General features: G+C 41.5%; 4 protein-coding genes across 4 annotated transcripts; 3 read left to right on the top strand and 1 right to left on the bottom strand.

Moving 5' to 3' along the window:
- Positions 1–28,228: 28,228 nt before the first annotated feature.
- LOC308089063 (kelch domain-containing protein 3-like) lies at positions 28,229–29,209 on the top strand (the record flags this gene model as incomplete). Its single annotated transcript, XM_080433639.1, has 1 exon — positions 28,229–29,209. One exon carries the CDS (start codon positions 28,229–28,231, stop codon positions 29,207–29,209), a length of 981 nt encoding a protein of 326 aa, XP_080289765.1.
- Positions 29,210–44,885: 15,676 nt separating this feature from the next.
- On the top strand, positions 44,886–49,471 carry xbp1 (X-box binding protein 1). Its single transcript, XM_080433867.1, is given in 6 exon segments — positions 44,886–45,478; positions 46,682–46,778; positions 47,211–47,327; positions 47,489–47,655; positions 48,135–48,306; positions 48,309–49,471. Coding segments are annotated over 6 exon segments (1,287 nt in total). The 5' UTR covers positions 44,886–45,170; the 3' UTR covers positions 48,735–49,471.
- A 15,781-nt stretch (positions 49,472–65,252) lies between these two features.
- Positions 65,253–137,915, bottom strand: LOC308089061 (coiled-coil domain-containing protein 60-like; the record flags this gene model as incomplete). Its single annotated transcript, XM_080433637.1, has 17 exons — positions 65,253–65,405; positions 66,211–66,403; positions 67,378–67,569; positions 70,608–70,712; positions 71,783–71,887; positions 73,797–73,884; positions 79,803–80,097; positions 81,712–81,802; positions 86,554–86,658; positions 90,805–90,939; positions 92,409–92,582; positions 118,617–118,693; positions 120,143–120,220; positions 121,096–121,284; positions 130,454–130,558; positions 133,530–133,532; positions 137,640–137,915. The coding sequence occupies 17 exons, from the start codon at positions 137,913–137,915 to the stop codon at positions 65,337–65,339; spliced, it is 2,280 nt and encodes a 759-aa protein (XP_080289763.1). The 3' UTR covers positions 65,253–65,336.
- LOC308088055 (uncharacterized protein) lies at positions 95,941–101,482 on the top strand. The gene is made up of 6 exons (XM_080432401.1): positions 95,941–96,177; positions 97,225–97,303; positions 97,514–97,590; positions 97,803–98,083; positions 98,612–98,887; positions 99,177–101,482. Exons 4-6 carry the CDS (start codon positions 97,807–97,809, stop codon positions 100,208–100,210), a joined length of 1,587 nt encoding a protein of 528 aa, XP_080288527.1. The 5' UTR covers positions 95,941–96,177; positions 97,225–97,303; positions 97,514–97,590; positions 97,803–97,806; the 3' UTR covers positions 100,211–101,482.
- Positions 137,916–144,179: the final 6,264 nt, after the last annotated feature.

The following is a 144,179-nucleotide window of genomic DNA, read 5'->3' as shown; positions in this document are numbered from 1 at the left end:
CTGGCCTGCTTGCTCAGGGGATAAACAGATTATTGACTATCAGGTCTAAATTCATGTCAGATAATGTCTCTAGGTGAGACATGACCTTTGACACGATCTAAATGCTCAATATAAGAGCAGGGAGACAAAATACAACCATCCCAATTGTATAAGTTATATTGTATTAACATACTCTACCATACAGATTGGACAAAATAAAATAGAAATAAAGTTACATAGTGGGACGGGCCTATTTCTGGTTAATAACACAAAATACATAATTCCTGTATTTTTTCTCCCTTCCTAGAAATATAGCGCAGTCAAAAAATATTTGTTTTTGAAATGTAGTGAAGTGAAAAGTATAAGTAAGTAGTACAGTACTGATCAGTCCACCAGTTTGTTGCTGATCACCACTGCAAACAAGCAGACTTCTGCAGACTTACCAAAGGACAAGTGGGTCAGAGAAGGCCAAAGAAGGGCAGATCAACGCAAAATTAAACACTGCATTCAAATGCAAAAAAAATAAGATAACGTTTTAATGGGAGAAACACAACGTTTCGGTGCTGGAGACCTTCATCAGCTTATCTTCAGTAAATGTAAATGTGCTTTGTTACTGCCCTCCTGATGAGAGCTGATGGGATACTGTGGTTATTGTGTTTTTTGGCCTGTGATAGTGCATTTAAAAGTACAAATTTTTACTCTTTTTTGCAAGCTCATGACTTTCACTCAGCTTTTAGTTGCTGCTCTTATATCCATATTTTTTTTATCAGTTTTTTTTGTAAATGAATGCCCTACTTGATCTACAAGCTCAAAGCTCGAGCTTGTAGATCTGCTACTTTTGCTATTTCTTTATTAGAATCCTGAAAAGTAACAGTTTTGGATATTCCACCCGAACAGAGACGATTTCTAGGACCCAAGCGTACAAAAATATATCATGAATGAAATGGCTTTAACTCCATTTGAAATGCAGTGAAGTAGAACGTTTTCACTATTTTATAAATGTTCTGAAAATGTCAGATTGTATTTTTTATGTTCTAAATTTCATTGATATTAAAAAAAGAAAATGTACTTTGTCTATATAGTATACTTTAGCCACCACTGGTTGTGATTGAAGTATAGACTCAATCCATTCTACAACCATTCATACACACCTCTGGAACATCAAACTAACTACAATATGGCGTTGTTGGCAACTACAAAAGTGCAGTAGAACCTTTACCAAAACCTAGTGAAGTCAGTGGTTCAGATACCACATGATCCAGCAGTGATAACCTGCACAGCTGTGGATCTTCTCCCCAATACCCTGGCCTCTCTCTCTCTCTCTCTCTCTCTCTCTCTCTCTCTCTCTCTCTCTCTCTCTCTCTCTCTATCTGATATAAACGTCCAGCCTGAGAACAATCACCTGGCTTCTTGTTTAGGCTAGCAGAGTGCTTGACACAATGCTAGATGGCTCTCATGTGCTCACGCTATATCTTGTTTCCAGCGGTGGAAAGCAGTGGTTCTCAAACTTTTTCTTGTGAAGGACCCCCAAATTGATACAGTATGTAGCCTAGTATTTGGCCGCGGACCCCCATCTGAAAATGTTTGCATCAGGGACCCCCGGCCTAGAAGATAAGATTTGTGTTTCGAGATTTTTCAGAAACTTTCAAAAATAGCAGATGTGAGGCGCCCTGAGCTTGTAGATCTGCTATTTTTGAATAAACAACGTATAAATGGATAAATGGGTTAAAATGATTGTGATGGTGCTTAAGTACAATTCTGAGGTATTTTCACTTTACTTAAGTTTCTAAATTATTTTGATACTTTACACTTTTACTCGGAATGGTAAGAAAGTCTGGGAGTGCATAAACAAACTGACAGGGAAATACTACAAACAGAACAATAATAGCTTAGAACTAAAAATAGACAACGCCCTGGTGAAAGATCCCCAAACCCTTGCTAGTACCCTAATTATGTTTTTTCTAAACTCTGTTAAAGAAATAACACAAATGTTTAATCCATCAAAGTTTGTACCCCGCCCTGTCCAAAAAGACCTCCCCATCTTCAATCTGGAGGAAATTACGGAAACCGAGGTGGCAAACATCATCAAATCACTAAAAGCATCAAAAGCCAAGGATGCCTATGGGCTCGATACAAACTTTTTAAAAACAAATGCAGATGCTCTGGTGGCACCGATCACACATCTGGTAAATCTGTCCATCAGACAACGCACTGTTCCTCCTCAATGGAAAGTTGCTGTAATAACACCAATCTACAAATCTGGCGCTAAAACTGAAATATCAAACTATAGACCCCACATTAGACCCATAAGCATCCTACCAGTTATATCAAAGGTGGCTGAAAAGTGGATTGTCAAATCGATCATCAAACATCTAGACAAAGGCCACACCCCACTGCATCCCATGCAGTTTGGGTTTCGGGCCTTTCACTCCACTGAATCAGCAAACTGCCTATTCATAGAAAAATTGAAATGTGCTTTGAACAGAGCTCCCTGTGCAATGGCGGTGTTCCTGGACTTCAAGAAGGCGTTTGACACCGTCTGTCACCAGGTCCTCCTGTCCAAATTAACACATTTTAATTTTTCCCCAGAAGCTATACAATGGTTTAGTTCCTATCTATCCACCAGAAAACAGTGTGTAAGTGTAAACAGTGTTAAATCCCCCTACCACACCTGTTCGGTCGGTGTCCCCCAGGGCTCAATACTGGGTCCAATTCTGTTCTCACTGTACATAAATGACCTACCTGAAGTATGTAATAAACTACCTGTCCAGATGTATGCAGATGATGCCGTTGTACTTGCCCATGGTAAAAGCTATGCAGAGGTGTCAATAATCTTAACCTCAGCTCTGACAAGCATTCAAGACTGGCTTATAGATTCATGTCTGCTCTTGAATGCCAAAAAGACAGTCTGCATGGCCTTCTCCAAAAGACCAGTTGTGTTGGAGTCCTCAAATGTGTTTCTGGGTGGGGAGGAACTTGAACTTGTCCCAGAGTTCAAGTACCTCGGAGTCATACTAGACTCAACCCTAACTTTTAAAAAACATGTGAAGAAAGTCACAAATACGATTAAATTCAACCTTAAAAATTTTAAACAAATTAGACCCTTCCTGACAGTTGGAGCTGCCAGATCGTATCTTCACTGTATGATCCTATCACACATTGAGTACTGTTTTACAAACTGGTCTTGCACTGGCGTGACGATCCTAAAACCCATCGAACAGCTCTACAAAAGTGCGCTCAAGGTGTTTGACAGGAAGCCTCACTCTTATCATCATTGTAACATACTCAGGAGGCTCAATTTTTTTAGCTTCGACAATTTCAAAAAGTTCAAACAGGTTGGGGTCATATACAAGACCTTACATGGTCTGTGCCCGCCCCCCCTAAGGGAATTCATTAAAAGGAAGCCTGAAAGAGGAATCAGTACCAGAGCAACCACTCGAGGAGATTGTGAAGTGCCGCACCGGCAAACAACCTTCGGTCAAAATGTCCTCTCAGTACAGGGTTGTGTAGCATGGAATGGCCTTCCTCTACATATAAGGGATTGTGCTACATTTCCATCTTTTAAATTCAATGTGAAAAGATGGTTGCTTGAAAACCAAAGCTGCAACCATTTGTGATCATATTTTAGTTTTTTTTAGGCTATGTGATGTAATGTAATTGTATTTCACCGTTTGTCTGTTTTCTGATGTTATTGTTTTTCTGTTTTTCTGTTTTGTGTGAGGACTGCGGATGAAAATTAGCATCTTTGCTAAATCCGGTGTATTTATGTTCATGTGACGTTCATTAATATGCTCTGTCCTGTCTAAATAAACAAATAAAATAAAGTAAAAGTAACTCTACTACATCTCAGAGGCAAATATTGTACTTTTTACTCCACTACAAATATTTGAAAGCTAGTTACTACAGTAGTTAAAAATGTTCCACTTTACTTAAAGCACCCAATAACCACTTGTAATGACTTATTGTCACACTATGAGGCATTATAACAGTGATTATAATGCATTTCATAATTATTTATTATTATTATTTCATAATTATTATAATGTATTACAACTACGTTGTCAAAAGAAAGAGTCCCTGTGAGTGACCAGCAATTATTAAGTATTATGATACTTGACCTTATACATCATATATATATATATATATAGAGAGAGAGAGAGAGAGAGAGAGAGAGAGAGAGAGAGAGAGAGAGAGAGAGAGAGAGAGAGAGAGAGAGAGAGAGAGAGAGAGAGAGAGAGAGAGAGAGAGAGAGAGAGAGATTATACAGTGTATCTCTCAGCCTATATCCAGTTCTTTCCTGTTTCTATCAAACTCAACTGCTTACCAGAGGTAGAAGCAGTACACTCCAATGTAGAAATGCTTTCTGTTACAAGTAAAAGTACCACGGTATTGGCATATACTTACAGTACCAAAAGTGAAGGTAGCCTACTCCTTATGCAGAATGTCCCATTACACAAGATCTTTCAAAAGTTTTTGCTGTTTCCAAATAGCCAAATGATAAAATAGGGCTTAATTAGTTAACGTATGTTTAATCTAAATTGGGAAAGTACCTTAAGAAATGTTTTCAAATAACTGCAGTTGAGTACCCGGAAAAGTACAATATTTGACTCTGAGATCTAGTGCACTTACTCTCCAGCACTGCTATTAATACCAGGAGGGATACATTTGAACGTGGCAATGATCTGTCCGTATAGTTGTGATGCGACCCCCCCCCCCCCACGCTCGCACACACACACACACACACACACACACACACACACACACACACACACACACACACACACACACGCACACACACACACACGCACACACACACACACGCACACACACTCCCTGTGAATTGTCCCATTGTTGTTGGCACGGTGCTGCTGACGTTATGTTTCAATGAAGAAAGAAGGAGACGATGAGGAAAGCGGAGAGCAGCAGATCTAACATTCACCACGGCTCCCAGGAAGGGCGCATCACCGCAGCGTATTATTACATAAAGCAATTAGGGGGCCCCTAGTAACCCTCCGATGATGCGAGAATGCTGTCGCCCATGATGACACAATGTACAGTACAGCGTGGTAAATAGCCGATCTACAAGCTCACAGCGCGGCGCGGAAGCGACACGCTGTGAGCTTGTAGATCGGCTATTTTCCGGTTAGGCATGGCTCTCCCCAGCGGGCCTGGGGGGAGCTCAAGGGTTGCACGTTGCATGTTTGGGATGATGTCACTCGCAAATCAACGGGCCAAGACTCACACGATATGCTCCTCCGCGCTTGTGTTTTTGTTTTGTGTCAGAGTGTACAGAATGGATCATATGAGTGTTGTTGTCACAATGAGGGAGGAACAGCTCATGGAGAGTTGAACCGTTTAACGTTGCAATGTATAGGGTTACTGCTATTCTTAGGGTTTTTTTCTGTTCGTGCCACAGTAAAAGCCCATCCTTAAAAATGCGAGTGATTAAAGCTGCAATCTGGAACGTATTTAAATGAATAAAACATTATTAACGCCAAACGTATCATATATGATACACACAACTAATTATTTTTTAATAAATCAGTGTAATCAATACTTTGACCAAGAACCTGTTGTATCATATCTGACACATCACCACTTCCCCCTGGACCATACCATTTGCACTGCAGGTAGTTACAGAGCCTCAGGTGGTCTGACCCAAAATGGCTGCCATCAACTAAACAGGAGAGGTTGATGCACTACTAACAAACAATTATTTTTTAAGCAGTTTTCCTAGTATATCTTTACTAATATTTTGAAATAAGTGTTGGATAACTTGAATGCACTTATGAGCTCTCAAAATTTAGCATTTGAGTTTGTTTTTTATGATGTCAAAAGTGTTTGTATCATATTTGATACTACAGGTCTATAGTCCTTTACGATGTCAAAGTTTTTGAATCATATTTGATACTACAGGTCTAAAAGAAATGTTAAAGTTGTTAAAACCGACTTGAAATTTAATTTGTAATACCCCTTGTATCAAATATGATACAACAAATAAATGATACAAAGGAATGTAAAAAAAATAAAACAAAAAAAAAATGTTTTAAGACCCAATAAAGTGTCCCTTTAAAAGAAAAATAAATTCTGACCTTTCCTTCATATTTCAGGCTTTACAGGGTTAACCAATCTGTATGAGTATGTTACAATTACAAGATAACTTGCACATCTCTGCAGTCAGTGGTTGGAGGTGGTCTCCTTGCTTGTAGATTTTCCATTTCCGCTACTCAGGACACTAGAACGAAATATAAAATAGAGCATTAATTCATGAATAAAAAACATAAACAGCTGAAATATGGAGATACAAGGTTTCTGCTTGACAGTGATGATGAGTGCATAGGCTAGTTTGTTTTGCTGGTATTGACCATGCAAGCTTCAGTATGTTTAACCTAACCCACCACTAATCCTAATTCAATGGTAGTCACAGGGACACTAGTTTACAGTTAAAACAACTGCATATCAACCAATAATCCCCCAGGAATTGTACTTCTAAACGGGTTCATAAATATGAACTGATATCAGGAAGCTGAGCCATTTTATGTTAGTCTGTATCCTAGCATGTTTTGGGGTGTTTGTATCGTGACAGTTTTTTGTTCTACCAAAGCTGAAGACGGGGATGATTCCATATCTTATTCTATTTCATTCCATTACACAAAAATAGCCGAAATAGGCTAATGCAGGCAAACTGGTGGGGCTGAGCTTAGCAGAGGACACAGGGACACACAGGATACAATCTGGCAAAGAGCACAGAAACAAACAGGGTTTGAATAGAATAGAAGAGTGATAAAAGAATGGAGTGCAGGTGTGAACATCCACTCTACCTGTCTGACTGGGAAAGAGCAGATGAGGGTGGTTGTGGCGAAAACAAGAATGCTCGCCCCGGGTCAAATCAGGCAACCTCGGAAAAGTCGCCACCAGGTATTCCTAAACGTAACTTCAGTAAAACTATGCCTAAACCTAACCTTATTCCTAAACTTAACCTCAGTAAAACTATGCCTAGCCTTAAACGTATTCCTAACCTTATCCTCAATAAAACAACTACAAGAACAGAAGAACCGCTGGGGGCGAGCGGTCTGCGGAAAACAATGGGGGTGAGTGTGTTTTGGGGCGGGCGTTCCGGTTACCGGTGTGACAGCACCAAAATGATAGGAAATTGACAATAATCAGAGGCAGAGGACACACGTGGTAACAACTTGTGATCAGTCACACCCAGTGCCATCTATTAGAGAGTTACGCCAACTCCGTTCACTTCTTCGGGTCAGGTCTTCTACATACACATACATTGGCGAATAGTGACAAATCCCTAAACCGGAAGTTCATGGAATGCATTGAAGTCGACGGCTCCTTGTCACTATTTCCAGCTACATGAACCACGTGACCGACGCTGTTTCTGACCCCTCATTGGCGCAACTCTCTAATAGAAGGCTCTGGTCACACCCACAGACAGGCAGAGAAACCCCGACAATGAGTTTATACGGCTCTGCTAATATAATGTTTCATATTAGTGTTATTAACTACTCTCTTTGAAGATAGATTCACTTACCTTCACTTGTGGGTAATGCAGCTCAGCATCTACTTTCCATAACTAAACAAACACAAGCATTAATGTACCTTGTGTTAAACAGCTCATAAGCCAAAATGTCAGGCTTTGAAGTTCTAAATATTTGGGGGTTCTGCCTTTTCCTGGACACCATCGCCCCACAGATCATTCTGCCTTGAGGGTGAAAGTGTGTGTGTGCGTGCCTGCGTGCCTGCGTGCGTGTGAGAGAGTGAGTGTGTGTGGTTTTAATGTTGTCTATCTATATATCTATATCTATGTACGGTAGTGGAATGTGTTTGTGTGTATAGTTTTTTAATGAGTGATTAACACCCTTTGTGATTGTAATTGACAAATCGAGCAAACTGTTTGAACGCCATCTAGTGTACATCAGCAGACACTACATGTGATGTTGCCTGGCCTGTGGATATAATGGATGTGTTCAAATCTGTTTCAGATTTTAAATCATTTAATTTTGACACATTACATTTTAATTAATTGATGCGCTGACTGTGTGTCTATTGCTTTATTGTTTTTTCTCATGTTTATTGTGATTTGTTTACAAAATGTTGATATGGGGACCTAGAATTTTTTTTGCATAGTTGCCCAAACAGCAACTTTGGGCGGTAGAACAGTGAAGCTGCCGCCGCCTGGAGGTCAGATCTGGGATTGCAATAGTTCCGCATTTAAAACACTACTGGGTGTGCTTCAATCTTCTGAAGCCCTAGTGCACCTGCTCGGCGCTCAAGTCTTCCGCATTTGGCCTAAACTCAACCCCACCTTTGACTCAACTCATGGATCTCAAATGTGCCGTTGGTTTGAGGACAGGGGCGTTGTTCTTCCGTCAGACACAGATGCACTTGTTTTCTTTACATTGGTAGCCAAGCTATAAATGACATTTCATGTCAGTCTTGTTTTTTAGGGTTTCAATATGTGTAGAATACATTCATGTTGTTGTATAAAAATAAATACACATCAAGGTTAAATTTGACCTATGGGATAACAACTGATGGAAACAACTTGAACATTCATGATTCACTTCATGTTTTCTTTTTGTGAAAACAAAAAAGGTCATTAAAGGTCGCTCTCCACCAAACAGACTACAGATTACTACAGACTGGCAGTCGAATGAAGTCGGGAGATCAGTCGGTTGGAAGGTGTGGGAAAATGTTGCTCAATGCACCTGAAAGCCGACACCGACAGACGTGCTAAAAATAGCCTATGGCTTGACGTCTTTTATAACAAGCTTGCTGCTATCCGACGGTCGGAAGCCAACCAAGTATGCTCGGTCGGCTTCCGACGCTTCCCTACAACTTGCGACGAGACGTGACAGTGTACCCACCGCCCATTCAACAGCAGATTTTCGGTAACAGTTAGTTACTGCCGACGTCGGTGCGGTGGAGAGCTACCTGTAACATGTCACAAGAACTGATGGTATTCATAATTACATGAATGTAAAATTATATAATAAGATGATATACTTTTGTAACTAAATTATCCAGTGCCATTAAGTGCGGTGTAGCCTCGATCTCCAGGCTTTTATTGTTTAGTTTTGCAAAAAAATAAAAGCCTGGACCAGCGCGTCGGTGTACCCGGTATAGGAAGTGTTTAATTTCCCCAACCAACCAGAGTGCAGTGGGCGTCGCTCGTAACCATCCGGGTAATTACAGCCCCTAACCCTTGGCTCGGCTTTCCCACACTGGCACATCCTGTCAATTCAGGTGCGGCTATCTAACTACAACTAACTGAACTACTAGTTGGTGTATACAGGGCTAATTAGATAGCATCTGGGACACTAAAGTATACTATAACTACAGTTAGTAGACTACTTAGCCGACACTAAACCCCATGCTGAATCTCACAGCAATGATGTCACCAGTGTCCTGGCTGTGCTTTGACATCACTCTTAAAAAAAGAATGATTTATCTTACACCTCTGACACATATGGCAGAAATATTTCCATCGATTTTATGTAGCCTTAGTGGAGTAAAATAAGTCCTGTGAAAGATATTGGAATTGCATTTGTCTGCTTCGTGGAGACCATGACTGTCTGAGCTCTTTCTAAGACGTTTCGCCAATCAACATCATCATAGGCTACATTCCAAATCAGCTTCCCAGTTGCGTTTAAGGGACAGATTATTATAGACCAAACTATTCCTATTTAATATACTGTATATGGAGGAGATTAACCCCCGGAGGAGATCAATGTGCTGAACATGATCCTCCAGGGGTGATTTATTAGGAATAGACAGGATTTTTTTTGCAGTTTTCTCTGACCCAGACACCCAGTGTCTGATTTGGAGATATTTGAAAAGATTATGATTTGGCAAGTTAAACTTAGAAGATAATTGCTGAAAGTTTGAAAATATGTTATTACTATACAAGTCCCCGACAGCCTGATCCCCTTGTCGAACTATATAACTCCTTAAAATACCATCAGGACGAAGGATGTTAGGGTTGTCCCATAACGGAGTCATTCTCATATAAGAAATGTCTAATCCAATAACTTGTGTGATTCTTGCCATGCCTCAAATGAGCACAATATAATAGGATTCTTTGTTATTACAGAGAGGTTCTTCCTTGAGCCCAAAAAAGGAACAGTCTTCAGAGGTGTGGAACCCAATTCCTTCTGTTCTAAAGAAAGCCATCTGACCCCACTATTCTCTGCATGTAACCATATCCATAAATCTCTAAATTGAGAGGCCAAGAAATAACTGATAATAACTGAAATTAGGAAAATTAAGACCTCCCCTAGGGGGCCTGCAGACTACTCAATTTTGTTCTCAAACATTTTCATGTCAAGGACCCCCAGATTAATTTGTATTTGTCCAGACCCCACATCTGAAAATATTTTATGCCAGGGCAGGGACCCCCATAAAAGATTTCTGTTTTGTGATTTGTATTTTTTTTTAAACAAAGTTTGTAACTCTAAACTGAAGGTAGACCAAAACTGTTACTTTTCAGCAATTATTGCACAAATGGTTGCAAACTCAGCTTTATTGTCACGTTTACAGAAGTAAAAAGTGGGTGAAATTCGTTCCCATCATATCATTATTTCCATAGAAAAAAAATCACACCCTGTGTGAAGTGGGCGGTGTCTTGCTAGCTAATCACAATACTGAATGGAGTCAACCAATCATGTACAAAAGATAAATACATTTATTGATGGACGAAACCATAACTTGAAAAAAACAAATTTTTGGTTTTTTTCAAGTTATGGTTTCTTATATAGGGCTATGCACATGTGTCATGTGACACTGGCCAATCACAGTCCTGAATAGACTGTGATTGGCCAATCACAGCGCAGGATAATTGTACAAATTTCCTGGGCCCAGATCACAGCGCAGGGAAATGTACATTTTTCCAAATCTCACTTATAGGGGCGGTTTCACCGCCCAAAAAGAAAGGGAAGAAGAAGAGGGGGGGGGGGGCAAGGAGATCAAACAAGAGGAAAAACATTATACATATTTACACATATGGTAGGCATGGTAGGTACCTGAGATGAGATAAAGGTGCGTGAGCATAGCAGCAGATGTATACTGTGCATGATATACTTATGGTGCTAGAAAAACACACAATAAAAAAGACAAAAGTCAGTGCATTGTACATGGATTTGACTGCTCTGTGAAAGTACAAATTTAGCATTCATGTACTGTACATGGAACTTGTAGATTGGCTATTTTTTCTACTTTTGTGTTTTTCTAACATTGTAGTATGATGAAGTAGGGCAGGGATGGTCGGCAACCTTTCTGACATGAAGTGCCATGTTTTCATTTTCTCGATAGTCAGTGTGCCAACATTAAGTTTAATTATGACACCACATCAAAATGTAATATTTCCAACTGATTTTGATTGTCCACAACCTTTATTTTTTCTTATTCTTTAGAAATATTTTCAGGATGTAATGATCTTTAGACTCAGACCAATAACCTCACTTATCTCCCAGACTCCCTCCCCAGTCCGAGTTATCAGTTTGAATGAATGTAGAATTATGTGTAGGATGTAATTTGTATATAGATGTGAGGGACTTTAATTTAACTGACTAAACTTGTTTTGAATATTTCATTTTAAAAGAAAAAACCTCTCTCTCACACTTATGCCAGTGACCGTGCCAGTGATCACCCTCCCCTGTGCCAATGTTGCCACCCCATCAATTTACCAAAAAGTTGAAATATGGAGATACAAGATTTCTACCTGACATCAATATAAAATGTAAGTATTAAAATGTGTGTGAGCTTCCCTCGTGGCGTCACATCCTGAAGAGTAATAAACCAGCTATAACTCCATCAAAGGGGGTGGAGTTAGCTGTTTTTTCTGACTCTTATCAATGATGAACGAAACCTCCTAACTCCACTTTTTGTTTTGTTTTTTCATTTCCTGAAAAAAAAATATTTTGGAGCTGGTTTCTGCCCGACAGCAGAGATTTGTACTTTCACAGAGCCGTCATAATTCACGCTGGCACAAACGGTTGCATTGCATGGCAGCTGCTGTTCAAACTGAGGCAGGCAAGATGAGGTTGTTTTATCAAGGACCCTGCTGGTCATTCAATGATTTACAGGTAAAACTTAAACTGGATTGATCACCTGATCTCTTTATCTGATATTGTCTGTTGTTTTTATACTGCTTTGGTCTCGTCTTGGGCTGGCCAGGTGTCACTTGAAAATCAGGCCTGGAACGGAACCGCAATGTGACTCTCTGGATGACTTGTTAAGAGACGTGAAAATGTATTTTGCTGTATTTTCAAATTTAGTGTAATTTTCTGTAATTTTGTCTCTTCTCTTTAAGGTCCACACTACTTGACTAATTACTTAGTAATTAATTCCATATGATTGTGTTTGAGCAACTTTTAATGTGTAGGCTTCACTACTTTTGGATATGATGTTTGATGTTGCTAGTTATATTGTAGCCTACATGAAATCACGACTGCATAAGATGGTGTACTTATTGTTCTTAGTTGACTAATTTCTATCTATGAAACATCTTCATCTCTCACACTCATGTCATCAAGCTGCCTGGCATCTTCACTTTCATATCCTGAAGAGGGCGCTATTGGTCCCGGATGTCTCTTCAGAAGCCAATCAAACACCTTGTCAGCTGACCAGCAGTAACTTCCTGCTTCAGACGGTGTTCCACCACTCACTGAAACACAAGACAACACACTTACAAAATATAAAATAAAGTGTACAGAACATTATCTATGTCTAGTTTGTCAAATGACAAAAATGACATTTATGAATAGTATTGTTCCAGTGCAACACTGCTGGCGTTATCTACCTGGAAATACATTTTTGATTCTGGTGATGTCATGAGGATTCAGTCTATGTGCAATATTGAAAATATAATATTGAAAGGGGAATCTTTAATAAAGTCTAGATCATTGTTTTCAAGTGTCTTTTTATGAGTTTATCTGATATAGAAATGAAGTGTGATCTCAATTGTATTGATATACTCACTACTTGGATTAATCTGGATATTGCTGTGTCTTCTCCTGACAGCTGGCAGGGTTAGTTGTTTTGACTTCGACACCACAAACTTCAACATCTTCTCTATCATTTCCTGCTCTCTGTTCTTCAATTCATCCTCCCTCCTCCTCCATTCTTCTTCTTGTTTGTTCCATTCTTCTTCTCGTCTGTTCCATTCTTCAGCCGTGAATGTTTGCTTTCCTGCCAGTCTTTCAAACAATGTCTTCTGTCTTGTCACATGTCCCTCCCTGAAGTGTCCTGTGTCTCTGACAGACCTGTCTTCTCTTGAGTTTGAAGGTACAAAGTGTCCTCTGTTCCGCGTCACCATGTCTTCTACTTTCTCCATCAGCTCTTTTACTTCTGAAATGCCCCGCTTATTGGTGAAGTGTAGAAGATGGTACCGGTAGCCACATTTCTCCAGGATCCACCTGAGAGGTTCTCCTTCAGACTCTATGTACTCCTCAACGCGTCTCCCTCCCAGCCAGTATCCCATCGTGAACAGAACCAGAGTATGTCTCCAGACTCTGTCCCCCAGCAGCTCCATGTGTTCCTCCACTGATCTCCTGTCAGCTTCAGAGAAACTGGACCAGACAGGAACATTCACCAGGACAGCGTGGGGTCCAGGAGAACACAGAGTCACACCGTGTTGAAGGATATCTTTGATCTTCTGTGATGGAGGTGTAGTCGACCAGTCTGGACAGTTCACCACACTCACATTTCTGTCAGCAACACGTCTCTGTTGTCTGACACTTTCTGTCAATTTAGTCTGGAATATGAGGTTTACTGTATGTTAGTCATAATAGTCAATACTTGGGAGGTTTTAAAACTATAATTTAAATGACTATTCTGTACTCAGTAAAGACCCCCCCCCCTCAAGCTTTGTCTAACAGCACTACAGTAACACAAATTAAATAAACTGTAATGAACTATATAATCATTAGACCTAACTGTATCTGAAGATGAATAATTACAGCCAGTTTAGAGCTACAATATGGTAATAAATGTAAATGTAAAACACAGAAGGCTTGCAAGAAAAAAAATACAGACATAATGAAAAACTATATTTTTGTCTACAAATTCATCAATCAGCTTTTAAATATAAATCAAACACAATGGACACAAGTACAATGACCAATAGCAACATGAACAATACAATGTAACTATAGATTGAACAAAGTAAACTGTCCAGAGCTGAAAAGCCAGCCAGCCCAGTTCTACTTAATTAATCATTATATCTGATTGTATCACTGTGAGAGGTCATATGTGTCCTTTGCTCTCAATAGGATCATAAAATGTGCCCTCCATCCAGTCCATTGACTGCTGCTGCAGAGAGTCCTCTTATTTTATTACTCACCTTTTACCTTGGTGAGTTATTTCAGTAGTCTGTTAGTCATATGGTTGTGCTTTTTATTGTAATGTCCTTACAATAAAAGGACATATCTCTTTTTTGTGTGAAATCGTGTAACTTATCTGTCTCTGGGACAGTTCATTCTTGTAAGAGACTCACGTCTCAATGTTTTAACTGGTTACATGAAGGAACATGAAGGATATAATAATAATAATATATTATAATGATAATGATATTTTTCATGCTATATTGATGATTTGAACACATAGGACCAATGGAAACAAGTCCCCTGGACTTTTTTGTGTTATCCTTTTAGCCTCAATGTCTGACTGTACTTTGTGCTGTTTACATTTCTGATTAATAAAGTATTCAATCAATCAATCAATGAAAAACAGCATACTTTCACAATATCATCAGAAAACATTGATATTTGATCTATTTATTACTTTGAGGTCACTCATTTATAACATAAAATTCATATCATATTACTCACCATCCCTTCAGTAAACACGTCCTCTTGCAGTATGACTTCTCCAGTCCAGTTCCTCATAAGCTGTGCTCCACCAACCAACATCAGCCTCACATTTGGTAGAGTCTGATGTTCTCCTGACAGACACAAACTCTACAGTTAGTTCACCATTTGTCTATTTAGGACCTTATTCAGAGATTAAGCTACAGTATGTTAATACATCTGCAAAACTTGCAGTATGATTAGTCAACACAGGTTTTATTTTGAAGTTCACTGGGAATTCCACAAAGTCTGACAGCCCTATTTTGGCGATGGATGGCGCATGGTGCGGAGCGCAAGGCGCGCATTGGGTTTTGGGTGTGTAGAAAAGGCTTTCACATCATACAGGTTTGTTGGAATAGTTGCCATAGTTACCCATATTTGCTAGACTCCTAGTCATTATGGATACCACCGAGTCAGACCACGGGTCTGACATCTCGGTTTAAGTTCTGCTTGGATACCACAGTAGTGGGTCTTGGCCTATAGGTTTAGATAACCAGTCAAGCTTTTGGTACTTTTCAGGGTGTGTCCATATCAATTTGACTATTTGGGCGATATTTTGAGTGCAAACACGAGCACACAGCGCTACTTTGCTCACCTTTGAACACCTTGGTAATAGCATCCCTTGCCCCCAGCCAAAACCCCTCCTTTCAATGTAAATATACCTTTTGATGCTACTGATTTTTTAACAATATGTTTTGTATGTATTATATGTATTACTGATGAATTGAGCACAATGGGCCGCAATGGAAACAAGCCCCTGGATATTTTTTTGTTATGCTTTTAGTATTCAATCGATCGATCGATCAATCAATCAATCAATCAATCGATCGATCGATCAATCAATCAATCAATCAATCAATCAATCAATCAATCAATCAATCAATCAATCAATCAATCAATCAATCAATCAATCAATCAATCAATCAATCAATCAATCAATCAATCAATCAATCAATCCATCCTCTGTAGTGATAAGGCTCTGAATTAGACTTGTGTAGGTGTGTTTAGGGCGTTACATTAATTAAACCAACCATCCGCACTCCTTCAGGTCCTTCGTGATACACATATTGAGTTTAGTCAATCAGACTGGTTCTAATACACACAGAGATTATATATCTCCATACAGTATGCTCCACTATCAGGTGTTCTGCCCGGTTTGCAGATTAATGATCAATGATTATGATTGGTGGATAATGATTAATGCCCCACCATGTGACTTTTGCTACGCTACAGTATAGGTCCTTTTTCCCCTTCATGTACTTAGCTGTCCTATAGCCTCCTTATTATTTTATTTTTTTAATTACTATTATTTTGCTTTTTTATAGATAGATAGATAGATAGATAGATAGATAGATAGATAGATAGATAGATAGATAGATAGATAGATAGATAGATTTGTATAAACATCACCTTCAAACAGAGCATTCAGAACAGTTCTTTGTCTGTGTGTCTTGGTCTTCAATGTGTGGACATGTTCCTCTATGTTCCTCTTCCTCTCTGACAACTTCAATGCAACATCTCCATCAACTTCATAGTGTCCACCCCTGTTTTCTGCCACCATCTCGTCTATCTTCTTCAGCAGCTTGGTGACCTGAGTGTCATCTCTCTTCTTATTATTGAAGACATGATACCTGCTTCCACATTTGTCAACAAGCCAACGGAGGTCTTCCCCTTCAGCCTCAATATGCTGCTCAATGCTGGTGTCTCCCAGACGATCTCCATGGGTGAAAAGTACTATAGTGTGACTCCACACACTCTGTGACAGAAGTGACATGTGTTCCTCTACTGATACTCTCACTTCTTTGGTGAATGCTACAAAAAGAGGAACCATCAGAAGAGCAGCATGTGGTCCAGGAGGACAGAGAGACACACTGTTCTGGATCTCCAGTTTTTCCATTTCTGGAGTGTCCTGTAGTGGACTTCTGTAGACCCAGCCTGGTGAGTCCACCACTGTAAGATGTCTCCCTGCTACGTCACCATGTCTTACCTCACTCTGACCTGACCTCTGACCTAACTGACCAGCTTTAAAAGGTGTTCCTTCCAAAATGGTGTTTCCTGTTGAACTCTTTCCAGACTTCCACCCTCCCAACAACACAATCCTGAGGTCAGTCATTCCTATCAGAGAGTTAAGTCAAAATAAAAATTACAATATCAAAACAACAACAGCAACAATAATAATAATAATAATAATAATAATAATAATAATAATAATACTATTATAGCAGTTATTATGCAAAAACATATCTGCACTGCTACTTTGATGTCAATATGTTACATGCATAATGATCTCAGTTAGTCTAAAACATATTCTGAATTTAAAAAATGATGCACTTCAAGTAAATAATGTATTGCCACCTCAACTTAAGCAGTTGTTAGGATTTTGCTGTATTGTGTTTATAAAAATCATACAACCAGAAGACAAAATAAACCAATACATGTACATTTTATATCAGGACAGGTCGGCATGTTGTGTCCAGCATGTCGGGGTGTTCAATAATGCTCTATGGGTGCCCGCGAGAGTGTTCAACTTATTTCGAACATTATCACCTACTGGAAGCACTAAATAACCATCTGATATATAATTTTCAGATTTTCTGTTGCGGTCCAAGGATATGAACATTGGTTAACACGCAGTGGCTGATGGATTCATGAATGAACAGAATTTACAGAGCTCTGCAAGGTAAATGGATCATTGTTGTGTACTGCACAGATGAAAACAATAATAAAGCATCACCACCATTATGCAAGTAACGAGAATGAAATGTGATATATATTGTGGGTTAATAATTAATAGGCCTACATATTTAAGAGGTTATTTCGGTAACTTCACACGTACGCATATATGCACCGCACATAAACGTGTGAATGTGTGGGAGGGAATAATTACAGTGTATCTTCAGCAAAAACTATACTACACCACTGCTGTAAGCTGTGGTCCTGAATGTATTCACTTCTTTTTTTTCTTATGGCCTTCAAGTAGAATCATATTATATATCAAATAAATCATGTTTACTTATTTGTGACCACTTTCCAAAGATGAAAAAATAAATAAAAACAGTCAATTTTAAGTTGAGGTGCTCACTGGACCTGTATCCGTAACTGTATCCTGAATCTGTTGTATATTCAGTAATCTGTCCTGTACTTCCATCATTAACTAATCTCGTGTCGTGTTGTATACCTATAAAAACACATCTGTAACTTATTTTTCTTATTGTTTCTTTTTATTGTCTCCGCCAGGCCGTAAGGCATGGCGAGAGAGTATGTTTTACCCCCTGTCCGTCCGTGTGTGTGTGTGTGTGTGTGTGTGTGTGTGTGTGTGTGTGTGTGTCCGTCCGTCCGTGTGTCCGTCTGTGAACAGCTAATCTCCCGCACCGTTGGCTTGATCGCAGCGAAACTTTGCACACACACTCCCTGGATGCCAATTCAGAACCTCTGCCCCAAATGTTTCACATGGGCCTGTTATAGCGCCACCAGGAGGCCGATTTGTGCAAAACATATATTTTGACAGTACTCCTTCAGATTTGATCCAAACATCACGCAAATCAGTACACAGTATCTCTATAGTCATGTGATCAACACGGATCTGTCCGATTTTCCATATGCCATCCTGATTGGTTAAGATTGCCTTCCAAAGTTTGCAGGATTGGTTTGTTTTAAACAAAATGCCTCAAATCATGAACACAGCATGCGATTTCCTTGAAATTTCACACGCACATTCCCACTAGGCCGAGGAAGAAATGGCACCCTTTTCACATTGGCCAGTTATAGCGCCACCAGCAGGTCTAATTTAGCAACACACATTTTTGGAACAAAATGCCTCAAATCATCAATGCAAGGTCCGATTGCCGTGCAAGGCCTAAGAAGAAATGGCACCCTTTTCACATTGGCCTATTATAGCGCCACCAGGAGGCCACAATAACCTACCTAACCTGGCGGAGACCTGTGCTCCGAGGAGCACTTTTTCTAGTTTGTTTTAATTTCCTGAAAAGTAACCGATTTCGACATAAGAGTTTTCCACCTAGCAGTGATAATATACAGTATAATATTATCAGATCAGATCAGTGCTTACCTTATTAGTGTCTACAGAGTTTGTCTTTGAAGAAACAAGTCAGACTCTATAAGGTTCGTCCTCCAGTGTTAACATGTACGACTGATAAGTGATCCCAGCAGACGTGTCCAAAGTCCGGCCTGAGGGCCAATCGAGGCACGAGGGAAGATTTTATATTGCTAAAGTCCACATCCTTTATTGTTTTATATCAAAGAGCTGGAAAACTGCTGATATCACCATATATTGTTGCTGCACTTGACGTTGGAGTGCATTTACTCCAACACCTCCTACATTTGGATTGTATACAAACAAAAAAAATTGATTAATCTACCTGCATGATATTATTGGATCTATGAATTGGCTTGTTAAATTAACAACCAGTGGTCATAAACAGCCTCACAAAACGTGAAAGATAAAGTCTTGTGAAGAAGTGAGATTCATAGTTTCCTCAGATGGAAGTTTTGGTCAGGTTCATGTTGATGGTGTTTCCTCTACATCAGTGCTTCTCAAACCTTTTCATATTAAGGACCTCAAATGAATGTGTATTTGGTCCCCCATCTGAAAATATTTTATGCCAGGGACATCTGTGTTGTTAAAATGTTTCAAAAATATTCAAAATATTTCCCATTTTTTTAGATTTTATTTTGTAAATAGCAGATCTACAAGCTCACAATGCCCACGTTGTAAGCTTGTAGATGTGCTATTTTCAAATAGCTGATGTATATAGGGTTGAGGTGGTTAAACAGATGTTTACGCTATTTAGCTGGGGACGCCCAGCAAACCCCTGGAACCCCCTTAAGGACCCCTGGGGGTCCCAGGACCCCACTTTTGAGAACCACTGCTCTACAGAGGCTGAGTGATTTTTTTTACTGCCCTGAGAAGACTGAAAACAATCCAGACCTGAATGTCATCATTTTATAGGGACAAAATGACCTTTTATGTTGTCAATTCTTTGAGTACACAAAGCCAAATAGCAATTGTTTGAAAATGCTAACTTTGAACAGGCATACATCATACCTTGTTTGGCCTAAATCCATGAAACTTGCTTACACATGTGCCTTGATTCATGAGGGACACAGTCTATTTGACCACTAAGCTCCGCTCTTAGATTTTCTGCCATTTTGAGCAGTTTGAAAAACACTTAAAAACGTTTTTCTCCAGGGATTTTTGAGCAATTTGCGTGAAACGTTCTATACACAATCTATGGACCATCATCTAAAATCCCAGTTGAAGAGAAGTTTGTATGTGAAACAATTAGCCTCCATGAGCCAATGAATATTGTAGAGGGCATGGCTTCATAAAAAAAAAAATTACCATCATCTTCCTGGGCTCCTTTCTCTTGATTTTAAGTCTGTGGTTCCAATGGCTCAGTTGGTAAAGTGTCTACCTGTCAGTCTGAAGGTTCCTGATTGAAAACCCGACTAATCCAGTCCTTATGTAATTTGCAGAACAAAAATCATGACTTTATAAATGCACATGCACTTTTTATAGACAAGATGAAATGGCGTTTTGATGGTATGAAACATATGTTCTAGTGAAACATAGGCATGGCACATGACAGAAAGAAAAAGGTGATGCTTTTCAACAATTTTAAACAGGGCTGTTGACAGAGGGTTACAGGTTCAAATCCAGGCGGGCTAACTGACTGCCAAGGAATTGTGATGAAAAACTAGGCTAATTAGATTAGAATAGGATCCGTCCATGATGTGTAGATGAAGTAAAATACTTGCCAAACTATTGTATTGATGAGTGCATTTTTAAATCTGCCATTATAAGCAACATAATAAAGACATACATTTTAATATCTACAATGCCTCAGAACTCGGCTCAGCTTTTTAGAATGCTCATTGATTACAACATTTCCGGTAATGTACATCAAAAGACTGCTTAGACCTTGGGCTACGCCGGCTGGAAAACCCCCCAGCAAAAAACAAATTATGATGGTTGCTGGTTTTAGCTGGTCTTAACTGGACTTCTTGCTGGTTTCTTGCATGGCGCCTTACCCCTCATGCCTAATCTTAATAGGCATGTTTTTTTGTTTTTTTTTTGAAAAATGTATGTTTTGTAATAATTATTTAAGTTAACTTAAGTATTCAAATAAAAATGTGTGGAGTAGAATGAATACAATTAGTAGACAAGTACAATGTTTGCCTGAGATTTAGTGCAGTAGAAGTATAAAGTATCGAGAAATGGAAATTCCCCCGAGTCAAGAAAAGTACCTTAAATTTGTACTTAAGTACAGTGCTTGAGTATATGTACTTAGTTACTTTCCACCTCTGGGAGGAGAAGAGGGGATATTATGTTGATACACTCACACAGGCATCAACACGTTTGCAAAGGTCAGGATGGAGGGAGAGAGCACACACACACACACACCCACACACACACGTGCGTACCACACACATAAACGCACGCACGCACGCACGCACGCACACACACACACACACACACACACACACACACACACACACACACACACACACACACACACACACACACACACACACACACACACACACACACACACACACACACACACACACACACACACACACAGCAGTCAGCATTGTACATTTACAGTGAAATATGCAGTTAATATGCCGTTAATGCAGTTTGACTACATATCTGTTAATAGCTCACACACAACGCTGATCCCAGACAGTCCAAGTGCAGTGGGCCACGCAAGAGTTCTGTAGTACACTGGTTCTCAAAGTGGACCCCAGGGGTCCTTGAGGGGATTCCAGGGGGGTCCCAGGCTACATTAGTGACTATAGCATCAAAATCAGTTTGACCACTTTAACCCTTTTTTGATACTTCGGCTATTCACAAATCTTCAAACTCGCAAGTTAACGCTTGTGAACTTGTAGACCTGCAGTTTTTTTTTAAACCTTGAAAAATCAATTTGGTTCCATTAGTGCCGTCTCAGAGTTAAATGAACCCCCGTGATTTTACAGGATGGGAACGAGACAGTGAGGTAGATGTGAGTGTGCACACACGTATGTGCATGTCTCTTTTTCACCTCAGTGTTAATTTAACTCTCAGTGGACAATTGTAACCAAATGGACCCATAACATTTTGTACACTCAGAGTTATAAATGGATAAATGAACACAGTGGACTTTACTGTGTAGCCTCTCCCACTATATCAACCACAGCTATTTGTGTTCTTTTGGACATTTCCCTCTTTAGCGTCTTCGTTTCTGTCTCCAATCCCCATCCAATCCCCATCAAGACTATCATAGCCTTTTCTGTCCCTCTCATTCCCCAAAATGTCTCCCATCTCTCTGCTGGGGATAATATTCCCAAGCCTCTCACGATCATCCCTGTTTCCTTTGCCACTTTTGATGCATGGCACAGGTAGTGTTGATTTTGACAATACATTTTGATCTAGTTTTAGTCATTGTCTTTTGAATAAAATTCCATTTAGTTTTAGTCATATTTTAGTCACCTGAAATGTTTTAGTTTTAGTCTAGTTTTAGTCGACTAAATCTACAGTTGATTTAGACGACTAAAATGTATTTTGGTGGTGCCTTGATGGCGTCGTAATGGCTGATTTTACACTTGGTTGCATGCTGAAAATAGCCGATCTACAAGCTCACAACGCGTCGCAGCGCGACGCGTTGTGAGCTTGTAGATCTGCTATTTTCAGAGCGCAACACCCTAGCGCAACCAAGCATAAAATGACATGTCTTTTAGTTCTACTGGATCTCTTCTCCACTAGTCCCTCCCTAACATTTTAGTCGACTGACGAAATTGTCAATATATTTAGTCAAAGTTTTAGTCATCGTAGCTTGGTTTTTATTTAGTTTTCGTCAGTGAAAAAAGGTAGTCGACGTACATTTTTCGTCATAGTTCAGTCGAGAAAATCAACACTGGGCACAGGCCACTGGTCTTACGGGATAACCCCCACCAACAACACCACCCCCACCCCCACCAACAACACCACCACCACCAGCAGCACATCAAAGTTGAGGTCAAACATTCCCAATCACCAAAGAAGTGCTCTGCAAAAGCCTGCAGTGATTGATTCAAAAATGAAAAAAATGAGTACACAACAAATCACCAGGTCTCCTTCTGACTGCTCTTTGCATGAGTTCAGCACTGTGCTGACGCAGCATAATAACCCGCTCTGCCGCATGTATGTGCCACTCGGTGATTGGCACGGCGAGGGGAAGTTGAGGTGGATGACTTGGAAATCGGTGTGATGGCAGAGAGTACCACCGCGGGCGGGAACGCTGTCTGTCGCTGCTGGGAACGCACGCATCCTTCACGGGCCTCTTTGAGGTCCAAAGACTCATTTTGTTTTCTGCTGATGCCAGAGTAATGTGAGCTTGTGCACATATCGTCAGGGCAGAAACCTCTTATCTCCATATTTAAACTTTTTGCGTTTTTTCGGAAATTAACGCCCTACTTGATCATACTACAGCGTCACACAAAAGCATCAAAAGTAGCAGATCCACAAGCTTGTAGATCTGCAACTTTTGCAGAATTTGAATCCTGAAAAGTAACAGTTTTGGACATGTGAGGTTTCCACCCGACAGAGACGATAGACTGTGCACACGACACGTTTGTGTACGCACTTGCATTCTGTGTGTCTGCGAGCATGAACACACGGAACGTCGGAGCCAGCAGAAGATGACATCAAAGAGACTTGAGATCAAAAACGAGTTGGTAGCCTGTAGTCAGGAATACAGTTTCCTCCGAGACCGTGGTTTTCAAAGTTGGGAGTCACGACTGCCAAGGGCCGCCAGGAGGGCACTGGAAAGGAGAGGAGAAAAAGATATATATATATATATATATATATATATATATATATATATATATATATATATATATATATATATATATATATAAGTAAGTCGGGAGAGGCTTATTGTCGGCAACAGCCAATCACACGTCTGTCCCCGTTACAATGCGCTAGAACCCTGGGAGATGGATTGCTGAGGTGGAGCGCCACACCTACCATCAGCTCCCAGTACTTACCACACGACTAACTGCACCCAAATCGTGCTACTCATGTGCTTCATTGACGGTGCCCGGGATCGAACCCAAGACCTTGTGGTCCACAGGCAAGAGCTCTACCAACTGAGCTACCCAGTCACTGTATATATATATTTATAGTATATACAGATTTATAGTATATACACATAGCCTATGCTTACAGAGGTTGGGACAGGCGAAACAGAAGTGGAGGGTTGGCCGGACATCCGCCTTACTTTCTTCACATTTGTAGCGCTTCTGTTGACTGTTAAGGCAGCTCTCCACCGCACCGATATTGGCCCGACTTGGCGGCGGGAAGCGTTGGAAAGCTTCTCCTGCAAAGACGTATCACCTGCAGAAGTTGTCCAATGACACTGTCATGATCAGTCCCGCCTCCACTGCTTGCATTGCTGTGATTGGAAACGCATCACGACATGATCGTGAAAAGCCATTTCAGCTAGTCTTTAACACTCCTTAGCCTCCTTAGACCCTCTAATCATTAGAGGGTCTGTTAACCTTTGATGCTGAAATGAAATGTGATGAGCATAAGGGATGAAAAATCAGGTGAGACAGTAGTTGCAAGAAAACTGGCGAGAACACAAAGCTACACCAACCAGGCGATTACGATCTACTGGTAGATCATCAAAGCCTTCTAAGTCGATCGCGGGGTGGGCCCGGTGGCAGACGGGCAGCCATCGACAATACACATAATTTGTGTAGTGTAGACTAGAGTAGTGTAGTGCGTCCCAGAGTGTAGAAAAGAGAGTAACGACACGCTGTGATCTCGCCGCAAAGCGGGCTCCTATGGGCTATAGTTCCAAACATTGGAACTATCTCATTGAGATAGACAGAGAACTTCCTCATTCCATTCTTACATTGGGAGTCGACGCTAGTGTCAGAACTCTCTTTATGGCTCTGGTGCGTCCAAGGCAGTGTTGCCAAGTCTGCTTATTATAAGCTACTTTGGGCTTGTTTTTCTGTAAAGTCGCTTGAATATATTCGGTGCATATCACTATCACGCGTCCTTGACATGAAAATATATGTGAACCACTGCTCTAAAACAACATTCGACAATAAAGTTTGACTGAACTGCCCTAGTCGCTTATTTTGGACTTCTTTTCATATACCTGGTTGCTTGTTTCTCTCACAAAGTCTGGCAACGCTGGTCCAATGGAAGCCATGCGTTGTTGTTTTCCTGTACATTCCGTGCACACATAATTCAACTTGCGGGTCGCGCTGAAGAAATAACGAGCGCAGTCTCGTGACATGCAAGCCTTTTCAGTGGTGGAGAACGCTGGATTTAAATCTTCAAACAGTGTTCTACAACGTTACAAAGTGCAATCGCAGCAGATCGCATTTGAGCACAAGCAGTGGTGGAAGAAGTACTCAGATATTTTACTTAAGTAAAAGTAGCAATACCACAATGTAGAAATACTTTTTAGGCCTGTGTTCAAAATGTTACTTGAGTAAAAGTACAAAAGTATTGGCATCAAAATATACTTAAAGTACCAAAAGTAAAAGTACAAATATGCTTGAAAATAGCAGATCTACAAGCTCACAACATCGTGATGCGACATGTTGTAGATCAGCTATTTTCAGATAGTTATAAAATAGGGATAAAGTTGTTAATGTATGATTTAATCAATTTAAATTTATATCTGCAAAATAACTAGTAACTAAAGTTTTGAAATAATCATAGTGGAGTAAAAATATTGAATATTGGATATACTCCAGTTAAGTAAAAATACCTCAAAAGTGTACAGTACTTGAGTAAATGTACTTAGTTACTTTACACCACTGAGCACAAGTGTGTTGCCAGTGATGTATGAGAAATTAAGGCAAGAGTTACTAAAGGGCTGAGCCATATAGAAATGATGGACTGCCTTAATGGTCCTCCTCAGAGCGCAGATCTCTGCCAATCTCCGCCAGGCCGGGTTGTCTACCCAAGGCCCGCAAACTTTGGATCTCTGCCAGAGATCATCATTTTTCTGAAGTCGAGGGACGAGGAGTATGAGCAGATCATTGATGTCTGACGATGCTTGGTTATTGGACTTGGGTTTTCTTACGGACCTGACAGCAAAACTAAACAACCTTAACCGAGAATTGCAAGGGAAGGACAGAGGCATTGGTCAAATGATCAGTGCAGTCAACACATTCAAAAGAAAGCTCGATTGGTGGAGCTCTCAGATAAAACTTGCAAGGCTGACACACTTCCCAAATCTTGAGGTGTCACAAAACCTCACAGACAACTGCTTTTCATCCCGAACAATTCTATGCCCAATTGAACAAACTGAAATCAGAATGTGGCCGTAGATTTGTTGAGGTACAAGGCATGAGTTAGCTGCTTTTGTATCTAACCCTTTCCTCAGTATTGACATTGAACAGCTGTCAGTTAAAATGTAGGATGTGTTTGCATTAACTACAAGTGTTGAAATGGAGATTTTTGAACTACTAACTGACTACCAACTGGAGGGCAGAGGAAAAACCTGGACTTTTGGTCACTTGTGAAGTATCCCCTGATTGTGTCTTGTGCACTTAAGCTGCATGCTTAATTGAAAATAATAAAATCCAAGTTTAGAACTCGTATGACTGACTCACATCTTAATGACTGCCTCAGACTGGCATTCACTAAGTATCAACCAGATTTCAAAAGGCTTGCAGATAATGTGCAGTCACAGAAGTCTCATTGGGCTCAAAGGTGGGCTGATCCTGAGAGTATTGTATCTGTCACCATATCTGTGCAAATATGTGGTCATGCATGCATTTTTTTTGTCATTTGAACAGAATATCTGTAAATGTGAAAATTCTGAGAAATTGAGAACTGAGAAACTGAATATTGTGCATTGAAGAGAAGAAATCTGTAAAAGCAATTTATTTCATGTCCTTTGTGTTTTGTTTTATTTAAAAATAACTCAACAAAGAAGTTTATTTGTATTTTTGTCCTAATATTTATATTTCTAATACGTTTTTATTAATATTTAGGCATTGATTATATAACTATCATCTTTATTCTTATTTAAACTACTAGTCTTTGTGTGGATGTATGCACATGCATTGAGCCCGTCAGAAATTGCAATCGTGACAAGTGTTTCTTTTAACATATTTTAGAGGTAGATCATGGCTTACAATTGGAAATAAAATGTGCTCTTGGGCTCGAAAAGGTTGGTTACCACTGCTCTAATTGCATAATTATGCATTAATGACACCCAAGTGGGCCTTGAGTTACTAAAAGTTGAAAACCCCTGACACATCCTTGTCGTGTGTAAGACCTTTATTGATCCCGCGGGGTAAATTCAGACAGATTACAGGGCAAGAAAAAGGTTCTGTAGATACAACATGATGTAAAGACATCACAATCAGCACACCATCAGTAAGGTGGCAAACAATATAATAATATATATATCAGTGTATATCAACCTTTTTTGTGCCAAGGCACACCTGGCATAGCCAAAAAATCCCAGGGCACACCTAGATATACGGTATATATATATATATATATATATATATAATTATATATATATATACGGTATATCTATATACACACACTAGGGGTGTGCCGACTAATTTCACGAAACGATACGATACGCACTTTTTTTTATCATGAAAATATATGGGGGAGAAAAAAAGCAAATGCAAACAAATATTTCTGTTTTTGCATTATTCAGACATGCAAACTTGTAGCTTTTCAGCTTCCACTAGCCGTTTTGAATCCAAATAGGGCAATAGTGTGACATCTGACCCGAAAAAAAACAGCATGTTGTCACCCTTTTCACCTCGGGGCTGTTTGCATGCCTGATTATTATTATTGTTTAAAAAAAAAAAAAAAAAAAAAAAAGTTTTTTTTTTCTTTTTTTTTTTTTTTCCAAAATGATATTTTTTCAAACCTTCTTCAAACGGCGCGGCACACCTCAGCAGTAGCCCCGGCCCAAAATTGGGACGTTTGCCAGGGTTGATATACACTGATATATATAATGATATGGAGTCAAAGTACAATATTTGTTTTTGAAAGTAGTGGAGCTGTAAGTATCCAAAGAAAATACACATACCGTACTCAGGTAAAATATAGATACTCAAAATAAGTCCTTAAATACAGTACCCAAGTAAATATGTTTTGTTACGGTCCACCACTTTGTGTGTGTCGTGTTATGCGTGACGTCATATATTGTATATAAAGTGTTTAGGGTGTTTTACATACCACACTAATGTTGTGAGACAGTGGTACAGACAGACAAGTGAGAGACAGACAGACAGACAAGTGAGAGACAGACAGACAGACAGACAGACAAGTGAGAGACAGACAGACAGACAGACAGACAGACAGACAGACAGACAGACAAGTGAGAGACAGACAGACAGACAGACAGATGCACTGGACAGTGATTAAGGAGAACGTTGGAGGAGGGAGGACCAGTCCTGCTGTTGTAGCGGTCGGGCACAGGGTGTACTACTTCGGAGGGTCCAAGATGTTGTACAACATGAATCAGATGGAGGTGCACGTCTTCAACACAGTGTCTTTGTGCTGGATGAACGTGCCCCCAGGGACAAGTGGAACAGGACGACTTGAGGCTCCCTCCAGGCGCAGGGGCCACACAGCTGTGCTGATCGATGATAAGATCTACATCTGGGGAGGACGCTGGGGGGGAGTGTACGACGATGCACTTTATGAATTTGATGTCGACAACCATAGTTGGTCCAAGCCCAGGTTTTCTGGGACTGCTCCCGCGGCGATATACGACCACTCTGCCTTTGTCTTGGGGAAGGACATGTATGTCGTTGGTGGACACCAGTTGACTGTATACAACAATAATGACATCTACGTGTTGGACACCACCACAATGGTCTGGGCTTTAAGCAACAGCAGAGCCACGCCAGAATTCCTCTCTGCCAGCATCATCGGGTCAAAGATGTTTGTGCTTGGGTGCCAGTGGAACAACTACTCCCATTTCTTCAGCGGGTTTGACGCAGGGACACACTGTGTTAGAAAGTTTTCTTATACTTCTTCACCCTTTATCTACAATGGAGAGCTGTACATATTACACTTTAATAGTCTGTGGAAATTCAGTCCATTGACCTTCAGGAAGAACGTTCAGCCCAAGGGGAAAGGTCCTCGTTCAAGCATGTATGTGAGACCGTGGTCAGACAGGCCTATGTGCAGTTGCATGGTGGGAGATCGTATCATCATCTTTGGTGGAGACACAACCAATGACTTGTACATCTTGGACTTAAGTCCTAGTCTGAAGACGTTATGCAAGCTGGCAGTTATTGAGTACGACCTGGAGCAGTCGGGACTCCCACACAATATCAGATGGGAACTGGCAACCATGACTTCCAACAGCAGCAGGTGACGAGAACCAAGAAGAGGGTTTTATTGTTTGTCACTCACTCAAGGCGATTGGTTTTGAGACGATTGGTTTTGATTGCACATCACTAAATTGGATGAGATCTTACTTGGAGGGTAGAGAACAAGTGGTTGACATCAACGGAACCATGTCCTCATCCCTCCCGGTGAGCTGCGGGGTTCCTCAAGGCAGCATTCTAGGGCCGTTACTGTTCCTTCAATACATTAACGACATGAATGCTGCCTGTAACTGCAAACTGTTCCTGTTCGCTGATGACTCGGCACTCCTGATCTCGGGTGAGGACAAGTTGCAAGTTGAGGAAGCTCTCAGCTCTGAACTCTCAAAAATCTGTACCTGGCTTACCGATAACAAACTGTCTCTACACCTTGGGAAAACTGAATCCATCCTATTTGGGACCAAACATTCCCTCAGTAAAATGAAGGTAAATGACTTCAAGGTCAAAGTCGATGACACAATCATCACTAGCAAAGAAGAGATTACCTATTTGGGATGTATTCTTGACAAATACCTGACAGGTGAAAGCATGGCAACAAGGGTGGTCAAAGGAGTAAACCAGAGAACCAGATTTATGGGCAGAGTTTCCTCTTTTGTCAACCCTCAGGCCCTCAGGACCCTCTCAGGGGCCCTGATTCAGCCCCTTTTTGACTATGCTAGCTCCTCTTGGTACTCCAACACCTCAGTGTCACTGAAGACTAAGCTTCAAACCTCCCAAAACAAACTGATCCGACTACTTCTCGGACTTGGGCCCATGACCCACCTCTCTCCCACTCACTTTGCCAGCCTAGGCTGGCTCAGGGTGGAAGACAGGGTTAAACTAAAAATGGGTCTGGTCTTCAAAATTGTAAATGCAGATTTGCCCGAAATGCCCCCTATACCCCCATATCTGTATAAATACCTCGAAAACGTTAGTGACACCCACAGCCACGAAACTAGAGGGAGCGTAAACAACAATCTGGTACCACCCACCCACAAAACAAACATGGGCAAATTCTCCTTCTATAGCACAGCCACCAAGGAATGGAATAGTCTAACCCCATCCCTCAAAAAATGCAGTTCGCTGGGCTCATTCAAAACAGCCCTAAAAACTCATCTTTCTGGAGGCCGAAAGAGGAGCTAGTACCAGTTTCCCTGTAGACAGACGACCCCCCCCTCCTCTTTTTTGTACATATTTTGTATTTCCTCATGCTTTTTTTGTATATTATTTTTATTTTTCCATGCTTCCCCCCCCCTTTTTTTGTACATATTTCTTTATTTTTTCATGCTTTTTTTTGTACATAGTGGTATTTTTTCTGTATTATCTGTATTTTCATGTTGATTTTTTAACTGTTTGGTTGCTACAATATATGTCTATGAAATTAATTCAAGGACCCCAACGGAAACAAGTCCGCAAGGACTTTTTTGGCCGGACCTTTTAGACAAAAGCATTATAAATGTAACTGTGTTGTTTTACATTCTTTTGCCTAATAAAATTTTCAATCAATCAATTAAAAGGCCCCAAAACCCAGTGTTTGCATTAGACATGCTGGCCATTCATAGGTACTACAGCTTAAAACAGCTGGGGCCACTGTACATGAACGAGCGAAAACGGTTTCGACCAATGGGCTCGACTCACAAGCTTGCGCACGAGCTTGCGCACGGGGCTCTCTGTGACGCAAAACGCGTCACCTCTGTGACGCAAAACGTGTCACAGTGGCCCCAAATAGGCTACGTCCATCACATTTTCCAACCCAGGAAGAAGGGCGGCGAAATAAAAAATAAAAACAGGTACAAGCAGTGAAATGTTGGTGGGACATGTTTTGCCAACGTGCCAACACAACAATACATTCTAAGACATGTCCAGAATCCGTCCCGGTGACCAATCGTGGCATGAGGCCAGATTTTATCCTAAAAGGTATTATTTACGGCCCGTCAGTATAGTCATGTAAAATTCAAGTGAAGTTTCCGAGTGTTTTCATACCAGAGAATCTCTGGTGGGCCTTGAGGGTATTGCAAGTGTGCCCCCAATTGGCGAAATAAAGATTTTAATGAAAATATAACTATATTATATTTTCATTATAAAAACATAAAAAAATAATAAAAACATCATGGTATTCACAAATAAACATGCTCTGAAAATGCACGTGGTCAGATGGGTGGAACACACACACACACACACACACACACACACACACACACACACACACACACACACAGACATCGTCACAACTACTACCCTGGACATCAGACAGACGAGGAGAGGGAACAATAATGTGCACAATAACATGGATGGATGGAAAATGATCAGATATCGGTATCAGCATATCGTCGCATCCCTTGCCCAATAGAAGTAAACACAGGCGCGCACGCACGCACGCACGCGCACAGCGCGCACACACGCACACACACACACACACACACACACACACACACACACACACACACACACACACACACACACACACACACACACACACACACACACACACACTCACCTCAGAAACTGTCTGGGGGGCTCACACAAGCCTGAGTCGACGATAAAAATGTCCATTAAAAAAAAAAGTGAAATATCCCTTTAACAACATGCAGACAATAGGGAGAGTGGCTACTATGTACTAGTTTAATAATAACACATATATCACATCAAGCTTAAATCATATTTCCAAAGATGTATTTTGAACTGCAAATCCTGTCCATCTATTAGTATGATAGATATTGTTGACACAGCATCTAGTGTTTTAGGAACCATCATGGATGGCAAAATGCATCTGCTGTAAATATAATTATATATATATATATATATATATATATATATATATATATATATATATATATATATATATATATATATATATATATATTAATATTTGGTATAACAACGTATAGCGAGTGTTACCAGTGCACTGCAATGTGCTTTTAGTAACACCAGAGGGCAGTATTCACTTGCAAGTTGCAACTTCAGAGATGGAAAGTACTGCATGTTCCAGACTCAATGAAAAAAAAGTCCATTTACAATTGATATCAAACCTCACAACACTCTCTTACATGAAATCCAACTACTGGTCAGTCCAGTTGAAATGAGGAAGGGGCTAGGTGAGGAAAGAGACATGAAGAAATGTGCCGCTTTTGACTAGAGATAACGTCAAGTTCAACATTTTAGGGCAGGACATCTTGCCACAACGTTGCGTCAGATCGATGTTGCATCAGAACACAGCCTCTCCGCAGCTGTACAAATGGGGCTACTATGACTGTCCAATAATGTGTCTGCAGCTGTCTAATCAGCAGTGGTGGGAAACAAGTACATTTACTCAAGTACTCGAGTACTTTTACTTTACTTGAGTATTTCCATTTTTGGATACTTCTGCTCCACTACATCTCAGGGGCAAATATTGGGCTTTTTACAGTTATTTGAAAACTTTAGTCAGTTAATTAGTAGATTTTGATTATTATTACAAAGCAGACATCAATTAAGATTTATTTTATACTTAGTCTACTTAGTCTATTCTAAAACAGCCCATCTAGAACATGGCACAATGCAACGTTTTGTGAATTGCAGATCTGCTATCTTTGAATGATTTTTACAACAAAAAAAAAAATGTTCTTGAAAGAACTTGTGAAGTAAGACATTTTGCAGGAGTACTTTTACTTTAAGTATATTTTGATGCCTATTTCATTTTGTAATTTTACTCAAGTAACGTTTTTAATCCAGGACTTTTACTTGTCTGTCAAAGGAAAATGTGGCAGAGCAGCCTGGCCACAAGAGGTGTTCATGCCTTGTTCAACAGTCTTCCTAACCGGAAGACTCGCCCCAAAACACACTCACTCCCATTTTCTTTGCAGACCGCTCGCCCCCCCCCCAGCGGTTCTTGTATTCTTGTTTTACTGAGGTTAAGGTTAGGAATAGGTTTAGGGTTAGGCATAGTTTTACTGAGGTTAAGTTTAGGAATAAGGTTAGGTTTAGGCATAGTTTTACTGAGGTTACATTTAGGAATATCTTGTGGCGACCATTCCGAGGTCGCCGGATTTGACCCTGGGCGAGCGTGTTTTGGGGCGAGCATTCTTGTATTCTTTCTAATCATGTGGATTGGACTAATATTTGCATGTAACTTCAGGGTGTCATTGAGGGTGTCCTGATGAAGGTCCCTTATTTACCAAAACGTTGATAAAAAAATCAGAGAAAAGTGTGTGGAGGAGAATGTAAATTCTTCCCCAAATGATGTTATGATTATGTTCCCAAGAATCTGAATATTATAGAGTCAAGACACAACTTCATGCCCGGGATGGTATTTATTGTTATGAGTACAGCTTGGCCCAAAATTGTAATTCATCATAATGATTGTGTCGCAAGCCAATACTAAGATATACAAGCTCACAGCGCACCACATCCACGCCATGGTGTGAGCTTATATGTGCTATTTTCGATGCGTGACACTGTCGTAGCATAAATTAGGTATAATGATGGTCTACTTGACTACTTGACCTGTGTGTTAAACAAACTTGTCCCTTGAATTAAGGCAACAAGGCCAAAGCCGAGTGTTAACGCATGCTCCATCGGTCAATGCAATAGGCTCATTGCCTAACTGTAGTTCCCTTTTTCCAGAAGGTGCCATAAACACATCCTGTTCTGGGTCATTTCTCATAGCTTCATTTGATTGGCTCCGCAGCAGATCTGAACCGGAAAACACATATGGTGTCCTTACAGATAAGCACACGCAGAATTTTTGCCTAATTTATATTTAGTTAGATAAACGTATATCTTCTAAATACATAAGTGTCACTGACTCTATGTGCCTCCACTCATCCACAACTCCGTGTAGGGAATCGGGCTCTAACTTTAAAATAAGCCTCGTGCTGCTTTCCAAGTGACAACAACAGTTTGCAGCACAGCATCAACGCAGATGATAGCTGTGTGTATTGCATTGAGAGCTGATATTCAAAGGCTGTGTAACCACCAGCAGAGACCATCAGCTGGCTATCATGGGGGGGGGGGTGGCTGCAGACCCCCCCCCCCCTCCCGCCCGCCCACCCTCCAGTATCCAAACAAACACCACGGTGTTGTCTCTGGCAAATAATGTTGTTGTTTTGGAGGCAGACAGTACAGTGAGGCCAGAGTAAAATATGATGTACCCCCCCCAAACAAAATGAGCGCTACGTCAGCACTCTGTGCGAACAAAGGCCAGCTTATCGGGCTAACAAACGGCTGGCAGAGAACCTAAGACAATTATGAGAGCCCTGACAATATGCAGCGTTCCAATGGCCGGATCTAGGTCAATTTACACAGCAAGTTGTGTTTGGATCCATTATCTACGTTCTCCCCGACTCCCCCTTATGATGGCTCTTAATTAATGGCAGGAATGTCAATTTTGTGCAGAAACTGTACGAATGGGTGCTGAAGGTCTTTGTTGGCGATATGAATAGTTTGGGAATAGAGGTTCCACTGCATGTGTACGAACTATACGTACCCAATGCCTCCCTGCTTGGCACTCAGCATCAAGGGTTGGATTGGGGCTAAGTCCCAGTGACAACATGCTAGCGTCATGACATGTCCAGGGGGTGCACTTGTACATGCCTCACAGAAACAGGAGATAGGCTCCTGACCTATGGGTAGGGTGACCATATTTTTAAAAACCCAAACCGGGACACTTACTTAAATCTCATTTAGAAAATAGCGAAAACAGACTAGTACTATAGATCTGCTATTTTCATTACTTTTGACAATTTCTTTGACTTTTACCTGCTGTTTTCATCAGGATGGGGGCAATGGGCGAATTATTCAACTCTATGCAAGCTCTTAAAACAAGTGTTATTACTGTGCTGAAAACCAGGACAATTTGGTCATGAATGCTGAAAGCCGGTACATTTTAGTGTTTTTAATAGTGATATTTGCTGGGACTCGGGACACCCAGCTTGAAACTGGGACAATCTTGGCTAAACCGGGACGTCTGTTCACCGTACCTACGGGCCACATGGCTTGAGGAATCGTTGGTTCCCAAGGCTACTACTTCTACTATACCAGCACAGGAATGTCGGTACTGTGGATAAATGTTAGTGTTGAGTGTTCATCCGCTCTATTGTCCCTTTCCTCAAGAGAGAGGATAGATATGCAAAGTGTTGGACTTCTTATCTTAACTGGCAAATACACCCATGTTAACAACCCCCCCCCCCCCCCCCACACACACACACACACACACACACACACACACACACACACACACACACACACACATTCATTATGCACATGCACTCACAGAGTGTGATAAGATCTTCAGTGCTTGATTGAGAGAAGCTGACTGAGTTACTACAGTAGAGAACCTTATCAAACATCACCCATGCAGGAGCAGCTTGATTGCTTTGCATTTGCCTTCGTTGACAGCGCTGTTTATGCAAAGCTGAAATCTTCATCCCTGTCAACGACTTACTTATGGGCACTTTATCTTTTAACTTTCATGTCTAAAACCTATTATAATCATAAGAGAATTGCTGAAGGAACAGAGTGAAAACAGAGCATCAATTGAATAAAATTTGATCATAGTGCCAAATAACAAATTGTCTCATGACATTTTACTAAAACAGAGGCCGGATATTTTTTTACGTGGTAACGGAAAACTCCCCCCCCCAACTCGAAGAAACGTCAGGCAGACCCAGGCTCTAGGGTGGGCGGCCATCTGCCTTGAGAGAGAGAGAGAGAGAGAGAGAGAGAGAGAGAGAGAGAGAGAGAGAGAGAGAGAGAGAGAGAGAGAGAGAGAGAAATAATAGCAGCAACAACAGTAAAGATATGATGACAGCAATAGCAGGTATAACAGTACTATACTATAATGATAATAAGATGAGGCACTTCAGTGAAGAAGGGGGCAGATTGATTGTGAAAGAGAGAAATATATTGTCTCGAAAAAGAAGAATATGGAGATAGGAGGTTTCTGCCCGACAGCAACGATAATACAGAGAGAGAGACAGAGGTGGAGAAAGAGGAGGGAGGGTGTGGGAAACCTCCAGGCGAGGTAAACACTCCGGCGGAGGGATAGCGGGCGGGATGGGTGCATTGGGGAAGAGTTTAGGCAAACACACCGGCCAATGGCCTCCTGCAGCTGGCCGCTGTCCCAGGGTGTGACCCCTGTCACCCCTATTGTCCGTCCCAACACTGCCCTTAATGGCCATGTTAGTCGCCACTGTGATACACACACACACACACACACACACACACACACACACACACACACACACACACACACACACACACACACACACACACACACACACACACACACACACACACACACACACACACACACACACACACACACACACACACACACAGGCGTCAGTGTTTACTCTCTTGCATCGCCTTGGCTTCACTGCTGCAACCAGGCCTTTCCTGGAAAACAACACACCACAGTGTGTCTACTGCGACCTCCCGCACAGAGGTCACTTTACAATAAGCCTTCATTGGCACACATTGGCCACATTCATATGCACACCGACTCTGAAATCAGATTTGATCAAAACTTTACAAATCTTCAACCTAATGCATGACATGTGCTTTGAAAATAGCACATCTACGACCTTGTAGATATGCTCTTTTCATTGTTTGTACATTCGACAACATAATACTTTATGCTTCATACTTGGGCAATTATTTTGCTGCTCGTAAAGCTTTCAATACTGATTTGTCATATTATTTGTGGATCATTTGAACTCTGAAAAAGCATCTATTTATGCTTTTAGCCAGTTATGCCAAATAACACAAAACAACCGTTTGTCTACAGTTAGCCTTCGCGCCTTGATTCTCACATTATGTGAAAGACAAAACGACCAACAGAAATACCACTGGAGAAAATAAATAACCACATCTGTGACAGGAGGAACAGCGTATGCTGCTTGCAGCCAATGGGGGAAGAGGCACATGATTAAGCTTTTAAAGCATAGGCCTGACCTCGACTAAGTCGACTAGTCGACTGGTTAGTCGCGGGGGGGTCCGAGTCGACTGCGTGTCTCTTAGTCGACTCTAGTCAAAAAAAAAAAAAAAAAAAAAAAGTTTCTTTTTTTTTAAAGGGCCAAAACATTTTTTAATTGTTTTTTGGCCAAGTCTACACCTGCAACCACACGTAACTTCCACTTTATTCTTCTTATTCCTCGTCTTTGTATTGGTATTGTTTGTGTTGGAGCGCCTCAGTGCGGCTGCAGAGTTCATGTGCAACCTCTTCCAGAGAGAGATAGAGACACTAGAAACTCTGCTGGAGACAAAACAAACTGTGTAGATTAGTCGACTGCCAGTCGACTATTAGCAATTAGTCGCCAATTAGAGTCGACTAAACAAATCCTTAGTCGGGGACAGGCCTATGTACATAGCCGATGTATACTGTAGGTTTAAAGTGCTTTAGGCCTAGGTCACTTCTTTTGGGCTTGTTTTCATAGATCTGGTTGCTTATTTCTCTCGCAAAATCTGGCAATACCGGTCGGATCTTTTCTTCTTTTTCCAGGTCATGGTTCCTGTTGATCCTAGAAGCACCAATCTACGTTTTTAACTTTTTTTTTTATCTCCACTGACTCGCACTGAGCACCTGAAAAGTTACATGCAGCACATTTCAAAATAATTTCCTAATTTGCTTACTTTGCTCTGTTCAACTATATGCGTAGACATATTTAAGAAAAATACAAATTCTACTGACACACTATCACACCTAACACATTGCTCAAGAAATGCTGACAATACCTCACATTATTAATCCAACTGCCAGTTTGTGAAGCTGAATTTTCAGTTTAGCCTGTTTTCAACCAGGCTTTTCACCCCCACCATCTGAATCATCTGTAATTCTCAACAGATGACATTATCACAGACAACTCTCTACTGACATCCACAATGGCCATTCGTGTCTGTTGGAAGAAACAAACCCTCTTTTTTTGCGTGTGTTTCGGGCTAACTGGCACCACTGTAAAGTGTAAACATCAATCCCTCCTTAAACATGACCTTCCACATCATAACGATCCTAACCTTTCACCTGTGTTTCAATAGAGCCTTTTCTACAGCCTGTTCAAGGTGGGAATGTTGCACCATCATTCACCTGGCTGTTCTGTAGAAAAAGGCATGGACACTGAATGGAGGTTCATTGTTGTGCCACCTTTGAGCCAGTAGTGACAGTAATCACAGAGCCCAATCAATGTCTGGGGTAACAGGCTCAGCCGGCATGGGCGGGATAGGGGTGTGACGTCTGACAAATAAGGCAGTTTTCAAACCCTTTTCCATTTCAAGGATCCCCAAATACATAGACCGGACCCCCATTTGAAAATATTTCAAGCCAGGAACCCCCATACAAGATTTGTCTTAAAATCTCAAAATTTTTCCAAATTGTTCACGTTACAATTTACAATTTACAGTTACACACTCTTAATCCAAGCGATTTACAGTGAGCAAGGACAACACAAGGTAATACATCAAATGCATAGAAATAGTCATCTAGGATCATAGGTAAACCAAGAACCTACAGTATCATCAGTCTTTCTCAAGACTGTTCAAGATGTTGAAAATAGCCGATTTACAAGCTCACAACGTGTTGCAAAGCGACGCGTTGTGAGCTTGTACATAGATCTGCTATTTTCAAACAGCAGATGTATTCAGGGTTAAAGTGGTTGAACTGATTTAGCTGGGGACCCCCTGGAACCCCCCTCAAGAACTCCCTTGGGGGGTCCCCAGACCCCACTTTGAGAACCACTGCATTACAGTGCAGTTATGTGTCAACCATCTGGAAGATATACACTATACTAGATAGAGTCTGAGGCTATGATAGACGCCTTCATGCTCCACAGACTGGTCCCTAGCTGTCTGTCTGTGATCCACCCCCCTAATCATAGGCTCTATAGCCTCGCCCCAAGCTCCAGGGAGGATCCCCACGTAAGTGTGTGTGTGTGTGTGTGTGTGTGTGTGTGTGTGTGTGTGTGTGTGTGTGTGTGTGTGTGTGTGTGTGTGTGTGTGTGTGTGTGTGTGTGTGTGTGTGTGTGTGTGTGTGTGTGTCTGTGTGTGTGTGTGTGTGTGTGTGTGTGTGTCAGGTCTAGCATCCAGGGCGGGCCATCACCACAGATTCTAGCTCCAGCTCTGCAGGGAGCTAGAATATAAAGTGTGTGTGTGTGTGTGTGTGTGTGTGTGTGTGTGTGTGTGTGTGTGTGTGTGTGTGTGTGTGTGTGTGTGTGTGTGTGTGTGTGTGAGAGAGTGTGACACAAGGGTGGGGCGTAAATAAATGTGATTGTGCACACATAGCGCCACTCATTTAGAGCCTCGCTGGGTATTCTAGACCAGCGTTTCCCAACGATGTGTCGGGACCCATTTTTGGGTCACGCTACCATTTGTATGGGTCACAAGTACATTTCCCAATTTTTACGTTTCAATTTTATTTATTTGTAAACCCATTTTTTTTTCTCAAAATAACTTCAGAAATAAACGAAAATATGGAAAACCCAATGGGTTTAAAAAACAACAGCTTTTCCATAGCATCGCTACGTTGTGAGCTTGTACATCGGCCATTTAAAAAATGTCTTAAATAGGTCTTCAGTTATAATTCATAATGCATTTTTGAAAGTTTGTGTCCCGGGGAGACATCAAATCTATCTTTTGTGTCTCATGTTGAAAATGGTTTGGAACCACTTACATGTAGACTTGCCGTCCACTTTGGGAGCAATTATCTCAGATGCTTTAGTATTTCATGTGTTAGATTTTCCCTGCTTAGCTACGCTGGCAGAAGATAATTCACTTGTTCACATCTCACTCTTACCAAAGAGCCATTTCTTGTCTTATGTGAACAAGCAGCATTTGCCTCTTAATCTAGTTTTGGCCCACTAACTGTGGAGGCGGTAGAACAAAGATAGGTTTTAAAGCCAGATTTAGCTTGATTACACTAGCAAAATGAGACTAGAACACTTTGAAGCCCGATGAGACAAGCCCTATATTTTTGTATCCCACAGTAGACTTTGGTTCTTTGTCAAGCGCTGAAACTGATGTGCTCTAAACTCCACATGCCTCTAGTCTAAACATTCATCAAATTATACCTCGCCATGTTATGAAGGGAAAGTAGAGGTTAACTGGTAGGGAATACCAATCATTATTATTATTTACCTTTATTTACACAGGTGGGTCCCATAAAGAGCTCTTTCACGAGGGAGCCCTGTTCAGGGTAGCGGCAGTACAAAAAGGTTATATTTTATCAAAACCTATACAAGCGTCTGCATTAAAACAGAACATTAAACCACTTGAACCCCCATGCATTTCTATTCTGGGGGGAACATTCGCCAAAAATAGCCGATCTGCCATTTTGCAGAATGCACCAAGTACAGTGCAACTCAGGTAGGTTTTACTAAGAATAGAATGTTCAAGTGGTTAAAATAATTTGCAATATGAATGTATGACTGCAAAGTGTGACATTGTGGATATTTGCAGAAGAGTCCTTATTTGACTGTGTCATCACGTCTCAGTTTAATTGTCCTCTTGCATTAGTAATTATTGACTCTTATAACAGTGCAAATAGATATAGGGTGTATGCATGAGGCATGTAATGGGATTCAACGGGTTCCATCCATTCGGCTCTTTGGCCCATGGGCACTGAGTTCTCTCACTGTCAACAACCAGTGGTGGACACTAACAGAGTATATTTACTTGATTTACTTAAGTATATCGTCGCTGTCGGGCAGAAGCCGCCTATCTGCATATTCTAACTTTTTGTGCTTTTTTCGTAAATGAACGCCCTACAGCGTCACACAAAAGCATCAAAAGTAGCAGATCGACAAGCTTCGCGGCGCGAAGCGACACGTTTTGAGCATGTCGATCTGCTACTCTTGAATTTGAATCATGAAAAGTAACATTTTGGACATTTTTTTTGATAACTTTCACGCCACTACATTTCAAAGATAAACATTGTACATTTGACTGCACTACATTTTTAAGAAAGCAAATGGTACATTATGAATTAACCACTTTATAAGCCCTATTTATAGTGACAATAGCAGATTTTACAACCTACAACCTCACAACATGGAGTACTTTAACTCAAGTGCAAATTCGAGCGACTTTCACTTGTAGTGGAGTAATCTTTGACCAGGAGTATCTATACTACTGACTCAAGTACTGCGGTTGAGTACTCTTTGTCCACCACTTCCCATGGGCGTTGAGTTCTCTCATGCCCACACAACCCATCCCCCCATGTCATATTAACATATCACTTCTAGGGGTATATACAAATATAGGTCTCCACTTGAGTGTAAGCTGATGTGAGCCATGGTGGGGGGGATTCCCACCCGAGGTCAAGAATAACTTTCAACTAGAAAGAGGAAGATGACATATGGAATCAACTCATTTCTTGCACTAGATTGCTCTGCTCAGATCGAGACTGAATAATGGCAATGACAATGAAGTCATTGACACGGTTTGCCTGTGGTTTTCCTCTTCTCTCTTCTGCTGAAATTGAAGTTTCCCCATCTAGTTTTCACTGAGAAGTGCAAAGGCACTTCTATTTCCTTTTATTCTGTTTCTATTAACGTGGCAGTACAGCGTAAAATCCCTCAGTGTTCATTTATCTATTCGTAGTATTCAAATGTAACCAAAGGGTACAAATGCAACAAAATTGATGCATTGTGTTGAATTGGTTACATTAGTACACTCTCTTAAATAAACGCTTAGGTTTGTACTGTGTAGCTGCTAATAGTCAAACGAACGTACTACAACGACACCAAAGCCTTGTCCTATTTATCATTCAGCCCCGAATGAAAGAACATCCTGTGTTTCACCCTGGTGTCTTTTGTGCCGCACAATTGGTAACATGAAGATTGTCAAAAGACAAATTCTGTGCAGGCTTCTCAGATGTTGATTCTACGCCGCTGTCAAGGCTGTGCAAACACACCGGTGTTTGATGTAAAACTGCCACTGAGGTGACAGTCTGGAGGGTAGAACTACACCTTGTAAACCCTAACAGCTTTTACATATCGCAGAAATGCAAATCCGTCTCTGTTTGAGGACAAATAGGACCTAAAGGAAATGCAGGGTGTCACAGTCTAACTGTGAACTTGCTTGCTATGCCTCCATATAACGGGGTGCGGGCAAAGACCAGTTTGAGTTGGACGGGGGTCCTGAAATTAAACAGTGGATGATAAGCGATGTCCGTGTAGAGTGACTATATTTTCAAAAACCCAAACTGGCCCTGGGCTCCCTAGGCTGCGGGGGAAGTGTAGCGCCCAGGATCACTTAGATAATTGGCACCGGGTGAAAAAAGGGTTACAAAATCGTGGTAAAAAAAATGTACAAAAAAGAAAGAAAAAATAACAAAATAACAAAGACAAACTGGGGACCCTTAATCCTATTTAAAAATACCCGATCTACAAGCTCACAACGCGATCTGGTATTTTCGCTACTTTTGACTATTTATTTCATTTTTTTTTTTACCTGCCGTTTTCATCAGGATGGGGGAACAATTATATTAGCACTATAGCACACCTAGTGACTGCACCTTTCAACAGAACAGATCATTATAAACATCTATGTAAGCACTCAAAACAATTTGGTAGTGAATGTTGAAAACCGGGACATTTGAGTGTTTTAGAGATATTTGTGCAACTTCAAATTCAAAACGCGTCGCTTCGCGCCACGTTTCGAGCTTATGGATCTGCTACTTTTGATACTTCTGTGTGACGCTGTATGATCAAGTGAGGAGTTAGTTTACGAAAAAACACAAAATAAGAGGTTAGTGTTTTAGAGATATTTGTCGGGACTCCAGACACCCAGCATGAAACCGGTACAATCCCGGCCAAACCGGGACGTCTGGTCACCGTGGGCCCAATTCACTGTGATGTTCAGAGCGGTGCATCTGAGGCACTTTAATGCAATGTCTCTCTTTCTTTCAGTTCAGAAAGTGGGTTGCACACATCCAGTTCGTCTCTGGTGCTGGACAAGTTCAAGTAAAAGTTCAAAAGAATAAACGTAGACAGCATTGGTCCTAAGTGTTTACTTTAAAACACAGAAAATGTGTACAGGTGGTACAATGTTTCAGCCACAATTGGCCTTCATCACCCTGTGTTTTAAAGTAAACACTTAGGAGCAATGCTGTTGTGCAGACTTTTATTCTTTTGAATCTCTTTTTTTCTCTCAGTGCCTGCAGGAGGCCTGATACACAGGAAGCAGGAAAAGATCATTTCACGGAAAGAGAGCAGAGTGGTAAAGCTGGTTATGATTGTTTGATAAGAAAGAAAGAAAGAAAACATCCTTCTCAAGAAGAGGACAAGGAAATGACTTGATAACAACGTCTGAGTGCCCACAACATAATTTACATAAATACCAAAGCACATATTTTAGAGCACGGGGGGAATGTCATGGGAAAACCCTGGTCAATGTCACAGCTCCACAATTCCTACATTGAAGATTTATTTTTGTTATTTAAATATAAAACACTCAGTACAACATTCTCATATCATATATCACAGCCATGAGTAGGTTCACAATCACAAACTCTCCATTGAACATACTACATTCAACCTAAACAATTTCACCACTTAAACCCTCTAGTCTTTTAGTGAAACTGACCTGAGTTGCAACTGTACTTGGACACCCCCCCCCCCCCACACACACACACACATTCTGACTAATGTTCCCCCCACCCAGAACATGCTGTGATTAACTATTCTTAAAATCTCTGGATAGTGTAACTTAAAGCAAAAAACGTCCAAAACTGCTACTTTTCAGGATTTAAATTCAAAAGTATCAAAAGTAGCGGATCTACAAGCTCGAGCGCCACGTTTTGAGCTTGTGGATCTGCTACTTTTGATACCTTTGTGTGACGCTATAGTGTGATCAAGTAGGGCATTTATGAAAAAACACAAATAGTTAGAATATGGAGATGAGAGGTTTCTGCCCGACGATATCTAGTATTAGACACTGAATTGCCATAAACTAATAATGAGCTTCCACAACTGGACATTGTGTTACATACACAGTACAGTGGCCAACCACAGTAATAAGACACTTTGAATCGTAGCCACTCTATCTAGCTGTCAGAATAATATTATTTTTAACGCTCATGAATAAAATAGCACTGTACTTAATGCCAAACCGAGGGGGTGTGGGGGATCCCATTACTTTAATACACAGACATAAGTGGAGAATTCTGGAAATGGCATAAGGACGAAATTGGGAGAAAAAGGGGAAGAATAATTGGAAACTGCATGTGTTGTATGTATGTACGGTATGTCTGTCTGTAGGCCTATGCAGCCTATATATGTATAGCACACACACACACACACACACAAGGTTTTTTTAAACCACTTAAACCCCAGCATCGGTATTGTGGGGAAAGCAAGCTTTCACTGAAAATAGCAGATTCACAAGCTCACAATGTGATGCAACTTTTATTGTACTTTGTACAACTTTGCACTGTTATTGCGGGGAAAGCTTTCGCTGAAAATAGCAGATCGACAAGCTCACAACATAATGCTGTGAGCTTGTCGATCTGCTATTTTCAGCGAAAGCTTTCCCCACAATAACAGAAAACAGAAAATACACAGAAAATACACTAGTATTGAGCCCTGAGTGACTCCAGTCAGCCGTGGTTTAAGTGGTTAAAAAAAACAAATCCCCTCCAAGGTGTGACAGACGGGAAGTCTCATGTACTAAAGGGGGAACCGAGGGGGGAGGGGTCAATACTTTCTTTGCACAGGGCGAAACTGTCAATGCAAATTGCATCAGCCCCAGCGGCCAATCGAAAGGCTGCCAACCGAACGCGTCACGACCTCCGGCCGGCCTATCAGCTTTCTCCACGACTGTAGAAAAAGATCCCAGACGCACCTCCCATTTAGAGCAGTCGCAAAGTGACCAGGAAAGGAGCAACACAGAGAACCCTTCTTCGGGTTTCTTTGTTAAAAAAATAATAAAATAAAAATAAAATAAAACAAATCAATCAAATCAATCAAATCCGCTCCAGTAAGGATATATAACACAATAACAATCATGGTGGTGGTAACGGCAGGTACGGGCGGAGGATCGACCCACAAAGTGCTTCTCATCTCGGGGAAACAGCAGCAGATCAGCGGCTCTTCGGCCGGCAGCGTCCAGCTCCACCAGGGGGGCCTGCCCGGCCTGGGGGGCTACAGCCACCGGTCCATCTCGGTGGTCCTGCCGTCCTCCGCCTCCTCCTCCTCCTCCTCATGCCAGCAGTCCTGCTCGGACGATTCCGGCTCGGAATCCACGGCGGGGCCGCCGATGCGCAAGAGGCAGCGGCTCACACATCTGAGCCCGGAGGAGAAAGCACTGCGAAGGTTGGTTTATGAATGAAAACATGTTGTTGTTGTTGTTCTTTCATTCATTTCTAACGTCGTTGTGGTCGTTTTCAAAAAGTTGAAATCCGAAAATAGCTGATCTACAAGCTCACAACTTGCAGAGCTTGCGGATCGGCTATTTTCGGCGCGCGACACCGGTTTTAAGATGAAACATAAATCCGGCTATTTAAACCGGGCATACGCCCATAAGTATCGATCCCTTAAAAGAACAATAAGATAAGGATTTGACGTCCAAAATCCAAATCATTTTCTTAATGGTCACAATGGGGAATGATCACCACTAAAGTTAGCAGCTTCTTCTACTGTTATCAAAATATAAAACTGCTTCTTCTACTCTACTGTTACCAAAATATAAAACAGCTTCTTCTACTGTTAACCAAAACTGACTCTTGGATCACGCCATAATAAATTGCATGCCATTTTATTTTGATTAAAGTTGGAGTTTAAACTAAGCTTGTCTAACTGTTATCTGACTCATTTGAGTTAACAGTCCACTGGGTCCCACCCAGTTCACTTTTGAATAAGCATGGAACAGGACATAGATATCCTGGTATGCCTTGGCTGCCTTGCAGTGTTGCCATGTCTGCTTATTATAAGCGGCTTCTTTTTCTGTAAAGTTGCTTGTAAATATTGGTAGTACTAGTTGCCCCTTTTTTGGGCTCGTTTCTAAAGAGTAGTTGCTTATTTGTTTTCCCCCCCCTAATGTTTAAACCAGTGGTGGTTCTCAAACATTTTCAAGTCAAGGACCCCCAAATGTATTCGTCTGCGGACCCCCATTAGAAAATGGTTTATGCCAGGGACCCCCATGCAAGATTTGTGTTGAAAAAATGTTTCAAAAATATTCCTAATTAAAAAAAAAATGTCTTCAGATACAAATTGGCAGATCTACAAGCTCACAACGCGTTGCATCGCGACGCGTTGCAAGTTTGTAGATCGGTTCTTTTCAAATATGTTTAGACCCGGTTGCTTTTTTCTCTCTCAAAAACCTGGCAACATTGATCCTGGTACGCTTGCCTCGCCTGCGTGGCAAGAAGATGGCCGGTGTGTGCGTATGTGTGTGTGTGTGATTGCGCAATTGTACAAACCCCATCTGTCATCGCTTTTAGTCAGACTGTCAGCGTCATGGAATGGAAAGAATGTCTTCATCAAATCCCCACTTTCTTTCCTTCCTCCATTCTTTAGGAAACTGAAGAACAGAGTTGCAGCCCAGACAGCCAGAGACAGAAAAAAGGCCAAAATGGGGGAGCTGGAACAACAAGTGCTAGATTTGGAGTTGGAGGTATAACCCGACACACCCACCCACCCCCTAAAACAGTGCTTCTCTAACCTTTTCATGTCAAGGACCCCTAAATTAAAGTATTTGGCCCAATTCAAGGTTGTTTTTTTTTGCAAGGGACTCTCCATACAAGATTTGGGTTGGTAACATGTTTCAAAAATATTCCAGATTCCCCCCCCCCCCAATTTTTTTTTTGAAATAAATACATTTAAGGTTAAACTGATTTGGACACTATATTTAATCATTTTTCTGGGGACCCCCTGAAACCCCCTCAGCAACCCCATGGGGGTCCCCGGACCACACTTTTGAGGACCACTGCCCACTGACCACAAAAAAAACACCACAGTATGCATGAGTAACACTCTCAACGGTCTATAAAAATGGCCAAAGCGGAAGTTGAAACTGAAAAAAAGTGTCATCCTCTTCCCTTCCCAGAACCAGCAACTTCACGTTGAAAACAGACTCCTACGTGAAAAGACAAGTGGCTTGTTGACAGAGAATGAGGAACTAAGACAAAGACTAGGGTTAGACACCCTGGATACGAAAGAGACGGTAAGAGGACCGTTTTTTTTTAACTTGGGATGATGAAAGGGTGGGATGTATGGGGTGGGGGTCTCTGCATTTCTCAGGTCAGTACTTGAACCTGAGGGGGACAAAAGACAGTGTTTGAGACTTCGCTCTAACAACACTTTGCTTTTTCTCTGTTTTCTCAGGTTCAGGTACTGCTGTCCAGTGAGGAGGAAGCAGGTTTAGGGATCGGGTCTTCTGAGTCTGCAGCACTCAGGCTACGTGCGCCTCCGCAGCAGGTGCAGGCCCAGCACCTCCTAAATCTGAAGACTTCGCAATGGATACAGATGGTCCTGACACTACAGACACTGAGGTAAGACCACCGGAGGAGGAGGAGGAGGTGGTGGCCATTTTGCCTTCTCTCTGATGGAAGCGAAAGCTCTTGGGGCCTCGGGTGGAGGCCCGGGCCTACCTCTAGAAAGCCTCATTAATGATGCTAATGGGCCTACTACCCAGCATTAGGTAGAGCCAGGTCATGGGTTCATATGCTAATCCCCAGTGGTGGGGGGGGGGGGGGGGTACTGATGGAAGTAAAGGTCGCAATATCACAATGTAGGAACACTCAGTTAAAAGTCCTGTATTGAAAATGTTACTGTAGTGTTCGATGCGACGCAATGTGAGCTTGTAGATTCAATATTTGTCTCTGAGATGTAGTGGCACCTCAAAATTGTATTGGGTACCGTACTAGTGTAAATGTACTTAGTATTTAGCACCAGTTACCGCCAGCATTAGGTAGAGCGAGGAGGTCATGGGTCAGTATGCTAATCCCTCCCTCTCTCTCCCTCTCTCCAGTCTGATCTGCTCATGGGCATTCTGGACATCCTTGACCCAGAGCTGTTCCTCAAGTCTTGTGAGCAGGAGTGCGAGGAGTCGCAGATGCTGCTGGACGGAGGGGGGGACGCAGTACCTGCCCCCGCACCTCCAGCTCTGGGGACCCCACCAGTTAAGCTGGAGGCCCTTAATGAACTGATCCACTTCGACCACATCTACACCAAGCCCGTGGAGGAGGTGGAGGTGGCGGCGACGGTGTTGTTGTGCGACGACGGCGTGGAGAGCGACGACGCGGACGTGAAGATCGAGGAGGAGGCGGCCTTCCCCGTCACGGTGGTAGTGGAGGTGGAGGAGGAGACGGTCTGCATCAAAGACGAGCCCGAGGAGGTGGTCATCCCCGACTGTGACGACGACCACCAAGCCGACGGCTTCATCTCGGCGGCCTCTCCCCTCGACCTCTGCGGCCTGGACAAGGAGGCGTGCCTGGCGGACGCCTACAGCGACTCCGGATACGAGCGGTCCCCGTCCCCCTTCAGCGACATGTCCTCCCCTCTGTGCTCGGAGAGCTCCTGGGAGGACATGTTTGCAAACGAACTGTTCCCCCAACTCATCAGTGTCTGAACCCACCCAGACCATTTCGTCCCCCAACAAGTTAACCATATAAAATCTAGACTAGGGGTGCAACAGCGTAAGCGATTTAATCGATAATAATGTAATAAAAATCGATTTAATTATCGATCAATATTTTGGCATGTCATTATAGACTAAAAGTTAAACATGTCCAAAAAAAACTTCAAATTTAGTGACAATGGCCGAGATCTACAAGCTCACAGTGAGCTTGTAGATCTTGCTATTTTCGATGAATCAAAGAAGATGATTGATGGTTGCAGCCCTAATCTAGACCAGGTATTGTGTAGTGTTGTTAACCAACTACAGACCAGGCACAAATTGAACCCTCTCGCATTCAGCCTAAAGTTAAGCACATAATCTCCTTTATTATTATTACAGCAGGTCTGTACTGTGTCTATGGGCGAGGCTGCATTGACTTGTGGGAGACGGGAGTTCTTCACTGCTTATTTGGCATCACTAATAAGAGGGGGTTTAAGATTGCTTAAATCTTTGAGCTCGCTATTCCAAAAACGTAATGTGGGTGAAAAATCCAGTATTTCTGTAAATTTATCTATGGGGGGGAACAGGGGGATTGATCATTTAAATAAGAGAAATTTTATTTATTTGTCTATTCTGCTTTCGGAGTCTTTGTATGTTATCCGTTCGCATGTATAAATGCCTTTCTTTAAATCTGTCGGCCGCTCTCCATGTAGTCTTAATTATACTGCATTAAAAAAATTTGCATTGCATCTTGTTTTCGTTTTCAGTCACTTGCACGAAACTTGCATAAGGGATTTGCTTTATTCCGGTGAGACGGATAAATGGTTAATGACACATTTGATGCTATTGCAACAAGGGATTTGCAGTAATGAGAGGTAAATGGTTAACCACAAACTTTCACTAGTGAAACAGACCTAGAATATAACTGCATAAGGTTTATGCAGGATGTTTTGATGGCTTGTCGTCACCTGCCAGTTTTTATTTGACTCCCAATTGTACACTTTGATCCTCCAAAGGTCAGTCTAAATAAGTCTATCTAAAGGCTTTTGATTGAAGTATAACAGAGTACTGGTTGGATTCATTTGTCTATAGAAGAGCAGCTAGAAGTAATTCAAAACGTCTTTGGAAGGTACAGCAAGTCTCTCTTTAGGAATGTTGAACTTCTGGGACAGCTGGAGTCATATTCTGGTTTGTCATGTCACCACTACCCAGGCGGTCCAAAAGTACTTTTATCCATTTTAGATCTCTCTATACAGACAATGTCTGCATACTGTAGATAACTGGTTCTCAAAGTGGGGTCTGGGGACCCCCAGGGGTCCTTGACAGTTCCAGGGATCCCCCAGCAAAATGAGTTCACAGTTTAAACTGTGTTGCCCCATTTCATTTTCAGCTATTCCAAAACAGCCTACAGTACCTACAGGCTCATAGTGTGTCGCATTGTGACACGCTGTGATGGGGGTCTCTCAGGCACAAAGTGTTTTCAAATGGGGGTCCGCGGTCAAAAACATTTCAATTTGGGGATCCTTGACATGAAGTTGTTATGAGTTATGCTAAAAAAAACAACCTAGATCTCAGTCAGACCACATGTGAGAGACCTCACACACACCTGTTAGGAGTTCTGTTCTCTCTCACGAGCCATGGCTGATAGGAGCTGAGGTTGCTGTGAATTATTACCGATCACTCAGTCCTCTAGCCGATTAGAGACAGACTATTGAACGTGCACTGAGTGATACCGCACATATACAGTAAGCCCTATATAGACAGTGATAGGGGTCAAAGTTCGGGCCTGATAATGTCAAGACAGCATGTTTGACAGATACAGTGTTTATATTCCCACACACACACACACACACACACACACACACACACACACACACACACACACACACACACACACACACACACACACACACACACACACACACACACACACACACACACACACACACACACACACACACACACACACACACCTCACTTCTAGGAAGAGGCTGCATTGACTTGTGGGAGACGGGAGTTCTTCACTGCTTATTTGGCATCACTAATAAGAGGGGGTTTAAGATTGCTTAAATCTTTGAGCTCGCTATTCCAAAAACGTAATGTGGGTGAAAAATCCAGTATTTCTGTAAATTTATCTATGGGGGGGAACAGGGGGATTGATCATTTAAATAAGAGAAATTTTATTTATTTGTCTATTCTGCTTTCGGAGTCTTTGTATGTTATCCGTTCGCATGTATAAATGCCTTTCTTTAAATCTGTCGGCCGCTCTCCATGTAGTCTTAATTATACTGCATTAAAAAAATTTGCATTGCATCTTGTTTTCGTTTTCAGTCACTTGCACGAAACTTGCATAAGGGATTTGCTTTATTCCGGTGAGACGGATAAATGGTTAATGACACATTTGATGCTATTGCAACAAGGGATTTGCAGTAATGAGAGGTAAATGGTTAACCACAAACTTTCACTAGTGAAACAGACCTAGAATATAACTGCATAAGGTTTATGCAGGATGTTTTGATGGCTTGTCGTCACCTGCCAGTTTTTATTTGACTCCCAATTGTACACTTTGATCCTCCAAAGGTCAGTCTAAATAAGTCTATCTAAAGGCTTTTGATTGAAGTATAACAGAGTACTGGTTGGATTCATTTGTCTATAGAAGAGCAGCTAGAAGTAATTCAAAACGTCTTTGGAAGGTACAGCAAGTCTCTCTTTAGGAATGTTGAACTTCTGGGACAGCTGGAGTCATATTCTGGTTTGTCATGTCACCACTACCCAGGCGGTCCAAAAGTACTTTTATCCATTTTAGATCTCTCTATACAGACAATGTCTGCATACTGTAGATAACTGGTTCTCAAAGTGGGGTCTGGGGACCCCCAGGGGTCCTTGACAGTTCCAGGGATCCCCCAGCAAAATGAGTTCACAGTTTAAACTGTGTTGCCCCATTTCATTTTCAGCTATTCCAAAACAGCCTACAGTACCTACAGGCTCATAGTGTGTCGCATTGTGACACGCTGTGATGGGGGTCTCTCAGGCACAAAGTGTTTTCAAATGGGGGTCCGCGGTCAAAAACATTTCAATTTGGGGATCCTTGACATGAAGTTGTTATGAGTTATGCTAAAAAAAACAACCTAGATCTCAGTCAGACCACATGTGAGAGACCTCACACACACCTGTTAGGAGTTCTGTTCTCTCTCACGAGCCATGGCTGATAGGAGCTGAGGTTGCTGTGAATTATTACCGATCACTCAGTCCTCTAGCCGATTAGAGACAGACTATTGAACGTGCACTGAGTGATACCGCACATATACAGTAAGCCCTATATAGACAGTGATAGGGGTCAAAGTTCGGGCCTGATAATGTCAAGACAGCATGTTTGACAGATACAGTGTTTATATTCCCACACACACACACACACACACACACACACACACACACACACACACACACACACACACACACACACACACACACACACACACACACACACACACACACACACACACACACACACACACACACACACACACACACACACCTCACTTCTAGGAAGAAGGAACAGGCTCTGCTTGTATTTACGTAACGGTACTAGGGTAACAGGGAGGTTCCTGGGAATGGAATCCAAATACAGTGCTGCACGGGGCCCTTTACTTCCCTTTACAAGTGGGTCAGTGTTGTTTAGTATTGTCATCTTCTGTCTTGCGTGAGAATACATGGAGGGGGACACACCTTTCGCCTCAGGCAGCTGATCTCCTCAGCCTGGTGGTGGGACAGAGCCCCCCCCCCCCTTCCCTTTAGGCCGTGTGGTCCACCTTTTTGAATGTTTTTACTAGGGAGTCCCCAACCTTCCCACTTCCCAGTACTGATTAGATCAGGTTTTTTTTTTTTTTACATGTAATTGATCTTCCCTGGCCCTCTAGGCCGGGCCCAGCTCCCCAGTCTCAGTTTGCCTTGACTGAACCTCTCATGTTTGTAAATGTCCCGCATAACGCACCATGGCAGCTGGCTGTTTTTTTGTGTAAAATTATCTATTCAAAGACAATTAGAATTAATCACAATTACAGGCATTTCAGCAGGCGCCCTTAACCAGGGTGACTTACAAGTCGCTATAAGCAGAGTAAGCAAGAACTCTAGTCAATAAACAGGGTAAATAATCGCATACCAGCTAATCAATGAACCTAGCATTTGTCTAAAAACATGGTATCTAAATCACATTCTTGACATTTGTGGTGGAGAAAAACTAATCGAAGAAACAAAAAAACAAAGAACATGGCAAAAAAGTGCTACAAGCTCACAACGCCTTGCAACAGATCAGCTATTTTCAAAATGTTTGCCTCTTATAGGTCAAACTTTGGCCAAATTGTCAAATAATATTATTATTTGACAATTTGGCCAAAGTTTGACCAGTTTTCATAGTATAGTTTGTTGATTACTTTTGATGCAATAATGGTCTTTTTTCATTTAATAAAAAAAAATGTTTAGGTACGTTATAAAAATCGAACTTGTCACCACTGTCATCTGGGGACCCTGTCATGTTGTGCCCCCCCCGGGGGTCCCGACCCACAGGTTGAGAACCAATGCACTAAATGATAAGATCTATGAAAATGTGAAGACATAATAAACGCCCCCAGCGCAGTTGTTTTTATATGACTTGACCTCCATTTTGTCTTCTTGTGGTAGGCTGTATGAAACCACAGCTGTGTTTGACGCAGGCTTTCTGCCTGCTTCCTGTGAAAAGTGTAGTGAGCAGTGGTGCAAGAAGTACTCCCGAAAACCACAATGTAGAAATACCCGTGAGTAAAAGTCCTGTATTCAAAATTTTACTTGAGTTAAAGTACAAAAGTATTTGTATCAACATATACTTACAGTACCAAAAGTAAAAGTATTCATTATGCAGAATGTCCATTTCATGTTTAAAAAATTAATCTGTCAAAATCTTTTGAAAATAGCAGATCTACAAGCTCACGTGAAACTTGCACGTGGAACTTGAGAGCTTGTAGATCGGCTATTTTCGAATAGACAAAGTATAAAACAGGGATTAAGTGGTTAATGTATGTTTTGTGATAATCTAAATCTTCAAAGTAACTCAGGTTTTGCAAATAATCGGTTGTGGAGTAAAAAGATTTAGAGATTTAGTGCAAAAGTATAAAGTATTGAAAAATGTACATACTCAAGTAAAGTAAAAGTACCTCAAAATTGTACGCGGTACTTGAGTAAATGTACAATAGTTAGTTTCCACCTCTGGCGGTGAGAAATGCACAATTTCCTGTCTCCTACTTTACAAGCCACAGCAAAAGCCAAGCTGGCCTTACAGCTGTTCATTGGAAACTGAAAACGCCCCTGATCTGCTTTCACGTCTCTTTGCATTTCAGGTTGTGGATGTAGATGAGTTCAGAAAGGCTGCTGTGTGAATGCTGACATTAGCATAACATGAATAACCTATAAGATACCAGGGAAGGACTGAATGTTCCGTGTAGCCGAGGTTGCTGCTTGCCCAGGCATTATTAATCAGTAGAGAGAAAGAGAGATCAACCAGGTGCACAGAGGAGATAAAAAATAAAAGATTGGTGCTTCTAGGTTCAAAGAGAACCATGACTTGAAAAAGAGAAAACGATCCAAGCAGTCAAAAATGAGGGCATAAAATAATCAATGTAATCATATATTACAAAACAAATATAAAAACCAACATGGTTTGACCAGACTGGTCCATAACTAGTGTCTGACACTATTTATGGATCAGTGTTTGTTTGTCAGTCTCAAACATGCCCCAGATGAATACCAGTTTGATCGAAACATGTTTTTTATACATTGATTTTACGCCCTCTCCTCCGTTCATTTTTGAGTGCTCGGATCGTTTTCTCTTTTCAATTTTAATCAGTGTTAGGAAAATACTGTAAGTATTTTTTTTTTTACTTTACTTGAGCAATTCCATTTTTCCAATACTTCTACTCCACTACATCTCAGAAACAAATAGCCTATTGTACTTCTCACTCCGCTACACTTATTTGAAAACCTTAGTTACAGGTTTATTTGCCGATTTAGAAAAAAACATTTAAGAATGTCAATAAAATATTCAATCAATCAATCAATCAAAAAGGGTGTCAAAAACTACAATGGCTGCTGTCAAACTAGTGTAAACAAAAAAAAAAAAATTACGACACAAAGAATCTTTCAATCTCTGCAGACTTGCATCAAAGGAAGCTGTAACGATTTCAAAAGCATCCTAGGCCAAGGTGACAGGAAAGCATCTAAAACCACACAAGGAGAAGAGGTGCAGCTGCTGTACACTGCACACTAACAGAAACCTCTATGGCAGTGGTTCCAGAGCCTTCTATTAGAGAGTTGCGCCAATGAGGGGTCAGAAACAGCGTCGGTCGCGTGGTTCATGTAGCTGGAAATAGTGACAAGGAGCCGTCGACTTCAATGCATTCCATGAACTTCCGGTTTAGGGATTTGTCACTATTCGCCAATGTATGTGTACGTAGAAGACCTGGCCCGAAGAAGTGAACGGAGTTGGCGTAACTCTCTAATAGAAGGCTCTGAGTGGTTCTATAGTGGGTCCTCAAGGGGGTTCCAGGGGGTCCCCAGCAAACCCTGTTTTAAACTTTGAAAATAGCCGATCTGACGAGTTCACAACGTGTCGCGTTGTGAGCTTGAAGATCTGAAACTTGAAATAAATATGTTTTTTTTAACAACACAAATCTTCTGTTGGGGTCCCTGCCATATGTTTTTTTTCCTTCTTTTTTTTCATAAGGGCGGCCAAATCCATATAATCTTAGGGGTCCTTGACATGAAAATGTTTGAGAACCAATGCCCTACGGTATGTTATCAAATTAGCCTCACATCCTTCGCTCTGTTGTTTGGATACTGAGACCTAATGAAACAGACATACAGTTCAGGAGACTGGAAGATCAAAGAGGAACCAAAGAAACCAGAAACTCAGATGTTCACTGGAGAATGCCACATTTATACTACGGGTTTACACTGTCGGGTAGAAACCTCTTATCTCCATATTTTAACTTCATAAATTAACGCCCTACTTGAACATACTACAACGTCACACAAAAGCATAAAAAATAGCAGATCCACAAGCTCGAAAAGCGGCGCGAAGCGACGCGTTGTGATCTGCTATTTTTGAATTCGAATACCGAAAAGTAACAGTTGTGAACATGTGAGGTTTCCACCCGACAGAGACGATATTTTGGGGCGCGTGACAATGTCGTACCATCTATTTGGGCAGAAGAAGCAATGGCAGTGAGGCTAGCATGTGACTGCACTCTCATGTGAGAGGGTGCTAATAGTAATGGAAGCAGGCAGCTAGGGCTTTAGGCTGTGTGGGGGTGAAAATCTCTTCTGCCCGCTGAGCCTGAAGGATCAACAGTCCCGTCAGCTGACCTGGTCCAATGAAAGAGCACAATGAAAAGCACCCCTTTGGACAATTAAGATTTTTTTTTTAGATTGGCCAATTTTACAAAACGACCATTGGCGACGCATGGCAACATGGCAACGCATTATGAGCTTCTAGACCAGCTATTTTCGAATAGCCAAGAAATGAAGTGTTTTCTCTCTTCTCTTCTATCTGGTCTTTACTTTCATACACTAAAAGCAAGATTATGTGCCATGTTCTTTTCAATTGCTTTCTGTCGTGTGTGTAGCATGTTAAAAAAATTAAGTGAAAACATTTAAGGACGTAGGCGAGGCAAATGACACTGTGTTGATGGGAAGTTCCATGTGTACCTGAATAAGCTTAATATGTGCTGTCATACAGGTGTGAACTGACACCAATTTTGTGCCTAACTTCTAATAAACATATTAATGGAAAAAAAGAAAATAAATATAAAGTGATTAAACTGTTCCTCATTTTCCGGGGACCCACTGGAACCCCCTGGAAGACCCAGACCCCATTTCGAGAGCCAGTGCTCGGAACTGAAGGCTAATGTTTGGCTTATCAGCAGTGTGTGACTTGTGAAGCAGGAAGGATTGTAATCCTGGTATTTAGGGCAGTGTATAAATGATTCAAGGTGGAAAAAGTGAGTCACAACACAACATCTGTCCCTCCGTCCCTGGTTCAACTCTCTGTCACGGACGTCAAACACCAATCTCTGGAACAGCCTGCTTGTTTTTAAAAGGCCGATGGGATCAAATCGGTATCCCGACCTGAAAATATTTTCTTCTCTTAACTAAAGAGCTGGAGAGACAGAGGCGGACCAGTGTTACTGAACAGTCTATGATTCCAATAGGAATATAGAGCTTTAACTTTAACAATATAATATAATATTTATGACGTAAAGGCCCGGCCTTTACGTCATGACATTTGTGGCTGAATGAGCGTCATGACATTTGTGGCTGAATGGCTCTATAACAACAGCTATGCTGCCTTGCTGGTTCTTTTGACATGCAAGGCTGAATCACATCCAGCAACACTGACATGACAATGTCAAGGCTCCACCTTCCTCTTACATGTTGTCTCTCCATTGCATCAGACATTGAGGAAACAAGGAACTGGTCAGGCAGTTAATTATTTTTTCCCCCCTCCTTTCCTTCCAGTACTACGTGTTTCTGATGCACATACCGAGCGCACGCACGCACGCACGCACGCAACACCGGACAATAGATCCTTATCCTCAGTTACCACTAGCAACAAAGACCCCTCACAGTCAAGAGCGTTGGTGTGTGTATACCCGCCATGACGTTCAGCCACAGAGCACACACACACACACAAGATCCCCAGTGTTCATTTAACTCTTGAGAGAAGCTGCTTTCAAACGGAGCGTTGTTACACACAGGGTTAAAGTAACACTTGAGCAGTCGACTGTGCGTTACACAAGGAGACCAACTTGAACATGTTGAATACGTAGGTAACCTTTGTACGTATAAGCCACTCGATCTAGACCAGTGATCCTCAACCTTTTTCCATTTCAAGGACCCCCACTTTGATATGCTTTAGGCCACGGACCCCCCCATTTCACACAATGTTTATCTCTGGGTCCCCCAATCTACACTGTAAATACAATCTTTGGAGTTACAGATCTGTAGGGAGACCATTTTGGTTTCTAATCATTTAGCTGGGGACCCCCTGGAACCCCCTCAAGGACCCATGAGAACCAGCGATCTAGACGGTCTCATAAATGTATATGGTATTATACTAAATAGTAAAGATGCATAATAAATAATGTCCATAGGCCTACATCATTAGATGTTTTTTTATATCGTTTTATATCGTTTGGCATTAATTTATAGGGGGAAAAAAACATTTGTATTATTATTATTTTATAATATACTGTACAACATATTTTGTCTAATTAGATTAACCTATCATCCCTTTACCGACGGAGGTTCAAAGTGAACCAACACTTCAAAGGATCAGCACATACTTCCTATTCTAATGGGCTCTATTTTGGGCCCACAAGGCATGTGCCTTGAATGACAAATGAACCGGCTGGGCCGCTTCAGAGGAAACGCAGATGATAAATGATGGGTCGAACAAACACATTTTTTTCTCTGAAGAGTCGGCGTACAGCCTCCTCCTACTCCTGTCAGGAGATGGACGCCGTTTTGTCTGAAAAGCCAACAAATTATCGTCTCTGTCAGATGGAAACCTCGCATGTCCAAAGCTGTTACTTTTCAGGATTCAAATTCAAAAATAGCCAAAGCAGCAGATCCACAAGCTCAAAACATGGATCTGTTACTTTTGATACGTTTGTGTGACGCTGTGGTATGATCAAGTAGGGCGTTCATTTATGAAAAAACTCAACAAATGTAAACATGGAATATTTACTAAAATAATAGGTTTTTGTCTGAAGGCTATCAATTGACGATACCCTGATGAAGGTCTCTGCATCGAAACATTGTTTTCCATGAAAACAAATGTATTTAGCATTTGATGACAGCATTTTGGAAGGGTTTCTTATGTGTTGATGGGGCCTTAATTTGGTCTTCTCTGACACACCTCGTCGTTTTGTAGGTGTGCAAAAGTCCTGCTCGTTTTAAAAAAGGCAACACATTCCAGCGGGAGCAAAACACCCAAGAAAAAATAAATACAGGAACAGCAATGACGAAGTGAAGATAAAAACGACAGAAACATTCTGTGGAATGAGAAGTATATACAGTCACAACAACAGGTAGCCAAGGCCTCCCTGAGTGATGTTTAATAGACACAAAGGTCGTGCCAGCTGGCGTCACACATCACACACACACACACACACACACACACACACACACACACACACACACACACACACACACACACACACACACACACACACACACACACACACACACACACACACACACACACACACACACACACACACACACACACACACACAGCCTCCATTGTCACCATGGTTTCACTTCCTGTCCATGTGGCGGTGGTCTGCGAGACACAGCGTGTCTGCTGGAAGTATACGTTAGTCATCCTGAGTCCTCCCACACTGGAACACTACTGTCAGGCAGTGGTGGACAGTAAGCAAGTACATTTACTTGAGTACTTTAGTACATTTCGGGGTATCTGTACGTTACTTATTTGTATTTTTGGATGATTATGACTTTTCACTCCACTAAATTTCAATGACAAATATTGTAATTTTGAATCCACTAAATCTAGGAAGGGAAAAGGTTCCTTATGAATTAACCACATAAGTAGATCTGCTATTTTCACTATTGATGAAGATCTACTGTAAATTCTTTGGGCGGAGGAATTTCAAAATTTCAATACAGCAAACAGTATTTTTTTAAAGAAAGTACTCCAATACCTCGACTCAAGTACAAATTGAATGACCACGGGTGGGAGGGTGTGGGGGGGTGTTAAAAGCAGAGTCATGGACCCCCCCCCGAGCAAATCAAACCATACAGCCTCAAACAAACAAAGGGGTGGAGCTTCCATTAGCGATGTAAATTCACGTCACACGCCTTGAACACGCTGTCCTTTTAAACAAGCTCCAGGCAGTGCAAGCAAGCTCACAAGCCTGTCTGCGCCTGCCAGCAATTACTGCATGCCAGAGAAGATGATCACAGAGTAGGACAAACTACATGCTTTCTGAGAAGACAGACAATATGAGAGGCACGCAGGCAGACAAGACAGACAGACAGACAGACAGACAGACAGACAGACAGACAGACAGACAGACAGACAGACAGACAGACAGACAGACAGACAGACAGACAGACAGACAGACAGACAGACAGACAGACACATTTTGAGCTTCTCTCTGGAACATCTCTTATCTTTCATGTGTTTTCATCAGGACCACCCACTGTTTGCTGATGGGATAAACATGCCACAACATCCCTCAGTGTCTGTTGTAATATTGGCCACTCCATCAGTGACATCATCATTCTCTCTTTTAGACAAACTCTACTTTTAATGTTAGAATAACACGTGCATATCGTTGCTGTCGAAGCAGAAACCTCCCATTTCCATATCTTAACTTTTTGTGCGTTTTCTTTTCTCGTAAATGAACGCCCTACTTGATCATACTACAGCATCACACAAACGCATCAAAAGTAGTAGATCTGCAAGCTCGAAACGCGGCGCGAAGCGACACGTTTCGAGCTTGTAGATCTGCTGCTTTTGCTATTTTTTTTATTTGAACCCTGAAAAGTAACAGTTTTGGACATATGAGGTTTCCACCCGACAGTGACGATATATATATAATGAATCACCAGTAATAGTAGAGCAGTAAATCACACCCACTGGACAACAGGTGTAAAAGTGTCTATGTGTGTACTTTAACGTGGTTATTTCGGTCTGCAGTGAAGATGCCCTCTGGCTTAGCTCGAGTGTGACAGGTCACTTTGAACTTGGCTTAGATGACACTTGTCACCGAGCGACAGCACATTTCACAAAGTTCAATTCAATCAGCATTTCCCCCAGTAAAATGTCAGGAAGGCGTAGCGGTCGGGGCACCTATAGGCTCAATGTAGCCTGACAGCGCGTCGTGGGTTCGACTCCCGATCCTGCCGACCTTTGCTGCAGGTCTCTCCCCTTCTCTCTCCCCATTTCCTGTCAGCCTACTGTCCTGTCAAATGAAGGCATAAAAAAAGCCTCAAAATAATACTGGAGAAAAAAAATCCAGGAAAAGGTTTGACTTTCGTGCAAAGTGTCGTGATTTTTGTGATCAATCAATCAATTGTGTTCCGGCTTGGATCAACGGAGCAAACATAGTATACTTTAAATTCCTATGTATCTGTATCGCTATAAAAAAACAAAATTTTCAAGGTTAAATTGTTTGATATTAATGTTATATTGTCAATGGTGTTTTGCCAATTATTCGGGGGTCCCACTCGCAATATCCTCACGGACCAACAGTGGGTCCCGGCCCACAGGTTGGGAATAGGCTGGCTTTACTGTTAACAAGATAAGAACATGCGTGTGCAAAGGCCCCATTTGAGTGGAGCTTTTTTTATCAGCTGGGCAAAGGGCGCCATATAGGAGTAAAGAATCATTTGAACCACACCACGGACTTACAAATAGTCAATGCAATTCCATAGATTGCCAATGTTACAAGCAACAGTAGCAGTTCAAAGAGCACAGCCACAACAATTCTAATGGAGTCCTATATCAAATGATAGCTGTTGGTATGTTTGAATACACAACGGCAGAGGTGGGCTACTCTTGCAAAAGTGAAAACTAGGACAACAACAAGCTCCATTTCACAACTGCACATGATGAGTCAACTTTAAAAGTATTCGGTTGATTTGACTTTGACTTGTCATGTTCCGTCGAAGAATTTCGACAGGCAAGGGTTTGATTTCGCAAGAGTCTCTCTCTCTCTCTCCTCTGAACCAAACACTTTCTCTGTCCTTTGAAGGCAGCAGAGTTCACGCTGCTCTGCCGGGTTCACAGCGACGCAAAGAGCACAGTGACCGCTGTGGGTGAATTGGAGAGAGTAAATATTGAATTTTCCTGCAGCCCCGGCCCCGGTTGTTGTGCTTCTGATACTGTGTGGAAAGAACAAAGTGGGCTCAGATCAGGGTTCACCTATGAAGCGATTCACGCTTTACCCAGAAAACTGCTTCAACTTCACATTTTCACAAATCTCAAAGTGCTACAGGGTTTCGAAACATTGGCATAAAGACAGCAAAGGCAAAAAAACAACATAAGACCCTAGGAGTATAAAGTAGTTAACATTAACATTTAACCTTTAATAATTATTCTAAATATACTGTATACTATCATGACATTTATGACATTCATGACATTGATCTTTCTGATCTTGATTTAATGATCCATTCTTTATGCTTGCCAGGAGTGTAATACTCTTGTGTTGTTTTGTTTGTTATTTGTATCCTGTCATCTCTTTGTTTACATGTTTTGTCATATTTGATATTGTTTGGTTGATTTGGTTGTTGTAGTTGCTATTTTGTTGTCTAATGTTTTCTTTTCTTTAATTTTTTTTGTATACATTGTATCATTGTGTCTAGGACCCCCTCGAAAACGAGATGCTACATCTCAAGGGGTTATTCCTAATAAAGAATTTCAATCATCATCAAGGCATAGAAAAAAAAGACCTAAGAAAATGCTTTGTTAAAAAGGTAGGTTTTTCTTAAAAGCGAATGATGTCTGTGCTGTCGATACTACTCCCATCGTACGGTACAATATATCACATTCCATGATGTGATGTGAGCGTGTAGATCTTCTATTTTATGAACAGCCAAAGTGCAAAATAGGGTTCAAGTAGTTTAACTGATTTTGATGCTATATTAATAAATGTTGCTGCGAGACCACCCCCTGGAACCCCCCTGGGGTCGTCCCCGGACCCCACTTTTAGAATATAACATACGCTCATGCTATAAGCGTATACCCAGAACCAACAACGGCATTATTATTTACCAACCGTGTGACTGCCTGAGTTTGGACTTTTGACAAACACAAAAAAAACAAAACAAAAGGGAGCACTGTGTCTAGATAGATTTAGCTCTCTGGTTCATGAGCTTAAAAACCCTCCAGTGAGAGTTTTGAATGAAAGAATGCTGCTCTTTCAACACCCCCCCCCCCCCCCCCCCCCCAACCTCCACCTCTAGCCGAGGGGGTTGGAGCTCCCAGACGTTGTGGTATTCCTGAAATGTGTGCTATAGCTCACGCCGCGCTGCCGCCGCCTGCTTACCGGAGTTACCTCAACCCCCCCCCCTCCCTGTTCCCGCTCACGCCCACACGCCCTCACCCCTCCCCCCTCCACCAGTGGTGGAAGAAGTACTCAGATTTGTTACTTAAGTAAAAAGTAGCAATAAACACCACATTGTACAAATATTCTGTTACAATAAAAAAAAAGACTCTTTCCTCAAAAATGTTACTTGAGTTTAAAAGTGCTAAAGTATTGTACTTTTCAACTCTGACCCACCCCCCCTCCCCCTTTACCCACTGCACCCCCGATCCCCTCCCCCCATCCATAAGGGAAACTTTCCTCCCCATCTGCCCTCTGCCTTTGAACCCCCCGCCCTCCACACACACGCACACACGCACACACACACAGGCTTGCATTACTATACTTGTGAAGACATCAACGTTTAAAGTGATTTCACAGTGACTTTATGAATGGCATTTGTTTTTCATTGCCATTTTCAACCATAACCCTAAAGCCGAAAAACTTCTAAAATGTCTAATCCTACGCCCAAGTGAATCATTTTCTAATTGTTAACATATCTCTAAAAATATTTTTTCCAACCATAAAACAACAATTCTTCTTGCGAGGACGAGGAAAACGGTCCTCACAAGTTTAGTCACACGCACGCACGCACCCACACACGCTTAGCCCCTCCCCTCTGCCATCCAAGGGTAAGGATAAAAAGCAGACGGAGGACAGCTTATCATAACGGGATAAGGACGTCTTTACAGTTCTCTGCTGACTCGGGACTTTATACCCAAAAAGGTCCCAACATGGGCCAAGATAACACACACACACACACACACACACACACAACATAAGCACAATTTAATCTTGTGCACATTGTTATATTTGGCACTGGTGCTGTTATACATACAAAAATAAAATAAAATAATGCATAAAACCAGTGTCAAGGACCCCCAAATTAATATGTATTTGGATCCCCCCCGGAGCATATTTTGTGCCAGGGACCCCCCATAAAACAATTTTCCAAATTTGTTTCAAAATGTATAGAGATTTTGTGGAAATAACCGATCTACAAACTCACACACGTTGGCTAATCTGATATATGGGATGACCCCGAACACTTCAGTGGTTCTTAAAGTGGGGTTTGAAAATCCCCGGGGGTCTTGAGAGGCTTCCAGGGGGTCCCTATAGGAAAATGAAATAGCCAATCCTAGACCTGCTATTTTTTTTAAATCTTGAACAAAATGTGAAAGATTTGGAAACACAAATCAGGATTATTTGGAAACACAAATCCTGTATGGGGGTCCCTGGCACAAAAGACAGATGGGGGTCCATGGCCAAATATATATGAATTTTGGGGTCCTTGACAAGAAAAAGTTTGAGAACCCACATAGTAGTGGGAAATATGTTGTGAAAGGATCCATGGACATTGTGAGCTGACATTGTTCTGCAGGGTAGGGGTGGGGGTAGGGGTGGAGGAGGAGGGGGGGGGGGGGGGGGGTGTCAGGCCTCAGTTCTGTTACAAATACAAAGAAAGAGAAACTGAAGCAGGAGGAAGTGAAATGGGATGCTGATCCTGGTCCCACCCTTGTGTACAGTATCTGTGTGTGTGTGTTAGTATATATTTGTAGGTGCGTTGATGCCTACACGTGTTTACATTCTCATGGAGGTTGATCTGCACGTGAATGGGTGTAGGTCTACAACTATCGTTGTATCAATTATTTCATCAGCGATTATTCTATCGATGACTTTTTTGATTAATCAAATAATCGAGAAGCGCAGTAAAAAAAGATAATTGTTTTATATGGCAACAAAAGTAGAATAACCACTTAACCCATTGAGACCTGGAACTGTCTCATTTTTAGATTTGCGCTAAAAAGCATTATTTTACACTTTGGGCTATTCAAAAATAGCAGATATACAAGCTCATAGCGCGGCACCGAGTGCCGCGCTACGAGCTTGTAGATCTGCTATTTTTGAAAAATCGTGAAAATGTGTGCAAATCTTTGAATAGATATATTTTTAAAGCGATTTTTTTTTACTCAAATCTTTGCTTCTAGGGGTCCCTGGAACAACATATTTTGATGGGGGTCCGCGGCCAAATACATATAATTTTGGGGGTCCTTGACATGAAAAAGATTGAGCACCACTGATATAGAAACAAACGTTTTTCAGAAAACTGTTGAGATTTAGGAGACATGTAGAATCGGCTTCAGGTCTCAATGGGTTAAACCACATTTTATACTTCGACAAAAATCGACAAAGATCTACAAGCTATGTTCTCTATTTCTGAATGTTTTTTTAATTGGTACAAATATTGTGCCTATAATGACATGCCCAAAATAGGGATTGATTACCAATCAATCATTTTATTAAATGATCGATAATTTTAACAATGGATGAAATCAATTTGTTAGATTCTCTGTTTCACTCCTAAATGTATGTGTGTGTGTGGTCCTCAGCCAGTGGGTTCCAGCCAGTCCAGAAGCTGCTGGAGGCGTGTCACCTGGTGGCCCGGGGGGGCATCATGGGGGTCCCGGGAGGGTTAGGGTGACCCTGGAACACAGCCAGGCGTCGTACTCCTCTCTGGGCATCTGGACAACATGCTCCCGGGCAATCTGACACACACACACACACACACACACACACACACACACACACACACACACACACACACACACACACACACACACACACACACACACACACACACACACACACACACACACACACACACACACACACACACACACACACACACACACACACACACACTCTAGTGGGCCAGTCTTTGTCGTCCTGTGTGCTATAGACTATAGTGCATTGGTTCTCAAAGTGGGGTCCGGCGTCCCCCAGGGGTCCTTGAGGGGTTATGAGGGGGTCCCCAGTGAAATGGGGCTATTCGAAAATTTCCGATCGTTGTGAGCTTGGGGATCGGCTATTTTCGGGAAGAAAAGACATCCCTGGCACAACATGTTATCAAATGGGGGTCTGCGGACAAATGAGGGTCCATGACATAAATCTGTTTGAGAAGCTTTAGCTTCCTGTAATCTTCCTGCTGTTTGCTCCCGTTCCTGCCATTAAAAAAAAAAAACGTCGACAATTTTCGTTTACAATGACATGCAAAAAATAGTTTTCTTTTGGGCACTTTTGGTGTTTTTATTGTAAATTAACGCCCTACTTGATCATACTACAGCGTCACACGAGAACATGTTGACAGCCGTTAATGTTCTTTTTTAGTGCTCGCATCCAATGTCAGGATGTCAGGAGAAAGTCTGACTGTACATGTATGTGTGTGTGCATGAGTGTGTGCGTGTGCGCATGGAAGGAGTGGGTGTTATTTGAGAACTCCTGCCTGTTCCTCCATGGCCACACACATGTCAATGTGTGCGTGTGTGCGTGCGCGTGCGTGCCTGTACCTCGATGGCCACACACAGGTCAGGCAGGCAGAGCTCCCAGGGCTGCAGAGCACCCAGCACCTTGAGGAAGAGGTGGGGTCTCACCCTGGACAGCACCCGCTCCTCTGCAAATCCACTCAGCTTCCCCAGCACCCGGCTCACCGCTCGCTCCCTGCGCACCTCCTCCGGCAGACCGTTCAGCAGAGCGGCGAGCCTGGCAGAAAAAAAAAGAAAAAAGGATAAAAAGAGTGGAGTGTAATTTTGTTAGGATCACTTACTTAGGATTGAGCTCAGGGGCAATGAAATACTTACATAATGCTGCTTCGTGTATACCGTTGCTGTCAGGCAGAAACCTCTTATCTCCATATTATTATTTTTTTTCGTAAATTAACGGCCTTCATGATCATACTACAGCGTCACATAAAAGCAGCAAAAGTAGCAGATCCACAAGCTCGAACCGCGGTGCGACGCGACGCGGTTTGAGCTTGTCGATCTGCTACTTTTGCTGCTTTTGAATTTGAATCCTGAAAAGGAACAGTTTTGGACATACAGGCGTATGAGGTTTCCACCCGACAGAAACAAACACGCACAGATTTTACTGAGCATCTGTGCAACACCTGTACTTGTAGATGCAGGCACAAATCTGCCTGCCACATGGGCATAGACACACTCGTGCATGCGCACAAACATACAACCACACACACACACACAGGGTTCCCTTTGTTAAAAAACAAACAAACAAAAAACTGAGGGGGTGGATATTTTCTTAACCAAAAAAATAAAAATAAAAATCAGATCTACAAGCTCACAACGTGTCGCATCGCGATGCCTTGCGAGCTTGTAGATCACAACATGGATCTGCTACTTTTGATGCTCTTGTGTGGCGCTGTAGTGTGATCAAGTACAGGGCGTTACATTACGAAAAAACACAAAAACATTCAAATATGGAGATAAGAGTTTTTTCTTATCAAAAGCAATGACATATTTAATTGAGTCTGAGCAGAAGCAGGGATGAAACATATCCCCCACCGACAATAAAAAATGAATGACCAGGAGAGAGGGGATATCGTAAGCAGAAGCATGGACCCCCCCCCTACCAGCTAACTGAACCCTGACCACCACTGATACCCCTCCAACTCCACTCCACATTCCATTCCAGATAATATCCTTTGCAGGCCGCACACATACCAGGCTATGTGGTCGCTGCTGGTATTGTTGTTATTGTTGTCGTTCACGGGCGTAGTAGCAGTGCGAGCCCCTCCCCCCGGCCCCGGGGGGCTCGTGTCAGCCACAGATGTCACGTGGCGCGGGAGACGGCGGGCGGCGCCGGTCACGTGACGCAGAGCCCGAAACTTCTGCAGGCCACTGTCCAACCTGTTTCTGTAAGAGTAGCAATACTACAATGTAGAAGTACTTTGTTACAAGTAAAAGGGCAGCATTCAGGATTTGACTTGAGTAAAAGCTCACGTTGAATGACGTTGCTGTCGGGCAGAAACCTCTTATCTCCATACTTTTTATGTTTTTTCGTAAATTAACGCCCTGCTTGATCGTACTAGCATCACACAAAAGTAGCGGATCCACAAGCTCGAAATGCGGCGCGAAGCGACACGTCTTGAGCTTGTGGATCTGCTACTTTTGCTACGTTTTTGAATTTGAATCCTGAAAAGCAACAGTTTTGGACATAATGAGGTTTCCACCCGACAGAGACGATAATCAAATAGGGCTCAATGTATGTTTTGTAATAATAATACAAATTTACAAAGACACTTTCTACTAAAGTTTTCTAAAAAAAAAATGTGGGGTAAAAAGTTAAATATTTGCCTCTAAAATGTAGAGGAGTAGAAGTAGAAAGTACTGAATAACACTAAAGTGAAGTAAAAGTGCCTTGAGTACATGTACTTAGTTACTTTCCACCACAGAATGTGAGGAAGACAGACAGAGATCATGAGAGCTCACATTCTCCCCTCCAGACGTCTGTGTTTACCTTGCATCTGATGTGATCGTCTACACTCATTGACATTGAACATTGACAGGACAGTGCCAACAGTGTTGTTATGTAAGTCACAAGAACCACTGTACTTGGCACAAATGTATAGCTCACACTCACAGCAGTGGAAGAAGTACTCAGATTCTTTACTTAACGTCTGGTTCTCAAACGTTTTCATGTCAAGGACCCCCAAAATGATATGTATATACCCCCTGGAACCCCCCCCCCCCCCCCCCAAGGACCCCTGGGGGTCCACACTTTGAGAACCACTGTCTCAGAGAACCGAACTTGAGTTACAACTGCACGTTGACCACTTTTTCTGTCTCACCGAATCGCTCAAAAAATAGCAAATCTACAAGCTCACAATGCGCCGCCTTGCGACACATTGTGAGCTTGTAGATCAGCTATTTTTGACTAATGTTTCCCCTCCAGAATATGGACGCTGGGTAAGTGGTTCAGTAAATGTATCAATAGCACAATGTAGAAAAGTACAAGTCCTCCGTTCAACATTTTACTTGAGTAAAAGAACAAAAGTAGTTTTTTGGCAAAAGTTGGCATCAAAATATATTTGCAATACCAAATGTAAATGTTTTGTAGATCACCATATCCATACCGGTTCATCATATCATTAGATTGTAATTAGTAATGTATTAATGTGGTTAATGTTGCAGCTGATACGGGCTGATTTAAATGAATTCATGTGCTGCTGAGTAGCTTAACTTATAACATAACATGTCATCACATAAGCCATAATTTATCAGTTCATGTATGTTCATTTGTAATAATAATCTAAATCTATAAAGTAACTATTAACTAAGGATAATAACAGTAGTGGAGTAAAAAGTACAATAATGTTTATACAATGTAGTGGAGTGTAGTATTAAGTATGAATAAAATGGAAATACTTAAGTAAAGTGAAAGCAGCGCAACATTTGAACTTCAGAACAGTACTAGAGTAAATGTACTTGGTTACTTTCCACCACCGGTAGCTCATATGCGTTAAGAGTCAAAGCAAAGCGAAAGGTGCACTGGGGTTAAAGTCCATTGAGTCATATAGCTCAATAACATCATGTCAACACTGTAAACATTGCTAGAGTTAACTTAACTCTGAAGATGGAGCTGTGAATGTATTACTGCACTTTCTATAAGCAGCAATATTTAGTTAGCTCACAGATTCTGGTGTAAACATGGTTGTAGCAGCTGAATCATGGATTTAACTACAGATTGGACATGGTACAATGTCAATATTTCACAATTAGTGTTTTAATTTTATTATGTGGATTGATAAACTGAAATGAACTGAACCAAACTGAAATTACTTGGCGTGTTGTGACATGATATGAGGGCTGCGACTATATATTTTTTACTTTACGATTATTCTATTGAATAATACTTGATTTTATCAAGTAATCGATTAAGCACTTATATGCTATAATTTGGCGCACAATGGTGTTGTGCAAATATAGTGAAAATAGCTGATTGTAGATTGGCTGTGATGCATTGTGAGATTGTAGAACAGCCCTATTTTCACAGTTTTATAATAATATAATAACCTATAATGACCAAAATAAGGATCTATTATGAATCGATTACTTTATCAACTTATCAAATATTCTCTAGTATTATTGATTAAACCGATTAGTTCGATTAACTGTTGCACCCGACATGACATGACATGACATGACATGACATGACATGACATGCACAGGGAAACAACTAAACCAACAAGTGAATATTTATGGATGGCAGCTTTTGGCAGTTGCAGTGGTGCGGTCAGGGTTTGCAGCATTACATCATTCCATGATGTAGTCGTCTTTGAAAATGTTCAGCAAAGATGATATCAATACTATATTCCATAGGGTGTTTTACCTTCGTGGAGGAGCAGGTGTCATGTTTGTGTAATGCTGATACAGAGTGAAACTCCTTGTCTTTCGTCCCTGTGGGCTACGTGTTTGCACCAAACATAGGGTTGAGACACTAATATGGTTCGTGAAATAGTTGCGTTTTAAAATGTTCAAAAGATTCATTCACATCCACAAGCTTTTGGCCGCCTATTTTCACTATTTTTGAAATTGGGTGTTAAACCATTAAAACCTGAGGCCGATTCTACAAATGCCTTCTAAATCAGTAGTTCTCACACTTTGAAGATTTTTTTTTTAATAAAAAAAATAGCAGACACGCGGCACGATATGACGCGCTGTGAGCTTGTATATCTGCTATTTTTTAATAGGCAATGCAAAAATCTAAATTGACATACGCTTTCCCGGTATTAATGGATTAAGCGATTAATTCATAATGTATTTTTATACGTTTGGGTGCCAGGAAGACACCCCCAGTTGGGTCTCCAGTTCAGGCCTGAAAAGTTTGGGAACCCTTGGTTTAGGGTGGGCTGGGCTGGGCTGGGGGGAGGTCAGGTGATAGAGCAGCGGACCTGGCGTTTTGCTCCAGGACATCAGCGTAACTCTGCGCCATCTCCTCTGCTCTCTCCTCCAGGGCAGCTCTCACTTCCATCAGCATCACGGACGCCCTGTTGCTGCTGCATAGACCGTAAAAAAAGATATGGACAGCGTCACGCCATTGGTTTCTACGGACCGTAAATGAAGCCTATTTTGCAGCGATTTCAAATCCGCCATCTTTCTATATCCGGTTGATATCCGGTCCGAAATGCAAACGGAAATGAATGCTATTGGCTGAAACCGCAGCGAGGGCGGGTCTTCACTCGGTAGAACCAGTAGAAACCCTAGAATACATACTCTACTTTATCATTACTTTTAAAATAAATGTTACCATAATTTACCAAAACGCATATCATGGTGATTGAAAGAAGACTTTAAAACTAGCGAATGGAAGCATATAGTATTTATGACAATGTTTATTAAGGTAATAGAATCAAATGTAAAGTTCGTCCAAAAACCCATCCGCTTGAATAGAGCCTAATTGCTTCTGCAACCAGCAGGGGTGAAACGGCGGTGAAACAGCGAGACTACAGGCCATTCATATGAACTGTCACACTTCCTATATAACTTCAATTTACAAGCCGGATGCTAGCCCCTTGTTGCTGCTGATCAGTCCGCTGGCAGACGGCCGGGCCTGACAGTGCAGCTGGATAAGGAAGAACAACCACAGACAATAGATGGCATTTAGATGCCATTGAACTGTGGGCGTCACTCTCAAAAGAATCAATGTTGTGTCAATGTTCCACTGTACGTCACAAGAAGCTGCGATTGTTCTTACGTCAAATGTCTTTGTAAAGTAGCTTTGAGCTTAATGCACGGTTAAAGTTCAGCTATTCACTGTGTGACATAGCTGTTGAATTATCGTCGTTATCGTGTTTTTTTTTGTAAATTGACGCCCTAGTTGATCATACAGCGTAACACGAAAGCATCAAAAGTAGCAGATCCACAAGCGTTTCGAGCTTGATCTGCTGCTTTTGCTACTTTTGAATTTGAATCCTGAAATGTAACAGTTTTGGACAGTATTGAGGTTTCCATCTGACAGAGACGATATCCAATACATGCAACACCTATATTTGTAAGCAATTCCTCCTCAGTACTCTCTGCAAGTTGCTCTGAAAAAAAAGAAAGAGTATCAGCTAGATGCGCGCACCTCTTGGGCCGAGATCTCTCTGCCAGCTTGAGGCGAGACGCTTTGTCCAAGCTGTGGGGGAGGCGTTGGCTGTGTGGCTGGGCTTGTGGTTGTGGTGCTGCAAGGCTGGAACAAAAGAGCAATTTACTAGAACTGAGGTCATGTTTTCACTGGGCGCCAATCTGATCTGAAGACAAATGTCAGTTGTTAGTATTACTAGGAATATTTATGTTCCAGTACCTCACACAAACACCAACACTACTACTACTAGTACTACTAGTACTACTGCTACTGGCAATTTAGGAACACTGTCATTTTCTGCAATTATATTGCATTCCATGTCAAAGGTAATAAAAAGCTAGCGGTTAGTGCAAGGCTGCAAGCTCATGATTAGAGTTCTGGGAGCTTAGAGAAAATGAATAACTGGACAGTGTAATCAGTCCATCCCGAGTATAGCAGTCAGGCACTGTGAACAGTTCAGATAAATACTGGGCAGTGACGAGGTACAGTAAAGTAGGACCCTACCAAAATAACCACTCTTATAGAACAGGCCTATTCGTCCCGTCTCCTTCCCACCCTCAAGGAATTAAGTCTCCCCACAACCCTCGGCTCGCAACCTCCGCTCCACAAATACTAACCTCCTCAAAACCCCCCATGACCAAGCTACGTACCATGGGCGACTGGGCCTTCTGCTCGCCCCCCCCCCCCCCCTCTTTTAAGAGAGGACTGAAGACCTACCCTTAACAAAGAGTTTTTTTTTTTTTCTGCTACACTGGTTTTACCTCTTGGATTTATGCCCTGATGTTTTTGTTGTTTTGTTTCTGTTTCTTAGATCTTTTATAGTGGTGTGGTGGTTTTTATGCAAATGCTTATTGTAGTACAAACAATTATTATTATTATTATTATTATTATTATTATTATTATTATTATTATTATTATTATTATTATCCACTACAGAGAACTGGTGACGTTTCATGTAACATTCCTGGCATTGCATTTCTTATCAGGCTTACAAATCCCGCTAAGCCAAAAAGAGATGGATGATGAATGGAGAGGGAGTTGGGTGCTAATTATAGAAGTCAAGATTAAAGGATTGTAAGTATAGGTTGGGGGGCTAAGCCCCGAGGGCCACCTGAAGGCAGGGGTTTAGCCCATTGACTACCACTCACTGTGGACTTGACTCTACTGCCAACGATTTTCCAAAGTGCCGTTTTGTTAGATTTTTTAGAATAATTACTTGAAACTTGAAGTTGATAAACCCACCTTAAAAAGCTCTGCTTCTCTGGATATTTCTGTTATCTTTAAGTAGTCATGGAGGATGTTTGAAATGTATTCGTAACTCAATCTTTCGTACAGGGATTATCTTCTGCTAGCCTTTTCAAATCAATGCCAAGGACAATTTTACGTCGTCTTGGTGTACAAATATAAGTTCAATCTCTATGTTGGAACAGATTTGTATATTTTAGTGCACATTTTCTTAATTTCATTATCTATAAGGTGTTTTGTGAATGGTGTTCAGTTAGTTGGGATGATTATGGCAGACATTTAACTTTTTTTTCGATTATTTGCGTTAAGCCTGCTTTATATTTTAGTGTACGATGGTGTCACTCACCGGAAATAGCTGATCTACAAGTTCACAATGTTCTGTGTGTGTGTGTGTGTTTGTGTGTCAGTGTCTCTGTGTGTATAACGTTTCCGGGCATAACTTACGCAATGACTTATTGACCTCAAACTTGGCGTGTGGGCAGTGCTGAAGTGTGTCACGTTTGTGCTGTTGCACCAAAATAAGCGGCAGCGTGTACAACGGAATTCTATTAGAACTCCAAATATGGACAACCCTGTATCTCCATATTTAGTAGATCGGTTGCATGGTAGTGGGAACCACACTGGCTACTCCGTCTCCAACAACAAGTACATTCCCAAATTGCATCGTTCCAGACTTGCATTTTTAACAACTCAAATTTTGTAGTTGAGTCCCTGGAACCAGGGGGTCCTTGACATGAAAAGGTTTGAGAGTAACTGAATGAAGCATTACCTGTGTGTCATACTAGTGGTGGTGGAGCTGTGGGCGTAAAACTCTCTCCTGACCCTCTGAAGGACTTCATCCAGAAGAGGATGAAGATCTAAGGACAGACACATCCACTGTTACAGAAGAGGATGAAGATCTAAGGACAGAGACACATCCACTGTTACATGAACCCAGCCAGTAGACAATAAAGACACACAATAATAAAGATGCAAATGACAGGAGATCATCACACACACACACACACACACACACACACACACACACACACACACACACACACACACACACACACACACACACACACACACACACACACACACACACACACACACACACACACACACACACACACACACACACACACACACAGTTCACTGTGTGCTTATTCCGTGTATGTGTCAGTTTGTTATGCATGCTAAAATAACAGTAGGTTTTGGTACATAATCCCATAATGCTGTACAAACAACTTACTGTAATGCCAAAGGCTTGGACAAATTGTGTGTACAACAGTTATTACCAGCGGTGGAAAGTACTCAAGTACTGTACAATTTGAGGTATTTTTTTTTTAGTACTGAGAGGCAATAGTACTTTTTACTCCACAACAATTATTCTAAAACTTTAGTTACAAGTTACTTTGTAGATTTAGATTATTAATACAAAACATACAGTGACAACTTTTGCCCTATTTTATACTACAAACTAATTATTATATTGCTACTTCTACTTCGAACTTAATATCGGAGTACTTCTTCCCCACCACTGGTTTTTACACTTCAAGTGGTGTGATGACAGTTCATCATGGTAGAACCTCTAGTTCTGCCTTGATATAAATGATCCCATAGCTCCTCCTGGTGTTCACATACTGCTACTACACCAGAGAGATGCATGGAGGGAGCAAGAGAGAGAGAGTGGGAGAGTGAGAGAGAGAGAGCAGTAAGCATGAAACAGATTAAGAACAGGTAGAGAGATACAGTACGAATAAGATTTTAAAAAACTACAATACAATAAAAATCAAACAGACTTAGTCTGACCCTAGCCATCCTCACTTGGCTTGACTGAGTTAATGTATTTTCTATCAATAAATATAACACAATATATATTCTAGCAATAAATATAAGTAGAATGTACAATCTGTCACAGTAAATATGAACATACATCTATCTATCACCTATGAACACAATACAGTATATGTACAGACTATCGACAGTGGATATTAGTTCACAACGTGTCACATTGCAATTAATCTCTCAAGAACAGATTCTGCTCTCCGCTTGAATCTGTCGGGGGGGTTCGTCATAACGTGTACGCACTGGCCTACAAGTGGGCGTGCCTTCAGATCAGGAAGCAGGCCGCGCTTTACCCAATCAAATGTAGTGGCCGGGATTTACTGCCTGTGCTCTCGCTTCCCACTGAAAACAAACCGAAACTCATTTAACAATAGCGTCCTCGGAGCAGACAAAACCACGGAAAGATATTCACATTTTAACTTGCTCTTTCATCATAGAAACAAGTGGCCTTATAACCAAAACGATCCATGTTATCTGGGAGAAGTGGTGTTAGTGTTCCGTGTAGAAATATTGTTAGTGGGAATGAAAACATAAGCGCACCACCGGAAGTGGAGCGCTGAGGGCAGACCAAAAACCCCGGTTTCTTGCGCACGGGTGCTCCGTTCAGCTCCCCCCAGAGCCAAGTGAAAGAATTGAAAAAAAGGAGAGGGCGCTGTTTTTCCTTTTTATTTGGCTTTGGGTTCCCAGATTGCATTGCAATGTGCTGTGAGCTTGTAGATCAGCTATTTAGGAAAACGTTTGAAATGGTTCTCAAAATCGGGTCTGGGGACCACCAGCTGTCCAAACAGACCCCTTACGGGTCTGTAACTCTGAGAGTCTACAACCAATTTGGTTCATTTGTACACACTCAGAGTTAAATAACTAAGCACTGAGGAGTTTACAGTGTAGATACTAGATTGGGATTCCAGTGTAGTTTCTTTTAGTTCAGTGACTCTCAAACCTTTTCATTTCAAGGACCCCCAGTTTGAGACCATATCATTTTACCTCTTGGGACTCCAATCTACACCATAAAATCCTCAGTTTTAATTCAAAGCGGCTTTCTTTTTTATGAATAAAATGTAATTTTGTCCGATCTGTATGGTAGAGTATGTTAATGCAATTATACAATTGGGGTGGTTGTTTTTTTGTCTCCCTGCTCTTCTATTGAGACATTTAGATCGTGTCAAAGGTCATGCCTCACCTACAGACACAGGATCTGACACACAATTTTACCTGATGGTCAAGATTGAATTTTTCCCCTGAGCAAGCAGGCCGGCTCTATAAATGTCAGCGCACAACAAGAAATCGGGTTCAAATCTGCGATAGAAGAGGAAACTTACATAGTGCAGCTTTAACTCTGAGAGGATACGAATGGAACCAAATGGACCCGTAAGGATCCATTTGGACCCCTATCTGGTGGTGCTACATCCCAGCCTTTCCAACAACGGGCAAACGTGCCAGAGCGGATTATGGGATCAAGTATATAGGTCGTAGGTGACATGCAACAATGATAACACTATAAATCTTCATAAACCGTCCCGAGAGTACAAAGCACTCATTAAAATGTTAAATACTCGCCTCAATTACACGACTTCCATGAGCCGTGACAAAATTAATCACGGTGCAGCAAATCAGGCAGAGAGGCAGCATTTTGTTGCCGTCGAGCAGAAACCTTGTATCTCCACGTTTCAACTTTTTATGTTTTTTACGTAAATGAATGTGCTACTTCGTCATACAAGAGCGTTGCACAAAAGCAGTGAAAATAGCAGATCTATAACGCTCAATCACGGCGCGTTGTGAGCTTCTAGATCGTCGATTTTCACAATTTTAATTAAAAAGAAATAATAATAATTAAAAAAGGAACGGTTTTGGATATACAAGGTTTCCACCCGACACCGACGATTTATTAAAACGTATGAGTGAGATTTCTTGCCGGGGAATATAGCTCATAAAAACCTACACAAAAAAACATTATAATGGCCAATAACTTCTGCAAATTGGCTGGCTTTAGATGGAATAAATATACTTTTTTTATTTTAATTATCCCAAATGAATGTTCTGGATTAGCTATCATGCTACTTGACAATTACTGAAGGGGGGAATTCAATAGAAAAGATAATTTGCATTATTGAAGCTTTTTACAGTTAGAGTTTCAAAGAGCTTTTCTTCTTCTCTGTTGTTGTTAGAGGAAAATCCTTCCTCGACCTTGTTCGCCGGGTAAAACCATTTAGGCCTACTCAAGTACCGCATTTAAGGACAACTTTGAGGTACTTTTACTTTACTTGCGTATTTCCATTTTTCAATACTTTCTATACTTCTACTCCACTAAATCTCATAGGCAAATAATGTACTTTTTACTCCACTACAATTATTTGAAAGCTTTAGTTGTTTAGTAACTTAGTTGTTAGTTACTTTGCAGATACTTCAGCTACTCAAAAACAAGCTCAGTTTATAGATCTGCTATTTAAAAAAACAAAACACATTCTTGAAATAGCTTCAAAACAGTGTGTATGACTTAAAATGTTTGGTACTTTTAAGTACATTTTGATGCCAATACTTTTGTACTTTTACTCAAGTAAATCTTTGAATACTGGGTAAAATACAGAGTCATTTCTTTTATAGTGGTATTGCTACTTGAAAAAAAGGACTTCTTCCACCACTGGGTAAAACAGTGCGGTGTGGGGGCTGCAGGATATTGCATATCTCCAGTGGCCAATTTGTGAATGTGAAACATAACTCTGGGGATTAGCTGGAACGGTGGTTAATTGCTGTAAACCAATGAGGCTGAATGAACGCTTTGATTTTTGGACTTCTTTTATGATCACAAAGAACATGGAGAAAGGGGGGGGGGGGTAAGAGGCTATAAAGAAAAGAAGAAAAGCCTGACAATTATTATTCAGCAAGAGACAAGCAGTCTTGTCTTTGGTTAGCCACTTGAAACCCCAGCATCTGTATTGCGGGGAAAACATTCGCAGAAAATAGCAGATCTTCAAGCTCACAGACACATTGTGAGCTTGTACATCGGCTATTTTCAGCAAAGATATTTAATGTAGAGCAAATTTAAAAAATTTAAAAGTCACTAGTATAGAGCCCTGAGGGACTCCGGTCAATCAAGCATAGGGTAGAGCCGTCAAGCTCCTAACCAATAAGTAGCCTCATCAGATTGTTTTTACTTCAAAAGTAAAAGTATCAGTATCAAAATATACTTACAGCATCAAAGTAAAAGCACAAATCTTTTTCAAAATGAAATAGCAGATCTACAAGTGCACGTTGATCTACAAGCTTGTACTGTAGATAGGCTGTTTTTTGGCGAAGAGATTTGGTGTAGAGGGAATAAAAGAGAGGGCCAAGTACAGACCCCTGGGGAACCCCATTCAACAAAGTATATGGTTTAAGCTAGATTCATGGATTTCCACCCTGCTACTGTTACTATCCATCACACTTTTTATAATAAGGCACTTAACTCAGGGAAATTAATGGTAAATTAACTGTCAACCAGTTTGCTTATCAATTATTGGACTCACTGGTAACTTTAACACTGCTGCAATATGCAATATGGCCTGCACTGTTTATTTATTTTGTGTGTGTGTGTGTGTGTGTGTGTGTGTGTGTGTGTGTGTGTGTGTGTGTGTGTGTGTGTGTGTGTGTGTGTGTGTGTGTGTGTGTGAGGGAGGGAGATCGCTTTAAACGTTTTAATAGTCATTAGGTATGTTTTGGGTAATCTGTTTTTATTTGTCTCACATTTGTTTGTTTTTCATTGTGTGTACATGTTACATAATGACAATACTTGATTTGAATGGAATGGAATTGAATTTTGACTAAATGATCAGCTCCGTCACAGCCATTTTACACACACCGCAAGTCCCAAGCCTAAATCATCCTAAACTGTCTGCAAAAACAATTCTTGTGACTGTAGAGTAGACTGTAGTCAGTGGTAACGGCATTCTTTGGAGAAACACAGAGAGAGATGTGAGAGCATAAATAATGAGGGAGCAGACCCAGAGACCTTTGCAGATAAAAGTGATTCATTGAATATGTATGAATATTTGAGTTTACAGGGCAGGAAACTCCACTCAAGCATAAAAGGTGCAATGATGATGAGTGAGGCTTTTACAGACAGAAATGAACTTCACTGCTATGCATGCATCATACAGACAGTGGTGGACAAAGTACTCACATTCTTTCTTTATTTAAAGGACCACCCCAGCCATTTTCAACCTATCTTCATATAATTGGTCCTCACTAATGTTGATTAGTAACCCCACTGGTTCTCAAAGTGGGGTCCGGGGACCCCCAGGGTTCCAGGGGGTCCCCAGCAAAATGTCTAAATATAGCCTCACAATCATTTTAACCACTTTAACCATATTTTATTGATTGAATACTTTATAAAAGGATATACACAAAAAAGTCCAGGGGACTTGTTTCCTTTGGCTATTCAAAAATAGCTGTGAGCTTGTAGAGCGGCCATTTTTGAAAAATGTAGAAAAACATTTTTGGAACATTTTGAATCATTTATAATTTTCCTTGTTTGTGTTTCTCTTCTGGGGGTCCCTGGCACATATATATATATATAATAATATAATTTTTTGACTCGGTCTGTGTCTCAGAGGACGGCTGTGGACAGTTCAGAAACAGAAACCCAGAATTCCCAGAAATACCTGAAGTGAAAAAGTTAATGTAAGTACTACAGGAAAGCTATTCTTATTTAAAATTGTCTTATTTGTTTTTTTCCCCTTCTTTTTATTTTTTCTTTGTATTATCAATTTTAGTTTGAATATGTAATACAAGTAAATGTATAAAAATTATGTAGGATGAATTAAACAAGTGAAGAAAACGAGTAAGATATTATGGATGAAATGGATTACATGTATTGTACATAACCTGCAATAAAGTATAAAATAAAAAAAGGCGCCCACTGTGGACACGGCCCCTATAATGTGACCCACCCTGCTGTCCAGAGACTTACGTTCTGAAGCGGGGAGCTCTGTGTTCTGTGCTCCCCCTGCTGGAGGCTCTGCGCGATGACGATCACTGGCCCCCCAGAGGCCTGCTGGGGTGGCGGTCCCCCCCATCCCACCACGGGACGTGGCGATGTCCTCCTCCTCGCTGCCTGCTGGGCACAGGGAGGACAGGCTGCTGCTGGCCAGGACAGAGGAAGAGGCTCCACCGCTCAGGATGGAGGAGGTGGACCTCCGCAGCATGTTGTAGATGCGATCGGATGAGGAGCCTCCCGGTGGAGGCCTGGGGCCTGTCCTGCGAGGCTAGAAGGAGATAAGAGGAGATAAAGGCTGGTATGGTAACAGATTAGGGGTGCAGCCGTTAATTGAACTCATCGATTTAACCTGTGAAACCCGCGATTCTTAGAGAACTGGACTTGAGTTACGACTGAAATTGGATTTTCCCGCCGATGCCAAATCTCTTCGTCAAAAACAGACGATCTACAAGCTCACAACACATCACGTTGTGACGCGTTATGAGCTTGTAGATCCGCATTTTATTTTTACCTCAGAATGTTTCCCCACAGAATATGGATGCTGGGGTTCAAGTGGTTAGTTAATCTAATTGCTAATCGCTAATTGATTTTAATAAAGGTAAACTAATTCATTCTAAATTGTTTTAAATTGCAAACATAGCTAATCGACAAGCTAACAATGCTTCACGTGTGGCGCTGTTTTGCGACGATGTATAAAGGACCCCCAAATTATGTACGTAATGTCCGCGGACCCCCCATCTGAAAGGTTTTTGTGCCAGAGACCGCCCACGTAAGGTTTGTGTTGTTAAAATGTTTCAAGAACATTCCACATCAGGACGACGGTACACAGGACCGATGTTGCAGGCTCGGTCTCTGAGATCATTTGTCCCCACAAGTATACGACTTCAGAACAAACAGGCCCTATCTCAGTTCTGCCCATAAAATGTGTGATGTTGTATAGTGATGCCTCTCAAACTACGACTGCATGGTAGCCTATTCTAGTTGTGTAGTATTGTCAATGTATTGTGTGTGTTGTGATGTGTTGTGATTGTTGTGTCCTGATGGCTGCTTGGCACAGAATACACTTGAACTTGTAGATCAGATATTTTGAAATAGCCTTGTGTGTGTGCTCATGTGTGCCTTGTTGCTTCTTTTGGGCTCGTTTTCATAAACCTGACCGTTTGTTTCTCTCTCACAATCTAGCAACACTGCTGCACGCAAACACGCAAGTTTCTCAAAATTGCACATAAAAGGGGCATTTCACATTATGTTTATGAAATCATTTGGTGTGTGATTACTAGGTGCTTGTAAACGAGTCCCAGTGGGACAGTAATTTCAAGCTTTTCCAATGTTTTTTTTCCTATTCTATCAGTGCACAGCAATCATTTTCTTTTTAAAGTGGTTACGCAATGGTTACCGGAAAGGGAGGCCAATATTCTGGAATAAAGAGAAGCAGCATTACACAAACATTACATTATGAGCAAAGGCCTCTATTGTGAAGGAGCCAAACCGCACAACACTTTACCGCGCACAGCTCTCCTTAATGTCCTCTACTGCCACACACCGCCATCCCCCAAGACGCATGGGTGTGTGTGTGTGTGTGTGCGTGTGTGTGGTGGTGTGAGTCATGCGGGCGTAACGTCTGCCTTTGAGGCTTTGAGAAAGAGAGAGTGTGTGTGTGTATGTGTGCTTGCCCAGTGTGCTTGGGCGCTGTGCTGCTGGATTTGTGTCCTCCTGTCTGCTCAGCGAGGCAGGTAAAGGACATTAAGAGATAAGTTGTGGACAAACAGTGACCTCAGCAACAGCCGAGCTGCAGCTGGCTGGCTTGCAGGCAGAGAGAGAGAGAGAGAGAGAGAGCGAGAGAGAGGGGGGTGGGAGTTAAAACCTAAAGAGGCACTGATACCTGGGGCGCGCAAACAAAGCGCTCCCATCTGCTCTGGATGGCTCTCTCTCTGTTGAACGTTTTTAGCGTTGTCCTGCCTCGACCGGGGTCCCTGTAGGACGGGGGGGGGGGGGGGAGACAAACAAGAAAAACAACGAACAAACAAAAAGGAAACTAGCGCCAAGCCCTCATCAAAATGTGGCCAACTTTTTTTTCGAAGATTGGCTATTTTCGAATTGCGGCTAATGTGTGTTTTGTATTAATAATCTAAATGTACAAAGTAACGCGTAACTAAAGTTTTTAAATAACTGCAGTGCAGTAAAAAGTACAATATTTGCCTCTATAGGAGGTAGTGGAGGAGAAACCTTAAGGATCGAAAAATGGAAATACCCAACTAAAGTAATATACCTCAGAATTGTACTTAAGGTGCAGTAAGTGATATTTGTTTTGGTCAAATAAGTGTTAAAAAGCTCTATATTCTGAAAGTAGTCATTGCTATAGAGTGTTTCTTCAGTAACAGGGGTCTCTCTGTTTCTCCTGCTCTTTAGTAAACACAAAATGCATTTTCAGATTGATACCAATTTTATCCAATCAGGAGAGAGAACTCATGCAGGATACAGGATAAGCAAGTGAAATTGGAAGTGATGACACATACGAAGTGAGCAGACAAAATGATAAATGGGTACTCTCTCCTGAAATTGTCATTTCCACCTGAAAAGGTCATTTCTGTTGACAAAAGAGCTGGATAGATTGCGAGACCCCGTTTACTCAACAAACAAACAAACCTTTCCCACAAAAATCGTTTTGTTTCAACCAGAAAATATCACTTTACAGCTTTACATCTGCTATTTTTGAAAAATATAGAACGTTTTGAATAATTTAGATTTATTTTCTTCTTTTTTTTACATAAATCTTCTCTTCTTGGTGTCCCTGGCACAACATCATTTCACATGGGGGTCCGCGACCAAATACATATCAATTTGGGGGTCCTTGACATGAAGAGGTTTGAGAACCACTGCTTTAAGCACAGTACTTGAGTAAACATATTTTTCACCACTTCTGGCAGTGACAAGTGAATGGCCACAGCATGAACAATGTCTTCATCAGGGCTGGGCTCATTAACACTAGCCTCCCGACCCCAACACCTCAGGAACTTCTAGCCACATTTTACTTCCTGGTGGCGGGGCCAGAGTTTTCTTTGTGAGCCGTTACAGAAGTCATGGCGGCAGAGAGTATGCGGTGATGATGGGTGGAGGTTCAAAGGAGCCGGAGGGCAGCCAGCCGCTGACTCTGCTACATGAAATATGAAAGTCTATCAGCCCTGTGGGAGGGGGGATGGGGGTGGGATTACATTCTCCATTTTCATCCCCTCCAGGCTTCAGCTCCCCTGATATTGACCCCCCACAGGGAGTAGAGAGAGAGAGAGAGAGAGAGAGAGAGAGAGAGAGAGAGAGAGAGAGAGAGAGAGAGAGAGAGAGAGAGAGAGAGAGAGAGAGAGAGAGAGAGAGGCAGATGTAAAGTGCTAACATCCGCATGCACCCGACAGCTCTGGTTTTACCTGGCAGTAGCAAGGACTGTCACGATCCTGAAATTTCACTTAACGATTTACTTGTCATACAAATAATTGTGTTTTAATTAGTTAGCTTTAATTTTCTTCACTAATAGGTTCTGCCTGTTTGTCTTTACTCTCTCCCTCTCCCTCTCTCTCTCTCTCTCTCTCTCTCGCTCTGTCGTTGATTGAGTGATCTCTAGCCGTCACTCTCGTTATCTCTGTCTCTCTGCAAGGCCTAGATAAGGATAAAGGAGACAGAGAGACCTGTTACTGTAATGACTTTAATGCACAACAACTCCTTCAAGTGGCAGCAGAGACGCGAGGGCAGGGGGAGCACGGATTAAGCCATCAAGTTTAAAAAGGCGCTCAGCCACTCGCTTAATATGGCTCATGGTAGAATATCCCGCAATAATTCCACACCACCATGGCGTGTACATTCTTGAATTAGTGATGGAAGAGGAATGGGAGAGAGGGGGCGAGGAGGGAGAAGGAGAATAAATGTCATTGGCCGTGTTTCCAAAAGAGATCCTGCGTAGGGAGTTACGTGCGGTCCTTACGAAGGCTCCGGTAAGAAGGCTGCCTTAAATTACGTGTGTTTGCCGAAAGTGCACATAAGCGCCTCTGTCCACACAGGCTACGCAGTACCTAAGCGTGCACTTAACCGGTCGGAGCTGTCCTATCAATCGATGCCTGACTGTTCCACGGAACTTCCTTATAAGGTTATGCTCGTAAATGAAGTTTGGCAGTAACAAGTGGAATTGTACTCGGCCCATCAACAAAATAATGCTGAAAATAAACAAGCTTTAAAAGGATCCCTGGCTAATTCACTTTATATGCCTTAATACGTTATAATAGCCCTCTATAACTCAATTTAAAATTAAAAACACCTTCAATATTTCAAATAGTTCATCTTTTACTCAAGCGGGACAATGCCCATCGCAAGTTGATGATGTCATTTGTCCATGTGTGGTCTAGCCCAAAGGAATTTATGGAATGCATGTGCAAATAAAAAAATAACTTAATATGAGCATCAAATCAATATTTTAAATATGTTTTATTTGCACACATGCATTCCATACAATCCATAGGGCTGGTCCACACATAGACAAATTATATCATCAAATTGCAACGGGCATTGTCCCTCTTGAGTAAAAGATTAACAGTTTCTAAAATAAACAAAATATGTAAAGGTGTTTTTAATTATTATGTATTAAGGCATATAAGGCTTATTAGCCAGGGATCCTTTTAAGCACTGTTGGTAACAGTGACTGCACAATTAAACAATATTTAAACTCTATGACTTCCTCTTTCTATATCAATGTAGGCTATAATATGAAGATAGACAGCCAGGTGTACTGTAGATGTTTTAACTAATGGAGCGCAACGCATACACGTGCGCGATCGCCGATTTAATATGTGTGTGTCTGTCTGTCTGTCTGTCTGTCTGTCTGTCTGTCTGTCTGTCTGTATATATATATATGTAAACATGGCGAGCACAACAGGTCACTGTGTGTGGAGAGTGGGGACTTTCATCATAACGTTTACATATAAAAACTAAAAAATTAAGCTCAGCATCATCCATCTAACTTTAGTTAACTTGACATAATGCTTAATATTTTTATATGATGATCGGATCATCCGTGAGAGTATGATCAGATACTCTCGCGGATATTCTACTCCCGGTAGAATATCCCGCAATAATTCCACACACCGCCACGGCGTGTACATGCTGAATTAGTGATGGGAGGGATGGCGAGGGCGAGGAGGGAGAAGGGGAATAAATGTCATCGTGTTACAACCTCCTGCGGCTCCTCGCTCAGCTTTCAAATTCAATTTCCCCCCAGAAGGTCTTCAAGCTTTATGGGCCCAAATGATCTGAGAGAGGTATTACAGCACGGAAAGACAACAGGAGGAAGTCATGAAATATCACTACAAGGTTAGAGCGCCGCCGGGCCTGTCCGTCGGGGGCTGCGGATCGCAGACATCAATCCATGGCGCGATGCTGTTTTTACGATAAGGTAAGTTATGATTTTGATAATGGCTGGAGCGAGCCTGGTGCCGCCTCTGCCTCGAGGCCGGCCCGCCTCCCCCTCCTGTCAACGAAGGCTGCGCGATGATGAACGGGCTGCAATAGAGGGCCTGTGGTCGAAAGTAACTAACTACATTTGCCTGTACAAGGACTGTACATTTACATTACTTGAGTATTTCCATTTTGTTTTGGATACTTTATACTTCCACACCACTACAGTACATCCAGTACGTCCAGTGGTGGAAAGTAACTAAGTACATTTACTTAAGTACTGTACTTTTATGACCTACGGTACAATTATGAGGTATTTGTACTTTACTCGAGTATTTCCAATTTCCAATACTTTTACTCTACTCCACTACATCTCAGATCCAAATATTGTACTTTTACTCCACTACATTTAATTGAAAACTTTAGTAGATTGTGATTATTATTACAAAACATAGTAACATACATTAACCACTTCAGCCCTATATACATTTCGGCCATTTGAAAATAGCAGATCTACAAGCTCGCGACACATTGTGAGCTTGTAGATTTGCTATTTTCAAAAGATTTTTATACATTTGAAAACTTGAAACAGGACATTCTGCATAATGAGTACTTTATACTATTGATACTTTAAGTACATTTAGATACCAAAACTTTTGTACTTTTACTCAAGTATATTACAGAATATTTTCCACCACTGCCAGTGACATAGTAGCATCATGTCCAGGGGGTGTACTTGTACATCAAGTTGCCTCACGCTACAGAAACAGGCGATAGGCTCCTGACCTACAGGCCATATGGCTCGGGACCCATTGGTTCCCAAGGCTAATACTTACTTACCTTTCCCTGGAGAAAATGAGTTTTTCCCCTTCTGAACACATTGTCCTTGTCCCGTGTCATACTTACATGATTCAGCCATAAGAAATGTGTAATGAAAATAGACGTTCATGCTATACCTTCAGTGAGACTTTATCAAACGTCCCAACATTTGTGTGCTCTACAGATGATTACAGAATCAAGGCCAAGTGCAGACTCACAACAAATGTTTTTATTTATTTATTTACCGCAATTCAAAAAGCTGAATACGTATTTTGTGAGTGTGGACGGTTCCTTAAATATCAATATATCAATATAGTTATCTAAACAAATGTAATTTTGGCGGAACAATCTACAGGTTCCAGACTTACTTGTATTCCCAGCAGAAGGAGATTGGGTAAAAACTACAGGTTCCAGACTTACTTGTAGTCCCAGCAGGAGGGGATGGGGTAAAAACTACAGGTTCCAGACTTACTTGTAGTCCCAGCAGGAGGAGATTGGGCCGGCCCTGCCAGAGCGCTCCAGAGTCAGGGCCTCCAGGAGCCAGTTCAGACAGCACAGCTGGCGATAGACGGCCTCCCTGCAACATCACACATAAGTAGGGGTGCAACAGTTAATTGAACTAATAAAATAAAATAATTGATTAATAATCGATGTCATTATAGGCGAAAAGTTTTAAACATTTTGAAAAGGGTAAAAAATAGGTATTTTTTTTAACTATCACAACGCATGGCGATGCGACGCGTTGTGAGCTTGTATATCGACTATTTTCCCTATTTTCTCACAACACCGTTGTCCAACAAAGTATTTTTTTTTTCATGAGCGCAACTCATCCCACAAATGTTCATCCCACAAATGCATGTTCCTTACAAATGGGTCACCGTTTAAAAGTCAAATAAACAGCCTTTCCAACGGTATAAAAGTAATTGCCAAGAAACATGGGTTACAACAGAGAAATAGTCTATCAAACACAAATCTATAGTTGCAGCTAGGGCTGGGATCCTTTAGGATTTTAACGATTCTGGTTCCTTAACGATTCCCTTTAACGATAGGGGGTTCCAAATGGATCCTTACAGGTCTGTAACTCTGAGAGTGTACAAATGAAACCAAATGGACCCTTGCGGGTCCATTTGGTTCCATTTGTACACTCTCAGAGTTATGATGGTATTGTAATTGTATAGCAGACGTGAAGTCCACATACCAGCTCTGACAGTGTGATAAACCGGCTCCAGAAGCGGTTCCAAATGTGTGGGAACCGATTCCGGTTCCTCAATGTTGGATTCGGTCCCCCCGGTTTCCCAGGATCCCAACCCTAGTTGCAGTCCTACATGTAAGCACTGAAATCAGTGACATCATCACATTTATGATTTGGCTAACACAACTTACGGTATATGGTCTCTTGTCGGGTATCCAAAACTGCTACTTTTCAGGATTCAAATTCAAAAATAGAAAAAGTAGCAGATCTACAAGCTCGAAACGTGTCGCTTCGCACCGCGTTTCGAGCTTGTAGATCTGCTACTTTTGATGCTTTTGTGTGTCGCTGTAGTATGATCAAGTAGGGCGTTAATTTATGGGGAAAAAAACACAAAAAGTTAAAATATGGAGATACGAGGTTTCTGCCCGACAGCAAAGATATATAAAAAAGACCGAAGCCTTTTTATAGTGTGGTACGTGGAGGCCGAGCCGACGGCCGTACTGTATGTGTGTCTGTGTGTCTTTGATCAAATCGGCGGCAAAACAAAAAGAAGAAGAAAGTTGTTTGTGTGAAGACACGCTACGTATTTGGTTTTGTCAGATACACCTGTGCTGACAAGGAAGGAACTCATCAGGGAAAACTTTCCTCGAGACACCTCTCCAGAAAGGTTAAGTTCTGTTCACGCTGCTTTCAAGAGACTCTAGTGAAAGCATCCCAAAATGAAAGCTGTTGTCAGACACATCACAATAACAATTCTACAATCTGCCAATTTGTTCTCGCTGCCGGGAAACAACAAGGCATCCATCCGTCTGACGTGAAGCACATGCGTGAACAAAGACAGACGTGCGGAGGGTGACGGAGAGGAGAGGTGAACCGACTCCTCCGTTTCAAAACCCTTTTTTTATATCGAGGCGCGAGGACTCCTCCATATCAAAGCCTTTTAGATGTCGTCTCGTCATCTTTAATCACGTCAAAAGGGTTTTCAAAAGCGAACCCGATCCTCATTCTGGGCTGGGCAGGGCAGTGATGGAAAAGTACTCTTTTTTTTTACCTAAGTAAAAGTAGCAATACCACAATGTAGAAATACTGTTGCAAGTGAAATTCCTGTGTTCACAATCTTACTTGAGTGTAGGTAAACAAGACCAGGAGACCTGGTTCTGCCAGACCCAAAATGAAGTCCTAGTATGTAACACACCTACATACCACTTTATAACTGAAGTTCATGATGTCATGAATAGTTCGTGCCCCCTTGGGTCTGGCAAAAAGTATTGGCAGCAAGATATACTTAAAGAACCAAAGGTTTTTCAAAAGTTTTCAAAATCTTTTTGAAAAAAGCAGCGGACCACGTCATCACACTCATGTCAATATGACTCAGCCATAACCATATAAGGAGTTCCCAATGCAGTGTATATAATATGGATATGGATAGTGTTGTCTAACCTCAATGTGTCGTCATGGCATCAGGCGCAAACAAATCAGTCAGCTTCATATATGGGCACAACAGGAGGCATGCCCATATATGGGCATATACTGATGACATCAGGGATCTCCATATGGGCATAAAAGCGACAAGGACAAACACATACAGATATCTCCATATTTGGGCATATCGGTCGGATCAGCGATGCGGCGTAGGTATGAGGGCCACAAGTAACTAAGGTTTTCAAATAATCGTGAAGTGAAGTAACAAAGCATAACATTTGTAAATATACTTAGTTACATTTCACCAGTGGAAATAACAATGCATTCTGTCTGACGTAATGTAAGCACATGCATGAACACAGCCAGAAAGAGGAGGCTGACAGAGAGATTCCTCCATATCAAAACCTTTTTCATATCGTCTCATCATGTCTAATCATGTCAAAATGTTCTCACAAACAAACCCAGAATTCATTTTGAACAAGGGGGCCAATCTTGTTATGTCCAAAAATCAAACTTTTTTTCTTTTGTGTGAAAAATTGTGTTCCAATGGATCCGTTATAATAAATATAGTTATTATTTAGTCACAAGCTCGTCAATATTTATAAAACTCACAGTGAGGACCCACTTTCACTTAAATAAATAAAAAGTCAACAAAATCTCATTGCTACTGCCCCAGGCCCTGTTCTAACTTACTGTAGGTGAACTGACATACTATAGGCATGCAGCTGCACAGCTAAAGGCTGTTCTATGGTTATAGAGCAGTCCATTCCCAACCTGTGGGCCGTGAGGGTGTTGCAAGTGGGCCACCAAATTATTGGCAAAACACTACCACTAAAGGTCATTACACACCGGCGATTATGCGAATAATAATACTGTACGCATAATTCGGATGCGGTCCGAATAAATAAAAGACACTTTTTTGCTCCGCAAAACTGATGTGGAACCTTGCATTGACTTTATAAGGTTTTAAAAAAAAACGTATTATTCGCATGAAAAAATCGCCCCCGGTGTGTAAGGACCTTTAGATTTTCAAGATAAAGAATATAAAGAAAAAAGTGTAAAAAAAACACAAAAAAAAACTTTCTTTAAAACCTCGGAAAAAGGTTCATTGTGACACCAATAAATAGGAACTTAAAGTATACTTTATGTTAGTTCCATTGATCCAAGCCAGAACACCATTCATATAATGATTATTCAATTAAACATGCTCTGGAAATGCACACGGCACACCGTCGAGATTTTCAAGTGGGCAAAGGTTGGGAACCACTGCTATCTGTAGCATGATGTTCAATTCTACAGAAGGTTATGCAGAAGGCTAATGGAGGTTTGACTGCAACGCAGCGGTACAGCATTTCACGCACCACTTTCACCTAGAGTATGTAACAACAATTCTACAAATGGTAAATGGTGCTTTCACTTTTCATGTCTTGCTCAAGGACACTTCCGACACAAACCCAGGGGGAGCCAGTGATCAAACCGGGAACCTTCCAAATGGACAAATCCCAAGAGGCCGCTCTACCTCCTAAGCCACTGCCGCCCCTACAACACAGCACATTCCATGACTAAAGGCACCAAAACCCATGTACGTCTTTTCTTGCACACCTCCTCCAACATTTTTTCAATCAAATCCAGTATGAGTACTGTTTTTTTTCCCGGATGCGTTTAAAAACTACAACAGCCTTAAAGGGGCATGAAACCCCAGACTGATTTTGAAGTTTGTTTTCCAGTTCAGGTTAAAAACTACAGAAGATTAAAAACAGCAACACTGCAGCACCAAACTAATTAATAATGAGTGTGTTAGATTTTCATAGGTGTATCCAGAGCCAAGGGCAGGCCCATGTGCAAGCATGATAGAAGACAGTCTTGACACCCCTATAATCTCTAACACATCCATTATTAATTTGATTAGCTGCAGCTGTGTTGATTACATCACTGTGTACTATAAGGTCAGTATTATGCAGCCTGTTTTTACCCTTATGTAGTTTTTAACCTGAAGTTGAAAACAAGCTCAGCCTAGGGTTTCAGTCCCCTTTAATACTTCATTTAAACTTTGTTGTACAATGCGTCACATCACAAGTACACATCAGGCTTAACGGGGTGGAAACTCACGTTGGTGCCTCGTTCACCAGAGGGGAGGTCAGAGAGCGATGGACGGGGGTGAACGGTCTCACCAATTGGGCCGTCTTCCTGCGAGGCTGGGCCCAAGTGCCACACGACTGGCTAGTTCCAGCTGTGAGGGGACACCTGACACAGTGACACAAATAGTGGATGTTACATGACAGCACAATGCAGTTATGCCTTTCCTATAGTTCTTATATGTAGCATAAGAAAGGTGATAGGTGGTATTTATAACTTCATGTTTTCTTTGATCAAGGGCTGAGGGATTACCCGAAAATCTATATAATCTATAAATATATATAAAATATATATTTATAGAATATTAAAGGATCTACACCATGAATTAAAAAAATAATAATATTTAATATCATATCGTTTATGTCCCTCAAACGTTCTTCAAAAGATTTTTTTCTTTTTTTTTTTGGAACTGAAAAACAGGAGGTATTGTACCCTGACGTGAAGTCACGTCAGGGTGCAAATCAGTTTGGCCTGTTTTGAGACCAATTTACAGAAAACCCCAGATTTGCTGTGAAAGTCTGTGTGTTCAAACTGGGGTATATTTGGGGATAGAAGAGAGGTAGGGGAGACCAAAAACACACAAAAAAGAAGAAAAAGTTTAAATTCATGGTGTAGTCCCTTTAAGAGGACTGACCGTGGGTAGCTACTGGGACATAAGTCAGGGCTTGATCAACCCTGGCTGTGTACCTGGGCGAGGGTGTATGTTGTTGCGAGACCCGGAACACCCAATGACCCCAGGCTAGAACACTGATGATACGTCCCAGGAGCATCCATGTGATGTTTTCTTTATAGATAGGTAATATTTATAACTTCATGGTTTCTTTGATCAAGGGCTGAGCGATTACCTGAAAATATATCGAAACCGACATTTAGAACCAATGACTTAATCTTGCTCATATAGGATCGAATACTCAATTTTCTTATATATTTCTAAATCATATTTCTTATATATCAACGAATCGACACGCATTAAATGGATTTTTTATAATCCGACTAAATCGATAAGTCTGATTAACCACTTGACCCTGTATTATACGTCAGCTATTTTTTTTAATACTTGTTCATTTATTTATTTGGTCTCTATCTCAAACTGACGAACGGCGCCAGAGTCTGCTGGGATGTGTGACGCTGGCTCAACAGTGTCGCCATGTCTGCTTCTTTGGGCGACTTTGGGTTTGTTTTTCTGTAAAGTTGCCTGTAAATTCTTGTTAGTTGCGTTTTTTTTGGGCTCTTTTCTAAAGTGTAGTTGCTTATTTGGGCTTGCCTCCACATTTTGGGATTATTGTTTAAACCAGTGGTTCTCAAACATTTTCATGTCAAGGACCCCCAAATTAATGTGTATTTGTCCACGGACCCCGACCTGAAATTATAATTTGTGCCAGTGACGCCCGTACCAGATTTGTGTTGTTAAAATGTTTCAAAGATATTCCACATTTTGTGTTCCCCCCCCCCCCCCCCCCACCAAGATATTTTTGAAAATAGCAGATCTACAAGCTCACAATGCGTCGTGAGCGTGAAGTTTGACATAGACCTGGTTGCTTATTTCTCTCGCAAAATCTGGCAACACAGTGGCTCACCCGTCTGAGTCGCTGTCGGAGGAGTCAGAGGAGACGCCGGGATGCCGGGGCGGCGCTCTCAGCTGCTCCCCTCTCCTCCTGCGCTGCCTCGCCTCTTCTTCCTCCTTCTCCTCTTCCTCTTTCTGCAGAAGGTGGAAGTAACCTCGGCCCTGTTTGACCGCTGACGCCAAACGCCTGGGCAATAAGCACAAAGCACACAGTCACAAATACATCACCGCTGTTAACCACTTGAACGCTAGCATCCCTATTCTGGGGGGGGAACATTTGCTGAAAATAGCAGATCCACAAGCTCACAAAACGCGTTGCCAGATTTGGTGTCGAGTGAAAACAGCGAGGACCAAGTACAGAGCCGACCGAAAACAGGGTAATTAGGTATTTAGTAGGTATTTAAAAAGGGTTCCACGACCCAAAAACACTGACTTCATCAGTGTGCCCTGGGGCATCTGTTGTCAACTGTCAATGCCTGTGTTATTCAGCCATTTAAGATCACTGGTGGCTTGTCTGGTGGCCTACAACACATCTCTGGGGACACGGACATGAAACAGCACAAGCCGCCTCTCTCTCTCTCTGAATGTCAACACCATCGCTCAACTCCAGGCCTCGTTTCGCCTCGCGTCACCGCTGACGGATAGGCGTCCGTGGACGTGTTGCTGCCGCCATTTGATTGGCTATTATTACGGTTTAATTAGGAAACGTAATTGAATTAGTTTACCTGTCATGTCGCAGCGGCTTGCGTAACACCCCGCTGGCTACGCGAATCATGATGTACATAACAGTGGTGGTAAGTAACTATGTACATTTACTCAAGTACTGTACTCTACTACAATTTTGAGTTACTTGTAGTTTACTAGAGTATTTCATTTTTTGATACTTTATACTACTACTCCAGTCGGAGACGAATATTGTCCTTTTTACTCCACTACAGTGATTTGACAGCTGTATTTTGTTCACCACGGGTACATAGGAGGTGGTTTAAAGCTGTACATTACAAGTGCAGTCATGGGAATGGATGTGTCGCCACAGGGCGGCAGTGATGGCTGATATGAGAGGAGGCACACTGAATAAGATATGCAACAAAGCAGTGGTGGATGAAGAACTCAAATGTGTAACTTAAGTAATAGTAGCAATACCACAATATAAAAAAAAGTCCTGTATTGCATTACTTGAGTAAATGGACAGGAGTATTGGCAGGCATCAAAATATACTTACTAGGGGTGGGACGATATGAAAATTTCATATCACGATAGTTGTGGCCAAAAATATCACGATATACGATATTATCACGATATTAGCGCGTCGCTTATAAAATTCTTAAAATGCTAGAAAAACAGTGAAATCACTTGACCTGTCATTTCTGTTAAAGAACATTTATTATCTTTTATTATCTATCTAATATGTAAACATCCAATACTGGAGGTAGAGAAAGACAATGTAAACATAAGTAATCTGAACTTATCAAGAATCATTCACAATAAGTTATTTATTTTATCATTCAGAAGTAATCAAAGATATCTCTACATACAGTGGTGTAAAAGTACATTAAGTACTAAGTACATTTACTCAAGTACTGTATCTTATTACATTTTTTTATTGTATTTAAGTTTTTTTCATTTTCCAAAAAAATATTAAAAATAAATGAAAAAAGTTATCGAAAAAACGTGGTCCCCTCGCGTATTAAGAGGGCAGGGTGAGTCACCAGAACCAAGGACGGATGTTTTTGATGAATCTAGCATGTTAAAAATGGAGTTTGGAGTATTACTGGAGTATTAACCATTTCCAATACATTTCTCTTACTTCTACTCCAATACATCTCAGAGGCAAATATTGTACTTTTCCTCCACTACAATGATTTGACAACTTTAGTTACTAATTACTTTGCTGATTTAGATCACAAAACCTACATGAACCACTGCGCAGCCCTATGCATTTTGGCCATTTGAAGATAGCCGATCTACAAGCTCACAATGTGAGCTTGTAGATCGGCTATTTTCAAACATTTTTTTTTTAATAGATTTGATGCCAATACTTTTGCACTTTTATTCAAGTAAATTTTGATTACCAGACTTTTACTAGTATTTCTACATTGCAGTATTGATACTTTTATTTAAGTAAAAAATGTGAGTACTTTCTCCACCAGTCACCACTGGCTATATAAATATCAATCTGACAATGTAAAGTTAAAACGGAACGGGACGTGCAGCAATTGCTGCTATAAAATAATGACTTTATATTTGGTTGCGCGCCGTGTGACGCATCAAAAAGAGCCAATCTACAAGCTCACAAACGCGTCAGATCATGAGTTTGTAGGTCGGCTAATTTTTGCTGCACAACACGGTCGTTCAACTCAGCATATTCACAAACGGCTTATTTTTCACGTTAACTTGAATTCCACGCTGTAATATGGATGAGGCTTGACAACAACTAGCCTGGGATCCTAACCTCGAATCACCAGGCTTTCCAGCACGGGGGAATCCGTTCGGTGGATGTGAAGTTGTGAGAAGAAAAAAAAGTCAGCCGAATGGAGCGAATCAGTCTGGGTTACAGGCTAGACATTAGACAACAACTTGATATAAACGTGACTTAGTTTACTAAAGATCAGCAGCTCAACATATTGGCAATAAAGCTGGGTACAACGCGCGGCACTGCCGTATATTCTCTATCTCAGCTACGGATACCTTCGTACTAGTGCGTAGCACAACAAGCTAGTAGACTACAAGGGACAGTGAGGCGAGTGCACTGACTCGCTGCGACGCTGCCTATTACATTACACCCGCCTTCTTTGGAACTGTATCCGGTGCAGTCCACACACACATATATATGCATGCTCACAGCTGTTTCCGTTTCCTTTGATTCTCTCTAGGCCGGATATGCAACCTGGCAAAGCAAATGGACACCAACATCTTTTTTGGTCGAATTTTTTTTTTTTTTTTTTTTCGCGATAATTACAGTACCTGCGATACAGTTATCGTGGAATTTTTTTATCGCGATATACGATAATATCGTATATCGTCCCATCCCTAATACTTACAATTCCAAAGTAAAAAACTGTCAATGTAATTCTAAATTAGCCGATCTACAAGCTCTGTGAGCTAGAGCTAGAAGTTAAAGGAGTAGTTAACCCAAAAATGTACTTATTTTCTATCAATTACACACCCCATGAAGCCTTGAATTCATGGAGGTTTTTTACCAGTTTGCTCACTAAAGCAGTTACCAGCTTGCTTGCTTGCTAAAGCAGCTGGTCTGTGAACACCCTGTGGAATGTCGGTGTTTCCTTCCAAAATAGGGGGCGTGCCCATCATTTCATCTTTATACCCCAGCAGGGAAACAACGCTAAAAAAGGCCAACTACATTCCTTAGGGTGTTCATAGACCAGGATGCCATCTAAATTAACTACAGATTTTTAACATTGAAAAATAGAAATTCATAGAGGAATAAGAATGAAATGTGTCATGTCTCTGAAACAGTGTTCAAAGGAGTTGCATAATTATGTTATTTAAAACTGCAGTTTTTATTACAAACCTAGTAAGGGGTTTAGCTTGCCGCAAGCAAGCTGGTTTTGTTTTTGTCGCGTTCCTAAACCAATAATTTGATGACCGAGTCATTGGTCAATAGAAGACTCAGTAGGAGACTCTTTGAGTCCACAATAGGCCAAATTCACGTGACGTCATTTCACTTCCGGGTTTAGTGTTAGTGGTGATGTACTGGGATTTCTCCGTCAGGCTAAACAGTGTGTCTCCAGAACAAAGCCAGCAACTATTCGTGTTTTATGGTAAAGTAAATTCTACTACTGTTTTCTGTTTTATCATCTTGTTTTCTTGATAGAATTATCGTTTTTTTACATTTTAAAATTCGGAAATTGCCTTAGATTGGGTTGAGAATGTATGCTAGCAATGCTAATAATATTAGCCCTGCTGTCTGCCTGCCTGTGTAACACTTTTTTTTATTATTTTCTTTTTTTATAAATGATGAAGTGGCGATGCCAGGGTGTAGGTTTTGTTTTAAAACTACAATGTATTTGTAATCAGATATAACATTAGTGTATATCCATTATAACCCAGTGTGTTATCCTTTGTATCTCACTGTGTGTGTACATATAGCTATAACCAAATGAACCCGACGTATTTTCAGTGGTGGAAAGTAACTAAGTACATCTACCCAAGTACTGTACTTAAGTACAATTTGTAGGTACTTTTACTTTACTGGAGTATTTCCAATATTCATTACTTTTACTTCTACTCCACTACATCTCAGAGGCAAATATTGTACTTTTACTCCACTGAAATTATTTGAAAACTTTATTAACTAGTTACTTTGCAGATTTTGATGATTATTACAAAACATACATTAACCACATTCCACCTTTAATACTTATACAAGCTTGTGAGCTTGTAGATCTGCTATGGGACATTCTGCATAATGAGTATACTTTCTACTTTTGGTACTTTTTAAGTACATTTTGATACCAATACTGTACTTTTACTCAAGTACATTTTGAATTCCAGACTTTTACTTGTAACAGTGTTTCTACATTGCAGTATTGATACTTTTCCACCACTGCGTGTTTGAACATCCCTGTGAAATAAGAGATGATTAGGAAATAACCTGATTTCATGTTTACATGCAGATCTGAAAAGTTGAATGATAGACAAGTAGAGTATTTTATCAGGCGACACTATGGAAATGATATTGCATGATTTCAAAGCCTAGCTCTCATGAAATAATTTGTGAAGTTGCCAGAGCACTTATGCTCAGCTAAGGTTTTCGTTGTACACCTGCAACAACTGATTATTTACAACTGATTACTCCTTCCTTCAAGGTACCGGGCAGGACTGCATGACAGTGGTGTGTCCTCCTCCCTGAGCCAAGACAAGGTTTAAACTACCTCAACTATACAGGTATATGAATTCTTTGATTAACTGAAAGAATGATAGACAAGTCAGATATTTTTTGAGGCGACACTATGGAAATGATATTGCATGATTTCATAGCCTAGCTTTCATGAAATAATAATTTGTGAAGTTGCCAGAGCACCTATGGTCAGCTGAGGTTTCCGTTGTACACCTGCAACAACTGATTATTTACAACTGATTACTCCTTCCTTCAAGGCACCGGGCAGGACTGCATGGCAGTCGTGTCGTCCTCCCTGAGCCAAGTCTAAACTTGACCTACCTCAACTATACAGGTATATGAATTCTTTGATTAACCACTAATAAGATACATGAATCCTCAGTGGATACTGGATATTGATTATTGTTTATCATGTATTGTGCGTGTAACACATTTAGGCAACTTTTTTTTAGCATTTGCTTTTTATTGCAATATATACTTGCCATATATCAATGCTAACATTACCTTAGAGATAAATCATTGTTGCCCTTTTCTCTCTCTCAACAGCAGTATGTCACACCACTGTAGTGTTCCTCACTGCGCTAACAACAAACGCAAATCCCCCCATATGAGCTTCCACGAGTTCCCTGTGGATAAAGCACTACGTGCAAAATGGGTGATTGCGATCAAGCGAGATGTGGGACCAACATTTAGAATAGCTCGTGGGAGCACCTTTGTGTGCAGTGAACACTTTGATCCTGGGGATCTAAAGAAGTCCACCAAAATCAACGGACGCACTCACATTAAACCAGGAGCAGTGCCTTCTAGATTCCACTGGAATGAATGGGGTAATTAACACACGACAATGTTAAACCTATTAGTCTTTTACAACAAAGTTCACATTGACTTGTTATGTTAAAGTTAGGTTAAGTGATATTGCTTTGTTAAAATAGGTGTTAACTAGCTGATATTAGGTGTTTGTTCAGTAAAAGGGGTCTCCCTGTCTCTCCAGCTCTTTAGTAAACAGAAAATGTATTTTCAGATAAGGCTACCGATTTTATCCAATGGAACTGGAACACTATAACATTTAAGCTAATAAATTGGTACTCTCTCCTGAAATTTGCAACCTACCTGCTAGTATTTTCTGTTTATTAAAGAGCTGGAGATACCAGGAGACCCCTGTTACTAAGCACTCTATAGCAATGAGTAGGCTACTATGAGAATTTAGAGCTTTAACCTTTTCACCAAAAAAAACATTTAGTTTTAACCAAAAGAATATCACTTACCCTATGATATTTGGGATATATTTTGGGTGTGACAAATTATTACCTAAAATCATCACAATAAAGTGTGTCAACATTTTCTTACACTTCTAGGGAAAGGTTCACAACCTCGGGTGCCAGTTTTCCAGCGAGCACACAAGCGTCTGTGTGCTGTTGTCTTGGATGACTCTGCAGAGATGTCTGTCCCAGGGAACAGCACAGCCTGCAGAGGTCAAGGAGCCGTCCAGAGGACAGAGGACAATCCAGAAGACAGGGGACAGTTCAGCGGTCAGAGGACAGTGGGCAGTGGGCAGGAGACAGTACAGAGGAGGCAAGGCACTGCAGGTGCATTGGCCAAAGATCATGATTATGACTGTCGGCCATCTCCTGGTTAGTATTACAAAACATACTATGTAAAAACATGTTGTCTTACAGAAAAGATACATGGCAGTTAGTTAATAATATTGTAAAAAAGGATTGAATAATTGAATATTTCGGTCAAGGCATTTGAGGAAGGTCCTTGACCGAACAGTTATTGCAGGTGATTTATGTTTAATGTCTGCTCCACCAATACACCTGTCCCTGAGCTGAAAAGTAGGCGTGCTAAAGACTTGTAGTGTATTAGATTGTAAAATGTATAGATGGATTAGTGATATGTATGCTTTTTCTTCCTCTTAAGGTAAACTGGACACTGCCTCTGGAAGAATTCGGGAGTTGGAGCTTAAAGTGTTACTCCTGGAAATGGAACTCGGTCAGCTGAAAGTTGATGTGCAGCAGCCGGTGATTTTCCAGTATTGTGTCACAGATAATGACTTCCGTTATTACACCAGATTCAGCTCAAAGGAGGTTTTTATGGTGTTTTGGGAGTCAATTAAGCCCTCTGCTTCAAAACTTGTCTACTGGTCCAAGGCACAGCGAACGACACAAGATGAACCTACCTGTAGCCCTCATCGCAAGCTCCCACTCATTGATGAGTTCTTCATGTTTCTCTGTCGTGTTGCAGCTGGGCTTCATGAGAGAACATTGGCCTCCATATTTAAGGTCAGCCAGTCTACTGTTAGTCGCATCATCTTAACGTGGACTAGCTACCTTTTTCTGGTTCTTGGCTCACTACCGTTGTGGATGACAAGAGAGCAAGTGCAATCTACAATGCCTGACAAGTTCCAGCTCTACTGCCCTCAAGTCAGAGTCATAATAGACTGCACAGAGATACGCTGTGAAACCGCATCCTCCCTCTCACTTCAATCAGAAACCTTTTCCAGCTACAAAAACCACACCACCTTTAAAGGGCTGATTGGAATCTCCCCATGTGGGGTAGTCACATTTGTGTCAAAACTGTACACTGGCTCCATTTCTGACATAGAAATAACCAAGAAATCACAGCTGTTACGGTTACTTCAGCCCGGAGATGGAGTAATGGCTGACAAGGGTTTCTTGATAGAGAAGATGCTGTCCGACGTGGGGGCCACTCTCATTATCCCTCCATTGAAGAGATCAGCTCAGCTCAGCACAGAGGACACCCATAAGACCCAGGCTATCGCCCGTCTGAGAATTTTGGTAGAGAGGGCCATACGCAGAGTGAAGGAATACCATGTTTGGGATGGACTTGTTCCTCTGTCTATGACCGGTTCAGTCAACCAGCTGTGGAGCATCTGTTGCATCTTGTCTAACTATCAGGGGCCTCTGGATATCAAAGGGGACAAACCAGTCTGAAGTCACCTTTCCCCCAAGCCGGGGGTCTGCAACCTGCGGCTCTGGAGCCACATGAGGCTCTTTAGCCCTTCCCTTGTGGCTCCCTGTAGCTATAGAAAACATTATATGGGAATGTACATGTTATTTTTTTTTATTATTTTAGATTTAGATTAAAATGTATTGTTGCTGTAATATGAGACATTCTTACATGCTCCAATATTGTAAAAATGTGTAGACTAAATAAGAAGTTTATGCATTTATTGGCACGGCACCAGCCAGGTGGCTTGTGTAAACAAACCAGTGTGTGATTTCCTGCCACGCTAAGGATACCAAATGCAAAAAAATAAGAATTGAATAGTTCATGGCAGGGGTCATCAATGTGTCCGTACACGGACAAACTTGTCCTTCACAAGACTTGTCTTTGTCCGCTGCAAATCTTTGATTAAAAAATATATTACTAAAGCCAGCAGTGGCTGACTTGCCAGTCTCCAGGTTCAGAATTGATAGAACTTGTATTTAATTAATGCAGAAATACCAGTGGTGTAAAGTAACAAAAGATATATATTTTATATGCCAATATGTGGTTCTATTGTGAATCAGCAGCCTTTTATATAAGGCCTTAAATAGGCGGAAATAGCAAAAAGTTGACTTTTCTGGGCAATATATACTTCTAACTTTGGTCCAACTCTTTATCAGGGGTAGAACTAGATGTGACATTGTTTTTTCATGTCTTTAAGATGTCCTCTTCCTGAAATGGATGGTCAGAAGTTTTACTTTTACTGCAAAAGTCATGAAATTCATCCATTAAGTGACCACTGCAAAAAAACGCCTACCCTGAAATAGGGCGTTCCAAGCCAATCCTTTCTCATTTTACTTGCTGGTTGTTTTCACATCATACTTGCACAGATGGTCTACAGCCTTTTATATAAGGCTTTATTATGGGTGGAAATAGCAAAAAGTGGACTTTTCTGAGGAATATTCACATGTAATACTGGTCCTACTCTTCTATCAGGGGTACATTACATTACAGTCATTTAGCAGACGCTTTTATCCAAAGCTTACAATAAGTGCATTCAACATAGGTAGGGAACGAAACTACTAATCACCAGAAGTATTAAGTGCATTCTCTTCTAAAACAAGCAACCAAGAGTATACCTAGCGCTAAAGTAAAAGTGCAATATATCAGCTACCTACTTTCATAAACAGATGAGGCAAAATAGGAAAATCAAATGCAAATGAGCAAGTGCTAAACCAAATAAGTGTATAGAATAAACAAGATCCAATAAAACAATAGTTTGTACAACTAGTTAACAAGTAGGCAAGGCGAAGAGGAAGGGTAGTGTTTCCTGAAGAGGTGGGTTTTCATCAGTGACTCTGCTGTCCTGACATCAGTGGGGAGTTCATTCAACCACTGTGGGGCCAGAACAGAAAAATGTTGTGACCTTGAAGATCGGCCAGAAGGACCCTTGAGCGGTAAAACAAAATGTGACATTGTTTTTTTTTCCCCATATCTTTAAGATGTCCTCTTCGTGAAATGGATTGTCCCAAATTTTACTTTTACTGCAAAAGTCATGAAATTCATCCATGAAGTGGCTCACCACTGCAAAAACACACCTACCCTGAAATAGGGAGTTCATTTTCTACACGCTGGTTGTTTTCACACTGTACTTATACACAGATGGTCGTACAGGTAGTGTCCAGCAGCACCTTTATATAATATAAGGCCTTATTCAAGGCAGAAATAGGAATATTCACTTGTGATTTTGGTCGGAGGTAGAACAAAACCTGACCTTGTTTTTTCATAACTTTGACTTGTCATCTAACTATCAACCATCAAACTATTTACATTGACTGCAAAGGTCATGAAATTCTTCAATAAAATTTCTGCACCAAGAAAATGCAGAACTGCCCCCACCTTGCATGAAAAAGGGATCATATTTGCCCAGATTGTCTACAGGTAAGACCCCTACACCCCAAAGCCACCAGACAAATATGTTAAAATTGGCTTGTATTGTGAATCCGCAGGGTTTTATAGGCTCTTGGGCCTGGTTAAAGGCATCATTTTTTTTAGAGTTACTAAAGAGTTACTTCTAATCCTGATCTATTAATACTGTACAATGCCTACAAATACAACAAAATGACTGCTTCAGGGAATACAGTTTGATACCATGTTTTACCCTGCCACTTCATATTCATATGGAATCTATGATCCTCAGGTAGGCCTAATATCTCTACACCTCAAAGCCTCAGGAATGACAAAATATATTTCTATAAGCCCATACAACCTAAATGCAGTATGGCTTAAGTACATGCTGTAGAATACGCTTTTTGTGTGCCATTCTTAATGAATAATCATCAATCAGCAGCTTATGGAAAACGGTTTGGCCCCCGTCAGTCAGTCCCCCCCCCCCCTCACACTGCTCAAAAAAGTAAATACATATATGAAATTGAGAATAAGCTGCTGATTGATGATTATTCATTAAGAATGGCACACAGTAGTGTATTCTACTTAGCCCATACTGCATTTTAAGTCTGGCTACCATAGAAGGCTTATAGAACTATATTTTGTCATTCCATCTGTTTTGAGGCATCAGGATATTTGGCCTACCTGAGAAACATCCTTAGATTCCACATGAATATGAAGTGGGTAAAAACATGGTATCAGAATACATGTCCTGTTAGTAAGCAGTCATTTTGTTTGCAGGCATTTTACAGTAATATATTAGGAATAGAAGTAACTCTGAAAAAAAAAAGAAACATCTATAATATTTAACAAGGCCTAGGAGCCTAAAATCCTGCTGATTCACAATACAGAATATTTTGACATATCTTTCTGGTTGTTTTGGGTGTTGGGGTCCTACCTGTAGACAATCTGTGCAAATATGATGTAAATCCAACCAGTAAGTGGTCAATGAAGCAGGATTAACTTAGGTAGGTAGGGACTTTTCTGCATTGTTTTTTTCTTTTTGCAAATGTTCATGGATACATTTCATGAATTTCGACATCTAAGAAAAAAGGGTAAAATGTTATCTTTGTGTGGTACTAGAGACTTTAAATACATCATCACTGTCATTCAGGAATCTTGTATCTCCACATTTCAATGTGTTCTCATAAATTGTCATCATGCAAGAATGTTGTACGAAAGTAGCATATCTACAATCGTGTTGAGGTTGTAGATTTATTTTATTCAATTGGTTAAGTCTGGGTTTTATAAATATTGAGCCAATGAGAAGTATTGACTGGATGTATTGACTGGATCCATTTCCTGAAAAGTAACATTGCTTATGTTGAATGTATACATTTTTACAAATTTAAGTTGTATTGTTTGTAAAATTACTATGTCCAGTAAAAGGCCTGTTAAACTTCAACTTGTCAAAGTGGCAATTTTTTTTCATTACACATTTTGGATTAAGTGATTGAAAAACAAACTTATGTTGCAAACATATGTTTAATATCACACAGATTGTCACAAATACTTTATGCCTAGTGTTTTATTCACCTATACTATAGTAACATGTCCAAAATAGGGATGGCAGGTTGAAAGTGGGTTACTGTATGGTTGCAGACTAGAAAACATAGCACTTGTAGATGGACGGGCAACGACACGCCTGCATACCACATAAAAGGACAAATCTACGGGCATCAAAAAAGTAAGTACCAAAAGTAAAAGTACCGATCGATTAAGCAGAATGTCTCATGTTCAATGTAGACACATCTCAACACAACACATTGTGGGCTTATAGATCGTCTATTTTCAAATCGCCCAAGTATATAAAGTATTACAGAAGGTGGAGGATTTTAAATACTAGAAAGAAGATGCAGAGGACAGTGTGATGAGGACAGTGTGATGAGGCAGATGATTCTCTGTGGCTACCCCTGAAGGGAACAGCCGAACGGAAAAGTAGAAGAGAGAAACGCAGGTAAAGTAAGAAACTTGAGTACATTTACTTAGGTTTACAGGTTAAGAAGACATCCATGTACACATTATAATAGAACTCATCAAGTTTCTGTCGCATTGACTGGATAATCTCCTCATCCCTATAAATCCTTTCAATTGTGTATTCAGTGTGAGTATCTGTGACAAAATCACACCACTGAAGACCACTTAAGGCTAGTTGACCTTGAACCTGATAATAATATTTGTGGTTCTTTTTAAGGTAGGCCTTGCCTTGTACTGTGTTAAGGTGTTTAACTTGTGCCTTGCATTCAACATCACAACTCTTTACCTCAGCCAGCCCAAATGGTGGTGTTACTTTTGGGTCATAGACCTTAGCATCAGGGCTAGCTCCAAGGTGAGGTGCGTCAGGGTGGATTATGATCCCACACTGTGTCACAGATACATCACGAAAGTCTGCATATTGCCTCAGTATCTCAGGTTCCAGATCCAGTCCTCTTTTCATGGCCGCTGTCTGTGGAGTTCCTTTTAGAATGCGGGCTGCCAAGGCTTTTGCGGACGACTCCCCACGAACATGGCATATTTCCCGGAATCTGCTGGCTGTAAGTCTAGGCTTGCGTACCTCGGTCCACAGCTTGCATTCGGACTGCTGACGGGTTTCTGTTTCAATAGAAGCAGACACCTCCCTTGACACCTGTAAGCTGTCCAAGTGGCATTGTTGCTTGTAGCTGGGCTGAAAAGCTGTTGAAGATGTACAGGTATAGGCGTAACCATCTACAGGCAACAGAGGGAACTCCGGGCCACCAGGATGTTTAATAATGTCTCTGCTTACTTCGGGAGGGCACTGATAAGACAGAACAGACCCAAATGGCACTGGACCAAATTTTGAATCGACCATCTGAAGGTCCTTAAGCCCATGGAGCAGTTTACAAATGCCGGGTTGTGGACGCCGGTCTTTTAATTTCTCCCCGCTCGCCATGACATCTGTATCTGGAAGTGGCCCTGACAGAAAAAAGGGAGAGAGGTCAAATTTAGATTTATCATAATATTATGACACCTGCTCTTTTACACTAAAGCTAGGCTGCCCCAACGCTCCTGATTTCGTGTATAGAGGGACGGGTGTATAGAGCCGGAGAGAGATTGCGCCTGATCCCATTGGTTCACCGATCTGTCCGTCAACCCCCGCCCCGTTAACACAACATTACGAGCGACGCCCACTGCACTCTGGTTGGTTGGGGAAATGAACACTTCCTCATACCGGGTACACCGACGCGATGGTCCAGGCTTTTATTTTTTAGCAAAACTAAACAATAAAAGTCTGGAGATCGAGGCTACACTAAAGCAGACACCTACACTTATAAGTTATCACCTCCCTGTACATGTTTGTAATGAAAACTGCCAAAGGAGGAAAAAAAACGTGCACAATTCAGTCCAATACACTTTTCCTTTATTTTTACCAGGTGCACGGTTCAACAGAAATCCATGTAAATAAAGAGAAAGGCCAGCACTCAAACAAGTCCTGAACTTTGTCATTATATATCATGGCACAGGCCTTGATATTATGACTAAAAAGTTCAGAAAGACTCGTTTGTGAGTGCTGGCCTTTCTTCTTCATTTACATGCAAACTGTCCCTGAAATATTGCATTTTATAAAAAAGGGTTCCGCCAAACCCTGGTACTAATAATAAATCATAAATTCCTAAAGAAAGGTATATTTAATGTATGTTAGAAATGCATTAGAATTATTGTACAGGTGGGAGCTCATTCTCATACTCACCAGCATATGCTCTGTACAGTGTGCACTTCACACCGGTCCTGACACTGTCTTTTGTCCTTCGCACTGGTTTCCGCACCTCCATGTCATTTGTCGCCTCTGGTGCAATACCCTATAATATAATAATGTTGAATAATGAATAGACAAGACAATACAAACGGTTGAACTTGTTCAACATCAAACAAAAATCCATATCTGACCTGTGTACGTGGCCGGTGCCAGTTTTGCAGGGAGCTGGTGCATGCCAGAGGCAATGGCACAGACTTGACTCCTAGGGTACTATACAGGTACATAACAGAAACGAAAAACAAGCACTCAGTACATTTTAGATACAACTTGCCAGGTGCACAGCTCAAAAAGACTCATAAAATGTGAAAAATAGCCAGCACCCCAAGGTCTTCTGCGTCAAGCCTTCCTCTGTGTGCTGGCATCCCAAAAAAATGTATATTGTTGAAACGTTTTTTCCCTATATTTATTCATTCATTCATGTCATATAATATTTCACTTTATGTGTAATGAACCTAGAATATATGAAAGTTTCACTTTTTTAATGAACTTTTTGGGACGTACCTGTAGTGTGCCGTTTGAAAAAGCAGTGCCACTATGTGGTTACATAGTGCCTTGCCCGCAGCGCAAGAGCATGACGTGCTTTCCAGTTCCACAGGAACCTTTTGCGAAAGTGTCACCTGTTAATAGGGAAATAACAATGAGTGTTGTTGCTGTGCACGTTACATTTACACATCAAAAGTTGAGTGTATACCGTATATAAGGGCCTTTCACACCAAGCACAAAAAAAAAGTTCAATCTCAAGTGGATGCCAGTGTCCACATCATAACTATAATAGACAATGGTGAACAATAGTTATCGTTATAGTTATATTGCTTGGTGTGAACAACCCTTAAACTTGAATATACAGTATGTATCTTTTGTGGCTTTTTCTGCCTTTATTGATAGGTACAGTAGACTGACAGGAAATGGGGAGAGAGAGATGGGGAGTGACACGCAGCAAAGGTCGTCGGGATCGGGAGTCGAACCTGCGATACGCTGTCAGGCGGCATTAGCAGCCTACTGTAGGTGCCCAGACGGCTACGCCAGCTGTCTGGGCCCAATGAATATATTTGGATCTCACAGAATCTTTCTCAGTCTTTTATTTGTCCACCAAAAAAAGACACTAATGTTTTTAAATATATGTCTTATATGTATGAAGTTGTTTTGGGGAGTTTAGCTACACAAATCATTGACAGACTGAGAAACACACTGAAGTACATGCAACATTGTGGGAACACTGCAAAGTCTCATCTGCAATCGCAGGAAACTGCAGGAAAAACATCTGCAAACGCAGGGAACTACATCTGCAGGAAAACCAACTGCAGGAAAACCATCTGCAGGAAAACCATCTGCAGGTTAACAATCTGAGAAACCTGTAGGGAGTGAGCTTCCTCATTTTTCTTCATTGACCGGTAACATCGTCCTCTCACCGCCACACCATGATCAACTACATTAGAGACTGTGTTCCATTGTTTGGGAAGAAGTGTGCAAGATTAACCAGGCATATTACTGACTTATATTTTATGATACATATTCTATAGACGATTCCACAGACACGTCATAACTGCAGTGTCGCGGAGCGGCAGCCGCTTGACACAGCAGTTATGACGGCCTGCAGACAGCGCGTCTGTGGATTCGTCTATAGCTCAGTGGTTTTCAAAGTGGGGTCGCCAGCAAAATTAATGAATATAGTATCAAAATCAGTTTAACCACTATAAAGCTCAGCGCCGTGAGCTTGTAGATCTGCTATCTTCAAATATGTACTTACAATCTTAAGAATTATTATGAAAAACTTTTACACAAATCTTCTCTTCTGCAGCGTCCCTGGCACAAAACCTATTCAGATGGGGGTCCACGGCTTAATATGTAGGCCTATACATTTCAGAACCACTACCCCAGTAGTATGGAAAGGTGTTAGTTTGCAGGTGGTGCTACAGTAACCTGATCAATAATATGGTATGCTATATGCAATGTTTTTATTTTGGAAAACAGAAAGACAACATAAAAAAAGACAAAAGCACTTTACCTTCAAAATCAAACAGGTACTGTTCGAAGTAGAACTTGTAGCCTTTTTCCTGTTTGGAACCTGGTGTATGGGAAAACTTGGCAACAAGTCGTTCAACATCATTGAACCTCATTTGCGGCAGATGTGATAGGGACTTGGTGAATTCCATAATCTGAAAAGAAATAGCAACAATAATGATCTGCATGGAAATGGTTTAGATTAAGATTTTGAGAACAATCTTTCCAGTGATACAATGGCAGCAATGGAAACAAGTCCTCTGGGCTTTTTTGTGTTATCCTTTTAGCTTCACTGTATAATCGTACCACTGTACCTTTTTCTAAATGTTAATAACGTAATCAATCAGGAGATTAAGAGTCAGTATGGTGAGTGACTATACATTTTTAGAAACATGATAAAAAATTATCGATATCCAGTATCCACTGAGGATTCATGTACCTTATTAGTGGTTAATCAAAGAATTCATATACCTGTATAGTTGAGGTAGGTCAAGTTCAGACTTGGCTCAGGGAGGACGACACGACTGCCATGCAGTCCTGCCCGGTGCCTTGAAGGAAGGAGTAATCAGTTGTAAATAATCAGTTGTTGCAGGTGTACAACGGAAACCTCAGCTGACCATAGGTGCTCTGGCAACTTCACAAATTATTATTTCATGAAAGCTAGGCTATGAAATCATGCAATATCATTTCCATAGTGTCGCCTCAAAAAATATCTGACTTGTCTATCATTCTATCAGTTAATCAAAGAATTCATATACCTGTATAGTTGAGGTAGTTTAAACCTTGTCTTGGCTCAGGGAGGAGGACACACCACTGTCATGCAGTCCTGCCCGGTACCTTGAAGGAAGGAGTAATCAGTTGTAAATAATCAGTTGTTGCAGGTGTACAACGAAAACCTTAGCTGAGCATAAGTGCTCTGGCAACTTCACAAATTATTTCATGAGAGCTAGGCTTTGAAATCATGCAATATCATTTCCATAGTGTCGCCTGATAAAATACTCTACTTTATCATTCAACTTTTCAGATCTGCATGTAAACATGAAATCAGGTTATTTCCTAATCATCTCTTATTTCACAGGGATGTTCAAACACGCAGTGGTGGAAAAGTATCAATACTGCAATGTAGAAACACTGTTACAAGTAAAAGTCTGGAATTCAAAATGTACTTGAGTAAAAGTACAGTATTGGTATCAAAATGTACTTAAAAAGTACCAAAAGTAGAAAGTATACTCATTATGCAGAATGTCCCATAGCAGATCTACAAGCTCACAAGCTTGTATAAGTATTAAAGGTGGAATGTGGTTAATGTATGTTTTGTATTAATCATCAAAATCTGCAAAGTAACTAGTTAATAAAGTTTTCAAATAATTTCAGTGGAGTAAAAGTACAATATTTGCCTCTGAGATGTAGTGGAGTAGAAGTAAAAGTAATGAATATTGGAAATACTCCAGTAAAGTAAAAGTACCTACAAATTGTACTTAAGTACAGTACTTGGGTAGATGTACTTAGTTACTTTCCACCACTGAAAATACGTCGGGTTCATTTGGTTATAGCTATATGTACACACACAGTGAGATACAAAGGATAACACACTGGGTTATAATGGATATACACTAATGTTATATCTGATTACAAATACATTGTAGTTTTAAAACAAAACCTACACCCTGGCATCGCCACTTCATCATTTATAAAAAAAGAAAATAATAAAAAAAAGTGTTACACAGGCAGGCAGACAGCAGGGCTAATATTATTAGCATTGCTAGCATACATTCTCAACCCAATCTAAGGCAATTTCCGAATTTTAAAATGTAAAAAAACGATAATTCTATCAAGAAAACAAGATGATAAAACAGAAAACAGTAGTAGAATTTACTTTACCATAAAACACGAATAGTTGCTGGCTTTGTTCTGGAGACACACTGTTTAGCCTGACGGAGAAATCCCAGTACATCACCACTAACACTAAACCGGAAGTGAACCGGAAGTTGTCTGACGTCAGCGTGAATAGGGAGTATCGGTAGAAGACTCAAAGAGTCTCCTAAGGAATGCAACAAAAACTAAAAAAATCGCGTGAATTCAAGGCTTCATGGGGTGTGCAATTAATAGAAAATACGTCATTTTTTGGGTGAACTACTCCTTAAAGTTTAAGTGGAAAATAATGTCTTCTGCAAAACCACCATCACATTAAATCACTTTAAATCACTTAGGCTTAATAATCCCCTCATGAGGACTGAGACTGATACTGATGCTTTTAAATACATTACTGAAATGTTCACATTGAAAGGACCATACAAAGCATCACATTTGAAAACATTTGAAAACAGCAAAAAGTTTATCTAAGTAAGGAACCTGTAGTTAAGCTTATTTTAAGGCTTTAAGTGGATTGTGTATAACAATGATATAAATCTGCAAAGTAACTAGTAGCTACAGCTGTCAAATAATTGTAGTGCAGTAAATAGTACAATGTTTGCCTCTGAGATGTAGTGGAATACAAGTACAAACTAACAGTATAGAAAAATGGAACGCAAATACACTCAAGATTGCACAGCACAGTACTAGAGTAAATGTACTAAAATACTTGCCGTGCAACAGAGGCCACGGCAGACTGCCGTTCTCTCCAATCGCTACCAAGTCGATGCCTCACCTACCTACCGACTCTGCCTTCGGTTGCCTGGCAACAAGCTGCCACCCAAGGGCCCTGTGCTGCTGATGCGATCCGTTAAAAAAACTACAGTACTGTCATCCTTTCAAGTGGGCGAAAATAACGGTTTTAATTTCTCACACCACAATCAATATTTAACTATAGCGATTAAGCCTTCACTCCAAGCAATGTCATCTTTAATATCGTCGCAGTCAGGCAGAAAGCTCTTATCTCCATATTTCAACTTTTCATGTTTATTTTTTTCGTAAATGAATGCCCTACTTCATTTGATTGATTGATTGATTGATTGAATACAGCACGAGGTACAGTCAGACATAAGAAGGATAACACAAAAAAGTCCTGGGGACTTGTTTCCATTGTGGTCCTATGTATTCAATTCATAAACATATATAAGCATAATAATAACACAAATATACATATAATCACAAATATAAAACACTATATGTACAAAAGAGTAAAAGGGAAAAAAGAAAAGAAAAAATGTCATCATACAAGAGTGTCGTACAAAAGCAGCGGAAAAAAATAGCCGATCTACAAGCTCACAACGCCTTGCAATGCGAGGCATTGTGAGATTGTAGATCGGCTATTTTCACAATTTTAAATAATTTAAAAAATATTAATAATTGCACAGTTTTGGACTTTCCACTCGACAGCAAGGATATGCTTTTTTGGGGGTTATCTTTTTTATTTGTGGGCTTGATTACTCAGTCAGTAGTAAATCAGAACGATACGTTTATTATCACGGGTGATTTCATTGAAAGGCCACCGTGCTTCACTTCGGAAGCGTACTTTTTTTACTCCACTACACTTATTCGAAAACTTAAGTTACTTGTTACTTCGCAGATTTAGATTATTAATATAAAACATACATTAACCAATTAAGCTCAATGTGTCGCAACGCAATGCGACGCGTTTGTGAGCTTATAGAAAATCTTTCAATACAGGGCTTTTTTATTGTAACAGTGTATTTCTGATAGTACTTCTTCCACCAGTCTGTTTCTCTTATGCCTCTCTCTCTCTCTCTCTCTCTTTCTCTCTTTTCACAATGGACACATAATGGTTCAGTATATCAGGTTTTTTTGTCACTCTCCAACACAATAGGCACTGCAGCTGGCTTCCACAGATATCAATGTACATGCACAGTGCAAGAATCACTCATTACAGCTCTCTTAAGAAATAACAACAAACAACACAATTAGCCATTTAAAAGACTTTAGCAGAACATCTATGTCTCATCTGAGCCAAGGACAGGTTACAGCACTTCCCACACACTCAGCCAACAGTCTCTCCATTAGGGCTGGGCGATGTGACTTCAAATCAATATTATATACGATTATTTCAAACTTTTGCCTCGATTACGATTAATGAACAATTTAAAAACAATATATATATTGTGAAAATAGCCGATCTACAAGCTCACAACGCATCGCATCACAATGCGTTGTGAGCTTGTACATTTCTTCATTTGAATCGTGAAAAGTAACCGTTTTGGAATTTGGAATTTTCCACCCGACAGAGAAGATGCTTCAAATATACTGACAATAATACTAACATTGTCAACCAGTAGGTGTCCTCCCCAACACAAGGGTTGAAATGTCTCAATGGTAGAATAGGGAGACCACCTCCAACCACTGCAGATGTGCTAGTTATATTGTAATAAACATACTCGACCACATACTCAACCTGTGGGTCGGGACCCCCAGGGAGGCCCCCACATGATTTTTTTTTTTTGGGGGGGGGGGGGATTCGCCAGATGACAGTGAAGTGACAATTTAAGGACTTTTAGGACCTTTTTAATTCCTACAAAAAGAGAAGAAAAGAAAAAGACCATTACTGCATCAACAGTAATCAACAAACTATACTACTGTATAAAAGCATTGGCCAAATTTGATTATTTTGGGGGGTAGCGGGAGAAGGTTGAGAACCACTGCTCTACCATAAAGGTCCCTGGTTGTGTCCCAGCCCTGGTCTGTGTCGAAGTGTCCATGAGCAAAACGCTTAACACCCTAACTGCTTCCCGAACGCTGAACTAATAGGGCTTACTGCTATAGTTATACAGTAGGATGGGTAATTGCAGAGGACACATTTCACGTATGTGCAAATATGACCCAAAAAATTACCCTAAAGATTGGTCAAAATTACACTTTATTCTTTAAAATAAGTTGCAGATTAATCTCCCTCTCCCAAGCTGTCGTCCCTGCAGGCCTCAAGATGTCCACCATTGTGCCGGTTTCCCAGCACTCCAAGTTATCATGTCTGAACCAAGGGGCTAGCATCCGTCTTGTAAATAGAAGCTATATAGGAAGTGTGACATATGAATGGCCTGTAGTCTCGCCGTTTCACCCCTGCTGGTTGCAGAAGGAATTAGGCTCTATTCGAGCGATTGTCTATACTATATGCTTCCAGTCGCTAGTTTAAAGTCTTCTTTCAATCACCATGATATGCGTTTTGGTAAATTATGGTCCCATTAATTAAAAAATTAATGATAAAGTATGGTATGTTTCTAGGGTTTCTATAGGTTCTACCGACCTGCCCTCGGTTCAGCCAATAGCATTAATTCCCGTTTGCATTTCGGACCGTAAAGGTCCCTGGTTGTGTCCCAGCCCTGGTCTGTGTCGAAGTGTCCATGAGCAAAACGCTTAACACCCTAACTGCTTCCCGAACGCTGAACTAATAGGGCTTACTGCTATAGTTATAGGATGGGTAATTGCAGAGGACACATTTCACGTACAGTATGTGCAAATATGACCCAAAAAATTACCCTAAAGATTGGTCAAAATTACACTTTATTATCTATATCTTTTTTTATTATCTATATCTTTCTATATCAACCGGATATAGAAAGATGGCGGATTTGAAATCGCTGCAAAATAGGCTTCATTTACGGTCTCTAGAAACCGATGGCGTGACACTGTCCATATTTTTCTTGCGGTCTATGGTCTGAACGACTGGAGACCTGTCTCCCTCATATCAACTGTCAGTAAATGCTTTGAGAGTTTGGGTGAGGGACTACATTCGTTCCATGCTGCCTGGCCACACTGGATACATTATGCATTTGCATATCATCAAAACATATCCATCCGACATTCACACTGCCCTCTCTCACCTGGATGTGGGGGACAGATGCATATGAATCCTGTTTGTGGATTTACAGCTTGGCATTCAACACAATATATTCCCTGCCAAGCTTTGACACAAAGCTCAGAGATCTAAGGCCAGCAACCTGACCATGTGCAGCTGCAGACTGGGCTTCATTAACTAAGGGAATGATCGTTGGACATCCACGAGAAAAGGCGTGCCACTCTCAATTGATGGATCGCCAGTGGAGAGTGAGTACCTCTGTGTGCACATCCCTGAGGACCTGACCTTGAGTAGTCTGTAGCAAAGAAGAAGGCGAGGCAGTGCCTACACCACCAGACAGCTACTAGATATTCAAGGTGTCACAGAAAATCCTGAAGTCCTAAAAAAGGCTTCATGGGGTGTGTAATTGATTGAAAATAAATATATATTTTGGGGTGAACTACTCCTTTAAGGTTTGGGGGAACGTACCACATGGAGCCCCTTTACGCCACTGTCGGCTTTACAGTGTATGATTGACAGCAGATGCCTAAGGAGGGCAAATAAGAATCATGGAAAACAAGCAACACCCCAGAAACCGTCTGTTTGAGATGATGCAGACTTGCAAGCGCTTGAGATGACTCAAAGCCTAAGTATCCAATAACTATAAAAAAAAATCAATGTATCCAGAAATACTCAAGTCAATGTACTTACTACTGTAGTTGCGGTCCACCACTGCTCACAACGTTTCGCGATGCGGCACGTTGTGAGCTTGTAGATCTGCTATTTTCAAAAGATTTTTATACATTTTGAAAACGTGGGACATTTTGCGTAATGAGTTTACTTGTAATAGAGTATTTCTACTTTGTGGTATTGATATTTTTACTCAAGTAAAAAATGTGAGTACTTCTTCCACCACTGCAATAGTGTAAAAATTGCACCCAGTCCGTTTATCACTCTGGGTTTTACCGTGCAATATTTAACGAGATGGAGCCACATTAGCATACCAGAGCACAAGTACTCAAAACCCCTCATAGTATGAAGTGCTTGGCTGCACTTGTGGGCAAAATATCGCCGGCCAGCTGCTCGGTAGATAACAAATAATGATGGCAACATGTGCAGGATTTTATGCCTTTTGTTGTTGCTTTTCACCTTTGCATATCAGTCCCACTCTACTTCGAGGGAAAAGGCTTGAATGGGTGACCATAATTTCCACTTGGACATTTCCTCTGTAATCTGATTAATGGGCGTTCTTGTAGTTCTACATTCTGAGTCAAATATTGATTGATGACTACAGTTTAGCTTTTACCAGCTTATGGTTCTATGTCAGCCCGACCTCAGCTGGCATTTAGTTAAGCACACGTTTTATCAAACAAAGATCAACTCCTTGGAATATTCATTTGACTTTTTACTTTTGAAATTTACTCCACATTCTAAAACGCCGACCTGATGTGTACTCCCTACACCAGACCAGATTTACAAGCTAACAATGCGTTGTTAGCTTGTAGATCTGTTCTTTTTGGCAAGCGATACGTATGTAAAAGTAGAAGTAGCAAAACCACAAAGTAGTGATTTTGTGTTACAAGTCCTGCATTGAAAATGTTACTTGAGTATAAGTACAAAAGTATTGGCATCAAAATATACTTACAGTACCAAAGTAAAAGTGCAAAAATGTGACAACATTTTGTAAACGTTTTTCAAAAATAGCTGATCTTACAAGCTCGGCTATTTTTTTAATAGCCAAATATACAATAGGGCTTACGCAGTTAATGTATGTTTTGTAATCATCTAAATCTGCAAAATAACTTGTAACTAAAGCTGTCAAATAATTAGTAAAAAGTACAATATTTGCCTCTGAGATGTAGTGTGGAGTAGATGTTTATGGACAAAAAAAACATGGAAATACTCAAGAAAATTAAATGTAGGCCCATCTCAGAATTGTACTTAAGTACAGTGCTTGAGTAAATGTACTTAGTTACTTTCCCACCACTGCGCATGTGAAATGATTTATAAATATGAAACCACGTGTGTCTTTGTGCATGTGTGTGTGTGTGTGTGTGTGTGTGTGTGTGTGTGTGTGTGTGTGTGTGTGTGTGTGTGTGTGTGTGTGTGTGTGTGTGTGTGTGTGTGTGTGTGTGTGTGTGTGTGTGTGTCTATGTTTGTGTGTTTTGCTCTGGCAGAGCGTTAATGCCAAGGTAATTACGCGTGCAGCGTGCGGAAAAACAAGCAAACACTATTTGGGGAAAGGTTATGGTTGGGAGCTAAACTCCTGTAATGAAGCAATAAATCTAGCGAGACGTCAAACATTTTCTCCCATAATGCTCTATGCAAGATGCCGTTATGAGCTTTCTTCCTGGGTGCTGCGTGTGCTCTGATTGGGTCAACCCGTCGCTTTTGAGCAGAAACCTTGCATCTCCATACATACAACTTTTATGTTTTTTTTTTCATGAATGAACGCCCTACTTTGTAGCAGGCATGGATTAAAACACAAATAAATCTGAGGACTGAAAATATTTTTAGGCACACACACACACACACACACACACACACACACACACACACACACACACACACACACACACACACACACACACACACACACACACACACACACACACACACACACACACACACACACACACACACACACACACACACACACACACACACACACACACACACAGATGTTTTGGTATTATCATTCAGCAGCAGCAACACAGGAAAGACAACACACACACACACAAGCCCTTGCAGAGGCACACAGAACTGATTTAGCTGTTCATAAACATTATAGTCATACAGTATAGCAGGAATGAAGTTCAATAGGAGCAGGTGCCGGGTGGCTTAAAAGAGTTTTCGTAACTAGTTTTCGTAACTCCGAGAGCAGGAGGCTAAATACATGGACCACGGGTCCATTTGGTTCCATTTGTACCCTCTCTGAGTTAAATTAACACTGGTAAATTGGCGCTGGAGGGGTCACTGACTGTGTACATTTTATCTGTTGTAGCCTGTGTGCCAGCAAACACAATAAGCATTTGAGTCAACAAACCATTCAATTTACGGATTGCGATAACAGTACGAGCGGGCAGGTCATGCTCACAACCCAACCAGCAGCAGCTGCCGGCCGGGATAGAGAAAAACACGGACGGTCAGTGGCCAAAGATAAAATCGAGAGCTGGATTAAGAAACTCAGGTGGTTCTAAATATGCTTCTTTTTACTTTACAAATGTGTGTACAGAAACACGTCGCTGCTTTTATTGATATTGTTGCGTTCTAGTGCCCCGAGCTGGAATCGAACCCTGTTCTCCAACTCAGTCAGCAGTCTCAGCTGCGTCAGGAAACTTCACGTGGGGGCAAGTCGCGACCAAGTTTTTTGCAGCGGCGCTACAATATAATTCATTAATTTTGTTGATAAGATAGGCCTACAAATCAGCAGGAATCACTGCTGTAATTTCATTTTCTAATAAATATTCATATATAAAGCAGCAATGTTAAAAAAATCACCCATAAAATGGGGTTCTGGTACAAAAAGTTTGAGAACTCCTGCTTTAGACGAAAGCCAAAAGACATCCGACTCTATGGAATCAAAATGACTGAAATCAGTCGTAGCGACTGAGAACTAATCCATGTGCATGACAGTGTCAAGCAAAAGTAGCAGAAATAGCTGATCTACAAGCTCGAGCATGTAGATCTGCTATTTTGGTGTAGTTCTTGTTGACTAAATAATGACTCCATTGGAATCCCCCAAAAGCCCTGCTCAATCACTGCCAGTGGGGGACAAAGTATTCAACTCCAGTACTTAAGTCAAAGTATAGACTCCTTTTCAAATATTACTAAGTGAAAGTCAAATTTCTAGACTTAAGTGGTTAATTATGTACTTTTTTCCCTTCTTAGAAATGTAGGGAACTCAAAAGAAGAAGATTTGTGTTTGAAATGTAGTGGAGTGAACGTCAAGTATCCAAAAAAAGCATTCAACCTTTCTTCATATAATTGGTTCGTACCATTTTTGTCTACTCGGTCTGTGTCTCATAGGAGGGCTGTGGACAGTTCAGAAACCCGCCTACCAGTGAAATCGTTAGGCAGGTTTATTTTTTATTTTTAAACAAGATTTCACATTTTTTATTAATTTCTTTATAAACACAAGCACAATGGCTTCTATTCTAGCAGGCAACATTTCCAAGAATAAAAGCCTGTAGCTTGGATTCCCCATCGATGACGTCACTGTTAGGCGGGTTTCTGAACTGTCCACAGCCGTCCTCTGAGGCACAGACCGAGTAGAAGAAAATGGTACCATATTATCATGAGCATTAGTGAGGACCAATTACATGAAGATAGGTTGAAAATGGGTGAAGTCGTCCTTTACGTACAGTAGCCTACTCAAGAAAATGCTGGGGAAAATCAGCAACTAGCATATTCATTAGGGGGATTGTTTCTTCCCTGCGAAAAAGGCAACCTTTCCCAATAACACCTGTATGAATAATTCAGCACTATGGGCTCTATCAGAGGCTGTCAGAAATGTCATGTGGTTGCAGGCTCTCCTGGCTGCCCCCGAGAGGCTGCCGTCTCTGACGCCTGTGGCGGGGTTATCGGGTCAGACGCACACACACACACTACAGTACACATACACCCACATACATACATACACACACACAAAGGTTCAAACAGTCATGCACACACACACACACGCGCACACGTATGCACGCCAGAGCAAATGCCACCGTCAGATCTCAAAACTGATTTTTACAAAAGAAATGCCATTTTTAACCTTAAAGCTGAAAATATTGCAATAATTTTTTTTGGAATACGTTTAAAAATATTTTAGCAACACACATTTTGTATAAGGGGTCCCTGGCACAAAATATGTTCAGATGGGGGTCCACAGCTAAATCCATACTAATGTGGCGGTCCATGAAAACCTTTGAGAAGCACTGTGCTAAACAGAAGGAAAAGGAGAGGGAAGGCTCACCTAGCATGGCTCAGATGTTTCCTCAGGGATATGCTGTCTTCTCTTTTAGCGGCCTGGGCAGTGTGGAATGGCACACTCTGGAAGCAAACACACACACACGTTCAACACAGTCAAAAAGCACAATCGTCTCTAGGCCTGAAACATTTTTTTCTAAGCCAATATTCTATCGAGTACGTTTTCCATAAATCAAATAATCGAAAGCATGTTTTATTGATCATTTGCTTTTTTATATCAAAAAATCTTTTTTTTTTAAATTATACCGTAATTGAGCCACTTGAGCCCTATTTTATAGTTTGTCTCCAAGCCTCAGAGTTGGAGACCCATAAGGGTCCATTAATTAGACCCCTGGAGGTGGACCAGATGTTGAGAATCCCTGGTCTACATCTTTTACACCAGTGCTTCTCAAACCTTTTCAAGTCAAGGACCCCCCCAAATTAATATGTACTTGGCCGCGGACGGCCATCTGAAAAGAGTTTGTGCCAGGAACCCCCAGAAGAAAAGATTTGTGTTAAAAATGTTCGCTATATATATATATACACTCAAAGATTTGCACAAATATTCAAGATTTTTCAAAAATAGCAGATCTACAAGCTCATACAGTAGCTATGAGCTTGTAGATCTGCTATTTTTGAATAGCCAAAGTATAAAATATGTTTTTTTAAAAAGTGGTTGAAATGATTGTGATGCTATCCCCCCCCCCCCCCCAAGGACCCCACTTTGAGAACCAATGTTTTACAACACCGTCCACCCCTGTTCTGAAATTGAATAAAGGTGGCGCTAATGTTTTTCTTTTGCCCATAAAAGCACTCGCCTTGTCCTCGTGTGTGACCTCCAAAGTGTCACGCTGGGCAGCGGTCCAGCTTGTAAATATTGCGTCTCTAATGTGACATCACTCATGGAAATGACAGATAATCGGCCTGTTAATCCCTAAATAATTGAGTGCACTGAATTGAAAAATAAATACTCCAGCTGCTCCTTTACTCAGCCAAGATAAATGGATGAATCTATATACACTGTACACGCTCAGAAGATAAGAGCAGTGGTGGACTACAGTAAGTACTCTACTCCAGTAATTGAGTCAAAATATAGATATTCCTGGTCAAATATTAGTACTCGTTTAAAAAAAAGAAGTGCTCAAAAGTATATGATTTTAAAATACTTGAGTACATTATCTTTTTAACATTAATACATATAGTGAAATTTAGAAAGACAAAAATAATTCAAAACTTTCCCCAAAATGTCAAAGATAATGAAAATCGCTGATATACAGGCTCGAGATTGTAGATCTGCGGCTGGCTATTTTCACTCTCTTTGAAATAAGCCTGGTTAAATCATAACGTACTTTTTCCCTTCCTAGAAATGTAGTGGAGTCAAAAGTATACAAAAATATGGACTGAAGTACAGTACTCAAGTAAATGTATCTACTTTGTTACTGTCCACCACTGGGACAAGCTACAACTACAAGCTCATGAGATAAGAGGGTGAGGGAATGGTATAAATGTGGGTTTAATGATCCACGGTCACACCTTACTTCCTGTTGTGGAATGTGGAGGGTCGTTGTGAAGGGACTGCTCCTCTGTCTGGGGCGGGGCTTCCCTCTCAGCCTAGGAAACAGAGGAGAGAGCATGGCTGACCAGTCATGATAAGTTCATCAGAAATTTAGCGTTGAACAAATACCTGGTGGTTTGGTTGGGATACATGAGGGGCTGAGTGGGTAGAGAGGCCGTCTGGTAATCAGTGTCTACGTGCGCGTGTGTACGTGTGTGCGTGCTTGTGACGTGTGTGTGTGTGTGTGTGTGTGTGTGTGTGTGTGTGTGTGTAACATTGTAACCCATTAAGGCCTGCTCAGGCCGATTCTACAAAATGTCTTCTAAATCCTAACAGCTATATCAGTGGTTCTCAAACTTTTTCAAGTCAAGGACCCCCAAAATGATATGTAATTTGGCCACGGACCCCCATCTCAAAACATTTTATTCCAGGGACCCCAGAAGAAAAGATTTGAGTTACAAATAAAAATACATATATTCAAAAATTTGCACACATTTTCACGATTTAAAAAATATAGCAGATCTACAAGCTCGTAGCGCGGCACCGAGTGCCACGCTATGAGCTTGTATATCTGCTATTTTTGAATATCCCCCAAAAAATTGAAAATGACACAGATGCGTTCCCGGTTTTAATGGGTTAAATTAGGGCTTAAGTGTTTATGCATCTTATACTGATTTAGGCATTCACAACACTGCCTTGCTGGCTTCAATACATATTTGTTGCCTGACAGAAAGTAAACAGACTCACTGGTGGCCTTAAAATAAAAATAAAAAAACATCCTCTAGATGTCACAACATTGCGACGACGCACGCGGATATTGCGACAGTTGAACCGGACAAGGGACCTAAAAAAAACCAGGCAACGACTTTGATGTCCTCTGGCTACACAATCCAAAAGGAAGAGGAAGGTGACAGAGAGAGCACGGAGATACCGGGGACGTCAACTCATTTTTCAACCACGAGGCATCCTTTGCGTGCCTCTGCCTGAGACCTCTCCCTGAGCCGCCCGTCGTCCCGGGCTCCGACTGGCCCCTGGGCTGACCCCCACCAGCGTCCCTCTTCATCTTCTGCGTCCCCTCCTTCTCCTCCTCATCATCCCCCTTGTCCCCACGCGCTCCTGGCTGATGGATGAGCTCATTTACCGCAAATCTCTTTTCAAGTCAAACCGGGACACTGCCGTGCTGTTGTTGCCTCCCTGCTACCCAGCCCGGAGACCGCTGAACACACAGTTAACCACTTGAACCCCAGCATCCATATTCTGAGGAGGAACATTAGCCAAGAATAGCCAATCTAGGCTAGTAGATCGGCTATTTTTTGGAAAAGAGATTGGGTGTACTGTAGACGGGGAAAAAGCAGTCGAAGTACAGCGCCAACTCAGGGCCAGTCTAGAGGGGATAAGCTAATTTCACTTCGAATGTTACTGAAATGTATGCAAGAACACACATGTACCACGAAGCACAGTCACTCGTGCACACACACACACACACACACACACACACACACACACACACACACACACACACACACACACACACACACACACACACACACACACACACACACACACACACACACACACACACACACACACACACACACACACACACACACACACACACGTCTTAACAACAGAGAAGAGAGTTTAATCAAACTGAACGCAGTTCTATACGTAGAAGACCTTTTCACACTTGACAACGTAAACATTCGGGTCCAAGTTTATTTCCTGTTGCAGTATGTGTGTGAATATCAGTAGCTGGCAGTAAATACACTTGGTGAACCCAAGCTGTTTGTTCCCTAGCAACACAATTCCACTGACAAGGTCAATAAAGCAGAAAATGCTAGATGAGATTGCCTCGTTGCTGATTTACAGTAGTGTGTACGGTATGTACAGGCTGTTCTTGTTCGCTATAGAGTCACAGACACACTACAGTGGTAACTACCTAAACATTTCAGTTGACGATTAATTGTCATACAAATACTTGCCAATTAACGATTTGTGTTTTTATTATTGGACATTGGAAAATAACATACAGCAGATCTGGCAACATAACTTTAAAAGCTGCACTATGTAACTTTCCTCTTCTACCCCAGATTTGAACCCGGTTTCCTGCGCAAGTGCTGACATTTTTACCATTGAGCTAATAGAGCCGGCCTGCTTGCTCAAGGAATACATTGAATCTTGACCATCAGGTCAAAATTCGTGTCAGATCCTGTGTCTAGGTGAGACATGACCTTTGACACGATCTAAATTTCAATAGAAAAGCAGGGAGACAAAATACAACCACCCCAACTGTATAAATAATATTGTATTAACATACTCTACCATACAGATTGAACAAAATTACATTTTATTCCAAAAGGCCAATATTTATAAATCTATTTATATAAAAAATTCTAACTACAATTTCTCACATTGCGACGTCAGCTATTATCAAATATTTTATAATAAAATAGTATAAAATAGGTTTACGGTGGTTAAACTGTTCCTCGTTTTAGTAAGGACCCCCTGGAATCCTTTAAAAGGGCCCCCAGACCCCAGTTTGAGAACCACTGCCATAATATAGCCGACTCCCTCCGGACTGCAGTAACTTCTACAGGCTTCGGCATTCCAAAACTGCGTGCAGATAAGCCACTCTATTCTGATGTGTCACTTGTGATATGGACCACGCTTCTCTGCTGGCCCGGCCAGCCTGCCTGCCTCAGCAACTGAGCCGGGCCCACAATAACTATGATGAATGCATTGTCCACGGGAACAAACCATCCGTATGACACTTCATCCCCCTTGATGTATTAGCCGCTAATCTACGCCACCATCGCGATTGGCTGTGGCGGCCTCCGTCTCCCGCCCTCCAAGCACAGGTGACTGTAATCATTTCGCAAATGGCAGCGGTTATGTCTTATTTTGGATGCATTTTGTTAGAGGAGCAGGTTTTTGGGAGACAAATGGAACCCACCTGTCCTTGCTTCTCTGTAATCGGACAAACAAAGTGACTCAATGATGTAGCCCAGTGGTTCTCAAACACTTTCATGTCAAGGACCCCCAAATTGATGTATCATGCCGCGGGACCCAGATTTGAGAATATCTTATGCAGGGGACCCCCATAGGGGAAGATTTGTGTTGGTACAAATGCTTAAAATTATTCAAAATGTCTTACAATCTTTCAAAATGTTTCACAATTTCTTCCAAAACAGCAGCTCTACAAGCTCACAACGTGTCACAGTGCAACGTGTTGTGAGATTGGCTATTTTCAAAGTGTTTAAACTGTTCCTCATGTTAATGGGGACCCCCTGGAGCCCCCCCTCAAGGACCCCTGGGGTTCCCCGGAACCCACTTTGAGAACCACTGATGTATAGCCACTGGGGCTTGTGACAACATCCCAGAAATCCCATTGGACATGAAAGCCAGCGGGGCCAGCTGAAGTTAACTAGGTCACATATTTATGCTTTGGGTTGGAGGGTGAAATATATTTTTGGACGGTGGGAGGGGATTTGATTTGTTGTGTGACCCACTTGATGGTCTTGATGTGTGTGTGTGAAAGAAGAGGAGGATCAGTGTCCATTAAAAGCAGATGAAGTGACGGAGCTTAGATGGGACCGCTCTGTGAGGCCCCAATGAGCAACTGGGACGCTATAGAAGAAGTAGAGATAGTAAGCCTGCCATGAAATGAGAGAGGACACACACACACACACACACACACACACACACACACACACACACACACACACACACACACACACACACACACACACACACACACACACACACACACACACACACACACACACACACACACACACACACACACGAGTAGTTCTCCTAAATAATTCCACATCGGTCAATGGAAGTTATATGGAACTGGTTAGGACACGGTCACGCTGTTCCAACGACAAACAAACAGTCAACCCACCACCTCGCTCACGCTGCGTCGCACGCAACAAAACAAACCATTCAATTTAGAATCGCGATGAACATTACCAAGCGGCCAGACAACCCGAGTGTGTGTGTGTGTGTGTGTGTGTGTGTGTGTGTGTGTGTGTGTTTTTCAGTCAAGAAACCATTCAATTTAGGATCGCACTCGCGATGTAACATTACCGAGCGGCCAGACAACCCAAGTGTGTGTGTTATATTTAATTTATAAGATAGGAATACAAATCATCCCGATATATTATAACTCTTTATAACTTTTCCTCTGTTGTGTGTGTGTGTGTGTTGTGTATGTGTATGTGTATGTGTATGTGTATGTGTATGTGTATGTGTATGTGTGTGTGTGTGTGCGTGCGTGTGCGTGTGCGTGTGCATGTGCGTGTGCATGCGCGCCTCGACTTACTTAATGTCTTTGTCAACACAAGGAATACCAAAGCGCTCGCCCCCAAAACACAGTCGCCCCAGGGGAAATCCGGCAGTATTCAACTGGTATTCCTAAATGTAAACTCAGTAAACTATGCCTTAACCTATTTTCCTAAATGTAACCTCAGTAAAACGGTGCCAAAATCTAACCTTATTCCTAACCTCAGTGAAACTTTGGCTAACCCTAAACTTATTTCTAACCTTATCCTCAGTAAAACAAATAGAAGAACAAAAGAACCGCTGGTCCGCGAAAATCATGGGGGCGAGCGTGTTTTGGGGCGAGTATTCCAGTTACCAACACAAGCCGTCAGCCTGGCTTTTAACAGACGCCCCCGAGACATCATTTATACTGCCATTTCACCGTTGCAATAGGGGGCTGGCTTGGGTAACCGGAACAGTGGGCCCCTGACAACACTGCCCACCATTTATTTTAGATGCATTTCTTTTTGCTTTTATATTTCATTTCATATGTACATTCCCATTAGAAATGAGGGGCTAAATACATATAATACTTTTCCCCCCTTAATTACAGTACATTTAAGGCCCAATATTTCCACACACCTTCCTATTTCAAAATGTCCTTAAGGGAGGATGGGACCACATCGTCAAGCTCACGTCATCATGATCAGCCATAACCATATAAGGACTTTCCAATGCAGCTACAGCAAAATATGGACTGTGTTGTCTAACCTCAATGTGTCATCATGGCATCAGGCCCTAACAAATCAGTCAGCATTATATTATGGCCATAAACAGGACAACAGATACAGAGATCTCAATATATGCCCATAAAACGGACAAGGAATGACAGATAGAGATCTCCATATATGGCCATATCAGTTGGATCACTGGTGCAACTAGCTGTGAGCTTGACGATCCACTACTTATGCCATTGTTGAATTTGAATCGTGAAAAGTACCAGTTTTGGAAAAGGTCACTTGGTCTCCAACAAAACAAAAAAGGTTTTGTATTAAAACTTAGATAAGTTAATGGATTCAGTATGGCTAAAAAGGGGACACAGAGACATAGGGTACAACGGGTACTCTGAAAACTCATCCAACAAGTATTGCATAACCTGGTGGGGCATGCATTTCCAAAGGCGCCGGTCTAGTATTAACAACATTACCATCTCTCCCATTATTAAATGGTTTCTTCTATGTTGGAACTTTAACAGCGTACATGGCAACAGTTTGTGTTGTGTATGACATCAGAGCAGAGCTCTGGTCAACCTATATAAAAGGTGAGAAGATGCCTTTAACCCTCCCACTTCATATCCGTACCACCTAGAGAGAGATAGAGTAACAGAGAACCGAGAGAAAGAGATCAAATCTTCCTCTCCCATAGATCTACAAACTGTCCACATCACAGTCATGTCTAGAAGGAGCTTTGACGAACCACTCCTGGAAGGAGTGACGTCCCGATATTCCCATACCCAAATGCTGAGGAATGGACTGATCCCATCAGCCACCGGCTGTCAGCCAATAACCACCTCTTTAACCGGCCAGAAACAAGAAGGCGCAGACGATAAAACAAGATCTTACAGTCATCAACAGTTGAGCAAGACTTCAACTCAGCTTGGGGAACAACTAAAGAAACTGCTGACTTGCACAGGAAAGGAAGCCCACATCTGTAAACCGGATGATAAGAGCCTCACTTTAGGTGACTTGAATATACACCAGCATGTCCACACTGGAAACAATCATTTCCACTGTAAACGATGTGACAAGAGTTTCAATAGGTTAGATCACCTGAAGAGTCACCAACGAATCCACACAGGAGAAAAAGCTTTCATCTGTAAACAGTGTGAAACAAGTTTCAGTGTGTTAGGTAGTCTGAAGAGACACCATCTTATCCACACAGGAGAAAAACCTTTCCACTGTAAACAATGTGACAAGAGTTTCAATAAGTTAGATCACCTGAAGAGTCACCAACGAATCCACACAGGAGATAAACCTTTCCTCTGTAAACAATGTGACAAAAGTTTCAGTGTGTTAGGTAATCTGAAGAGACACCAGCGTATCCACACAGGAGAAAAGCCTTTCCACTGTAAGCAATGTGATAAGGGTTTCAGTCATTTCGTTCATCTGAAGACACACCATCGTATCCACACAGGAGAAAAACCTTTCCTCTGTAAACAATGTTACAAGAGTTTCAATAGGTTAGAACACCTGAAGCGTCACCAAAGAATACACACAGGAGAAAAGCCTTTCCTCTGTAAACACTGTGACAAAAGTTTCAGTGAGTTAAAGAATCTGAAGAGACACCAGCGTATCCACACAGAAGAAAAACCTTTCTCTGTAAACAATGTGAGAAGAGTTTCATTAGGTTAGATCACCTTAGGGCGCGCTCCCACCAAAACATGGTCGGCTGCTGTTAAACGCAGGTTGTGCGCGGCCAAAGTTTTTTGCAGCCAGCGGATTCAAAAAAATGGGAGTGACGCACCTGTCACTCACTTTCAAGACCCTCCCCGTAACCCGCACCGCCTTCTGCCTTGAGCACCATGGTGCTTCCTGAGTCTTGGGACGGTACGCCTTCGATTCACCCGATTGGACAGAGGGGGGAAAAGCAGCTCCTGCCTCCAGCAGTTTTATGCTTCAAATGGACAAGTCGTGTAGAGATAAACGCACGGTCTGCGCGACATGCGGAAAGATCCGCTCTTGTGTGAATCCACGCATTTGCATTGACAAAGCATTGGCACATTCCGCCCCAGAGGTAACATAAAAGTGCGGTGGGAGTGCGCCCTTAAGGGTCACCAACAAATCCACACAGGAGAAAAACCTTTCATCTGTAAACGGTCTGTAAAATGTTTCAGTGAGTTAGGTAATCTGAAGAAGCACCAGCATCTCCACACCGGAGAAATCTTTCCACTGTAAATAGTGTGCCAAGAGTTACATTGATTCAGGTAGTCTGAAGAGACATCACTGTATCCACACACTAATGGTGCAGCGGTTTTCGGTTTAAAACCGAACCGTACGGTTCGCTCTACGCGGTTCAATGCGACTTTATCGACCGCAATTTATCGGTTTTGCAAAACTAAATCACTTGCGGAGTTCCCCGCTACCCGTGAGTAAATCCAGCTGGTGTTGCTCACCAAAAACAGCCAATCCACAAGCATCACGACAAATTGGGAGCGGCGATCTTCTATATTTGGCGGGCGACCATCGGATTAATGAATGAGCATAATGATTGTATCATGACATCAGAGCAGAGCTCTGGTCAACCTATATTCACCTTATTCTTGGCCCTTCTCCGGGCGGCGACATTGCCCTTTTCTGCTGCTTCATTCAATATCTGTCCACTTCCTCCCTAGTAGGCTACAGGTGCAATGCAGGTAATCAGTGTGTAGCCAGATTTTGCAAGAGAAACAAGCGGCCAGGTCTATGAAAACAAGCCCCCAAAAAAGAGACTAGGCTAAGTTTTACCACCTTACATCAGCTATTTGAAAATCGCAGATCTACAAAATATAAATGTATATTTTGTATTTTGTATTTGTATTGTTACAGATTTGTATGTTTATGACAAAAATAAATTGTTGCAGATTTGTATGTTTACGACAAAGAAAAAAAAAATGTTAAAGACAAAGAATAAAATAGCAGATCTACAAGCTAACAACGCGTTACATTGCAACATGTTGTGAGCTTTTTCCAAAAATGTTGGGGGAATAAGTGAGATGTTTTGAATATTTTTGAAACAACAAAAATCTATTATGGGGTCCCTTGCACAAAATGTTTCAGATGGGGTTCCGCAGAAAAATACATATTAATCTGGGGGTCCTTGAAATGAAAGAAATGTGGGAACCACTCGTTAAAAAGACATTAGGAAGCAAGCCAAAATAAGCAACTAAGAATCAACACTGGTAAACAGGAAACCCATTGATATGGGGCTCCCAACCCATAAGCTGAATTCCAATCCCCCAAACTCGGTCACTCGCTCACTCTCCTCGCGTCCTTCACTCGCGACTAAGCCCCGCCCCTGCGAGGAGGAGAGGATTAAATGCGAGGACGGAGACCCGTTGGCCTCACAGGATCGGAACGCACTCTAGCGTCATTTCAAAGCGACGGAAAATTCCACGATCATTTATGACGTTTCATACAGCTGGACCAGAGCCGTGGATGAAAATATACATGCATAGAATAATATGCAGGTATAGAATAACACAGAATATAAGAATAGACAATTCATCAATGTGGATGGCCACATCGTTATCTTTACAGTATAGTTAACATTGTAGTGCAAAGCCATTTATTCCTGAAATAGTGAATGAAGCGCCAGGATGAGCAAACTTACATTTATGAATTAAATCCTGACCCGTCCCTCTTTGCTCGTACAGTCCCCAGAACCAGTAGGCCAATCAGAGGCAGGTGGGGGAGGGACAACTTTATCCTGACAAGTACTGGAAAAGACGCACTGTGATTGGCCAGTAGTCAACGCGCTGTGATTGGCCTGTAGTCACTTTGAGTGGCAGCGTGCTAATATGGCGGCCACGATACAGGTCACTCCAACGAACTGCAGCGGCCAATGAGGTATCTAGGTTTCTATATCTATGTCCCAACCCCCTCTACTCCCCTACCTTCCAACCTACTTCCTGGGCGTGAGGAATAAGGTGAATATAGATCACCTGAAGGGTCACCAACAAATCCACACAGGAAAAAAAACTTTCATCTGTAAACAGTGTGACATGTTTCAGTGCAGAGCAGTCCCCACGACAAAATGTACGATTCTGTGCCTATGGGTACATAACTCAAACGGCGCTGAGTAGGCTCAAGCGAACGTCGCAACGTTCGGGACGGCAACTCGTTCGCTTTAGCTCACTCGGTGGCCCCTCACGTGGCTCCAGTTCACTCGAGACTGCGCGCCTCCTAAATTATTTAGTCAATGGGGGAGATGCGAGGCGGCTATGCGCGGATTTGGGGGTTTTCCAGTTGTCTATACACGGAATGACACTCCGTGCAATGTATACTAAGTTGTGTGAGATCAGGTTGTTCATAGCTCTGGTCCATTGCCTTTCGGGTTCTCTTTCGTTTCCCTCTTGTACCCCTTAAGGCTATGGGACTTTCGAGCCAATGCTCTCGCACCACTAGGCTCTTGTCTGGAGTAAAAAAAAAAAATACACTTTCGCTACTCACCAAAACAAAGACGGTTTTATGGAGTTGAAAGCCAACTCTACTAAGTGGGAACACTCTGAGCCCCCCACCTCACGTCTAAAATACACTGGCCAAAATGTAAAATAATCCACCGGACGGAGACTACTTTTTAAGTTTTTTTTAATCTTCGGCAGCGCCATCATGGCACCAACTCGCTACTGCCACACAGGTCAGAGGATCGCATTACACCTTACAAACTAGTCTCATTGGGTGTTATTCGGCTCTGTAACGTTAGAAACGCTGTTCCGTCAAAACATCTCTGAACCAGGAAGTGTCTCTCTGTCCGGTGGATTATTTTACATTTTGGCCAAAACGTGTATTTTAGACGTGAGGTGGGGGGCTCAGAGTGTAGGGCAGTGAAAAACCAGCTGGGGAAATCAGGGGTCAACCATTGCATTGGAAAGGACTTTCCAATGCAGCTACAGCAAAATATGGACTGTGTTGTGTAACCTCAATGTGTCATCATGGCATCAGGCCCTAACAAATCAGTCAGCATTATATTATGGCCATAAACAGGACAACGACTGACAGATACAGAGATCTCAATATATGCCCATAAAACGGACAAGGAATGACAGATAGAGATCTCCATATATGGCCATATCAGTTGGATCACTGGTGCAACTAGCTGTGAGGTGGATGTGAGATGTGAGGTGGACGCTGGATGTGAGGGCTGCGAAGCGGCCCGAACTTCTAGTATATATATATTCAAAGATTTGCACAAAATGTCGCCGATTTTTCTAAAATTTGCAGAGCTTGCATATCTGCTATTTTTGAATACCCAAAGAAGAAATCTACAGAGCTCTGCTCTGAGGCCAGGGTTTCCATGAGCCAAGGCAGCAGGCTGGCTCTCCCGTACCCATTCACCATGGCCCCTAGCGCCTTGGCCGAGACAGTACGCACCTGGAGAGGAGGTAAACACAACTTAGCATTGGTTCCACGTTTACAGGGCATTTTGAAAATCACTTTTAGCCTTCTCCAACAGCGGTATGTAATTAGCTTGGTAGGCTTTATTCAAGTCATGTGACAGCAATTCCTAAATATTTTAATCCCTTTGGTTGCCATTTGAATTTGGATAACAGTTGAAAAGTATGAAGGTCGGTGTGACTATTTAATGGCATTACTTCCGTTTTTTCGTAGTTAGGTTTGTTTCCTGATAGGATGCTACATTATTTTATTGTGTTAAATAGTTCTGGAAGAGACTGATCTGGTTTAGAGATATATATAAATCGTCAGCATATAAAGATACTTTAGTCTCCTCCATACCAAATTTTATCCCTTAATTTCTGAGTTTGTTCTGATAGCGGCTGCCAATGATACAATAGCGATAGCAAATAATAATGGTGATAATGGGCAACCTTGTCTGCTTCCTCTTACCAAATAGAAAGGTTTTGATAAAATCCCATTTGTAAGGATCTGTGCTTTGGGTGCTCTATATTTGATTTGATTTGATTTATTTGAAAAGCCAAAACCACATGGTCACCGCAGTTCGAGGATAACACAAGAAAGTCCTGAGACTTATTTCCGTTGAGGTCCTCTTACAATTAACAATCAATACGTTAAAAATACATTACAATACAAAACACATGTAACTACCGAAACACTACATAGACACAAGTGACATACACAGTACAGACCCAGTACACAACAATACTAAACTCAAGTAACATTCACAGTACATACATACAAACAATACAAGAACACATGTAACATACACAGTACACAAACAAGTGCTACCTTATCTTTCCTAGTCTAAAGACCCTCTATAGGGGAACCTTTTCTAATAGACATGATTTAGTTTTGTATTTAAAAGTCCTCAGATTGGTTGTCAGTTTGACACTGTTTTCGAGGTCATTCCACTGTGTGGCTCCTATGTAAGTAAATGATTCCCTACCTATTTTACTTTTAAAAGCCGGATGGCTCACATCTGCTACACTGGCTCTGGTGAAAAAATTGTGTACTTCGCTTCTCTGAGTAAAACATGTCTTTAAAAATATGGGGACCTCGCCATATATTATCTTATGAACCATGGTCAATCTGGCCATGGTTACCCTGGATTCCACTGGGAGACAGTTGAGTTCTCTAAACTGGATCCTACCTATATGGGATCTGGGTTCTAACCCTAGAATGACCCTGATCAGTCTATTCTGAGCTGACTGTAGCTTTGTTTTGAGGGATTTCATTAAGCCCTCGAACCAAGATGTACATGCAAAATCAAAATGGCACATAATAAGAGAATTGGCCACCACCTGTTTTGTCTCCCTATCCAAGTACCTTGCTGTCCTTGCCAGAAATTTAGTAAATCCGGAGACTTTGCTCAATACCTTGCTGGCCATATTTCGGCCATCTAGGTTACCCTCCAAGATACATCCCAGGTATTTCACCGATGATTTTGCTTCAATGTAGTCAGAATTTAATTTGACCTTGAAAACAGGGCTCTTTCCTAATTTGATTTTAGAGCCAAACAGAATTGATTCTGACTTCCCTGTGTGTAAAGATAACTTGTTATCTATAAGCCAGGAATTAACATTTGTCAATTCCTCACTCAGGGAACTCTCCAATGTGGATTGTTCCTTATGGGACATCAGCAGAGCAGAATCATCGGCATACAAGAATATAAAACAAGACCAGGAGACCTGGTTCTGCCAGACCCAGAATGAAGTCCTAGTATGTAACACACCTACAAACCACTTTATAACTGAAAAGCATAAATCATTTTATCATTTTTGTGACATAATAAGGATGTCATGAATAGTTCGTGACGAAAGGGGACGAAAAGGGGACAGACTTTTTTGGCTGGGGCCGGGGGACAAAGTGACCATGCCCATGTATGGAGAAAACAGATACAGACATAATAGTGATGTCATGAATAGTTCCCTATGCCCATTTACTCATGCCAGTGCCTGAGCTTCATCTGAATGGCCGGACTTCGGTTGACGTGTCTGCAGAGTGTGTGCAGAGGAAAAGAAGAATTAAATTCCGACATCCCCATATATGTAGAATGACGAAAGGGGGACAGACTTTTATGGCTAGAGCTGAAGGAAAGGGGGCATGCCTAAGGACAAAGGGGGCATGCCCATGTATGGAGAAAACAGGTACAAAACATGCACTACGTCACGGCTAAGCTGGACTTCACATGACGTGTCAGCCTGTGTATGCCCATGTATGGACGAAAGGGGGACAGACTTTTTTGGCTGGGGCCGGAGGACAAATGGACCATGCCCATGTATGGACGAAACAGGTACAAAGCCTCATGTAAGCCCGACCCCTTGGGTCTGGCAAAAACACATTCCGCAGTGTCAAAGGCTTTTTCTGCGGTCCATTAACATAACTAATCTAGGCTCCATTGGAGAGCATATTTTAACTTTTTGTGTTTTTTCTTTAATTAATGCACTACTTGATCATCCGTGTCAAACAAAAGCATCAAATGTAACAGATCTACAAGCGGCACAAAGCGATGAGATTTGAGCTTGACGATCCACTACTTATGCCATTGTTGAATTTGAATCGTGGAAAAGTACCAGTTTTGGAAAAGGTCACTTGGTCTCCTAACAAAACAAAAAAGGTTTTGTATTAAAACTTAGATAAGTTAATGGATTCAGTATGGCTAAAAAGGGGACACAGAGACAACGGGTACTCTGACAACTCATCCAACAAGTATTGCATAACCTGGTGGGGCATGCATTTCCAAAGGCGCCGGTCTAGTATTAACAACATTACCATCTCTCCCATTATTAAATGGTTTCTTCTATGTTGGAACTTTAACAGCGTACATGGCAACAGTTTGTGTTGTGTATGACATCAGAGCAGAGCTCTGGTCAACCTATATAAAAGGTGAGAAGATGCCTTTAACCCTCAAACTTCATATCCGTACCACCTAGAGAGAAATAGAGTAACAGAGAACTGAGAGAAAGAGATCAAATCTTCCACTCCCATAGATCTACAAACTGTCCACATCACAGTCATGTCTAGAAGGAGCTTTGACGAACCACTCCTGGTAGGAGTGACGTCCCGATCTTTCCATACCCAAATGCTGAGGAATGGACTGATCCCATCAGCCACCGGCTGTCAGCCAATAACCACCTCTTTAACCGGCCAGAAACAAGGATGCGCAGACGATAAAACAAGATCTTACAGTCATCAACAGTTGAGCAAGACTTCAACTCAGCTTGGGGAACAACTAAAGAAACTGCTGACTTGCACAGGAAAGGAAGCCCACATCTGTAAACCGGATGATAAGAGCCTCACTTTAGGTGACTTGATACACCAGCATGTCCACACTGGAAACAAACATTTCCACTGTAAACGATGTGACAAGAGTTTCAATAGGTTAGATCACCTGAAGAGTCACCAACGAATCCACACAGGAGAAAAAGCTTTCATCTGTAAACAGTGTGAAAAAAGTTTCAGTGTGTTAGGTAGTCTGAAGAGACACCATCTTATCCACACAGGAGAAAAACCTTTCCACTGTAAACAATGTGACAAGAGTTTCAATAAGTTAGATCACCTGAAGAGTCACCAACGAATCCACACAGGAGATAAACCTTTCCTCTGTAAACAGTGTGAAAAAAGTTTCAGTGTGTTAGGTAGTCTGAAGAGACACCATCTTATCCACACAGGAGAAAAACCTTTCCACTGTAAACAATGTGACAAGAGTTTCAATAAGTTAGATCACCTGAAGAGTCACCAACGAATCCACACAGGAGAAAAACCTTTCCTCTGTAAACAATGTGACATGAGTTTCAATCAGTTATGTAGTCTGAAGAGACACCAGCTTATCCACACAGGAGAAAAACCTTTCCTCTGTAAACAATGTGACAAGAGTTTCAATAGGTTAGATTACCTCAGGAACCACCAACGAATCCACACAGGAGAAAGACCTTTCCTCTGTAGACAGTGTGACAAAGGTTTCAGTGACTTAGGTGATCTGAAGAGACACCAGCGTATCCACACAGGAGAAAAGCCTTTCCACTGTAAGCAATGTGACAAGGGTTTCAGTCAGTTCGTTCATCTGAAGACACACCATCGTATCCACACAGGAGAAAAACCTTTCCTCTGTAAACAATGTTACAAGAGTTTCAATAGGTTAGAGCACCTGAAGCGTCACCAAAGAATACACACAGGAGAAAAGCCTTTCCTCTGTAAACAGTGTGACAAAAGTTTCAGTGAGTTAAAGAATCTGAAGAGACACCAGCGTATCCACACAGAAGAAAAACCTTTCTCTGTAAACAATGTGAGAAGAGTTTCATTAGGTTAGATCACCTTAGGGCGCGCTCCCACCAAAACATGGTCGGCTGCTGTTAAACGCAGGTTGTGCGCGGACAAAGTTTTTTGCAGCCAGCGGATTCTAAAAAAATGGGAGTGTCACTCACTTTCAAGACCCTCCCCGTAGCCCGCACCGCCTTCTGCCTTGAGCACCATGGTGCTTCCCGAGTCTTGGGACGGTACGCCTTCGATTCACCCGATTGGACAGAGGGGGAAAAGCAGCTCCTGCCTCCAGCAGTTTTATGCTTCAAATGGACAAGTCGTGTAGAGATAAACGCACGGTCTGCGCGACATGCGGAAAGATCCGCTCTTGTGTGAATCCACGCATTTGCATTGACAAAGCATTGGCAGATTCCGCCCCAGAGGTAAAATAAAAGTGCGGTGGGAGCGCGCCCTTAAGGGTTACCAACAAATCCACACAGGAGAAAAACCTTTCATCTGTAAACGGTCTGTAAAATGTTTCAGTGAGTTAGGTAATCTGAAGAAGCACCAGCGTCTCCACACCGGAGAAATCTTTCCACTGTAAATAGTGTGCCAAGAGTTACATTGATTCAGGTAGTCTGAAGAGACATCACTGTATCCACACACTAATGGTGCAGCGGTTTTCGGTTTAAAACCGAACCGTACGGTTCGCTCTACGCGGTTCAATGAGACTTTATCGACCGCAATTTATCGGTTTTGCTAAACTAAATCACTTGCGGAGTTCCCCGCTACCCGTGAGTAAATCCAGCTGGTGTTGCTCACCAAAAACAGCCAATCCACAAGCATCACGACACATTGGGAGCCTGTAGATCTTCTATATTTGGCGGGCGACACCATCGGATTAATGAATGAGCATAATGATTGTATCATGACATCAGAGCAGAGCTCTGGTCAACCTATATTCACCTTATTCTTGGCCCTTCTCCGGGCGGCGACATTGCCCTTTTCTGCTGCTTCATTCAATATCTGTCCACTTCCTTCCTAGTAGGCTACAGGTGTAATGCAGGTAATCAGTGTGTTGCCAGATTTTGCAAGAGAAACAAGCGGCCAGGTCTATGAAAACAAGCCCCCAAAAAAGAGACTAGGCTAAGTTTTACCACCTTACATCAGCTATTTAAAATCGCAGATCTACAAAATATAAATGTATATTTTGTATTTTGTATTGTTACAGATTTGTATGTTTATGACAAAAATGTATTGTTGCAGATTTGTATGTTTACGACAAAGAAATAAAAGAAATGTTAAAGATAAAGAATAAAATAGCAGATCTACAAGCTAACAACGTGTTACATCGCAACATGTGAGCTTGTAGATCTGCAATTTTCCAAAAATGTTGGGGGGAAAAAGTGAGATTTTTTGAATATTTTTGAAACATTTTAACAACAAAAATATATCATGGGGTCCCTTGCACAAAATATTTTCAGATGGGGGTCCGCAGAAAAATATATAGGCCTATTAATCTATTAACATTGTTATCTTTATAGTTAACATTGTTGTGCAAAGCCATTTATTCCTTATTCCGGTGGATTATTTTACATTTTGGCCAAAACGTGTATTTTAGACGTGAGGTGGGGGGCTCAGAGTGTTCTTACTTAGTAGAGTTGGCTTTCAACTCCATAAAACCGTCTTTGTTTTGGTGAGTAGCGAAAGTGTATTTTTTATTTTTACTCCCAACGAGAGCCTAGGCCATAGCCTTAAGGGGAACAAGAGGGAAACGAGAACCCGAAGGGCAATGGACCAGAGCTAGGTTGTTCAGTGAGTTAACTAGTAGGCCTATGAACTTAAAGGGTTATTTATTTCAAAAAAACTTTATGATTTTATCGTCTACTCAGGCTTTTGTGAACACCCCAGACAGTTTTTAAGTTGCTTGATTCAATATTTAGATATTAGATATTAATTTTATCAGACACGCCCCGTTCCTATACAAACCCAATGTAACTTCAAACTAAATTTTTAACATGTTAGATTCCTCAAAAACACCCGTCCTTGGTTCTGGTGACTCATACCGCCCCCCTAATACGCGAGGGGGCCGTGTTTTTTCAATTACTTTTTTCATTTATTTTTAATATTTTTTTTTGAAAATTAAAAAAATTTAATACAATAAAGAAATAAAATGAAATAAATGAAAATAATTCTCGGAAATACACGGCCCCCTCACGCATTAGGAGGGCAGGGTGAGTCACCAGAACCAAGGACAGTGGCGTAACGCAGACTCGCGGGGCCTCCTCGCGCGAAGCGCACACGCGCGAAAAATTTCGGGTCTAATTCGGTTCTATTTGACCAATATAAATCAACTTTTTCTTTTTTTTTGCTGTAAAAATATTTGTATCAGCGCAGGCGGGCCCCCCCCCTGCTGGTGGCCCCTCCGCACCGCATCACTTGCTGCCCCTCCGTTACGCCACTGACCAAGGACAGTTGTTTTTGATGAATCTAACAGTTAAAATGGAGTTTGAAGTTACAATGGGTTTGTATAGGAAGGGGGCGTGTCTGATAAAATGAATATCAAATATCTAAATACTGAATCGAGCAACTTAAAAACTGTCTGGGGGGCTCACAAAGGCTTGAGTAGACGATAAAATCACCAAAGGTTTTTTTGAAAGTGAAATATCCCTTTAATAGATCCTGATATGAAGTCAAAGCATCATAATGACTGATGAAATGTGTGTATTTTGATCACACACACACACACACAAACAAACACACACACACACACACTGTGTGTGTGAGAGAAGGCTACCTTTTCCACCAAGGTGTCCGCCTGATCCTGAACCAGTCTTTTGCGTTCCAGACAGCAGGGCTGTCCAACAACAACCTCTCCACATGGTGGTGGTCTCCTCCAGGACGCAGACATGGAACCCTGCCGGGTCAGAGGCAGCTGCTGTCGGCTGGAATGCCGGCCGCTGTACGCCATACCGCCCCGTGCAACTTTATCATCACATGCTGTTGAAATCGGGAGAGGATTGATCGGTATGAACCGACGAGGGTCCAGCGCAAAGTTTCGATTTGTCATCATAGAGTCACTTCTAAGACTATAAACACTTTGCAGACAAACAAACTGTTTCTCCTCCTCGCCACTAAACTCCTGCATTATTGTTGTGCTACAGCTGTTTCCCATGGTAACGTTAATGAACGACCCTAAGGCAGTGGTGGAAAAAGTACTCAAATTTTTTACTTACGTAAAAGTATCAATACTGCAATGTAGAAGTACTGTTACAAGTTAAAGTCCGGAATTCAATATGTACTTGAGTAAAAGTATAAAAGTATTGGTATCAAAAATGTACTTAAAGTACCAACAGTAGAAAGTACCCATTATGGAGAATGTCCCATTTCACAAGTTTTCAAATGTATAACAAAAATAGCAGATCTACAAGCTCACAATGCATTGTGAGCTTGTATATGGATATTTTCAAATGGCTGGAATGTATAGGGCTGAAGTGGTTACAGCTAACTGTCATGTTTTTTATTATTGCAAAACATACAGTCAGTGTATGTTTTGTAATAATAATCAAAATCTACAAAGTAACTAGTAATTAAGTTTTCAAATAATTGTAGTGAGTAAATTACAATATTTGCCTCTTCTGAGATGTAGTGGACAAGTACTGAAAATTGGAAATACCTCAAAATTGTACTTAAGTAGGCTACAGTACTTGAGTAAATGTACTTAGTTACTTTACACCTCTGCCCTCAGGTCCAGCTGAGCGAGGTCCAGCCCACAAAGCAATTAAGTGTCGGTGTGCAGCACAGCTAGGGAGCAATCACTTTAATTGTAATAGGCCAATTAGATAGCAGTTTCAGTAGCTACTAGCTTGTGGCTAGCTTCACTGCTTTTAGAATGGTGTAGCCCTCTGCAGTGGTGGAAAAAGTACTCAAATGTTTTACTTAAGTAAAATAATCAATACTGAAATGCAGAAATACTCTTTTACAAGTAAAGGTCCGGTATTCAAAAATGTACTTGAGTAAAAGTACCAAAGTATTGGTATCAAAATGTATATAATGTAATCCTCAAATGTGTACAGTACTTGGTAGTAGTAGTTACTTTCCATCCCTGGCCCTCTGTAGTTAACACTGGAAGAAAGTACTAGAGATGAGATGATGGACTTAAAGCAAAAGTATCAATACCACAGTGTAAAAATACTGTATTCAAAATCGTACTCAAATCAAATTAGGCCTAAAAAAGTATTAGCAGCGAAATATAGGCCTACTTAAATTAGCAAAAGTATTAGTAGCCAACTCATTATGCAGAATGCCCATTTCAGAATCATGTTATTGGACTATTTGGACTATAATTTTGAAATAAATTATAGTTCTAATTTATAGCCTAATTTATAATTAGGCTACTCGAAAAGGAGATAAGCTCACAATGTGTCTTGTGATGCGTTGTGAGTTTGTAGATCAATTTTTTTTTAATCCAGAAGATATTTGATTAATAATTTGACTAATCTCAATTATTATTGACCTTTACTAAGAATGTATGCTAACCTTGCAAATAACTAGCTTATTTTGAAAGAGATCTTTTCGTGTTACTTTTTTTTAATAAAGAGTAACTATAGTGACTTTACCAGCTTAAGTAGCCAATAGGGAATGGAATGATTAATGCAACTTTTATTGAGGAAAACTTTTAATGATTGAAAGAAAAAGGGATCAAAATAAGTGTTATTGGCTCACTACACCATGGGTATCATCTGTGATGGGGAAATAAAAGGAAGTCTCTAGCAATATAGAGATTACAGTGGAGACCATTTTTAAAAACAGCCACAGCAGCAACAAAATCCCAATTGAAGCTCCATCAAGCTGTCCTACTAGTAGCTATCTCAGGGTGAGGCATCTCCCAAAGTGACACAAGCATCTGTTCTGCTGGTTTTGTGCTCCAGTGGACAGTATGTCAGGGTGTCAGGGCAAACAGCTCTGAAATGGAACCCTGACAGCTCTGTCACACTTGATAACAGAGGCCACACTTAATGCCAGAGTTATACTTAGTTGGCACCGGTGTCGCGCACCGAATATAGCAGATCTACAAGCTATTTCTGGTGTGTGACACTCGCATAACTAAGTATAACTCAGGCATAGTAATCCTTCTGAAATCAAACTGAAATTGTGTGTGTGTGTGTGTGTGTGTGTGTGTGTGTGTGTGTGTGTGTGTGTGTGTGTGTGTGTGTGTGTGTGTGTGTGTGTGTGTGTGTGTGTGTGTGTGTGTGTGTGTGTGTGTGTGGGGGGGGCCCGGGATTCGAACCAGCGTATCTTCCGTGGGAGGGGACACTGAAGCCAAACATCTTAACCACTAGCCTGGGATCAATACCATTTTCGGGTTTCTGATCCGGTCAGGTGGCCGGAACCCGCACAAGCCGGAACCAGGGGTTGGTATTTCCATCCTTTATTCCAACTTGTAGCAACTGGCGAGACTAAACTAGTAGTTATACTCGATTTTGCATTTAAATGCTAACAGGGGGAACCAAAACAAAGCAACGCCAAAAAGCCGGAACCCGCAACACCCAGGGTTTTTTCCCTTTCTTTTTCAGTAGGCGTGGCCTAAACCGGATCACACGGGCCATTTAACTCATTCACTGCCACTGACGTAAAAAAACGTAATTTTTCCCATTTACCAATCCTGCCGTTTTTTTTTTCCCCGTTTACCAATTTTAATTTTTTACATTTTTTACATTTTTTTTTTCACATTTCACCCAAAGACCAAGGAGATATGATTTGTCGAAGATCTAGACTCCCATCCACTTCCTTGTTAACTTAAAACTTAAAAAGTCTGTATCTCGGCTCCTGAGTACTTTTTTTTTTCGATGAAAAACCTCTGGCAGTGGGCAAACGCGGCCAGCAATAATTGTGGCAGTGAATGAGTTCGAATACCAGGCTTTCCTCCGAGGTGGAAAGTCTGGTGACCCGAGGTTACTTAACCACTAGCCTAAATGGGAATTCCCCCTTGGCTGGGCAATATTAGTCAATATTAGTCATTTGGTCTTCATAGTCTCTGAGCCACTCTGTTGCACTGACACGAACTTGCACTGGCTTATGACAATGCTGAGGAGCCCGGTCACCTCCTAGAGAATAGAGTTCACCAAGACGTGAGAATAACAGGCATGCGGATGTGACAGCCCACACTGCCTTGGTCAATGCAGTGGGTGGTGGAAAGTAACTAAGTATATTTACTCAAGTACTGGAATTAAGTACGCTTTTGAGGTACTTTTACTTTATTGAGTATTTCCATTTTTACTTCGACTCCACTACATCTCAGAGGCAAATATTGTACTTATCAGTCCACTGCAATTATTTGGCAGCTTTAGTTACTACTGTAGTTGCTTTGCAGTTTTAAAATGTTATCACAAAACATACCGTAACCACTTAAGCCCTATTTTATACTTCAGCTATTCAAAAATAGAAAATATACAAGCTCACAATGCGTTGCTGACTTGCGGTGCAACACGTTGTGAGCTTGTAGATCTGCTATTTTTGAGAAAAGTAAGTGATACTAACATGATACTCACCATGATACTGAACATTATACTGACCATGATACTGACCATGTAGTAAAAACTAACATTTTGAATACAGGACTTGTAACAGAGTATTTCTACATGGTGGTATTGCTATTTTTACTTAAGTAAAACATCCGAGTACTTCTTCCACCACTGGTCAACTGCTCGCTATTTGCCACGTGCCCTCAAAAGTTATAAATACTGCTAATTAGCACAGCTCTTTCCTTGGGCCAGCGAGAGGTAACGGCCTCTCCTCAACCAGCCATCACCCCGTGCCCACATTCCCCTCTCATGGGATCAACATTAGAGCTGAACAAGTGCTAAAACAGACAGGATGGGTATATAAAGAGCCCCTGGAGATGGATCCTGCTCGTTGCACTCAGCCTCTGCAAACCTTTCACTTTATAATCACCACCCTTTCACTCTTTAAATTGGATTGTAATTGGAACTAGGACAACCTTGAGAGACAGAGAGAGCGAGAGAGAGAGAGAGTGAAAGAGAAAAGATACTTATTAGGCTGTCATCCAAAGGGGGCTGGCATTTTAAATATTTCCCCCCCCACTTTCATCTTATTATTTTTAAACCCTTGGGGCATTTCTTGAACCATGACAGAGCAGGCCAAAGCAGAGCAGCTCAGTCCAGAGTATGACGGTGACACCACCTGCTACCCGCAGAGAAAATGGTGCCAGCCCGGCTGGCCTTCCTATCAGGACTTTGGCCTGGAGCTGGGGAACCTTACGTGGGCGGGTGGGCTCCAGAGAAGGTGGCCGGGTTGCTCCCCCTGGCTCGGGTACGCGCCCTCGCCCCTCTTCGTGCCCTATGTCACGGGAGCATCCCCGCAGCATTCCGGCCCCAATGCCAGTACGGCGCAGTATAAGTGGAGGGTGATCCTTGACATGGCACACTTTGCCCCCTCAGAGATCTCTGTCAGCGTCCAGGAGGGATTCCTGGTGATCGGAGGTAGGGAGGGGCTGGCTCTGTGCCACATAAAATCCGCGGCACGATAGCTTAACTTATTAACATTGGCTTCACTTGTACATGCTATAGCCCTACTTTCCGCTCCGTCTATCTTTGAGTACAACAATTAATTCCCGAACGGAGTTGGGGCTAAGTGAGACATTTCTCCATTGAATCAAATACTAAATGTGCTCGGGGAAATAAATATTGCAGCTGTATGTCATATACTCATATACTATGATTGGTTTTCAATCTATTTACATTGATTGGTGTTCCTTGAGTCTACTCAGTCTCTTCCTGAGTCCTTCGAATCCTTTGAATAATTGACATTTCATTCCCAGGGAGTCATTTGGAGAGGCCAGATGTGTACGGCTTTACGGCTAGATGTTTTACAAGGAAATACAGGTAAACGCACACATTCCAAACCCAGAGACTAACCACTCAATATCTGAGCCACAGTAGGCCATTTAAGAGGTTTCAAGGTATTTTCTATCTGTGTTGTATCTCCACATCCCAAATGTAAACGCTGCTGTGATGTTTCCAGACTGCCTGTTGGAATTGATGTCAGTAAACTTACATCCGCTATGTCTGGTGATGGCATCCTGTGTGTGGAAGCACCACTTCCTCCTGACACCTCCATTCCAGCTGACATCGTCATTCCTATTCAGGTGACTATCTATGAGAGCATTTTCTCTTTCTGCATTTCTTTCTTTCTTTCTTTCAAAGTAGGATCCAATCTAATGCAATCAGATACTACTTCTGCTACTATGTAATCATCTTGGTTTGTGCAAATGACTTCTGGCCTAGTACTTTAAAAAATAAGCTTAATTGCATTTTCAACAGTTAATTCTCTTCTCTCTCTCTCTCAGTAAATTGATTTATCTCTGACACCGGATATTTGTGCACTTTTATAGGTGGAAAAAGAGACTATCGGAGGACAAGAAATGCAAGAAGACCACAAAGAGGCCGCCCCAGAAACACACACAGGAGAACCAAAGCATTCTGAACCCACAGCTCCAGAGCAGCCCCCAGCAGAACCAGAACCCAGTACAGAGACACCAGATCACGTTGAAGACTCTCCTCTTGCTGGTGACGATAAGAAGGAGGAGGCGCAAGAGGCGGAGGTTAACGTTACGCCATCGGGGGAGCCCCACCCTTTAGCACCCGCAGATGAAGAACTTGGTACAGAGAGATTCCCAGAGCCTTCTGAGCATTCTGAAGCCTTGGACAGCCAGGATAGCACAGAGCCAGCCTCATCCACCATGGAGCAGCAAATAGAAGAGCCCAGCAAAGAGGCAATCCCTGAAACGGACACAGAGAGCAGAGAAACCCAGCCAACAGCACCTGTACTCTCAGATCAACCTGCAGCAGCAGATCATGCAGAGGTCTCTCCTCTAGAAGGCCATGGTGAGGAAGCAGCTCATCCTGGCAGCGCTACCGGGGATCTTCAGAAGCATGAAGAGGGGACGGAGAAAGACGCAGAGATCCACGCTGAGCCAACAGCGGAGCCTCACCCTCTGACACCCGCGAGCGATGAAGGCGCAGAGAGTCTCCCAGAGCCTCCTCCTGAGCACCGTGAAGCCCTGGACAGCCAAGATAGCCTGGGGACAGCAGCGTCCACTGAGCCAGCCCACGACGGAGAGATCCAGCCGGAGGAGGCTACGGAGGAGATGAGGAGCCTGAGCCTGCATGAGGAGCCTGAGCCCGTCAAAGGTCTGCCAACTGACGGGCCGAGCCAGGAGCTGTTGGACTTGGAAGTCCCCGACGCGAAACAGTAACATACCGAGCAGAGAGAGAGAGAGAAAGCCCTCTTTGCGATCAAGCCTGCTCAAGCTTCA

The sequence above is a fragment of the Gymnoscopelus braueri genome (assembly GCF_963280865.1).
Source record: "Gymnoscopelus braueri genome assembly, chromosome: 7".
NCBI classification, from domain to species: Eukaryota; Metazoa; Chordata; class Actinopteri; order Myctophiformes; family Myctophidae; genus Gymnoscopelus; species Gymnoscopelus braueri.
This window is presented reverse-complemented; position numbering and strand designations above follow the sequence as displayed.

Coding starts and splice junctions, on each gene's coding strand:
- LOC308088055 (XM_080432401.1), top strand. CDS start 97,807: ATGTCACACCACTGTAGTGTTCCTCACTGCGCTAACAACAAACGCAAA. Junction 98,084..98,611: donor ATTCCACTGGAATGAATGGG/GTAATTAACACA, acceptor TTACACTTCTAG/GGAAAGGTTCACAACCTCGG. Junction 98,888..99,176: donor TGACTGTCGGCCATCTCCTG/GTTAGTATTACA, acceptor CTTCCTCTTAAG/GTAAACTGGACACTGCCTCT.